The 144,179-nt window shown below is 42.1% G+C and overlaps 1 protein-coding gene across 9 annotated transcripts; it reads left to right on the top strand.

The window, feature by feature from the left end:
* Nucleotides 1–32,920: 32,920 nt before the first annotated feature.
* St6gal2 (ST6 beta-galactoside alpha-2,6-sialyltransferase 2) lies at nucleotides 32,921–102,583 on the top strand. 9 transcript variants are annotated; one of them, XR_007595110.1, is made up of 8 exons: nucleotides 33,357–33,588; nucleotides 69,480–70,465; nucleotides 77,622–77,719; nucleotides 81,477–81,578; nucleotides 82,991–83,165; nucleotides 97,049–97,352; nucleotides 101,710–101,935; nucleotides 102,028–102,583. XR_007595110.1 is itself a non-coding variant. In XM_050160516.1 (7 exons), the coding sequence occupies exons 2-6, from the start codon at nucleotides 69,541–69,543 to the stop codon at nucleotides 97,318–97,320; spliced, it is 1,572 nt and encodes a 523-aa protein (XP_050016473.1). In that variant the 5' UTR covers nucleotides 33,357–33,588; nucleotides 69,480–69,540; the 3' UTR covers nucleotides 97,321–97,352; nucleotides 101,710–102,583. The 9 variants fall into 9 exon arrangements, 8 of the variants coding, with proteins under 8 accessions (XP_050016474.1, XP_050016471.1, XP_050016473.1 ...); XM_050160516.1 differs by having other exon boundaries at nucleotides 101,710–102,583; XM_050160515.1 differs by lacking the exons at nucleotides 33,357–33,588; nucleotides 101,710–101,935; nucleotides 102,028–102,583 and adding exons at nucleotides 33,853–33,985; nucleotides 34,671–34,736 and having other exon boundaries at nucleotides 97,049–101,701.
* Nucleotides 102,584–144,179: the final 41,596 nt, after the last annotated feature.

Here is a 144,179-nt window from a genome sequence, read left to right as displayed (position 1 = left end):
TTTCATCTTGCATTTTGGACATGCTTTAGAGATGTTAATAGTACTGGGTAAGAATAAGACCACAACTGCAATTTCCGAGGCGAATTTGAAGCAAGCTTTACTAAGTATTGGCCAGGTCCATACATCCAGGCTTCCCAGAGTATGATGATGAACTATATCAGCCATGGGCTTATAAAGGTAAAACCCACAAAGTTAAGTACTTCTAGCCCTTGTCCAATCAGTGGCAAGCATACATCCTGACATGTTTCCTGCCTATGTATCTCCCACCTACCTGTGATCAAGCTTACATCCTGTGCAGTTGGTGCAACCAAGCCTTTTTACAGAAGGGAAAACACGTAGCTTGTTATTTCACATGAACAGCCTAAGCACTCCAGGAAGTTATCTGTCCTTGTGCAACTAGGGCTTACAGGTTAGAGACATTTTTGTCTTATGGATCTCTTGATTACAGTAATTTAACCTAAAATATAACGTTACCCCTCACAGAGAAAACTATACAGGTTGTTGCTTTGGTGAGTTTCATTGTTGTTTAACGGACTAGTCATGGCATACACGTACCCTAAGTCCCTCTTACCTTTTGTTAGTAAAGGTTTCTTAGTTTTAGAGACTGAAGATTTCTCTAGAAGGATTGTAGGTTGATTATGATAGCATCTTCCCCAGCCCAGCTTCTCTACGCTCTCCACATACTTAGTAACTTCAGGATCAACAGCAGATTCTGGGAACCTTCCAGAAAATATTAGAGTTTCCTTCAAGTTCCCCATGATTAAATGTATTGCTTGACTCTTTACCTTGTTTGAATCGTATTTTTGTTGAGCGTTATGCAGTCTCTCTTGAAAGTCAGACGTTTTGACAGATAGTTTCTCTCTGAGTGACAGAAATATAAATTAATTATGCCAGCCACTCCAAACTCCCGCTATAAGCCTTTTGGCAACTTCTACTAACTTTGATTATGTTGCCTAGACGGTGACAGCCCTCCCCCAGCCCCGACACTGGCATGCAAAATGGCTACATTTTTAAGATTACAGTTGTAAACTATATTTTTTATGTATTTTAGGCAACAAATCACAAACCCAAATTAGGTTTCAAATGCTCCTATTATAACAACTTCTATTATAAGTAACCCAGGCAATATCTTTAGAGTGTCAAATGCTTCCCGTTATGACCAATTCCACTAACAACGACCAGGCTGCCGGTCATTCTTCACAGACATTTCCTTTGGCTCTGACAGAGGGGCTTGGAGCAGACCACTGTTCCCTCTGAGAATACCTAAACATTCTTGATAAAATGTTATTTGAAAGCGGGGTGGATTTCAAGTAACTGTGGAGTGACCAAGGCAGGAGGATTTTAGTATCCAGGTTTTAGGGAAAAGGGGGGCTCCCTAGCTGCACCATATATGGCACAGGTTCCCCAAACATCTTTTGATTCACATTCACATGAGTCAGAGAAGCTGATTGGAGAGCAGCAGCTAGGAAGGAAAGGGAGTCGGGCAACACTAAATCTGATAGCAGAAGACATTAGGTCACTCAGGTCAGAGACCCTACCAAGGGGCATAGGTTCTGTTACAGAGAATAGGATGACTTTTGCTGGACTTAGTCGCTTCTCTGTCTGCTCTTTCATTCACTTCCGTTTTTTTCTACTGCCTCAGTTTGGGTCTGGAAAATCCCTTGATGCCCTGTATGCTCTAGGTTTGTTTCCCAAGTCCATGAAGCCTGTTACAGGAAGTAGAAGCTTTAGAAAGCAGGCTTCGGTTACTTCAGGTGCTTTCGTCACAAGCTGTTTCTTAAAAACGTTGTAGAATTTGACTCTAGTTTCCTGTCATCAAAGTGTCTCTGCATTTTAATCAGAATGTTAATATAATTTATATTGAAATCAATTAGTCATGAGTTCGGTGTTGAGCTAAATATTTTACCTTATTTTCTGCTATCCACACCTGTGTTTTGTTACTCTGCCCGTTTTCCTTACTTCCTTCTAATGTTTTTTTCCCTTTGTCATTGAAAAAGAAACTACCTTAACTTATATTCCATCAAGGAAGCTGTTCAAAAGTAATACTGAAGGGCACAGAGATGATCTGGGCCATCACAATGCATTTGCTTAAGGGCATCGTTTTTCCTAAGAGCACGGGCATTAACTGAAAGGGCATGGGGAATAACAAGCAATGCCTATGTCTTGGCATGCTACCTTGTATATAGATCGCAGCTCAGGAGCAGTGTAAGAACTGCCTTTTGTGGAGGTTACTAATGAGCCTTTAGTGCTGAAGAAATATTCAGGATTTTGTTCCAGGCACATATAGAATAAGGTGTAAACATATTGCTCACTTCAACCATAAAACAAGAATGGGGAATTGTTAAGGGTCACTTCTGAAAGAAGCCAGGGCCTGGACAAGGCTTTGAAATGTAGGACTCTGTCCACTCCATGTCAGTGGTCACACGAGCTGTTAAAGGCAGTCTGTCACCCAGGATCTTAGAGTGACGACTGAGCCTTCTGTTGGCTGTATGACAAATAAGCCTGTATAAGAAATGAACTGTGTTGTGGAAGCCCCTGACACCTGGAAATGCTTGTTACCACGGCATGGCATGATTCATTCTGCATGACAGATCAAACAAATTTATCAGCTGAAATAAACACAGAATCTCAGTATCTTCTTAACCGTGGTTGGGTTTCATTTTTGCTGACATTCACTTTATAGTTTATGCTTTTATCCTTAATTTTATTGAACTGACTTCAGAAATTATCATTTTGATGGGCAGAATCGGGCATTTTTAATTTACCCTTGTTATCTTTTTACTCCTATTTTATAATTACAATGTTTTCAGTATTAAATCTAAAATTGTCAAATCTTAGAAAAACATGAACAAATCTATCAAAAGGGAAGTTACGGAAAATGTTATTTAAACATGTAAAATATTCTTTACATATTTTTACATTTCCTGAAATGTAAGAAGCTTACTAAGATGGTTTGTTGATGAGAGCGCATAAATACTGACTTAATTAAAGGGTAGAAATTGGAATCCATCTTTTCTGTATTTTTATGTATGATCCGTAAATGATGGAAGAGAAACCCATCCTGTACCAGACATAACATCTGTCAGGTTTCTAACAAGTCCCAAAGTCAATGAAAATAACTTGAATAGAATCATAAGACTATGAACTTCCTTCACCACTTCACCATTTACATATGAAAAATTAATTTACTTGACATTTGTTCTCTGCCAGGTATCAAGGATGCTACAGCAAGCTGAAATTCTTGATCCGCGTGCTTTCTTAGACAGGCTTAGACAATAATAGTGTACAGTAGAAAGCACGGGATGGGGTAGCTTTAGCAATCTAGGACATTCAGTATCCTCAAGTATGCATTTCTACTCTGTATCATCTGCACCTCAGTTCACAGATGCTCTTACTTCTTCTCGGTCCATTCACACCCTTCCATCCAACAGCTGAGTGTCTTTCTCTTCTTCTTAAACCTCCACTCACCATCATGGCTTCTAGTTTGTCATAATTTTTCTCTCCATAAGATGACTCCTTCCTCTAGGCTCCTAGTCTACTTCTTGAGATTTCTGGAAGTATCTTACTTCAGAGCCCAGTTCCAGCTCCTTTCCATATTTCTTGTCTGAAATTAACCTTGATCTTCCTACTAGAGCTTGGCAAAACCTAATTAAAAATCAGGTAGCCACCAAACATGCATGAGTCGTAGGCTGGGGCCACTGCCTTCAAATTAATACAGGAATAGGGATATGTCTCTTGAAGAAGCAGTAGACATGGTTCCTGTTTTAGGGTTTCTATTGCTGTGACAAGATTCCATGAGCATGGCCACTCTTATAAAGAAAAACATTTAATTGAGACTTGTTTACAGTTTCAGAGGTTTAGTCCATTATTACCATGACAAGAAGCATGGTAGCCTGCAGGCAGACATGATGCTGGAGAAGAAGCTGAGAGAAGTCAAGAGAAGCCTCCTCACCCACAGGCAGCAGGAGACTGTGCACCACACTAGGCATAGCTTAAGCATATATTACTTCAAAACCAACCTTCACAGTGACACACTTCTTCCAACAAGGCCACACCTCCTAATAGTGCTACTCCCTATGGACCAAGTATTCACTGAGGGAAGGGGACATTCCTATCCAAACCAACACAGTTCCTGATCTTCTGTCCAACCAAAATTACACGAAGAAAGCACATAATCAGAGCTACTTAGAACTTCAAGTTTTCATCTACATATGAAATTCAAAATAAAAGTGAAAGATCTTTAAGGCAGACTAAACTAAAACTAATTTAGATAAAAAACTAAATTTAGAGATTAAGGCAATACGGTGTGAAGGCAGGACAACTTTCTTCCAATAGAGAAATAAGGGGGGTCTGATAAGTTACTCAGTGTCTTTTAAACATAAAACACAAGGTTAGACAATCTCCTTTATGAAAACAAACATCAGAAAGCCACAAAGTAATCTATTCTTACCGTATTTATAAAGTTCATATTGCTATAGCAGCTACTGCCTTCACGATCCAGCTTTCAAAACATTTGATCAAGATACCATTAAGCAGTAAATCTGCAGAGAAATACAGAAACCTGAGAAAATGAGGATCAATTCTAGTCTACCCGCTGCTTCCTCCACGGAGCTACTGCAGACTCTGGCAGCACATCCAGACTGTCCACACTGACCTTCAGACCATGGAACTCCATGACCTTGAACTCCATACTTGCAAGTAGATAATGGGTGCCTGTTGACCCATACTAGTGTCTACCATAGCATTCATGTCCACTCCCTCCAGCAGAGGTTGACTTCCTGATAACAGTGTGCATCTCCTGAGCGCTTTGCCTGCTCACGGTGGCAGCAACAGAGTTTCAGAACCATCACCGCTGGCTTCAGAGAGAACCACTGTTACTCATCCAGTGTGTCTGTGATTTTTATATCTTAGCGTTCCCCAGAGTGGATTATGTTCGCTCAGTTTTTCATCTGTGTCCACCATCAACAGGAAAGTTCTAGAATGATGATGGGTTTTCAGGAAGGAGAAGAGTTAGGTTTCCAGTTTTGTTTCCACTGTACCTAAGCAAAGCTGCTTGTATTAAAGTTTTATTTTGTTTTGCTTTTTATCGATTGGGGTTTAGCTTGTTTAGTTTTCCAGAGAAAAAAATTGTACATGAATCTGCAATGATCTGGCCTCCGTGGAAACAGGGACACTTTCCTATAGGGCTTGAGGGTTAAGGTCAGGCTGCAAAACAGGGATCTAGGTGACTGTTACTCCCCTGACTCTTGTCAGGTAAAAACAGCCCCAGACAATAGCAAACATGCAGATGAGGCTGGACTGTGTTGTACTCTCAGAGGGCGGACTGGCTGTGGCCTGCAGCCATCACATACTTACCTAGAAGTCAACATTTCTGAGATAGAGAAATTAGCAACGTTTAAGGAATCCAAGTCTAAGCAGCACCTCATGACAGCCAGGGTCTAGCCCCCAAATGATTCTCAACCCTTGTGCGATTCCGTGCTTCACAGAGGAAGAGAATTACAGATTGGAGTGAAAAGCTATGGAAGGCAGAGGTGCATGTGGATGAGAGTTCTCAGGTGTAGAAGGAAAGGAAACTTCCTCCAGGCTCACAAAGACAAAGAACACTGATCGCCAAGAGTGACAAGCAAGAGCTGTTCAGGAAGCCAGAAACTGAGGATTAAGCACCTGTTTCTAAAGGTAAGTTAGTGAGCTGCCTAAGGGTGCTGGTGCCCGTGAGGAGCCCAGAACAGCGCTGCTTCCGGAGTTACATATTTTGTAGATCTTGGATCCTCAGCAAGGTTCAATGTCACAGGATGTGAGTACATTTCACAACAATGACCCACATCAATCAAGTCAACTTAGGATCTGTCAAAAATGAAAGGTTTGATTTTTCTTCTAGCCCTTGGAATTGGTCACTGAAAGATCATCTGTTGTAGTTAAACTGCGCGGATCGAGTTGAGCAAGGGCTTGGAAATTTTATCCATTGTCCAAGCAAAGTGCAATATGTTTTACATTTTTTTTTAGAGATTAGATTAAAACTGCTCTACATCAAAAAGTGGGGAATACAGCTTTCCTCAAGTCATCAGCTATTTTTATTTAAACACTTTTGAATGGTGTTTAAAATTCTATTTTTCAAGTTCTCACTAACAACAGATTGTATTTTAAATGTGACATTGGTCTACAGCATTCGTGCAACTTATAAAGCTCTCCACTGGGCCAACTTTTGAGGTCAATTTCTACCCTAACCCAGAGAATCTACCAAACTAAAACATGAACATCTTTTTAAAACACACAGACACATGCGCACACACACATACACGTACATGTGTACACACACATGCATGCAAACACACATATACACCGTGTATGCACACATACGTATACACACATGCACACAAACACACATATGTGCACACACACCACAAGCATACATGCACATACAGCCCGCACCTCCATGAGGATTCTTCCCTGCCTTCTCCTCCCTCAGAAGCACATGCATCCTGTACTGGGGGCATTGTAACTACTTTCTGCTGCTTCAGACATTTCCTGACCCCGAAACCTTCCCTGGAAACTTTAGGAAACTCTTACTGTACAGGGTCTTATTCCTTTATTTTTTTTTTCCTGAGCTTTGCTTGTTGTTGTTGTTGTTGCTGCTGCTGCAGCTGTTATTAGTTTTTTTTTTCTAAGTCCAATCTCTCTTGTTTTAATAGCAATTTACCATTTGGACTATTCTGAAGCCTCTCCAGCCAGACTACACAAGTGGCATTCTTATAACACTCACCCACACAGTCCATATGTCATATTCTGGGTAGACAAGATGTTAAATAAAGCTTTAATGGATGCAGCGAGACTACATCCAGCCAGAAATCGTGATGTATGAGTTAACTGTTTAGCCATAACTTTGCCTCACTCTGTCAAGAAAAGGAAAAAGGAAAGAATTGGCCCTTTGGGTTTTCCTCCATTTTTTTCCCTTTCACCATTGTGGATACAGGTTCCAAATCTCTACTAAGTTACCCCATTTTTGTCTTTTACTTATTCAGTTTAGCCATTTACTTGTCTCTTGGTTTGGGTCTCCTTTTATAACTGTACCTCATACCTTAACGTAATAAAAGCAAGTCTGGAATGAAGCTAAGGCACATGAAACTCCACAGAGTGGAGCAGATGCCCTAGCCCTGTGACTCCAAGGAGGTAATTACGCCATCATGAATACTGTGGTTTGTTTCATAGACCAAGGATGGGACTTTATTCTGTACCACAAAGAAAAACTATAGAAAAAAAATTTTAGTTCTTTAACTCCCAGAATATTTCCTAACCACTCTCAGTTCTTACAAAAGTGACAATGGGCACTCATCTTGTCAAATAATGCCAAGCATCTGGTGAAAACCAGAAAAGTAGCCAGTCAGGTCACCTGCCTCTGAAATGCATGCAGTGAGAAGCCCAGATCTTTGCCAGCATCAGACCCAGCCCTGTGATGTTCTTCCAGGCTTCAGTTCTCAGAAAGCTATCGTGTGTGCAGAAAAATCACAGCCTCTTACGGTTTGAGTGACACAAAGATAGAGAGAAATTGCAAAGTGTAGATGTTCCGGGGCTGGCACGCCACTGGGCAGAGAAAATGGCGAGTGGAGAGCTTTTTCTGCAAGGCACCATTCCTATGAGTAGAGTTAGGTGTGCTGCCAAGCGGGGAGGGGGTACTCTGGGTCAAGGGCCCTGTCACTTCATATGCATTGCTCTCTTGGGTATTCAAAACACTACCAAAATGTCGTTTATTTTGGTACCCTTAACACTACTAATGTTCCCGTTACAGTAGCTATGACTTCTAGAACCATGGCTAAAAACCAGTACAAGCACTTTTCCTTTAGCCACTTGCTCCTGATAATTACCTGTGTATTAACCCTTGTTGTACTTTGAGTACAAAAAATACCCTTCACAGGTATCCAGACGGTGGTGCCAGTTTGAGAAATTCTGGAAACTCTAGGAGGAGATTCTTTAATACAGAAAGTGGGTCAGTGTGTGTCTCTTTGAAGGTTAACCTCCCCCCTTTCTCTCTTCTCCGTGGCTGTGCTGAAGAGAAGACTCCTCTCCCTCATGTTCTTGATGTCATATGTACCGTCATATTGCATGGGGCCAACTAATCATGGGTTGAGCCAGAAGAACCCTCTTCCTCATGCTTCTGACATTGTAAGTCCTGTCCTCATGCATGGGGCTGACCAAGCATGGATAGAGCTGGGGCTATGCCCCATACATCCATTCTGTAAGCTGTTTTGCCATAGAGACACAAAATAACTACTATTGTCCTGTTTTGGAGATAGGAAGAGTCGTGACCCCTGCGAAGGTGTTCCTGAAGAGTGTTCTCTGAATGTCCTTGGGGCTACCCTTCACGGAATGCTATCTGCATAAGGATACACTGTCAAGTGTTTTGCCTGGATCACAGTTCTGCATTGCATTTTCTATGTATTCTTCTAATGGAATTCAAAGGGGCTAATTAATTTTCACGCAGTCCAACAGTGCTCAGTGGAGAAGGCTGATGCCATGCTATAAGACTGAAGGTCTGAGTTAAATGCTGCAGCAGACATGATCTGCATGCATAGCATCATCGAGGGTAGGTGCCAGGGGTGTCCAAGTGAATCAGCAGGCTCTGGATCACAGAATCTGTGAGGGTTTCTGGGAGAAGACACATATAAATAGAAAAGGATGCCTAAGGAAGCCGTTTTAATTAAATAGGTTAGATGATTCAGAAAGTCCCACAGAGAGGATCCGGTACATCACCTACTATGTGACAGGTGAGCAGGCAGGTGATATTTCAACCTCCAAAGATGAGGCACCCTTTCCAAGACTGAGACTATGATATTCTGTTTGGAGTAACGCCTATCCAAGGATGTCACAGTGACTTTGCAAGAGAATTCATTCACAGGAAAAGAGTGCCTCATCATAGAGCAAATTATTTGTATGAGCTTACATCATTTCACGCTCCGGTGGGTACCATCTTCCTTCACCAGCTTTCCAGCTAAGCCACCCTTAATGTGGACTGAACTCTCACACTCACTAGGCACGAACTGATTGAAGTCACACCCTTCTTTTAAGCTGTGCTTCTTCTACGTCGCTTTCTTTTCTCTTTTAAATCGTATGCACGGAGTCATCTGTCTCTGTGAGAAGAAAGAAGTCAGAGGTCAGTTTGCAAGAGTCTTTCTAGCACATTAGTCTTGGGATTGAATTCAGGTTCTGAGGTTTGGTGGCAAGTGCCTTAACCTGCTGATCCTTAACCTTGTGAGCCGTCTCATCAGCTCTGTAATTCTTTTCCTTTTGTGTCCCTCTAGGTACCGTTGGATTGACAGCTCAGGGACACATATCCATGTCCCTCAACCTCTGCAGCCTCAGCACGTAGCAGCCAGGAAGCGTGTGGCTTTTTGCAGCCCTGGGAAGCTAAATCTGCTTTCAATCCTATAACTAGCTAATGGGAGTCAGGAGTGGGATTTCATTTCCCTTGCTTTCTCCACTGGCTTTCTTTTCAACACAACACAAAACTAAGTGCAGGTGGCTTACTTAGCCTGGTGGCCTATGGGCACACAGATAACACGTCAATAAACTGGGACCAGATTAATGTTTTCTGAGTCCAGATTTTATGCTTTCCTTTACAGTAAATCAACTAACAACCTTTGCAATAAACAAACAAGCAAAAATAAAGCCATCTACCAAAATGACACTTATGAAGAAAATAACATTTAGTCCTGTTGGAAGAAATAGGGTACTCAGCCAGGTGGTGGTGGCACACATCTTTAATCCCAGTACTTGGGAGGCAGAGATAGGTGGATCTCTGTGAGTTTGAGTCCAGCCTGCTAGTTCCAGGACAGGCTCCAAATCTACAGAGAAACCCTGTCTCAAAAAGCAAAAAAGATTGGGGGAGGGGGAGGGAAAGGGGAGGCGGCGGTGGGGAAGAGACAGAAATCTTTAATAAATAAATAAGTAAATAAATAAATAAAAAACAGAAGCTAGAGCTAATAGGCCGATCATTGATTTAAAAAAATAAAAAATAAAAATAAAAAACCCACTCATCTTCCCAATTACATGAGTCAAAAAAAAGCCAAAAAGAAAAGAAAAGGGAAGAAAGAAAGAAAGAAAGAAAGAAAGAAAGAAAGAAAGAAAGAAAGCAGGCACAATCAGTGGCCTCAGTTCTTGCTCTGAGAACCTCCAGATGAGGGAAATTAACGGGTTATAACGGTATTGGACAGCTGCCCCTGAAAGCAAGGAGGGGGGGTTCCAAGCCCACTCAAACATCTCCAGTTGGGAGTTAGATATAGTTAGTCTTCTCCTTGAGCCAGCCAAACTCTCCTCTTTCCCAAAACCTTTATAGGGGAAACTTCAAGTTTTATCATTAAATGAAAGTAAGTTTTCAAAAACTTAGACTGTGTGGGCAATGAAATTATCTTGTCACGACATGCCATGGTGACTCAAGACAATTTGTATTTGTCCCAAAACTATAGACTAAAATACTCTAAGAGTGAGTCTTACTGTTAACTGTGCAATTTAGTTAATAAGACTGTGTCCATATTTGCTTATCAAATATAATAAATGTGTTGTGCTAATGTACAAGGTCAATAACAGGAGACTCCCAGAAGGGAAAGGGAACATGAAGCATATTTGTACTTTTTGCTCAACGATTCTGTAGAACTGAAACTGTTGGAAAGGATAAAGTCTACGGATTGAAATTGATTAGAAAAGGAAACAAAGATAACAACAAATCTTCAGCTTGCAGTCTCCTTGCTACCAGGATGCCACGCCTCGCCATCTAGAGCTGGAGGCTTTACTGTCTCCTTGGATGTAATGTCCCCTCCTCCCATGTGTCTCTGTCCCATTATCTCTACCCAAACTTTATCACTGTCGAACAAAGAAGGCATTCTTTCAACTTAAAGGCGCTATAGTCCGCAGAGCTCACATTTTTGTCTACCCACACCATTTTATACTCACATTTTAACTGCCTGCATCTGTCATCACGGTTTAATGTATTCAGGGACAGAAATGAAGATAAACTTCACATTCCACTAAGAAAGCTAAAATATCTCTGTTCCAGTAGCTCTAGGAAGATAAAGTATCAAAGAATAGCCAGTTAGAAACAGGCCCTCTCAAGGGTGTCTCCCTGTATCTCATCAGCCAGAGCCTGTTGTCTTTTAAGTCCTAGCCATTGGTCTTCGCTGTCTTTCCATGGCTTCTACATATTCACAAACCTTTAATGTGATAGCCCTGCCTTCTTTCATCCATGTTCTCTCACGACTTTTTCTTCTCATACCATTATTAGCAATGCTTATGAAATTAAAAACGGCACGGAAAAATCAACAAAGGACAGGGATATTTCAAGCAGTTTCTCACTGTGTAGCTCCGGCTTCCTCAAATTTGAAGTGTTCCCAGCTCAACCTCCTTCGTGCTCATATTACAAGTATGTACCACCATGCTCGGTTCAACTCACATATTTTAAGTGTTATCAGGTAGCTCTCCAATATTTATCCTCTAATATATTGCTACAAAATCTTTCTTCATGCGTAAGATCTGATTTTATATGTTGAGTGAAAACTGCCATTTATATTATGTTGCCCCATCCTTTTCGGATTTGCACAAAGTGAAAATGACTTTCGAGTGTTTATAATGCCCTCAGGGGCTCACAATGCACACCAATCTGAGAGCTCCAATTCATCTGGCCTCCTTCAATGGGGGATGGGTGGTCTCTCTAGCTCACCATCATGACTGAGCAAGGAGGCTACAGCAAAAGAAAGTATGTTAATTGGAACCACCAAACCTGAAAAAAAAAAAAAAAAACATCTTCTTATCTCACCTGCAAATAAAAGTCAGGATCATGTGGGGGAGGTAAGGCCCAGAGCCGCCCCATCCAGCTACTAACTGTTCTGACACTTGACACCTGAGTCTTCAGCGTGTGATTATCCTGCCTCTTAACTCACCTGCTAAAGCCTGAGAAGCACCAGCAATTACAGACAAGCTGAATTAGAGGCTTTGCTGTGTGGCTTAAACAATAAATGGGTTGATTATGCCACATAATGAGCAATCCATGAACCAGGCAGTTGGGAAGAGTGCTAACAACTTTTCCAAGAACCCTCTTCCTGCCTGTTTTTGCTATGTGGTTAGTTTTTAACCTCAAGCTTGTCAACCCATGGCTTCAAGAAGAAAAGAGCAAGTTATCAGCACCCTATCTTCACACAGTAACATCATCCAAGACCCAGGGATATGATCCTTTTTTGTACTTATTTTTTATTGATTTATGATTATTGTGTGTATATGCACATGTGTGTGTGCATGTGGGCATGCCACTGTATGTATGTGTGTGTGTGCACGCATCTGTGTGCAGGAACATGTGTACCATGGGTGTATGTGAAGATCAAAAGGCAACTTGCAGGCACTGGGTCCCTACTTTTATCATGGGGATCCTGGGAATCCCAGATCATCATGCCGGGGCAGCAAGCAGCCATCCACCAAGCCATCTTTGCCATACTAACATGCATAAAGTTGCCTGGTAACAGAATCAGTGTCTCATAAATGACAACTGTTCACTCCATCATTGATGTGTCTGTGTGTGTGTGTATTCATATGTACCATTTTTGAGGGATAGAGGAGATCTCTAAATATTTCGCCTCTAAATATACATCACCCCTACTTCTACCCATCAACAGTTTATTCTATTCAGATGTTTGGCAAATACTTAGAATCGGGCTTTTCATTTTCTTGTTGGTGTTTTAGCGTTTCTTTGAATATTTTGGATAGCAATCTTATCTTTTCACATCTTCACAGCGTCTTTCACAGAGCTAAGTCTTTGTTTTAAAAAATAACAATTCAACCTGTTTTGCTTTATTTTTTCTTATGGATCATGCTTTTGCTGTGGTAGCTCAAGGTATCACTTAACTCAAGGCCATCTGGATTTCCTTATGTTACATTTTTATCCTATGCCTTTGAATTGTACTGTTACAGTCATCCCTCAATCGCTTACCAGAGATTATCATAGAAATAAACAAAAGCACATTTGAATTCCTATAAAAAAAATCTCTGGAGGTTAAGAACAGAGTTGCCATAATCTGTTTCAACTATTGCTTTTCGAAATTCTTCCAACATTGAAATTCTTTGTTCTTTTAGGATTTCTTAAAGAAACAGAAATTAAAAAGAAAAACATATGAGATAATTTATTGTAAGTAATTGCTGCACAAGATCAAAGAGACAGGAGAGTACAAAATATCCAGCACCTTAGAAACAGAAAGGAATGACTTGTGTCCCACCTGAAGGATGGGAAACTCACTCTGGTTCAGGGATACCTGTCTTTTTGTTCTATGTAGTCCTTCAGTGATTATATGAGGCTGACTGACATTACACAGGGCACTATGCTTTGCCTACAGCCTCAGATTTTAGCATTAGTTCCAGGAAAGCAAAGTCTACATTGACATCATTCTTTCTCCATCACTAGTCTACCCCATCAGCATGGCATCCATTTGCATGCACTTATATAAAATCTCCACATAAAGACACAACGAGACCTTACTTCAGTTTATACTGACAATAACCAAGGGTGCCCTGAATCCTTTTCCATGGACACAATGAAGAGTCCTTAGATAATGTGTCCTAGTTCAGCACCCGTGACTCAGATGGAAAGATCTAGCCTGGGAGAAGAGTAAAGGTGCAGAGCTCTATAGGAATGTGGGGGCTACCAGCAAACTCCTTCCTAAAAGTCATTATGAAAGGTATGTCTTCTGGATCCTCTCAGGGGGATGAGCTGTGGCAACCCATAACATTCCAGTTTCAGCCTTTGAAGACCTCCTCCATACAGTCAAGACAGACTGGGTTAACTCCAGGTGGTCACTTGGGGTCATCTTAATTTTTTTTTTGTTTTCAAGACATGGTTTCTCTGTGGCTTTGGAGCCTGCCCTGGAACTAGCTCTGTAGACCAGGCTGGTCTCGAACTCACAGAGATCCGCCTGCCTCTGCCTCCCGAGTGCTGGGATTAAAGGCGTGCGCCACCATCGCCCGACTTTGGGGTCATCTTATATCCATTTATCAGTCAACTGGCCTAATAAACTATTACGACCCTTAATAATTTTCTGAGCTGCAATAGTCCTATAATCAGTGAGCTCCTCTAATAAAGTTCACCTGTGCTGTGGGAACTTCTTCAGCCAATGGCCTTTGAGATGCTGGACCACCACTTTGGGCATGGTCTTGGAGGTACTATAAAAAGAGATGTAGAAACGTGTGCTATCTTTCTTGGTGTCTGAATTTGGTACATGTTCCCCACTCATGATGTTGATCTGTGAGTCTACTCCTAAATAACAGACTGTTGATCTGTGAGTCTAATCTTAAATAAAAAAGCATTTATTATTCTCCATTCTGAGCTAGTGTGGGACTACTTTATCATGGTCTTTTACACACTTGATCTGATGTTACATTGCCCCTACCATTATGCCATACTTTTGCTACTATTCCCTGTATAGTTCAGGTTTATGTCTTTATCAATCAGAAAACAAAAGTGATCCATTAGGACTGTAGCAGATATCATGATTCCATTTTTGTCTTAGCCATAGAGAATGACTTGGATTTTAAGTAATGAGATAGAATCATGAAATGTGATGGGGCTGAGTTCTGAGTAGGATCAAGCCTGTCTTGCATGGTAAAGGCCTGAGGAGAGGTTATCATAGTTTGTTAGGGGCTCAATACCACAGGGCTTGGAAGACAGGTATCCTATAGGGGGTATGCTGCAGTCTCTGGAGCAGCTACTTCTGAACATGGGAGGCTCTTTCCTTATGGGTGAGACTTCATCAGTCAAAGAATGCTCTTCTCAACTTAGGAGTTCAGTGTTCTTCCCACATCCCATCAGAGTTTGCCCACTTGTCTCCATTTTCAATTTATATAATATCATCTGCTGGTTTCTCAGTCAGTGTAACTTTACTTCCATCACACACACACACACACACACACACACACACACACACACACGATGTGGGAGTGATTTCTTATTAATAAAGAAACTGCCTAGGCCCCTTGATAAGGCCCACCCTTAGGTGGGTGGAGAAAACAGAAGAGAATGCTGGGAAAAAGAAGCTGAGTGGAGGAGTCGCCATGATTCTCCCGCTCCAGACAGACGTAGGTTAAGATCCTCCCTGGTAAGCCAGCTTGTGGGCTACACAGAATATTAGAAATGGGTTAGAACAATATGTAAGAGCTAGCCAATAAGAAGCTGGAACTAGCCGGGCCAGGCAGTGTTTGAAAGAATACAGTTTCTGTGTAATTATTTCGGGCATAAGCTAGCCATGCGGGCGGCCGGGTGCCGGGGACGCAGCCCCGCCGCTCTTATTTCAACACACATACACACGAGACACACACACACACACACACACTGAAGCTGACTGTTCATGGCCTGTTGTAATTCACAAATCTGCGTCTGCTTCTCAGGAACATCAACTCTGTGGTTTTTAGAGATGCTCGTGTCCTCAGAACTCGTGTCACCATTTAGATGGTGTTACAGCTGGGAAGCTGAATCCCCAAACTTACCCTTCTCTAGCTTCATTCTGTCCAGCAGTCACAGAAACAGTCACCCCAATTTATTATGTGTATTCGTTTTCCAAATATGTTTGAAAATATCACAAAGGTGGCCACCCATTCCTTGTTTTTCATGGAGTAATTAGAAATATTCAGTGTAGATATCTTGTGTCTCTCCCTTGGCAGATATGCTATGGACCATCAGGGCTGTCCTTGCCACTGAAAATAGCGTCACTGGCATGACGTAATCTAAACAAACTATAAAGCCAGTTCCCAAACAGATTTAGAAGATTCACAGCTAAAATACCCTTCTTCTAGAGCCATTCCTTCTGCCAAAATGTTATGAGTCAAGGATCTTCAGAGAAAGAAAGCCTGTAGGACACACACACACACACACAATTGTACACACATCAGTATGTGTGTATAATATATCTTTGTATAATATACATATTATACACACACCTTCCTGCCCTCTTTTTTAACTGTGTAATATAAAATACATTTCTATAATATGTATGGCATACATAACCACACAGACACACATATATGTGCATTTATGCACGCACACACACGCGTACACCAAAAGAGTACATCATCTCTACTCCACAGATTAGAAGAGAATTGCTTTTCTCATTGGTTTTACTGTTCATTAACATCTTCTATCCACTTTTATATGAGGCTAATTAACATTTCAATTTAGAGTAAGTAAAATAAATGCCACTAAAAATTAATCCCACGGCTATATTAGCCACATTCTATGAGCTCAGTAGACACCTATGACAAGTACCTAGTATGTCAACTGACAGAGAGAATTCCTGCTTTACAGAAAGCCCTGGTTCATGCCATATGGAGAACAACAAACTCAGTGAGTTCCCGTACCTCCATGCCAGAGAATGAAGACATGGAGATCATCAAGGCACAATTCTGACCTCCCATCGATTTCTATGCAGTTGAAGGGCATGGAGATGGATAATTATACTAGAAAGTGACACTGACAATCATAGCCCACTCATTATGCAAATATAAAAAAGAAAACAATTGTTTTGTGCTGTGTTAAGATGGCAATGGGAACCAGGACTGTGGACACGCAGAACAATGTGCCACTGAACTACCTCCCTGCCTCTCCTTTTTTGCTTTTCTCACCTTTTCCTTAAAGCATTTGTGACCCATTTACTCCAGAAATATTAAAATAATACTTCCATATTATTTCAAGGATAGAGTTTTTATAAGCATAAGGAGGACCACAGGGCACTGGGGATAAATGGTGTGCCTTTGAAAGTCATAAATTGTCCCATGGTTGCTTCCTATAAATTGTAAACCCATACTCTATGGTAGGTTTAGGAAGGCTCAAACTAATCTTCAGGAATTGAGAAGTATGAATTCTGATCACAGCTTCCTTCCTGACTGGTCCTGATTTGGAAGAACAAGGAGGCTTGGCCTTTGCTTGTAAAGTTTACTAAACACAGACATTTACAACCGAAATCTCAATTCTTAGTCCCCCAAGAAGGCTAGAAGGCTATATAAACACCAGCAGAATAGGTGGGCTACCCGTGCGTTCAGTGACCTACCTGGAAGCTGTGAAAAAACAAACACAGGCAATTTTTAGAATTTCAATCACTGAAAAGCCCTCCTGATACTTTCTATGTTTTCTGTTTTTTTTATTTTTATGTGTCTTCATATCCTTTACTTATATTTCTTCAATTCCCACATGCCTTACCATGATAAGAAGTATTTTTGTTGAGGCCAGTCCTTGACAATTATTATAGAACAGTTTAGTATGCTTGGCATTGGTTCCAATCTTGGAGCAGGACAGCCTAGGGAGGGCCTATGGAGGTGATGGATACAAAAGTTCCTTGTCTATCTGTCTAGACAAGTCATGAAACACAGATTCCGCAAGCAGATCATATTGATTTCAACAGTGAGGCATCAACTAAGGAAACACTGTTCTGCTGTGGGATAATGCTCTTGTACCTTGGAAAGATTTGTCACTTGTATTGGTTTAATGAAATGCTTATTGGCCATTAGCCAGGCAGGAAGTATAGGTGTGGTGACCAAACTAGGAGAATTATGGGAAGAGGAAAGGCTTAGTCTGCAGTTATCACCCAGATGCAGAGGAAGCAAGGTGAAAATGCTGTACTGAGAAAAGGTACCAAGCCACATGGCTAAACATTGACAAGAATTACAGTTTAATTTAAGTTGTGAGAGCTAGTTAGTAGTAAGCCTGAGTTAATAGACCAAACAGTCTATAATTAATATAAGCCACTGTGTGTTTCTTTGGGGGGGACTGAATGGCTGGGGGAACCACATGGGACAGAAACTTCCATCCACATTGTTCTTCCCTCTTGCTGGGGCTGTGGACCCAGAGCCTACATCTGGAATGTTGACAAAGAGAATATTTCCTAAATTACATAGTTTTTTTCCTTGTGCATTCCAAGCTCTCTTGCTCTATGTCAAGACTCCCTGAAAACGGAGGTTCAGATGAGATGGGTGGTTTTAGAGGGCTCCTTAGCCACAACATCTTTCTGATTGGTCTGATTAGAGCTGGGTTGGGGTTGGATATGTCGAGACCCTCTGATCTCTGCAGCAGTACTGGCTCTAGCTTGTAAAGATCTGTCTCCTGCCTTTGCAAGATGCTGTAACATTTAGATGAATAAGGAAGCTTGTCTTCTTTAAGACAAATTCTGGAAAGGAGAAACAGAAATAAAGTAAAAAAAAAAAGTCATTTCCTCTTCTGATAGAGTCTTAGTTGTACTAGTGTTCGGATTCTTGGAAATATAGCTTTAAGGATAAATGATGCTAAAGTAGATTTAATTGTGGTCCCTAAGATTTATGTCTATATCCTCATCTCTGCAACCTAAGGAATTGACCTCATTTGGGGAAAGAATGTCTGCTGATGTAAGGACCTTGGGATCAATCATCCTCAGCAGGTAAACACTTGAGAAGTGTTCTCTATATGAAGCATGTGGAAAAAAGTCACAGGCACAGAGGAGAAATGTAAAAATGAAGGCCAAGAGAAGAGAGACCCAATACAATCTAAGCAATACCTAGAACTTCCAGGTCCTAAGAGACAAGCAAGGATTCTCCCTTAGAGTCTCAGGGATGACAGTCCTACCAAAATGCCTTGGGTTGTTGTTCTTTAAAACTGAAGAAAAATAAACTTCTAGTGGTTAAAACCATCAAATCTGCTGTAATTTGCTGTAGTAGCTATAACAAACAAACACAAATACTATGTTAAACATGATCATTTCCTTTGGATTCAAAACCTGGGTCCCGGGATGTAGGTACCAAGCATCAGTTTCCTCTCTATACATAGATAGATATCAATTTTGTTTTTAACATTGAAAGAATATTGGACAAAATGTCTGGTGTTTATCCAAAAATAATTTTCTTTCAAGCTAATCCAGATTTTTGGGGCAGTCCTGGCCTAGTTTCACAGACTTTGAATTCTTGTTCTTAAGTTAAAAGCAATGCCATTTTTGACTGCCACAAGAGGTAACCGAGAGGGGATAAAAAGGAGTAAAGGGGAGTCTTTCTCTTCAAATGAGTTTTAGACTTTTATGTAGGTTGGATGTTTCTAACCCTGGGAATATTTTGACATTTGACAGCTGGACCATTTAAAAGGACTTTCACTGTCTGGTTCTATATTCTCACTTTTTAAGCCAAGACAAAACATACAGGAAGGGTGAAATTGCTACTATCTTTCAGGAAATAGGAGACACAGTCCTCTCCATGCATTTAAATTGGCTTCTCCATATTTTTACATGTTTTTAATAAGGAGCAGAAATGATAACTCTCTGTTACAATTATCATAAGGTCCCAAACAAGAAACGGGTAAAATTAAACAATTCTACTTGCGACTTATTCTTACAATGCCCTAGCATGGTAGTTAAAAACATTACTTCTGAACTCTTGATAGCTGGAGACCTGGTGTCAAACAGGTTTCCTCCAAAACAGCCAAAACCTCTGGTAGGAGAGCTCTGCTTCACAGATGCGCGTATCAGGAGCCCAGGTCCTAAGCGTTAATTCACTCATGCTCCTCACCTGCTAACCAAATTTTCAGGCTCCACTACTGCTGAATTGAACACAGAAGTGAATTGGTAGCAGAAGATCTGGAGGTGGGAACAGCTGCAGAACACCAGTGACACCCGTGACATTCCCTTCCCAGCCTGTAATATGTAGCCTCTCTTGGGGTCTTAGCCTACTGTATTCTCATTTCTCTCTTATACATAGTTCACCTCAGCCGGGGTAGTAACACCATATTTGCTAGGATACCTGCATGGATTTGCCAAAGACATTTTAAAGGGATGGAACGTACGGTTTCTGGAGAACACTAAGTGATGTTCTTGATGACGATGAGAGTATGAGAAAGGTTGATGGATGTCTTACTTAGGCTTTTTATTGCCAGGGTCATGGCACCTCATTTAAAGAAAAGCATTTCGTTAGGATGGCTCGTTTATAGGTTCAGTTGTTTAGTCCATTATCATCATGGCAGGGAGAGTGGTGGCAAGCAGGCAGACACGGTGCTGGAGAAATGGCTGAGAGTCCTGCAGGCAACAGGAAGTGGACTGAGACATTGGGCAAAATCCTGAGCATAAAAAAAACTTCAAAGTTGGTCCCCCACAATGATGCATTTCCTCCAACAAAGCCATACCCACTCCAACAAGGCCACAGCTCTTAATAGTGCCCTCCCTATAAGATTTTGGGGGCCAAATACATTCAAACTACCACAGTGGGCATGCTCATCAAGACACAAGGAAGACACGCATTTCTCTGAAAGTGTCTTACAAAATTTGGAGAAGACAGACCCATAGTGGAGGGCAGGCCAGACTCTAACCAAAAGAGGCACATTTTCACCTCTTTTATTCTGGAGCATTTAGGTGCCTTCTAGGTAGCACCTTGGCTAGGGACAATGCTGCTGCTTTGGGTATTGTTTGCGACTCCCTCAGGCTTGCCATTGGCACACACCTGGCTTAACCACAAATGTCATTATTTTATCTCTGTGCCTGGGGGCATTTTCCGGTCATTGCAGTTTTCTCAGCCAGCCCTGGGAACCCCTTGAACAGTAACCAAGAGGAACGAAAGCATAAATAGCACAAATTCTTCAAAATCGCAGCTAGCCCAGGTTAGCCACCGCTTCACAATACTCTCCTGCAGAAAGTACTCGGAGCCTTCCTATCACCCGTACCTACTTGGTGATTTTTGCGATCAACTCCAAATAAACACATACTTGTCTCACAGTCTGCTTCTGCGGAAGCCAAACTAAGCACAGTTCCTTGTGGCCAGAGACGCCAGGCTTAAATGCCTCCTTTGTGTATCCAAAAACTTCTCCTGTCAGATCGCTAGCTCATCTTTTCTAAAAAGGATCAGACGCGATACACATACGGTTCAGATCCATAGTTTCTGTCTTGGTTTATGATGTAATTGTTAATCTCAAAATAATTCTAGGTCAACCATTTTTAACGCAGAAACAGCAGTGTTCCAGGGTGCCAAAGTGGAATCAGTAGGAGCCTGGAGCTGCATATAAATGCACATACTCAAGGAGAAATAATGGGTGCTTCTGCCTTCTCCCTAAATATCAATAGAGTCAGATGGAGAATGTATGTTTTCACCAGCCCCCTCCACATCAGCAAGATAATGTCAATAAAGTCACATCAAAACACTGGATTTTCTGTAAGATCTTTAATCATCTATTCAGAATGCTAAGGTGTGTGTGTGTGTGTGTGTTGTTGTTGTTGTTGCTGTTTGTTTTAGTCTTGTCATACAAAACACAAACCCTTTTATAAACTAAAGGAGAAAGGATACCAAGATCATCTGATAGTAGGCTTGCCTGACAGTCTTTCTAAGAGTACTTTACTGGGGGATGGAGAGATGGCTTGTTTTTTTTTTTAAAGTACTTGCCACAAAAGTATGAGAACTCAAGTTGTACCCCATGTTCTTGCCATAGTGGCACCCACCACACTGGTAATACCAGCCCTGAAGATGCAGAGACAGGATCATGCTGACCATGTACTCTAGCCAATCAGCAAGACCAAGTTCAGTAACAGACCATGTCTTAAAAAAATAAGGTGAAGATATATATGTATAAAGAAAAAGAGAAATCCCAATGTTAGCTTCTGTTCTCTATGAGTACATGCATATAACAAATTATAGACCTTCTGCATGTGCGCACACACAAAAGAATATATTCTATATATACATATATACAAATATACACACATTCATATATATAGGTGTGTATGTATAGAATAGGAGGAATCCAATGTTAGCTTATGTCCTCTCCAAGCACATTATATACATACATATATGTATATATATATATATATAACAAATTGTACACCTTTGTGCATGTGCACATGCAAACACACACACACAATCCCCCACTAACCAAAACCAAAAAGATTAAATAGAAATTTGTAGGCAACATACCTAAGTGAAAACAAGAGATGATATAAAGCAATGATAAAATTGAGAAAGTTGGAACTAAATGAATATAACATCTACTCAAAACGAAAGAGTCAATGAAAAGATCAACTGTTGAAAGTAGAGAAATAAAGAAATAAGTATTTACTTATACAAGGGATACTGATCTTCATGTATTAATTTTGAATTCTACTACCTTATAGAACTACCAACTAAGAAGTTTCCTGGAGGATTTTTTTGAGAATTTTTATGCATAAAATCATATCATCACCAAGTAAAAATACCTTGCCTTCTTCTCCTTCTATTTGTATCCCTTGATCTTCTTCAGCTGTCTTATTTCTCTAGCTGAGATTTTAAGAAATTTATTAAATAAGTATGTAGAGAGTAAATGACCTTGCTTTGTTCCTAATTTTAGCTGGAACTGCTTTGAGTTTCTTCCCATCTAAATGGAAAAAGGTTTCCACCCCTAACCAAGAAGATATCTGCAATTCACACACACACACACTTTCAAAGGAAAAATCTTTTTATTCCAATGAAACTTCACTGGGTATATTAGCCACACTTCAGGGTAGGTCCCCTGTCCAACAGTAGATGGCCAAAAAAAAAAAAGTGAATTCAATGGTATTTTGTAGATTTATTTTCTTATTGTTTTGTTCAGTAATTTTTTGTCTTACTGATCTTTTCCTTTTATAGTATGTCTTTCAGTTTTGTGTTTTTATGGAGTTTATTTTCTTTTTGTGACTTTGTGAGGATGTATGATTTCCTTGTGTTGTGGGTTTTGTTTGTTGTTATGGGGTTGTTTCTGTTTTGTTTTGTCTTGTTTTGGTTTTTGCCTGTTTTCTAAAGAGAGAGAAAAAGAAGAAGAGGCATGGCATTGAGTGGGTAGGTAGGTTGAATGAACGTGAAAGGAGTTGGGAGAGGGAAAAGTATGATCAGAATATGTTGTATAAAAATACATTTTTCTAGTAGGAAAAAAACTAATTTGAAATTAAGAGTCCTTTAACATGTTTCTTAAATATCAAAATATGTTCAAATATTCACATAANNNCATAACTTAAATTATATTTTATAATTATAATTATATATTTTATGTGTATTTATAATTATATTCTATTATATATTTTATAGGCTATAATTATAATTTTCTTTTAAATGAAACTTTTTCACTACTAAAATTAAAAAATACCTATTTCCCAGATAATTCAGTTTGTGTCAAGTTGCCAAAAACTAGTCAGGACAGGGACTCATTCAAAGTATTTAAATTTTATTCCTAAAGTAAAAGAGAGTTTCTGAGAGAAGAGTAAAGATTGATAAATTGGTGTGTTTATATGTTGCAGAAACTCCTTCAGCCTATAGCCTTTAAGATATGGGCCCACTTTGGGCGAGTTCCCATAATGTTTATATAAGATGTAGGTGTGACTATGCATAGAAACACCTAACTACATCATGTTTCTGCAATATTATTTTTAGGAGACCAATCTGGTCATCATAAAGATTGAAAGAAAAATTAATGGCAAAGAGATAGACATACAGTTATTTCTATGTAAGATAAAAATCCCTTACAAAATGTAGGAGAAGGCCAGTGTTTTCTTGTTTATTTGTTTGTTTAAGTCGTGTGAATTTAGGACTTGAAAAATACAACAGGTATTAGAAAGGAAGGATTAAGCCTGTCCTTTGGATCTTCGTTTCCCAGTATACCTTGGTGAAAGCAATGCAGTCAGCCAAGCTCCCATGATTCACTTCTAGGATCCTTCTCACACGTGTACACTAAGAAAGAAAACTTAAACCCCAGTTGCTACCCTGATCCAGTTAAAGGGACCACTCTTTAGCTGTGCCTTTGTTAAACGCTGCTTATGTCCCTGCCTGCCTCCCTGTTCTGTTCAAAGGCAACCATGCAGAGTACTAATGGACTCTCGGCCCAAACTTGTGACTTCCAGGCTCTAGTCAGATCTCCTTTTCCATTCAAGCCTCTTGAAATTACATGCATTGCTTCTGCTAAACATACCCCGCACTATTTGTAAGATGAATACACAGAGTAAACAGCTACAGCACACCTCCCCTCAGGACTATGACCCTATCCAATCAAAGAATTTCTTGTGGGAGCAGCAAGCTGGGGTCAGGGCAAAGACTTTGATCCCAGTTAAAACTCAACGGAATTCTAAGGGTCGCAGCAGGCACATGCCCACGTGGCTTAGGGAGAGATCACTGGAAAGTCTAGACAAATAGAAATCATCTTAGGAAATCTTGGCTGGTGCCCTCCTTGATGGGTCTTCTAGAGGACAAGTTCTCACTGAGAGGACCTTCCCTCTGTGTGATTGGTTACATAAAACATTACTGCAGAGAAAACCAAGGAAGAAAGGCAGATTTGAACAGCCGAGTCAGTTTAAGCAAACCACTCTGTGTCTGACTGGAAAGTTGAGAACCAGTGCTCTGGTGCGGGGGGGGGGGGGNGGGGGGGATGTCTTCTGCTGCCCATTTGAGAGATGCCTGGGGAAACCAATATGTCTCAGCAGCCCAGGCCAACACCATTGCACCATGCCTTCTGTAAATATGGACCTACGTGGGGAATTTTTAAACAGCAAATCATGGATGTGTCATTCTTTCATTGTTTCTCGGTGATGCAATAGGTAGGAGCCTCCTTCACAATCCTTGTAAATGAAAAAATAAAATAGAAGCTCGAATTGCTAGCCTTGTCAGAACAAATTATCCTGTGTGTTTTATCAATGTTGCCACCCTAAGCTACGGTTGAGCCAAAAGACTCAAAGAGATTAAATCTGTCCCAGACACATGCTAATGGGTATTTAGTACCCTTCCTGAAAGTCACTCAAAAATTTAAATATCACCCCAGGCGTGCCATATAGACACCACTTGCACTGGTGCTGCCTGTAGGCTCGTTTCTGTTTTGTTTTGAGATAGGCGCTCACTCTACAGCCCCAGCTCTCCTGATATCTGTGAAAATTGCTCTATCTTAGCTAGGATTACAGGAGTAAGCCACACTGGGATTTATTTATAAAGTTTGAAATGTTTGGAAGAAAGGCATAGCTTTCTGAGCTATGCTGTTCCATATGTAATTTAGCATCCGTCTCAATCACGAAGGAGCAGTCCCGGGAAGATGCATTGATTTTTTTAAGTCATTACCCGAGACCTGGAACTGTGCAAAGAAGATGGTGAGCTAGAGGAGAAGCGTATCAGGCAACTTAGCACTTCTCTTTCCAAAATCTGTAGGGCTTTTTTTTTTTAATTGGTCCAAAGTTTCCACTTCGTGTTCATGCCTCTGAAGTCTTAAATTAGTGCCATTATTATCCATTAGTTTCTATAATGAAAGCTATTTTGTATCATTTCTCTCTGTGACTGACCAAAATTCAAATTGCTGTAGGATTTGGACTTCTGAAATGGCATGGTGTTTTCAGTTCCACGATAATCAGGTGCCAGAATGGGCCACTCCAACTCAGAATGATTAGTGTTTAGTGAGGGGTGGCGGAGAAATTGCTGGACTAATCAAGGGGAAATTAACCAGCAGTCAAGGTGGGTTTTAATTAATTACAACGCTCACTCGCTGAATAAAGGCCTTGAGAAAATAATCAAAGGAGCGGCACATATAAGGTGTTTATTCCCTTAAGATAATGTTTCAAAGGGAAATGTCTCCATTGGTCTTCAGACCATGCCCAGATGGTCCCAAGATGTATTTCTGTTATTCTTTTATTAGCATCCTCTCTGTTGTGTGGAAAAACACAAAAACAACAAAAGTCTAAATATTAGAGGGGATTGCCATGTGCAGGAAAGTAAACAACCACCCTGGGTGTGTTGCAGAGGCTTAAAACTGACAGACAGGTGGAAGAGTTTCAAAATGGAGGCAATGGGAGCTGGTGACAGCCTGGTGGCCTGGAAGCTGTAGGGTGATGTCTAGAAGTGAGTGTCCTGTGTAACTCCTAAGGAGCATGTATCTACCTGTTTCTTACAAAGATTCAATGAAAGGGAATGAAAGCAAGTCCAGGGCTGCCCTTTCTGCAATTCCAGATGTTACCCCTGAATAGGCTAAAGCACTAACCCCTGGCAAGCAATGGCTGGAATGGGTTAGTGATGGAACCTACAGCACTGATCACTGCCAAGCAATGGCTGGAATGGGTTAGTGATGGAACCTACCCTGTTCTATAGTAAATCCCAGCACACATCCTTCCACCTGCTCACTGTAATTTGGTATATGCAATCTGGGCTTTCTCCCATCCTTCTAAGAACAGTGTCTCTTTTTTGACGGTGACAATATTCTGCACTGGAGTGGGTGTTTTGACATCAACATCTTATTAAAGACTCTGAACAGCCCTAAGAAATGATGTTATTATTCTTACTTTACAAATGGGGAAATTGCTTCAGAGTTAACTGTCTTGTCTAGTTACTTGAACTAGGAGACTATGTGGACCATGGAAACTCACATTTTATCCTGAGGTCTTTCACACACATACAAAAAAATTCCCCCAAGTATGTTGTGAATAGAATAGGAAAAAAAAAAACTTTTTTCCTCCCCTAGGGAATATACAAGCTACACCATATGAAAGAAGAAACAACGTAGACAAAGAAGAAACAATGTGTCGAAAGAAGAAACATTGTATCGAGAGAAAAACATCTGTACTGAAAGAAGAAACAGTGTATCGAAAGAAGAAACAATGTATCGAGAGAGGGACCAATGTGTCGAAAGAAGAAACATTGTATCGAGAGAAGAAACATTGTGCCGAAAGAAGAAACAATGTATCAAAATACAGCCAGCTGGCAGGACACGAAACATTGTATCGAAAGAAGAAACAATGTATCGAAAGAAGAGTGGTCGTGGGCACCTTTAATCCCAGCACTCTGGAGGCTGAGACAGGTGGATCTCTGTGAGTTGGAGGCCAGCCTGGTCTGCAGAGCAAGTTCCAGGACAGCCAGAGCTGTTTCATAGAGAAACCCTGTCTCAAAAAACCAAATAAATAAAAATAATAAAAAAAATTAGAGAAAGTGGACTGAAGAAGAAGCAACCTCAAAGTTAGCCCACATAAACTATCATTTCCCTGGGAACTGCACTTCACCATGGTGAGAAGGGACAGAGCTCCTAGTCACCGAGTAAGCAAGTGAACATTACCCACTGTTGGGAGAAATATGAACAACAGCCTTCTCAATGTGCTGAGAGGAAAATGATTCTCTGGAATGTTCTGGCCCAAAAGTCCACTCTGTAGGCAAACAGGCTCAAACTGGGAATCACTTAGAAAATGGTTTGAATTTTTAAAATATTCCAAGATCGAATAAAACAGGTACACTGAGGAAAAGTCCCACATGAGAGGGAATAAAGAGACAAGAAATCTAGACATGAGAAGGTCTCCAGGGATGAATGCTTGAGAGATGGATGCTCTAAAGACCTTGTCTGAACATTGTTCATCTAGTACTGTATTATCACACTGAGCTTCATAGATATGGGCAATTATTGTATATTTCTGTCTATTTATGGTGAGTGTGGTGGGGGAAGGAACTCTATTCTTAAGAACTACTAAAGAGTCTTTGGGGCAAAGGGTCTTGATGCATACAGTTTATTTCCAACTGGACCAAAGAAAACTCTAAATAGAGAGGAGGTCTAAGTATGACAAACCACATGTATGGAGGCATCAATATTTCAGGAAATCTGGGTTACATTTTTCTATTAACATGATTTTATATGGGTTAAAAAAATAGCTTGCTAAATAACTACTGAAGTTAGCATTTTAAAAACCCTGCAGCTTTAATAAACAGGGACCATTATTACTGTCATGCAATTAACAAGTGACATGGCCATCTCTCTTTGGCCCTGGAGCCTGTACTTGTCCCTCATCTTTCACATCCTCACTTCATCTTTCAAACTGTTCAAAAGCCAGTGAGATAATTCATGGGAAGGTATATATGAAGTATGAAATGCCAAGCCTTTGTGAGTGATGGGGCGCTCATGAGTGATCTCAGCTATTTCTGCAAAATGATTAGATGACCTTCATCCAGGCCACGGAGTGGGTTGTCGAAGCTCAGAAAGTAGAACTGAGGGGTCAAGGACAGAGGCAAATCGTGTCTTCCAGTTTTCAGCTCCATCTTCTGGCCTTGGAACTGCAGAAGAGTTTAGCCTCTTTCTTTCTGACATGTTTCTCCATGCCTGGCGATGCTCCCTTAGGCTGAGTTGTGACTCCACAGCTCTGCTGGTGGCTCGCTTCTGCAAGGTGAGAGCTGACTGGATGCTGGCAAGCCTAAAGGCCACCAGTAGCATCTGTGCAACATCATTCCCACAGCTGCTGTTGCAGATGGCATCTCTCTTATGTCTGATGCCAACCTTATTTTCCTTCCCATCTGAAATACAGCAGGGAAGGTGGGGAGGGAGCCTCAGGTAGCCTAGGGACTTGGTTTCTATGTACACCTAAACAGAGTCTCTAAGACTGTTTCTTCACAATGGGGATCTCTATTTGCTTAGCAATATTTCTAATACTTTTAAACTTTATTTAATTTTTGGAAATTAAAATATGATTACAGTCTTTTCCCCTTCCCTTTCTTCCCTCCAACATTTCTTATATACCTACCCCTTTTCTCTCTGAGATTCATGACCTCATATCTTTTTTATTGTTCTTACTCACACATATGTGCATATGTATATGTATGAGTGTTTAAAAAATAACAAGAGCCGGGTGGTGATGGCGCACGCCTTTAATCCCAGCACTTGGGAGGCAGGGGCAGGCGGATCTCTGTGAGTTCGAGGCTAGCCTGGTCTACAGAGCGAGTGCCAGGACAGGCTCCAAAGCTACGGAGAAACCCTATCTCGAAAAACCAAAAAAATAAAAAAATAAAAATAAAAAAAATAACAAGAGCAAGCTCCAAAACTACAGAGAAACCCTGTCTTGAAAAAAAAATGTATGTAAAAGCACACATTTGTGGCTGTATTCCTAAATAGATAGCTACAACCTGCTCAGTTTATACAATTATACAATGCTGCATGTGTTTTGTGTGTGTGTGATTTCATGGCTGACCACTTGTTGCTGAATAATCCATCTGGACATTCTTCCTTGGGAAAGCCTGTTCCTCCTGATATCAGCATTCCTTACTTGCTTGTCATTCTTTGTCTAGATCTGAGACTACATGAGATCTTCCCCTTTCATGTTCACATGTGTACTGGTGGTTCTTTGGGTAGCCACATTGGTAAGACTTCATGGGTATAGCTTCTCTAATATTTCTGAGAGAGACAGTCTTACAGCAAACTTCCTGTGCCTCTGGATCTCACAATCTTTCTGCCCACCTCTTCTCCAATGATTCTGAGTCTGAGGTACAAGAACTGTCTTGTAGATGTATCTGTTGAGGTTGGGTACCCTATGGTCTCTCTTTCTCTACATATTTATACGATGCTGTTTTCTAAAATGGTGTTTTTCTTTGATGAAGGGTGAGTCCTATATTTATCTGTTAGTATAAGGATAAGTATTTAGAGTGTAATTAAAGGGATTGTGGTGATTTAGTAAAGTGACAATTGTAGGTTACTTCCAAGATTCATAATATCATTGCTTCTGGCAGTTGGCTAGATTTCCAGTACTAAATGTGATTTCAGTCTAAGTGGTCTTAATTTTTCTTTTCGTTTTCTCCTTCCTTCCTTCCTTCCTTCATTCATTCTTTTCTTCCTCTTCTTCTTCCTCCTCCTCCTCTTCTCCTCCTCTTCCTCCTTCTGCTCCTCCTCCTCCTCCTTCTTTCTTCTTCCACACTGAGCAAAGACATTGCAAAAGGTACTAGAAGATGAAAAGGCCTCGCATGCTCGTGGATTGGTAGAATTAATATCGTGAAAATGGCCACCTTACCAAAAGCAATCTACTGATTCAGTAGAAGCCCAATCAAAATCCCAATGCAATTCTTCACAGAAATTGAAGGCATCGTCTTAAATTTCAAGCAAAAGACAAGAGACCATGAATAGGCAAACAATCTGAAACAATAAGAAGCTGCTGGAGGTATTATCATTCCAGATTCCAAGTTATACTACAGAGCTCCAGTAATACAAACAGCATCGTAGTGGCATAGAAACAGACTCATTGGTCAATGAGGAGGAATTAAAGGCTCATATCTAAGCCCAAGCTCACACAGCCACTTGGTTTTAAACAAAGAGTTCAACAATGCATACTGGAGGAAAGGCAGCACCTTCCACAAATGGTACCAGTCAAGCAAGATGGCTATCTGTAGAAGAATGAAACAAGAACCTACCCTCACAAATCTCACCCTCACGGGGTATCAGTACCAGACACACTGCATCTGATAAGGAAGAAATAGGAAAACTACTTGAACTCACTAGCACAGGAAAGGCCTTTCTCAACAGGACTCGATAGTGTAAGGATTAACATCAGTAACTGAGAAATGGAACCAAACAGAACTGAAATGCTTCTGTTCAGCAAAGAGTAGCATTTTCCTAGAGAAGCAGCATCCTAACAAAGAGGAAAAAGTTGTTACCAACTATGTAATTTACAAACACTATCCAGAACATATAAAGAACTGTAAAACCAAAAAACCAAGAAAGCAAAGAACCTAATCAAAAATTGGACAGAGAACAAAACTGGGCTTTCTCAAAAGATGAAATACAAATGACTGAGAAATAGTTTCTTTTTTTTTAAGTGTTCAATGTATTTAACCATTAGATAATTGCAAATAAAAACTACTTTTGATTTCATCTTATTTCATTCAGAATGACTAAGGTTTAAAAAAAATGATAAGATGCTGGTGTGGATATAAACAGCCTAGATATCCATCCAAGTGATGAATGGATCATTAAATGTGGAACATTTACACAATGGACTATTACTCAGCTGTTAAGAAAAAAAGAAGTTATGAACTCAAAAGATAGTGGATGGAGCTCACCCAATCATCCTGAGTGGGGAAACATAGACATAGAAAAACAATCTCAATTGTGGATGCTAGCTTTAAATCTTTAGATATATATGCTTCATTTGAAATATCCGTAGAGGTCAGAGAATTAGTAAAGAGTCCTGGGATTTAGGGGAAGGTACTGAAGGAAAAGAAGAAAGAACATGTTGCTATAAGAAAAGGAACCAGAATAAAGGAACAGGAAGGGTTAAATGGGGTGGGGGATGGGAGGGTAGTGGAGAGGAGGGACTATGGGGAGGGATAATTAACCCTAAGAACCTCATGAAAAACCATCACTGCAAAGTCTTCCTGTAATTTAAACACACACTTACCTAAAGAAGAGCTTGAAGAGAGTGACCCTATAATGGAGCCACAATTCCCCTACTAGATTCTGCCAACTAATAAAGAAAAACTCCAATGCCAAGAATGGGTTTCCTCTTTAAGAGTTCTTGCTTAGTGAAGTCCTATAGACCCTTAATATTACAGTTTGTTTTCCCCTCTACTGCTCCTGGTTCCAGTCCAGAACTTGATGCTAAGCCCCTATTGATGAAGACACCACCTTCCTGAATCACAGAACATGTCCAAATCAAGCCTGTACTGAACTGTGCTTCAAGAGCATAGCAGAAGTACCGGGCAAGTGGTGGGTTAGGACAAAGATAATGGAGGAACCCTGAGTTTAACAGAGAACAGAGATGCAAGTTAGTATAAACATATATAGTAAGTTGATTTTAAAATAATTCCGGGCTGAAACTGGAATATTATAGAATCAGCAGAGCTCTGCAGTAGACCAATTTAAAAAAAAAAAAGTCTTCTCTTCTTTGGGGTTCCTTTGAGCTGAGCAACATGTGAAAATATCTCATTCACCATTACCCTCCGACTGAAACCAGCAACCAGCATCTACATACAGCCTTCTGCATACAGACTGCCTCTATGAATTGCTTGGGAAGCTACAGGTAGTCAGGTATGCCCCCATCATTTTCAACGAACCATCAATAATAAACTAAACCCACTTAAATTTATTTCTACAACAGAAACTTGCATATTTATTGCAAGCTGGGTGGTTTTTCTACAGGCACAAAGTTCCTTGTTTTCTGGGCAGCATATTTAACGTTTTGTGTTTTAAAAAGGTAGTCAGGGAGCCTCAACTCTGGCAGCATTTCTGTGAAAATAGCAACATAGATGTGGGTAAAACATAATGGCAATCTGAAAGGAATATGGTAAGTTTTTTTTAATTTTGCACCAAAATATTTTAATAATGCTACTATCATTTTTTTATTGCTCGAATTGACTTGCTGTTGACTTTAAGCACTAGCAAAGATACTTTTAACACATAATACACCACACCTTGATGGTGCTTCCGTGTGTCCCCATTACATAGAAGACAGCTTAGAGCCACCGTTTACATCATCCTAGTGTCCCGAAGAGTCCATTGTGGCAACTGGTGGGGGAGGATCAGAGCACAAAATGAGCTACATCATATGCTCATATGTATTTCATTTGTATAAGATGCAGTTATTTATCTGAGTGACAGACACATCGTCCCTTCAGGCAGTTCCTAGAAATTCTATACGTCAGGAAAAGTTAATAACTGCGGAAACCCAAGTAAACATCTCCCCACTACACTTGATCCCACACAGTGCGTTTTACCCTGGGGGTTTTAGTTCAATTGCTGTGATGTTTTAAATGTCTGTAAACTTTTGGATGGAGTTTTGCTCATCGGTCGTGGTGTCTACTCCCAAACACATGGTTGGCACTAAAGAAATAGACGAGAGGAACTTTAAAACAATTCATTCAGTGGGAAAAAAAAAAAAATTGTCTCCAAAATGCTCATCCCTGCAAGGACTCAGAGTTTGGGAGGATGGGATTGATCTGACTGACGGCCACAGCCACTGAGTCTTGTTCTCCCAGGACCCCTTGCACTTACTTGCCCTTTTCTAACTCTGCGAGAGAACTCACAAGGAAACGCCCACAAGCAAGGGGGCCAAAGTTCACAGAAACATGTTTACCGCAACCCGGGACAGCTGTGGCTGCCTTTGGAGAATGGGAGGGCCTCCGTGACAAATGGACATTCCGCACGTGAGCAGACAGACACACCCGGTCTGCGGCTCCCGCAGCCCAGCTCTAGATCACCCCTGCGCCCCATGGGCAGTCCCGAGAGTCTGAGAGGCAAGAACTTGGCCACCCCTCCAAGAGTTGGACCGGCTTGTGTTGGTGGACAAGTGGGGAGCTCTGAGTGAAAGGCGACCGGTTCCCAGTTCTGTCCCTGCACAGCAGGGCGCCTCTCTGTTGCAGCGAGAGTGAAGAGACAGGCGGCTTGAGCTGGCCAGAGACTGAACAAAGGGAGCCAGCGGCCCAAAGGATGCTATGCTCCCCACGCCCCACCCAGCGGGCCAGGGCACTGCCTGGCGTGCAGGTAGCCGGTCTTTCGCTCTGCAGAAAGCTGTGTGTTCGAGGCCAGCACACAAAGACTCACTTCCTTGGGGCCAGCCTCCCAGACTGCCCTGCCCACTCGTGGCCAGTAGCATTCCTGCGGTCACCACCTGGACCCTTGCGCCCCCGGGTGCCAGGTACTGGGGAGCAGAGGCCGTGCGGGGAGCCCTCAGAGCCGCTCGCCTGGTAGAGGCGGTGGCTGGGATTAGCACGCCTTTTTAGGCAGCCGCGCCGCCCCACACAGCAGAGTCTGCAATCGCTGTGCGAGAGGCAGGCTCTGCGTCGCTGGAGCGTCCCCGCCTGCTCGGGCCGGGCAAGCTGCTGGCTGGGGTTGCGCGCGGGAGGCCGAGCAACTTCCCGGCGCCCAGCCGCTAGGTGAGCCCAGACAGAAGACCGGAACCGGGAGGGCTGGGGTGCACGGGGCTCCGGGGCGGGGCAGCCTCCGATCGCGGGCCCACGGGGCCATCAGCAACCGTGCCACAGCAGCGCGGGTTGGAACAATGAAGCGCGCGGCGCGGGGCTGAGCGCAGCCACGCATTGGCTGGGAGGCCGAGCTGTGGCGGGCGGCGACGCGATCGCGCGCTGCCGGATAGGGGACCACGCCAGCACGGGGTCGCCTGAGCCCCCAGCGAGGCCGCGCTTCCCTGGGCGTCCCCGTGAGTGTGGGAGCGCGTTGTGCGCGCGCCCGCCAGTCCGCCCGCGTGGCTGCCGGGGAATAAAATGTGACACGCACGAGTCTGACTTCGGCGCAGAGCACAGGCGTGGGGACAAGGTGAGTGAGTAGCTCGCGAGTGTGCAGGATCTGCGACCCGCCAGTGTCCTGTTGGAATCTCCTTGCTGGTGCGCTGAGCTACTACTCAGAGTTAGATGAGCTCAGCTACCAGAAGCCAGCGTTGTGCGGGGAGAACAGGGCACTCCGAAGAGGGTGAGCAAAGGAAGGCTTGCGCTTTGGGGACAGGTGGACACAGTCCACTCTGGACATCTGAAATTGTGCATTGGTTTGATTTGATGTGATTTGGCTATGAAAGAAAGTGGAGACTTTTATCAAATTCCCTGACATCTTCTTACAAATTAGTGCACTTACAGCTTAGAGAGCATCCTGATTTTTTTTTCTTCTTCTTCTTCTGTGTGGCTATAATGTTTAGGTGCAGAAGGATCTTCGGGAGCCCCCTCCCCCGCCAAAGTCAGTGTTAATTCCTTGTGCTCTTAGCTGGCAAAAACTCCGTGTTTGGGTTGTTTTACTTCCCACCATGTAGAGAGGTTATGTGATGAATTCTTCCTAAGAAGAAATGTGACATCTATCTCCTTTGGACCTGATGGGCACTGGTGCTGGGGGACCAGTGAAGGTAAACGCATGGTTCGACGCAAATGAGGCTTTCCAAAGAGAGCTGAATAGTGTGTTTGGAAAAGCTGTGCTTTCCAGGAATTTAAATGAGACTTTTGTGATTGCCTTTCAGCGTCTCCCCCTGTGTTTCTTGGGGCAGAACTTCCGAAGCAGTGTGGGAATCCAAAAGCACTGTGGGGTGAGGAGCTATGTGTACATGGATTTGGGTAAACTTTAGGGGAGACGGTGGGAGGTGGGTCCTGCTAAAAATTTGATGGTCGTATCTGGTAGAAATCATTGTCATGTGGATTACTGAGCTTTCTGTGGTCCTCCGGCGGACTGCCTTTCTGGGTGAGGAGACTCCTAGGGTGACTTAAATACTGCACTTTCTGCACACAAAAAGAAAAGAGAACTAGCAGAAGTTAGCTTTTCGATCTTTATTTTTCATGAGAGTTACTTTATAGTTGACTTAAAATTTCTGATCAGTACTTTTACCATTTTGAAATACAGTGTATGTCTCGGGGAGAATTTTAGTAGCAGAGTGTTGGGGTGGTAAATTTGGGGTAACTTCCTTTCAAAGGAAAAGCAACGCGTGGCCGTTTAGCTACTTTTTCCATTACTATTTTTCTGGAACTGACAACCAATTTTCTCCCCTATTTTGTTCTAATATCTTAGAAAAACTGTCAGCAATGGTGGTTGGATATTGCAACTGAATAAAGAAAATAAAAATAATAGGTGACTGGGTTCTGAATTTTACAAGTTTGGGGTGGGGTAAGGCTCAGACATGCAGAAGTTCTAGATATGCTTCGCAGGGCCAGTAGAAATTGGAGCAGGCTGCATCCCTTTTTGCTCATTCAAATTGTTGCTTCCTTGCTTTTGAACTAAATCTTCTTAGAGATTTTGGCATGGGTCCTCTCCTGACAGAGCTACGAGTTCCATGGTTTAGGATGCTGGAGGTGTGCACAATTTAGAATTAAGGTAAGGATGAAGACACACACCTGGAGGACCTGGGCAGAGAGACTTTAATATCTGGAAATGTGTGAATGATGGATTCTGCAGAAAGGGACAGTCATCTGTGCTTGGTTCTGACTATGAAAACCAAGAGGGGATGGATATGAGTTTCTGAGTGCAGCCGAGGCAGCTGCCAGGACAGATCAGACAGAGTCCTGGTTGCTGAGGTAGCTTATACATATGTCCTTGGATCTAGGGCTCCTCCTCTTCTTCCTCCTCCTTCTTCTGAGATGATTTTCTTTCTGAGCAGATCTCTTGCTTATATATGCTAACGGGACTCTTATCCTCTAGTGCAGAATGTATCCAATCATTTCTTTATAAGCACTGGCGCACGAGGCCCGGTGCAGCCCCCTGCTTAGATAAATAGGTCTCAGAGCAACGTGCAGACATTTATCCCTTGGGAAATTCTTAATTAATCTGCAACTCTGCTGCCTGGTTTCTGATACTCTGAATAAAAATATCTCGTGCATCGTAATAGGATGCCTTGTCTTAAACATGGATTTCTCTTTAAGCATGCTATACTATGGTATTCCCTGTCTCTTCCTCCTTTGGAGTATAATGGAGTACGACCTTAAAATTTAATTGCTTAAATTAACGTTTTATTCAACTTGCTCAAATGTATAAGCAAAACAGTGTTCTTTTGTGGTACCTTGGTGTTAAGTTTTAATTGTTTTAGGCCCTAAAACTGGAAACTCATGCTTTACCAAAGATGAGAATCACGTAAGTATAAAAGAAACAGTTGCATGGACTCGGGCACTGATTTTGGAATCAGACGAGAACAGGTGCGCATTTACACAGCCATTTTCACTGTTTTTAGCACTAACTATTGCTATCAGTGCCAAGGACTAAATGGGTTATGGATGATAACCAGCTACTGTTAGCAAATTAACATACCTTCAGTTTCATAAAACTGTTGTTCCTCTTTTTTTTGGAAAGCCCATCATGTCCCCCTTTTGAGAGATTTGTTTATCACGTTAAGTGTAAAAACTACAGCGTGGGGGGAATGGATTTATTAGGTCTCTTATCAAATCTGAAGTTTATTGTGATCTGAAATTCCCAGAACCCCCTGAGTGGCTAGGGAACAGCTGCACTGTGGAATATGTGCCTGGAGCTTACCCAGTGTGCATGTGGCATGCATCAAAAGAGGCACTAGACTGTCCTTGGGGCTTGCGGGGCTCAGGATCTGGTCCAGCACCACCAAGGACCCTAACTTGGCCACTGGATACAAGCTTGGTCTCAGCACTGTCAGCCACCATGTGCATTCCACAGCTCCCCAAAACCTTCCTGGTGTGCAAGGGTTGGGAGACAGAGGGTGGCTTTGTGATAGGAAATGACATCTGAGGCGTGTCCCCCCCCCCAACTCTTGAGCATGCTGCCTCTACACATCTGTTCTAAGCCTGTCCCGCCTCCTGCTGTCTCCTCTGTTCCTCCTTAGGAAAGGTAAGAATCCCAAATTCAAGGTAAGGTTTGGTTCTAGAGAGATGGGAGAGTCTGCTGAAGACTGGGTTTACAAGTCTTGCAATGGGCTTTCCTGAATAAGAAAGTGATCAAGAAGGCCGGTGATGGTGACTTATTCTGGAGGAAGTCTCCCTGCGCCAGAGTTCAGTTCCCAGGGCTGCTAAGGAAAAACAGGGACCAAATCTACTCCAAGCTGACTCGTGGTGCTGGGTTCATAAGATCAATAATTTAATGTTCTGATGTACTTAAAATCGATTTGACCTGCCGTTCCTGGAGAAGGTAGCAATCCAAAGAATAATAATAGCAACTGATTTGCAGGTACTGTGTACCGCACCCTGCCATTTGCTTTGCATAGATTATTTGAGTCCACTTTAGCCATAAGCCAAGGAAGTATTATTACCCTATTTTAACAGTGAGAAGACTGAGTCTCAGGGAAGTGAAATGTCCTGGCAAAGCTGGGGCGTTTGCCTAGAGCTGATGTTGTTGGGCTGAACTCTGCTCTACAGAGGAGCATCACCTTGTCTGGCCAGAGACTGCTGAGACTGACCATAAGCTATCACCTCCTCCAGTGCTTAAGCAGCTGAGTGGGGCAGATACACAGGTGTGAAGGGGAAGGTAGGGGCCCTCAGAGACCCTGCAAGAAGAAAGAAATTTTTGAGCGTTTTTAAATGGACTATGGCATTTTGAGAACTCAGACAAGCAGGATTAGAATGAAACCCTGCCTTATATGAAGGTCACCACATTGAGCAGAAATTTCCAAGAAAGATTTGGCCTGAGATTGGAAAAAAAGGGTGTTGCTGCTTTGACTTATTTAGAAGTATATTGGTGAAGTATATTGGTGAAAGCTCAGAGGGTTCACCCTGCGCAGAAGCTGCCATCTTGATGATTGGCCTCTGCTTTCCTCAACTTCATTGTTCACACTTTGAGTTCTTTCCAGTGCTGCTTCTAGTCTGAGCCCGAGAGCAAAATACTTTATTAAATTTCAAACTATTGGTTTTGCCTAATTGAATTATACAGATTTTTTTGAAGTCAAGATTCTTGCTGTGGTTTCTATAAAATGACGACTTTAAATTAAACTCTGAAAAGGTGAGCCTCTTATGCAACCCGATCACTTTATTGTTTAGGGATAAAGCTGAGAAGCGACTTCCTTGAAAGCAAGGTAGTAAGGATGATTTTTATGAATGACAGTATATGGCTGGAGGTGAAAACTTAGTTAGCATGGGATTTGCTCATGTTGCTTCTCTCAAGTGAAAGATCAATCTGTAATGTGGGATTAAATGAATGAATTCATTTTTGCTGTTGAGGAGGGAGCTCACTATGTAAACTACGTTTTAAATTTTAAAAATCTTATTAGCTTCGCCATGTGAAGCTGGGCATGATGATAAACCCTTGAAATTCCAAGCCAACCTGGGCTACCCAACGTCCTACTGGGGAAAGGGTGGAAAAGAAGAGGAAAGATTTTATATAAGAAAAAGTGGACTGCCTTTAAATAGACACATATTCTCTCTCTCTCTCTCTCTCTCTCTCTCTCTCTCTCTCTCTCTCTCTCTCTCACACACACACACACACACACACACACACACACACACAGGAAAACATGAGGAATAAGTTCTGGATTCCTATCTTAAACTGACAATTAGGAGCCGGGCAGTAGTGGCACACGCCTTTAATCCCAGCACTCGGGAGGCAGAGGCAGGCGGATCTCTGTGAGTTCGAGGCCAGCCTGGTCTACAAGGGCTAGTTCCAGGACAAAAGCTACGGAGAAACCCTGTCTCGAAAATAAAAAAAAAAAAAAAAAAAAACCTGACAATTAAGAATGAGAACTGAATCAGGGTATTTGACCTGGGATTTTACCATGGTTAAACAACTAATCAGGACTAGAATGCAGCCCTTCTTACTGAGAAAATATTCTTTTTCTGGTATAAATTATCTCAGACAGACCTTACATGTGGCTTATGGGAAGGGTTTAGAGAACCTTCAATTTCTTATCAACAGACCCTATGTAGACGCATATGTATTAATTTATGTTTCTGTGTATTTGTGGGGCACATGCCTGTAGTAATCTTAACAGCCATCAGCATCTTCATGGTGCCTTTGGTGGATTTCTAACTGCTCATGGCTGAAGAGACTAACTCTGAAGAGCCCCCCCCCCCCAGCAGGGCACCCAGTGGAGTGGCCTCAGACTGAAGATGTGACCACTGTCCCTTAGAAGCAATTTCCCCAGGTGACAGACTGAGCCACTTGTTTCGGATCAATGTGAAGTTGGGAAAACAATGTAGGTGACTCAGCCTCTTTGCCAGGGAATACAATGCTGTTTGAAGTCATCCTGAATTGGTGTCTTTTATCTCACTGTAGCTGATAGCAGCTTAAAGAATTTAAAACACTAAGCCCAAGGCTTTTGTTCTTAACATACTACACTTCCCAATCCTCAAAGGAATTTTTTTTTTAGTACAATTTGTGAGTAAATGGCACGCGGGATCAGGGTTAACGTTTTTTTTTTTTTAAACTCTGTCTATCTGTAATACGAATGTGATTATTTGTAGGTATATAATTTCCATTTCTCAAAGGGAACCCCCGCTTGACTCGTGCATGATTAACAGTTGGTCTGCTTTTCGTTTAGAAAATAAGTAGAGGGGAGATTTGAACTCATTAAGTCATTTGCCCAGCCTAATAAGGCTGCCCCTCTGCATCCATGGATCCTACACAAACAGTTTGGACCAACTGCAGTCAGGGTGGAATCATTTCATAAAACTGCATCTATTCTGATCGTATCTGGGCTTCTTGGCATCATTCATAAATGACTCGATTTAACACAACGTGCATCTTCTGGAGTGAGAGGCCGTGTGTAGTGAGTGTCTGTGCGTGTGCTGCCCTTTGATATGTGGCACCTGGGTACCCAGGTGGTCTTAAATCAGTGGTTCTCAACCTCCCTAATGCTGTTACCTTTAATACAGTTCCTCATGCTATAGTGATCCCAGCCATAAAACTATTCTCATTCCTGCTTCCTAACTGTAATTTTGCTACTGCTATGAACTGTAATAATGTAAATACCTGTGTTTCTTGATGGCCTTAGGTGGCCCCTGCGAAAGGGTCATTTGACCCCAAAGAAGTCATGATCCACATGTTGAGAACCACGGTCTGAGAGCAGATCCTGCAGTTCCTACATCATAATAACAGTCGGGATGCCTTTAAAGAAACTATTTTATTAATCATTTGAGGTGAGGGAGTTGCAAAACCTCAGTCGTGTAGAGAGCAGATACCCACTTGGTGTCCTGTAAATAATGTGACCTATGTGCTTCATTCTACTCTTTGTATCCTGGAGTTAAAACATACGACACTATATCAAAATTATACCCTAGCAATACATCGTCTGATAAAAGAGAAGCTTTAGTACATATTACATAATATTCCTCTCTTCGAGCAGTTAAAAGAATCCTCCACCAAGGTGTTTGTGCTGTTTCTCGATGGTGTGCTTAACCCAGCTGTCATGTAGAACTGATTGAGTTAATCAGGTGTGCAGTGTGCCTGTTGTATTGGCAAGACATATTTTACCCCAAATCTCCATGTATAGATTCAGCCCAACTGACTGAATCTACTTGGTACTTAGCGTGATAGATGTTGAATAGGGTATGATGTTGAAACTTATAAAAGAGTGATTTGCACAGTGTTCCGGGAAATAACCCACGTGGTGCCCGAGAAGTAGCCCTTAGGTGCTGGCTCTGTGGATGCTGCAAAGGACAGCCAGGTCCTGTGCCAAGTGCCAGGTTTCTGCTTCATCCAGACAGCAAGCTCTCTTTGAGAAGCCATTGGTAAGAGGAGTCTTCCTTGCCAAGCTAGATGGCATACCTATAGTGATTAATTTGCTTCTTCAGGTCCACATTCCCCATGAATCCAGGTTGTCTTCCCTCCCAAATAGCAATTTAAGTTGTATATAGGATAAGAGGTGGGTATGCATCAATACTTTAGCAAACTCATATGCATTTTTGGTTATTTGCTTAAAATTTTTTAGTATTGCAAGTACACAAGGTTTGGCAGTTTCAGTAAGGCATTTAAACACCACCTTTTGCAGGATCCAAGACCTTGGTCGGTATGTAGTGGTCATAGCCTTTCTATAACAGGCATAATATTTGCAAAAATCTACATACATTATCCACGTGTTTTTTAAATCATCTCTAGATGACATGCACCTAATAAAGAAAGTTATAATGCATATATTAAGGAAAACAACAAGAAAATCTATCGTGTTCAATATATATGCAGCCTTTGGTGGGGGAGAGTAAGTGATCTTTTTTATGCATAGTTTGTTGCATGTGCAGATCTAGAGACCTTGGCTCAAGAGGGCCCTAGAGACCTTGGCTCAAGAGGGCCCGCCCGTGACACTGTCTGGCTTTTCTCAGAGCTATAAAATATCGATACATTAGGAAATATTGAATATTTTGCCAGTGCCACATGTGCCGGAATTATAAATACACCATTTTGTGACTGTTCACGAGCAGGATATGTTTGTAGACAGCATAGAGAAACAGATGCTGTCAGGTCATCAAGCCTTCTTGTGTCCTCTCTCCATCACTGTCCCCAACGTCTCTGCTTGGTTTCTATTCCTGATTACATTAGATTTAATCAAAACTAACTTATTTTCTTATAGAATTAAAGTAAAGTAGGAATAGAAGTATTTGGTTGAACATTTCTGAAGTCGTTCATCATGGAAACTTTTGTACAGAGAGCTAACCACTCTAGAATTGTTTGTGCCACAAGAGCTGAGTTTTGTCATTGGGTCAACACCCTAGGATTTTCATTTTTGTTGACTGCAGACGTGTCTCAGAAGTAACTTTTAGAGAATTCTAAAAGCTACCGTGTTGTGTTTCAAATCATGAAGACAAAGGGCAGAGCAAAAACACAATACGTGAAATGTTTACTTTCAACTGAATTTATCTCATATGAATTGTAAATTTGGGGTAATTTAATATTGGCAAATGGATATCGATACGTAGATAGTTATAAGGGCGATTTTGCACAACCTAGATTTCTTAGGAAATATGGTAGAAAAAGTAGCGCAGCTGGAGGAGTCAAGTGGGACCAATTCTTTGGCACTATTACCTTCTTAAAGAGGTATGCCTTACAATGTGGAAAGAAGAAGAGATTTTGAAACTCTAGTCTAGACAGTTCCATGATATTACCTACCTTGTACTAGAGTGGGAGGAGCAAGAGAGACCTTTCTACTTTTCAGAAAAGGAGAAGGTACTTTTCTCCCAAAGGTAGAAAGATGCCTGGAAATTTTGTAGGGAGGGAAAGATGGAATGTGTCACTGGGGAGCTCTCTCAATGGCAAAGAGCACTTGCTGCCCTTGCAGTTTCCCTGAGTTTGGTTACTAACACCAACACTGTAAGTAAGGTCCCCAGCCACCTGTAACTCCAGCCCCAGAAAACCCAGTGTACTCTTGTGGCCTCTTTAGGCATTTGCACACATGTAGTGCGCATGTAAACACTTAGGCACGCACATGCACATGAAGAAAAATAGAAAATTGTGAAAACACAGAAAGGAAATGTAATTTAGGCAGTAAGGATAACAGGCGGACTGTTTAATAAAGGTGAGGGTACTTAGATTATGTTGTATGAGCTCGGCATTCCCCTAAAGCCCAAGCTTGTTGCGGGAGGTCTTTCCGCCCCTCCAACCAATAGCTGCTGTGATACCAGCCCATTGGGGCTTGGTCTCTCTCCCTTTAAAAAAGCTGCTATTTCCTCTGCTCGCTCTCTTCTCTTCCTGCTCCGCTGGAGACTAGACTCCCTTCCTGGTTGTGCAGATGGCTGTTGTCTGGGATTGTGATCTGTAAGGTTTTTTCACCTTTAAATAAATAACACCCTATTAATCATAACTCCAAACTGGTGTTGCCTTGTTCGTGACTTACGCCTTCATCTGGTGCCCAACGTGGGGCTCACATCCAAAGCCAGCTGCAGGTGCTGATGTAGAGCCAGACCCAAGGCAGAAAAACCTGCACTCAGGGAGGTTCTGTGGCTACCTCCTGAGGAGGACACTGTGTCTGCTACTTGCTTCCGGCAACTTTAGCCTCACCACAGCATGCCCAGGGCAAGAACTATTTGGGGCCTACAGAATAAGTGATTTTGCCCCCTGTGCTAGTCAAGCCCCTTTCCTATTCTGGACAGTGGCTTTTAAGGTTTCGGGAGGGTGACTGTCTCAGGGTCTCATATCCTTTAAGGAAAACATCAAGCATAAATGCTCCCCTATTTACAAATTATGAATCTATGCTGTTTCTCATTCTCTCCAATCTTTTAAGAATGATTGACCATCTATTTTTATTTCTGCATTCTTATAGGGCACACTGGGGTTATATTGATACATGTATGCATTTAAACATTTATCTCTTTTGTTTGCTTAGTGTTTCCCCCTCCGTTTTACATCTGTCTATATTCTGTTCTGGCTGAATTACCTTATCATGTGACTTCCTGCCTTCCTTAGATATCCCAGCTGTTCTCCATGACATGTAAGGCCAGACCTCTGATCTTGAGCATCAGTGTAAAGTACTTCAGGATTGGGTCAGTTCATGGTCTCATTCTGGTTTCAGGCTATTTTCTCTACTTTTTAATTCTCAATAACCCTGGTTATTTCATACTTCCTCTTCCTAATCCCAACACCCAACAGTTTTTCCAACACAGAGAGAGAGAGAGAGAGAGAGAGAGAGAGAGAGAGAGAGAGAGAGAGAGAGAAGGGGGGTGCAAAGAGAATGAGAGAGAGAGAGAGAGAGAGAGAGAGAGAGAGAGAGAGTTAGAGAGAGGGTTAGTTTATCGTTTTTCTGTTGATATATTTACTACTTACAAGTGCTTTCCCCCTCCCCTCTCCCTTTCTTGGCCAGAAGTAAAAAAATCTGTGTTTCAGCTACATAGCCCATGGTGTACACAATACTCAACTCAAAAGGTGCTTCATGAACGCTGCTTGAATGAGTAGTTCTAAGAATCACACGACACTGAAATAAGGGCTCCTAAAATGCAAGGTCTAAAAATGGAAGGGACTCGGCAATATACATTGCCCCTCTTATTTCAAGTCAAATCCCCATGGATGTTGTTCCCCACTTAAAGAGAGTTAAAGCAATGGGCCCAAGGCCAGATGGATCCTTTTGAATATCGGTTATCTTGTGCTTGGAGTTTCTGTTAATCGTTTTGGAGAAGCCACGTTCATTGGCAATGTTGTGAAATCAGCCTTAAACCATTCAACCTTAAAATTTTGTGACAATTGCAAACCTCAAAGAGAAACCTGAAATGCGCATTCATTTCTGTAATTGTCACAAACAAGGTTGAATGGCTTTGTTTCTTTCTTCAGCAGCCCATTCAGAACTGAAGGACAGGAGAAACCGTCAAATAATTAGGGCATAAATTGGGTAGGGATCTGTCTGTGGAGGATTTATGAAGGCACATCGTCGAGGATTCATAAATGCTGTATTAAATCCTAACAATTAGGATGGCACACAGTACCAACACCTGGCAAAGATAATAAGGCAGCATTATTGCAAATGGGCTCAGCAGTGTTTTGTTATTAGGCTGCGTGTTTAATTCTTCCTGCCCAAGTACCATCCACGAAGAGGTATTAGAATATGGGAATATTGCTTTCAGATTCCTGTGTAGGACCTTGACCCTGAGTTCAATCTAAGCCCAACTACAGGTCAGAAATCTGACACATCTTTAGCCTACAGCCTGAGGATGTGCTGTGATGTCCACACAGAGAGAGAGCGAGACAGAGAGACAGAGAGACAGAGAGAGACAGAGAGAGAGTTCCAAATGCACAGCTCTGATCTTATTCTGCCAGTGCTTCCTGCTGGAGCCAGTTATGGTGATGAGAGCCTAAGTCAAGGGTCAGTGTACACCAGCACCAGTCACTGGACACCACCATGCCCCATCAGAGTCTGTCAGGAGCTCTCTGTGTATCTTCAGCGTATCTTCCTGGACTCCTACATCTATGAGTCCTAAGCACTCTACCTTCCCCTCCCTCGGATCTGTGTAGTTTTATTTTGGCTTTTGAAATCTTGCTGTCTCCCTAAAGGTTAAGTTGAAACTGGGAGCTTGCCTGAGACATGTGACTTAATTAAAAGGGTTATGTCATTCCCTCTCGGGCGACAGCAGATGTTTACCAGTGCTGGAAGTTGGAGACACTGAATGATTGTGAGCGGAAAATGGTGCGTTTACTAAATCACACAGGTGGAAACAGAAACAAAGAAGAGTGCCTGGAGCATTTATATAAATTGGTCCACGGTCCATTTATGATGGGCTAGATGCTGGACCATTACGAGGGACTAGGACTTGCTAGGAGTAAAGAGGAGAACCGAAGTGGACTCATCACGCCGTGGAAATCATTTTACTGGCATTCATAATCACTTTAAGTGAGTGTTGATGGCTTTGTGTGGGTTAGCTATTAACCGTTATCCTGTGGGCTGTCGCAACCAGCCTGCCACTGCCGCTGCCTGATGGCCCCATCAGCACCTAAGCTGTGCCCTGTCTTCACAGCACACCGCAGCACAGATTCAACTGGTCTTGAATTCACACGCCAAGAAAATGATGTTTTTAAATTAAGAAAATCCAGGTCTACCATGAGGCGCCTAGGTGGGTCTCAGAGCATCTGTGTGTTGCTGTTGTTCACAGTGATATGCAAAATGCGAAAGTCTGGGAAAAGCATTTCATGTTTTGTAATAATCATAGATCTCTGCCTACCCCAAGCCCTCTTCATTTTCCTTCTGAGTCATGCTATGCCTGCTTAACAGGCCTGCATCGCCAGCTGGTTTCTGTGTACTCTTAATTATGTTGTTGTCCTTAACAGGGATTTGATAATAAGATGTGGTTAGAAAAGTCTTCTGCTTTTCTTCTGGAATACTGATGCCAGCCAAGAAAGATTCATTCTGCACTGAGACCAACTCATCAGTCAGAAAACATTGCTGGAAAATTCATGAGCGTGGACACTGGCAGTGCCTCCAAAAGGATGCCGGGCATGGACAGAGGAGGATACTGGCCTCGGCATCTCTCTCTACCGACAGGCCGGTGGACGCTGTGCCCGTCCATTTGCTGGATTTTCTCTTTTTACATTTTCACACTGCCTTATAATCCCTGGGCAGTGAAAATGAATATAATGCGGGGGTTTCCTAGAAAATTGGCAAAATAGGTTGATTAGCGAGAAATCTTGCCATTGTTTGTGCTCACGATCGTCTGTGGTAATTGGAAATTTCAGCATTTTGGGTTCTGTTAGTCAATTTGCTATTAACCATTTATTTCACACACTGCAATAATGACTTTTGTTTGTTTGAGGGGGTGGCATAAAAGCCTTTTCTTTGGAAGCTTAGGGTGACATGTACTATGGAAGTTAATATCAATGTTTGTCTTTCTGTCTGTCTGTCTGTCTTTGTCTCTCTCTCTCTCTCTCTCTCTCTCTCTCTCTCTCTCTCTCTCTCTTTGGGTGTGTGTATATGTGCCCTTCTCCTTCTATTTCCTCACACTTCTACCCAGAGTAATGTCTGTACAGAAGAGCCCTGAGCAAAGTGTAGGGACTCCCAGGTGACGGCTGTGTAGAGCTGGCCTGGCCCCTCTTACCACTGTACTGGAGAGGGGCTCCCAGCAGCCACAGCAGTTAATTCTGCCTTTCAGTCACATCAGGTATAGTGGAATGGCGCTCCCATAGTGGCTGTCCTTGTTACATTCTTCACAAATGACTTGCCTGTCCCAGCTCTGAGGTTAGGAGCCTCTGGGCCAAGGTGGTCTGTTCCATCCTCCTCCCAGCCCAGAAGAGACCCTTACCTGAGCAGGTGTGATGGAGCACATCAGAAGCCCCTACATGCTTTCAACTTAGTACCAACTTTTAGAAAGTAATGCACTCCAGTAAGTAAAGTACTTAGTGTGTAGCTTTGTTTGTGTTTGGAGTTTTTCTTCTTTAAATCCTGTACTGATTCATACTCTACAGACACACGCAATGCCCTTGGGTGTCACTTGGGAGCAGGGAAGCCCATCTGAAGGTTGGAAAATTCCTCCTTTAGAACAAAGATAACAGGCTGAATGGGTGAATGGTGTTTCCTTAGACTGGGTTTCCTCCAGAAGTCTGCAGTCACTTTTCCCGGTCCCCTGGAATGTCGTGCTGGCCTACTGTCTTTCTCTAGTTCTTCCCAGCAGCTCTGCAGTATTGACGGCATGCTCCAGGAAGCATGGTCAGCAAGGTTATTGTTGCTCTGGGACCTGCACATAGATATGTAGTTTATTATGGCCAGTTCTAAAAATTTATGACCTACGAAAAGTTTATTTTTCAGAGTGTAGCCAAGGTCAGAATGAGGCTTTTCATCAGAAACCGCTGTCACTGGGTTCTACCACCTGTCAGAACGTTTGGCAAGCTGTAGAGGGCAGCCAGGGAAGGGACCCAGGCTCTACTCACCAAGCTCAGGCTCAAACCCTAGAGGAAAATTGAGAATCACTCTTCCCCACCGCCATCCATTTTGTTGTTGTTGCTCCTCTCCCCCCACCCCACCTTCGTCTTTTAAAATAAAGAAAACAAAACAACAAAAACAAACAAACAAAAAAGAATTAAGTACATCTTAAGCTTCAGGTTCTACCTCTTTACTAAAGGCTCTTTTGTGACAAGCAGTATTTTGAGGGGCTACCCAGAAGACTTGCACAGGACTCAAGGCCAGTATCCTTGCTCCCATTCAGAACCCAGCAAGCTAGTCAAAGGAGGTGGAGTTGACTGCTATCTAGCCCGTAGAACTTTAGCAGCCTGGGATAAGCCACACAGCATTTTTGTTTCACATTAACTTTTTGGATAATGCCTTGTTCTGAGAAGGGACGTTTGGTTGATGTCACTTAAAAGCCAAATGGCGGTTTGGGGGGAGAAAGAGCTGTAGAGCTTTGGGGGGAAATCCTCAGTCTTGCTTCCTCCAGCTCACGGTTTTAATCCTTTACCTCCAGAGCACATCTGGTCCTCCCTAGAAACAGTCCTTTGAAACCCAATGCCTCTCAGCAGCCAAGGGCACTTTTCGGGCCCCTCTTTCCTGTTTGTACAGTGCTCTAAACCATCAGACCTGCCAGGAGCTACAGCCTCTTGTCAGAGCAGTCAATAAATATGAGATGAGCCAGAGAGAGGCTTGTAGGCTATGCGACACTTGTTGTCTTCTTGTTTTCGTTAAGGATATGAGAGGTGACTTCGCCCTACCTTTTCCTGAAGTTGTAGTTGGGTTGATGTGTCTCCTCCACAACAGTTAAGTGTATTTAGCATGCAGCGAGTGGATGGCAGAAGCTCCATTGAAAGATGCTCAGAAAAGACGGGTAGGTGAAGGGAATGAGTCATCAGTCTCCAGGTGTCCCTCTCCATCCAGCTCTGCTGCCGACCTTGGAACAGCAGTGGAAGTTTTGGACACTGAGGAGCCTTTTACTGGAAACTGGGTAGACGTGTGCCAGTGCAGGGTAGCTTTAGAGTCAGCCTGCTTGGGACTTCAGGCTGCTAGTTACAACGCTGACTGTGGGATGCTGATCAGAATTAAAACGAAGTTTTACTTGTTCGATTGTTTGTTGTTGTTGTTGTTGTTAAAAGCAGGAAATACATGCCCTGAAGGAAAGGTAGGACTCCACGCTTGTGCTATACTCTTTAGTCTAAGGGGTTGGCTAAGAAAAAGAAACCCGAAAGGACAGGAGGGGTTCTATCATTGGGACTCCTTGGAGTGTAGCTGTTTTGTTTTGTTTTGGTTTGTTTTGTTTTGTTTTGTTTTGTTTTGTTTTGGAAGCAGCGCATGGTTCCAGCAGATAGGCTGACTTCTTTAACAGGTGAATCCTCTCTTGCTATAAGGCAGCCTGTTCACCTTGTGTTCTTGCTCAGGCTTGTTGAGCTCTGTGCATTTGTGACTGATCTAGTCCTGTGCTTGAGGGATAGCAAGTATGCTGTTATGCGAATGGGGGCAATGCATGGTGGGTACAGAGTTGTCATGTTACTAGTGTCTGCTCTGCTCATTTAATCGGCTGCTTCTACTTAACAAACTTTTCAGACAGTAGCGGAAAGGCATTAGCTAGTGTGAGCCTTCCAAGCCTGTCTACCAGCCCTGAAGACATCTCATGTATTCTCAATGTTATTTCTTCTTACTATATCTGATATCTACAGCAATAGACTTTTGCAGGTCTCTCCTGTGTTCTGCTCGGTGACATCACATTGCTAGTTTAAAATTATTTATCTGAAGGGGAATAAACACCTACGGACACAGGCTAACAGCCAGGTGTCTTTCCCCACTCTGCCTCTAGGAGAGTCAGCTGTAAAACATCAGCAAGTTGCAGAGTAGCAATCACAAATCCCTTTTGGAAGAGTCATTCCGTGCTGTGGCTACTGTGGCTGTTCTGGGTTTTTTTTGTTGTTGTTGTTGGTTTTTTTTTTTTTTTTTTTTTTTTTTTTTTTTTTTTTTTTTTTTTTTTTTTTTTTTTTTTTTTTTGGTTTTTCGAGACAGGGTTTCTCTGTGGCTTTGGAGCCTGTCCTGGAACTAGCTCTGTAGACCAGGTTGGTCTCGAACTCGCAGAGATCTGCCTGCCTCTGCCTCCCGAGTGCTGGGATTAAAGGCGTGCACCACCATCGCTCGGCTTACTGTGGCTGTTCTTACAGAAGGCGTTAGAGAATGTAAAAAGGAAAAGGAGAATGGGGTGGTCATTCCTTGAGCAACAATAGCTGGTGAGACATTAATGGCCTTTTATCTGAAATCTGATTAAAATCCTCTTCCAGATGAGACTACCCTAGTCTTGCAGAGGGAGAAGCTTCTCTGGGGCTTTTTAATCTTCCCAAGTTGATAAACTTAATAAACAAAAAAGACAAAACAGAACCCAGCTTAGAAATGTTCCTGGATCCAGGTATTTGTGACTCAGATGCTGATTATCCTTGCCTTAGTCAATGGGGGTAAGAATGTGTTGGGTTTCATTGTGTGTAGTGTGGTACGGGAGATGGAACCCAGAGTCGTACACGTACTAGGCAAGTGGTTAATCCCTAATCTATAGCCTCACCACAGGGGTGGAGTTGCTTGTGAGGTGCTGTGTGTGGAGGAAGGGATCTAAGAAGATCAGGGAAGGCCTTAGGAAAACTGAGCTTGCAAAAAGCCAGGACATATGTGCCCGGTTCCTGTGTGGTCTCCAAGGTTGAAAGAAGAGGCTGTTTGGGGTAGAGCTTCTAGGAGATAGAGATGGCAGATTATGGTCAGACAGACATCTAAGGGTAATTTTCTAATTCCAATCAGTATGTTGAACATTGTGTGAGAAACTTCCCAAGAGTGCCAAACCACCGAAGCACACCTGGAATGCATCTTCTTCTGGATTTCTCTCTGGCATATGCTCCAGTGTGAAGATTTCCTAAAACAGCTCCTGGGCCATGGTCCAGTGAGTCATGGGTCGAACCCGGGATGGTGCACTTTGAACACACCTTCTTCGAGATTTCAAAGGAGCAGCAGGCACCGAACATTGGGAACTGCTGTTTTACAGCTTCTTGGGTATCCACAGGAAAGAAAGGACACGCCCTCAATTGCCGTGATCTTCCCAGCTCCTTTTCACTTTGTACCCAGTCTACATGGATCTCCACAGTTGCCGTGAGAGATTGTGAGCAGTTAGTTATTCTTAGTCTACAGTTGAGGGAACTCATCTTCAGAGGGCACAAGCTAACGAAGCAGCCCCAGGTCTCCCCATTAGCTGTTGCCAGACCCAGACTTCTGGGTATTTTGCCAATGTGCTTTTCTTGGGTGCACACAGCCTCACGGTAGCTCCTGCCAACATGCTGTGAGGCTGTCACTTCATGGTGGCCTCCTTCAGCCCCCGTCTCAGAACCATGGTGCTTTCAGCTGTGGGGAGGATGCCCTGTGCTTGCCAAATACCTGTGAGTTCCTTTGCAATAATCCCTCAGGATTCACAGTGAGCAGTCTCACTTTTGAGATTCCTTGGTCTCAGTTCACACAGCAACCGATCCTAAGCCACAGTCACAAACTTTGCAACATTCCCACCCACAGGATCTACATTATATGAGAGGGAACCCTTTGAAGTTAGAGCACCGGGGGACAGCTATAACCCTTTGAGTTTGTGTAAAGTACACACTAAGGTTGCTGCACTGTCCTGAATATAACTAGTGACACATTCCTTAGAGCATCTCTTTGCCAATAAGTGACATATGAGTGTGCCCTGGACCAGCATCCAGGATCCCATCAATCAATACCATTGGATGATGAGCTCATTCACCCAACTTAGAGTTCTAGAAGCTGTAAGTACATCTCTCTCTCTCTTCATTGCACGGTGCCAGAATAAAACTGAGAACAAGACAATGAACATGATGCCAGGTACCTGTGCTTTCATCCTATCTTCATCCAGCTAGCTGAGTGATGCTGTGTAACTTGCTCCATTTGTCTACTTATTTTAGAAGGAAACACTGAAGTTTTTGTAAGGTATGTTCCAAAGACTATAACCCCACTGATAGCATGTTCTTTGGTCTAGGACAAAATATTTGCATGTAAGTCACAGACTCATGGTTCTGCCCTTGCGTTCATTTATTTGGAGCCTGCAATAATGGCGATGGATTTTGCCTGTCAAATTCTTTGGATTTAAATAGCTCAGTGATTTGGTTGGCTCAATACTTGGTCACATTGCTTGTTTGCATGGCTGTCTGTGTCTGGGGGAGCCTGCTCCACATCTTGCTTCAGATTTGTTCCTGGGTTAGGAAGCAGCTTCCATTCATTTCATCGTATTTCTCCATTGATTCTACTTTAGATCTGATACTTTATCTCATTGAAGAACTGGGACTCAAACTTTTGTTCTGATAAGAGAGTCAACCAAGCTGGCAAGTACTTAATATAGTAAAAACCCACAGTAGCCATACATGATGTAATTTGAGCATTACATTCTGAAAGAATCAGAACATTTTGGGGAGTATATTATTTTCCTTTGGAAGGAAAGCAGTAACCTTACTCATTGTTCAGAAATGAGTTGTAGATATAGATTTTTATCCACCTCATCTGACATCTTAAGTGAAATTTGACTGATGAATTCACTGTTTCTTTGATAGACATCATAAACATTTTTCCTTTTTCAAAAAGCAATCTAGGGAGTGTGTATTTTTAGTGTGGTTAAGGCTGTGTTAAATTGGTGTAAAATAGTTGCCGCAAACATTTGTAGAGGAAAGGCAAAAAAAAATGCTTTTATTCAAATAGTGCCAAGAGCCGAAATAAAATGAGCAAAGACAAACTGGGATGAAAGGCAACATGTAAAAAACGGGGCTGCTTTAAGGGTGCACGGCAGTGGCTTTAGTACTTCATTTAAGCTGTGTGTCACATACAGGATGATCTCTAGCAGTTTTATATCTGAATATAAGTGACTTACAAGGGATATTTGTTAAGTGAAAAAATAATTTCTGCTGCAAAAAATGTAGTTTACTTGACATGGATATTAGTTTCAGATACAATAATTGCATGTCATTTATATACTTACCCAAGAGCATGACATGTAGACGTCAGCTCTTTCACTCATTTACGGAAGGCTTTCCTGTGACTCAGATGTCATAAAGACATCATTGCTGGTTGTCTTCACTGATTCTGGAACTGTGGAAGATAAGACTATTCTCTTTCATTTGTCTGAAGTGATTGGGCCCAGGCATGCTTCAGATATCAGATGACTTTGATTTGAAATTTTTTAAAATGTGAGTAATGAGGTGTCTTGGGGAAGGGACCCATGTCTAAATATGGAATTGTTTTGTGTCTTGTGTGCACCTTCTAGACAGAAGGAAGGCAATTTCACTCCAGATTTTTAGTGTGCTTTCATTTTGCCTGCAGCCACTCACAAGAGTCAAAGATGGAGTTTTCTATTTGTGGCCCAGTGTTGGCCCTCAAAGGTTCAACTCTTGGAACATTTTGAATTTTAGATACATAATCATGTATCTATAAATGGGCTTTACCTCAAGGGGCTAGTGGGCAATTTCTGTTCAAGTTGTGGCAATCTTATTACTTTCTCTTTTTTTCTAGTTCTATATATCATAAGTTAGACTTAGAAGTCAGTGCTACATTGTTTCAAAGGAGTTTTAACAACATCATTTGTGGGGAGGGGTCTTTACTGAGCTTCAGGAGGGACCCTGCAGTCTGCTGCGTTCAGTATGCTCTCAAGTGGCATAGCAGCTTGACATTAACAAAAGCTGGCGGTATGCATCACGGAAGTCAGGATGGACAATTCACTGTGTTTATGGGCTTGGCATGAGGTGGCTGGATCCTTCTAAAGAGCATGTTAAATAAGCTAGAACTTTCCCAAATTATAGTGCACATTGGCCAGGCTCTTAGCTGCTTTAGCTTTTCATTGTTGAGGTTCTTCCACTTGAAATGCATTCGAGAATCTTCACTCCTCATGATCCATTCCTTCCCAGGTTAAATAGTTCAGTCTCCCTAAGGCCTTCCAGGATACTCACTTAGAATTATTATGTCTCCAAATCTCACCTAAAACCTCTTTCCTTTTCCACCTCCATCCTTGGGCAGACTGTTGTAGGCACTGAGGATGTGTGCTTCACAAGAGAGTCTACAGCCTGCTAGAAAGGCCAGCGACACATATAAGTTCATGGTCGATATCAAGCATCAAAACAAAGCCACCTAACCTCGGCAGAGAGGACACAGGAAAATTAGGAAAGCATTTCCACTTCAGTAAACCCAAAAGGAAGCTAGAGCAATCTGGAGAAGGATTGGTTAGGCAGAGGAAAGGGGCTATGCAAACTCCATGTGGCAATATGAGTAGAGCGTGTTCAAGAAGGATTGTATGGGTGAGGGGAGGTTAAGGAAGGGGTCGTAACAGTAAGAGGAGAGAATAAAATGGGGCAAGGCCACACCAGGCACAGTGCATACATGTTCCAGTTATTTAAAAATTAAGAAAGAAAATAACGCTAGGTCGAGAACAAGGAATAGGACCATGCTAAATTTCCCCATCCCCAAGGCCCAGGGATCCTTGTGGAAGAAGCACCAGAGAGACTGTAAAAGCCACATGCCAAGAAAGATTGCTTTGAAGTCGTATCTTCTGGATATGATAGAGTAGCTGCACTTGTGGTCCCCTGCACAGGACCTGGATAGGACAAGCTGGCCCTACCCAGTATAGAAGTAGAAGGGACTCATGAAGCTCAACCTGCAGTTGAGGGATGATTAGCAGTCGATGAATTCTGAGGGAGAAAGAGTGAGTTTTCCTCAGCAGTGTGGGACACAATAGGTTGCCCTGCCCCAGGGAGGGAAACCCTACACCCATGTGCACATGAGCAGCACCAACTGGACTCAGTGGGTAAAGAAGAAGAGGACGAGGAGGAAATTGAAATGAGATTGAAAAGGGGATGTAGCCGGGCGGTGGTGGCGCACGCCTTTAATCCCAGCACTCGGGAGGCAGAGGCAGGCGGATCTCTGTGAGTTCGAGACCAGCCTGGTCTACAAGAGCTAGTTCCAGGACAGGCTCCAAAACCACAGAGAAACCCTGTCTCGAAAAACCAAAAAAAAAAGGGGGGGGGGATGTATTCAGGAAACAAAAGGAGAATGAGATATAAATACATTGATTTCACGCAAGAAACTAATGAAGAATAAACAAACACCCCAAACCTATCACTTTGACATAGAGCATCTGCTAATGAGACAGGCAGGAAGCAAAAGCATCTTAGATTGTGCTAGGACCACGCTGGGGGGATGTGGAGTCTATGATGTGCTGGCACAGTCACCATGGTGCTACTGTGTATGGGTTGCTCCAACATGGGGTGTTCTTTAGGGACCTTTGTTGGCGTCTGACTCTTCTGTTCCAACTCCTAGCTCCTATTCTGCCTTCCAGCACCAAGGGATCAGTTTTATCCCTTGTGGAGTAAGAAGAAAATGACTCAGCAAGTCTGTTTCTGCTTCATCTCTGGAAGTGTACCTTTTAAACTTGACCATGAATTGGTAGGACTGTACTCAGGCTCCATTGTGACAGTGTCCTTTGTGGATGGAAAGCCTTCTGTGTGAATGGAGGGAAATGACAGCGTGTAAAGGAAAGTATTAGGGGGAAAAATATCAGTGAAGACTACATGATACCGCACTCGTGTGTAATTAAGATTTGTTTCTCCACACCCCTGTCTGCTCCATTAGGAAAATTTATACAATCCTTCTTAGGTCCCCACAGAGGAGGGTTATAGAACCTCAATGATTGCTAACACCTGCGGGTGCTCAAGTCCCTTACATAAAATGGTGTAGCATCTACAAAGGATATCTGTACACACTCTTATATACTTTAATTATCTCTGAATGATTTATAGTACCAAATACAATATAGGTTCCAGATAAATACTTGCTGTACTCTATTGATTAGGGGGAAATGACAAGAAGAAAAAAAGAGGGGGCTTGTATGTGCTCAGTACCAACACAATTATTTTCCTAAATTATTTTCGATCTGCAGTTGACTTTTTTGTTATAAATCCTAAAGCCCTGGCTATAAAGAGCCAGTTGTATTTATCTTTGCAGCATTGTAAAATAGGTGCTTGGATGTCTGAAAAGGAAGAAATGAAAAAAGCACAAACACCTGGTGCAAACTGGGCCAGAGTGCTGGAAAGGAAAAACCTGGCCCACCACCAAGGGCTTCTCCATCCACAGTAGTGCTGACTCTTATCCAGAAGCCTCTTAAGCCAATGTCACCAAGGTTTCTGTAAGGACAGAACAACTTCAGAGTTCAGAAGTTAAAACTTACTGTGAAACGTTTTGAAAGTCCAACTTTACATAGTAAATACTCAACTTTATTTTATATTTCATTCCAAAATATTTGGGCATATGTTCTAGAATGTAAAATCAACGTTCCCGTGTTCTCTACCTGAAAAGATGTGGCTGACTTATCCCATGACTTTTATGAATAGAGTCTTATTAGGGACAAGGTGTTAGCGTCTTCACAACTTGACAATTCTTCTAATAGGTTTTTAAAAAATAATTTATTTTATTATATGTGCATTAGTGCTTTTCCTGCATTTACATCTATGTGAGGGTGTTGGTTATCTGGGAACTGAGTTACAGACAATTGTGAGCTGCCATGTAGGTGCTGGGAGTTGAATCTGGGTCCTCTGGAAGAGCAGTCAATGCTCTTAACCACTGAGCCATCTCTCCAGTCCCATCACCAAAACCAAATTTCAGGAGTGCTAATCTCACCTCACCACACCCTTTGTAAAGCAGCACACACACACACACACACACACACACACACACACACACACACAAACACGCCATCTCTACTGACATCTTCACCTGGCCGTGATTTCCACTGGGACTTTCTTAAACACAGACAAGAATCATGTTTACCTTTAAACATACTTTGTGAGACAAAAAATTGACTAGGATCACTGTGACGTACTCACCAAATCTACGTTTCAACAGTGACTCATATAATAAAAACGGGATGAATTGGTAGAATTGTCCTAATTTAAATCTTTTTCCCCAATACATCTTTTCCTTTGACTGTTTAGCAGCACTGTGACGCAGACCTCACCCTTTCTCTGATAAGCTGTGTCACGCAGCCTTTTTTCCTATGCATCTTGACCAGCTCATATGAACAACAGTTTGGGCTACACAGCCTGTGACAGAGTATCACACCAGGATCGTGGGTTGGCAGTGGACTGAGGACACCCTGTATTCAAGAAGAACCGATGGCGAAGGACGGAAAAACAGGAGCACCAGGAAAGGCTCCACTGTCCCTGGAGGTTGGAAGTCAAGATAGTGCTGCTACATAGCAGAGCCGTCAATTTTATATTCTTGGTGTTTGTATAAGAACCAAGGATACTTCTCTTTCCGTAAAGAATAATGGGGGGGGGGGGGTTGCTGGGAAGTTCACCGAGTCTTTAGATTGCTTCTGGTAAGATAGTCATTTTCACAATATTGATTCTTCAATCCACACAGGAGGCCCTTTCATTTTCTAGTGTCTTTCTCAATTTCTTTCTTTATCTGGGTTTTCATCGTAGAGCTCTTAACTTTGTTGGTGAGGTTTATCCCAAGTCCCTTTCTGGAGTCTGTTGTGAATAGTATTGCTCCTCAATGTCGTTCTCAGTATGTTCAACTTTGGTGTGTAGGGAGGCTGCTGATTTTACATGCTCCTTTTGTAGCCTGTTACTTTGATGAAAGTATATATCAGCTGTAAGAGTCTGGATAAGTCTTCATAGTATCTTGCATAGGGAATTGTATCACCCACAATTAAGGGGCCTTGACTTCTTTTTTGCTTTATTGGTATCCCTTTCATACCCCTCTAGTCTTATTGCTTGAGCTCTAACTATATTGAAATAGGCATCGAGAGACCATTGCCTTGTTCCTGATTGTAGTAGAAATGCTTTGGGTTTTTCCTCACTTTGTGTAATTTTGGCTGTACATTTTTCAAATAAAATCTTCACTTTGTTAAGATATATCCTTTTTCTCCCTGGTCTCTTTGCTCTTTTGTCATAAAGAGATGCTGGATTTTGTCGAAAGAATAGTCTGATGTATTGAGAAGACCATATAATTTCTGCCCTTAAGCCCATTTGTATGATGTATTACATGTATTGATTTCCATATGGCTTAGTTTCTATCCTTGTTGCAATGATAAAACAACTTAACAAAACAACCTAAAAGAGAAAGGATTTCTTTTAGCTCCCAGTGTGAACTACTGTCCATCGCGTCACGGAAAAAAAAAAAAAAGTGCAGCAGGAAGTTGAAGCACCTGGGCACATTGCATCCACAAAAAGGCTGCCTGTCTCTGTCTCCCCAGTGATGAGATTACATGTCAAAATGATGAATGTCCATGATCAGCTCACTCTTTCCACCACCTTTCATGATTCTCACTCTCAGGGAATGGCCTTCTCTGCAGTTAAAATGGGCCTTCCCGCATCAATGAGCATAGTCAAGATAATCTTCTGCAAGCATGACCATAAAATTAAATAACCCCTTAGGGATGTGTGTGGAAGTCTGTCCCAGGAGCATTGACGGTTCACACCTATAATCACAATGTGTATTGAACCATCCTTGTATCTCTGCAATGAAGCCAGGTTGGCCATGATAAATGAGCTTTCTCATATGTTCTTAAATTATGTGAATTATTTTATTATTTGTGCATCTATGTTCATGAGAAAGATTTGTCTATTGTGCATGTGTGTGTGTGTATTATGTACAATGTCTATTTTTGGGTATGTAGGACAACCTTGAATGGTATTTCTCAGGAGTCATCCACTTTGCTTTTTACAATGGAACTTCTCAACTGTCCTAGGTTTTGCTGTCTTTCTCTACCTCCCCAGTGATGGGATTACAAAAGCACAGCAAAATGCCTAGTTTTTTTTTTTTTTACTTTAGGTTCAAACATCTTAATTCATGTCCTCTCGAGCATAAGCACTTTATTGATTGACCTATTTTCCCAGCCCCTAATTTTCTTCATGTGTCATGTGTTGTATATTTTATCTTTATCAGCTTTGGGCATCATGGAAATACTGGCTTCATAGAAAGAGTTTTGTAGCAGTCTTTCTTTAAAAGAAATGTTTCATTGAGTGGCTTGAGATAGAGTGAGGTTACTTCCTTCCATGATTCTGTTGGATTTCAACAGTGAATTCATCTGGGCTTGGGCTTCTTTTAGTTGAGAGATGTTTTATCATTGCTCTAATCCTGTTGCTTATTATAAATTTATTTAAATTGTTTATCTCATCTTGGCTTAATTATGGTATATCTTAAGAGTCTAGAGTATATCCATTTCTTTCAGACTTTCCAATTTAATATTTTTGTGCTACGTGGTTTTGCTTAAAAATTTTAGCCTTTATATTTATGCATATGGCTGCTTTGCCTGCATGTATGTCTGTACCACATTTGTGGCTGGTGTCCACTGAAGGCCAGAAGAAGGCATCAGATCCCCTGGAACTGGAGTTACTCAATGACTGTGAGCCATCATGGGTTCTTGGAATTGAACATAGACCCATAAAGAGCAGTCAGCACTCTTAACTGCTGAGCTATCTCTCCAGGACACCCCATAAATATTTTTAAGTATGTTGCATTGATTTAATTAGTATTAGTGGTTGTGTGCCCCTTTGAAACTCTAATTGCTTTTAGTCTTATCTCTTGTTCTTTCATTCAGTCTGGCCAAGGATTTGCTTATCTTTTTTTAAAAATAGCTATGTTTATGCTTTGTATTTTGTTGTTGCTGCAATTGTAATTGTTTGCATTTTGCTTCGATAAATTCTGCCCTAAACTATATTTATTTCTGTATAGTGCTTAAGATCTGACTTGTTTTTTATTTATTTATTAAAGATTTCTGTCTCTTCCCCACCGCCGCCTTCCCTTTCCCTCCCCCTCCCCCAATCAAGTCCCCATCCCTCGTCAGCCCAAAGAGCAATAAGGGTTCCCTGCCCTGTGGGAAGTCCAAGGACCACCCACCTCCATCCAGGTCTAGTAAGGTGAGCATCCACGAAACTGCCTAGGCTCCCACGAAACCAATAGGTACAGTAGGATCAAAAACCCATTGCCATTGTTCTTGAGGTCTCAGTAGTCCTCCTTGTCCGCTATGTTCAGCGAGACAGGTTTTAACCCAGGCTTTTTCGGACCCAGGCCAGCTGGCCTTGGTGAGTTCCCGATAGAACATCCCCCTTGTCTCAGTGTATGACTTGTTTGTATGAGACCCAATGTGTATCATTTTTGTATTTATTTGGGACCTCACTGGATTTTAGTGTAGGTACTTGAGCAGTAAGCTCTCATTTTAGGATTGCTCTCACTACAGTATATAGGTTTCTCCAGTGTTGCACTCATCTTTATATCATTCTTGAAGTTAATTTTTCTTGATTTATTCAATGGTCTGTTCTTTATTCAACAGTATGCTGCTAAATCTCCTGAGTTTGTATATGCTCTGTAGTTTATCTTGCTGTTGATAGCTAGCATTCCATTGTGGTCAGGTTAAATACAACTTTCTTGTGTTTGCTAAGGCTTGCCTTGTGTCACATTATAAGAGCAATTTCAGAAGAATTCTGAAGGCTGCTGGGAAGAATGTGTGTTCTGTACTGTTTGTGTGTATCTAACAGACTGTGGATGTCTGTTAGATCCATGTGTTGGCATTTAACTTCAATGTTTCTCATTTATTTTTTCCTCTGAATGACCTATCAATTACTCAGATTATAGTATCAAAGTCACTATACAATTTCTGCAACTTTTTATTTGTAATCTTTGCTATTTTACTATCCCTCATTTGCTTCACTATTACTCCAGCATGGCTTCATCCTTCCTGTAGCCTCATCGATGTGTTCATCTTCCTCTTCAGTCTGATAGAATCTTTGCAGCATCTTCTATAGAGATGGCTTGACTGTCATTAATTCTTTTAGCCTATTCTTATTGTGGGAAGCCTTTTTTTTTTCTTCTCCAATTATAATGGCTGATTTCACTAGGTATACTATACATATGAGTCCTTCTGGGTTTTAAAGTTTCTTTAGAGAAACCAGCTATTATTCTGATGTGGTTGCCTTTATATGCCACTTTTTGCTCTCTTGTAGATTTAAATATGTTTGCTTTTTATATTAATCTTTTAACTATACTTTTTATGGTCTTATCTGATTATCTTTCTAAATGCCTCCTGTACTTAGGTGGGTATCTTTCCATATACTTTGGCAATTTTCTGCTATGAGTTTTTTGAAAATATTTTCCCTGCCTTTGCCAAGAAGTCCCGCTCCTTTTTCTTTGTTCATGATGCATAGATATGGACTTTCCATCATATCCCTTAGATCTTCAATGTTCTTTTTATATGTTTTAATTACTTTACATTTATCACTGGTTAAATGTTCCAATCACTTTTCTGTTTTTAAGGCTTGATATTTGGAACACCCTCTGAATTATTCTATTTTTCAGGGACATTTTTATTTGGCATATTGAAGTTTTCATTTCCAGTATTTCAAGTTGTTTTTTTTTCATTCTTTGAACCTCTTTATTGAATTTCACTTTCCTGTCCTGTATTGAATTCCTTATTTCCCATGTTTGTGTTGGGATTCACTCTGGAGTTTATTTTTGTTCTGTTAGGATTTCTTTGAAAATATCTATAATAATTCCTTTGTATCCTTTGTCTGGGGTTTCATTTTATTCACTCAGATTAAATTGTTAATTTGGAGAGGTATTGTATTGAGTTAGTTTATCATATTTCTGTGGTTTGCATTGGGACTTATGCATCTGGGGGCTATTTATTTATTTTAATTGAAGACACCCCTATTCTTTTGATGCATATATTCACAATGTTCAAGATGGACCAGGAATAGGATTCGATTGTCATTTCTTATTCTAGACAGATGTTCAGGGTACAAGGTTAACACCCAAAACTCCTGTGAGAGTAAAATAATAATGTCTTAATTTTTTTCAAAGGGTAGAGCCACTGTGGAAATGTAGCAATCATCAAACAACTAACAGTATCTCTTTAAACATCAAATCCCCCTTAAATGTTTTCTGAAATTGTTTAAGGGAGGAGTTGTGTTGTGTGACTTTATTGTGTTTCTTGGGATTTTGCATTGGGACTTATGCATTAAGAAAATTCAAGAGCAATAGGACTGAGTACACTGGTGTGTTACCACGGTGGAGTAACTGTGTTCAACAATAACTTCCTATTCACTTTGTGAAGAACAAACTAGAAGAAGGGAGCTACACATTCCAAGGAAAGAAATGATAAAAGGGATAAGAATGGGAATTACCATACTCTGATGTATACACACTGTGCTGAAATATCATACTGTACCCTGTAAGTATATATAATCATTATCTAAAGATTCAAAAAGAGATGGTGAAAGTAAAAAAAAAATATAACTCTGGGGCTCAGATTCTCTTCATTTTCTATACAAACATGAAGCTTAAAGTGCAAAAACTCACCCAAGTTCATGTGGGGGTAAGAGCTGTGGAATTAAAGCCTGTTCATTTCCCTAAAAAAATACATTTTTCATGTGTTTAAATCAGGATATAAGTGTGTGTGTGTGTGTGTGTGTGTGTGTGTGTGTGTCAGACAAAAGTCTGAAGGGTTCAGTTATCTCCTTCCACCATGTTGGTCCCTGGGTTCAATTAGGTCAGCAAGCTCAGAGGCATATCCTTCACCCACCGAGCCATCTCAGTGTCCCTTCTTCACGTTTATAAACCAGTCTATTAAAGTCTTTCTCTTTTCAACTGATAACATTGTCTTATTGAAGTTTTGACTAAATCAGGAATCTAGTGTAAAATACACATTTTCTGTTTCATATTACTCTCTTAGTAGGAAGTCTTACCTAAAGGGCGTTAGAAATCGATACAAGAAAGTAATAGCAATTGGTGGTATTTCTGTCTTGTTTTTTACAATTATTATGGTTGTTGCTATTATTTAAGATTATTACATACTTTATGTGTGAGAAAGCAGACACTAATAAAGAAGTTTATGGATTCAAATTTAATTATGGTAATATTTTCTATTCCGGGTCTTTAAATGTTTTTGCATGGTGCACACACCCTACTCCCCCTCTTACTTATTAAAGTCTCTCTGCTCCCCTTAGAGGTGTTTAGTCGATGGATCTCTATGATGTGTTTTACTCTGTTACATAAATGACCACTCTGTGTGTCTGCTTTACCAGCCTCTGACATCCTCCGGGTCATATTTGATATTTACTCATGGAGACAGCACTAATATGTTTAGTTTGTCTTCTATTTTTACTCTTCATGTAGGTCTTTACCCACAAACCCTCTTTCAGAAGGAGAAGCAAATGTCATGTGGAGCCTCTGAAATCTGCTCCAAGTTCCCTGAAGCCCCCTTTCTTCTTTGGTTCTTCAAAAGGGCCTCATTTTCTGGCCTTAAGGGACATGGGTCTTTGAATCAGCAGAATTCTTCCCGTTTCTGCTTTTACTATGAAGTAGGTTGTTCAAGGACAAAGCACCATGTGACACATACCCACTCTTACCTTCAGCCTAATGAATATGTATTGAAAGATAGCAGAATGAACTATAAGAAGCTGATTAGCACAGTGAATCCATTAGCAGATACTTATCAGTCCTTGCAGGGCAGGTTTACATTCATGACTGAAGCAGCAGGGATAGGGCTTTATTTAGGAAGGATTTATTTTGGACTTATTAGTTGTAGTCAGGTAGTAGTGCTTGTGTAACTAGTGCTATTTCAACTTAGGTCACTTAAGGAGAGGGGTGATGCCTAACGGTAAACGCTCAAGTGAACAGAAGGGACCCAGTGTCCAAAACAATAGATACCAAACTTCTTAGGCCACTCTTTCTGTTTGTACAAACAAACTATGGAATCTACATTTAAGAAATAGGAACTGAGCTCTGTTAGAGGGAGGCCCCTTGTTAGTTCCTGGCTGCTCGGCCCCTAAATAATCACACAGAAACTATATTATTTAAATCACTGCTTGGCCCATTAGCTCTAGCTTCTTATTGGCTAACTCTTACATATTAATTTTACCCATCTCCATTCATCTGCATATTGCCACGAGGTCATGACCTACCAGCAAGGTTTTAGCACATCTGTCTCTGGCAGCAACTCCATGGCTTTTCCTTGACTCTGTCTCCTTTCTCCCAGCATTCAGTTTAGTTTTCCCCACCTATCTCTGTTCCCCTATAGCTCTGCTTTAGGCCCAAAGCAGTTCCTTTATTAACCAATGATATTCACAGCATACAGAGGGGAATCCCACATCAGGGCTCCCAGTGTGGACCAGACTCTGTGCTGAGCATGTCACTTTATTCATTCACTTTATAAGGCATGTACCACAGTCCAACCATTTAACAACCTAACCATAAGCAACCTACTACATACTATGGCCTAGCAATTCAATAGCTTCATGGTATGATCTTATAGACAGAGGACAGCCTAATCATTCAATGATATTACCATAGAGTAGCCTAGACATACAAAAGACCTAACCATTTAACAACATTCAACAGCCTAACCATATAGCAACCTACTACTATAGCCTAGCCATTCAATAGCTTAATGGAATGACCTTTAGACAGAGTTTAGCCTAACCATTCAATGATATAACCAAATAACAACCTAGATATGCAAAATACCTAACCATATAACATCTTAACCATATGTTTTCCTGGTAACCATAAGTTTTCCTGGAGCTGCCTAGACCCTCTTCACAGGCTGAGAAGCACACACTGACACAACCATCCTCTTAAACAGCTAGGAACCTCTGGGGGGCAATTGCAAGGCAAAGAATTCCCTCCATTTGCTATATTTTACTATTCCCTATCATTTATTTGAAAGAGAAGGTGAGGAAGGTCCCATAAGCCTCCCACTTCTTCTCTGAGTGTTAAAAACTGAGTAAGATGTTGCTGCCACCTATAGGAGGCTTGCAGTCATCTCCACTGTAGCTTGTCCCCGTATCTGATGATTAACCATTGCCTTGGCACCTTCAAACATCACTGCCTAGCCCAATCGCCATCAGAGATGTTTTCTCTGGCAGCTGATGCAGAGAACCACAGCCAAATACTAGGCACAGAGAGAGCCCAAATCGGAGCTCTCCATTGGGACCCTCCCCTTGGAGCTTAGAGAACCCTGAGGAAGAGGGGAAAGGAAGAATGGTAGGAGCCAGAGGGGTCTAGGACACCAAGAGAATGCGGTCTACAGAATCAGCTAAGCAGGGCTCAGAGACCGAAGCAGCAATTATGGAGCCTGCATGGGTCTGCCTCAAGTCCTTGACATATATGGTTGTTAGATTGGTGGATTTTGTTGTGTGGAATTCCTAAGAGTGGAAGTGGGGGCCTCTCTGACTCTTTTGCCTTCTCTTAAGACCCCTTTCCTCCTGCTGGGTTGTCTCGCCCAGCCTTTATATAACGGTTTATGCCTAGTTCAACTGATACCTTAGGAAGCCTGCTCTTTTCTGAAGGGAAAAGAGGAATGGATCTAGGTGTAGGGTGGATCTGAAGGAATGAATGGAGGGGAAAAGTGGTTGGGATGTGTTGAAAATAAAAAGGGAGGAACAAAAAATAAAGGAGGGAAAAAGGGAGAAGGAAGGAAACAAGCAAGCCAACTCACACCTTTGCCAAGGTGGTCCATTTAGCCTGTCATCCTTTCCCCCTTCCTGACATAAGAGGCCTGTATTTCCACATCCATCTGGACACAAACCATGACCCGACCCTGTCGCAGGAAAGAGACCTATCACTCTATCATGGGGGACTGCCCTTCCAAAGACAAAGATTTGATGTTCTCCTTAGAAAGGGGCTAGTGTCCCATCACCAAAAAGCTCCCCTGACTTTCCCTTCTTTTCTTCTGAACATTGGCCTAAAATTGGGCTGGGATTCTTAGCCTTCTGTACTTAGCTATGTAGAGACTTTCTTATGTTTACAAAGTGAAGAAAAGAAAGGGGGCATTTATAAAGAGGCCCATGAGGTTAGGAGGTGATAGATTTCCCACCAGAGAACTGTTCCTTCCTCTCGTGTGTGACATCTTCTCAGATGTCACAAGAGCTAATTTTAAGGAAAAACATTGCGATGATCATTAAAATGCAGGTGTCTCTCCATAGCTCACAAGTTAAATCTTTATTATTTCAATGTTAGATAAATACTTAGATTTGAAATTGGTGCCCACAACTCCTTTGTACACATAAAAAATGCAAGTGGTTCTGAGACTCACAGAAAACCTGGCCATTGGGGTCACAGCAAACATAGCAAAGCATATTAAATACCACCACCATCAACAACAAACTTGAACCCCCAAAACTGATGATAAACTTTGTCAACCTCAGGGCTGTAGAGCGACATCCTTAAAGAGGCCTAGGATTAAACTTTTTGCTCTTGTGCAAAACAGAAACTTAGCTGGTTAACATCATGCCATACTGTACCATTTGAAGAAGTGTTTACATTTCATAATTTCATCTGACAACGTGTGATAAATTGTGCCTTTGAGAAACTATAATTTCTTTCAGAACACTTTGAAGGAGAATTTCAACATTCCTCTGTATAATTATGATTATCCCTAAGACAACTGGGCTCTTTGGTTGGGTGGGGGAATCCATGTCTAAGCTGAGGAAACCCACAAACCTTTCTAGATAAGCAAGAAAATTAGAATAATTTCAGGGATGGATAGGTTCCCTATGAAAAAATACAGAATTTATCTGGAGGTTTGTCTAGACAAGAAACTGAAGTAGAAGAAAGGGTGGGACTAGGACAGAGGTAGAGCCAATAACAGAGAAGGTCCTCCAGGAACCAAATCCTTCCTGCTGCTACATAATAACTGAGAGTGTCTGTGGAAGGGAGAGGAAGCCACACTGGTCCAGGATGCTGACAATCTTGCCACAGCTCTTCTCAGGGGGAAAGTAGCAGGGACTTGACAGCCCCAGTCACTTAACCCTCATTGACAATATACACATGAAGGTCTGATTAGGGAGCACTTTTCCCTGGCATCTGGGGACAGATGATTTGCCTGATGGGGCCTCTTATCCGTCTCTGGTGGCATTTATATCACACCAGCTAATGATGACATATAGCAGTGAGGGTAACAGGTAACTCTGCTTAAGTGATGTCATTATAATATTTCAGATGTACTGTAATAGGGAAAGGCTGCTTTCTATTGCATAATAAAAGTGTCCATTTCACATGGAAGAGGGTTGTATGCTTTAACCTTGATGCCTCTTGCCTTTATGTCCTAGATCTATTAGAAACATGCACCCGACAGATACCGAGAATAAGCAGAAGGAATTCTGTGTATTTTGCTAGCCGAGAATCTGCCGCTGCTTTGGGATTTAATCATTTCGGAGAGTGGTCTCTTAATTAACAACAGCAGGCTTGCCACCACCAAAGTTGCAGTGAAGGTTTTTGGATTATTAAAAGTTGAAGCCTGCTCACGAGTGGAGGCAGCTAACCTCCTCCTCCTCTCTGTAATTACTGTGTCAGGAAGCACGTGCATCTCACCTGATGGAGAATTGCTGTTCCTTGCCTTGAGATTCTTTCATTTTGTGCAGCTCTGAGGATCTTCAGTTTCTCCTGCCTAGCACACGGGGCAGGAAAGAACAAATGGCCTTGGGTACCCGGCAGGACCTTCTCTTCCAAGTGTCTCCAGACATCTTCTCATTATTTTCCCTCCCTACCGTGCCCAGCCATCATTTCCCTTGACAGAAAAGGCTTCCCATCTCTCTTTCAAGGAAAACGGCATTTTTGTATTATGATGCAGCTAGTCTGTGATCTTGGGAATCATACTGTCTAATTCAGCAGCTTCACCTTTGTATTTGACTTCCCCGCAGCTTCCTGCAGCCACTAAACTATAAAGCAACATGAATTCATGTAGCATGGGGGCCATGGCCCCTGTGGCCAGAGGTTTCTGTCTCCTTTCCAACAGCTCAAAGCTGATTTTCTTATTTTATACCCCCGACTCTGCACACACCTCGTCTTTATCTGTAGGTTATAAAAACATTCTTCCGGGCTAACGCTGAAATGATGTTGTTATCGTTCTCATGTTACCCACCCAAATGCTGCTGCTCAGAGCGGTGAAACCATTCCCAGTCAGAGGCAGGAAGGCAGGCTTTCAAATTCGCACCTGCAGCCTTGGGGTGAGGGGAACGCTGGAGGACTCCTCTCCTCTTTGTCATAGGATCCTTTCTGAAACTCTACTTCAAATTTTCAAATATCCTGTATTAGGACTGTGCTCATTATACTAATGAAGTGAGTCATGGGTCCTACAAAGCTTAAGGGTGGGGACTTCAGAAAGGCTAACAATGTGAAATTTCTGGGTGGGAACTTGGCATTAGCCTCTAGCAAAGAAAGGAAAGCTGTGGATTGAATTTAGACTCAAGGCTGACAGTTCATCCAGGCATAATCGTATAATACAACCTCCGTAAAATGCTGGCACTGAGGACAATCCTCTGACTGGTAAAGATTTGATATACCAGGAGTGTTTCATGTATCTACCATCTCATGGGCATTGTGTATATAAAACTAAAATAATTAACTATGCCATTTTGCTTGGGTTTGTTGGCCATTCTAGAAAATTATCAAACCTAATGGGCATTGTGGGGACTTCGTGCCTGATAGCTGAACCATCAGAGGTGTGGCCAGTTGACTCCACCTGCAGATGGCATCCAAAGTGAGGGAAGTCTTCTGGATATGAACGCCAACTTATAGAGTAAGCACCAACTCTAGGTAGCAAGTGATGGAATGATAGTTCAATGCCCACATTTTTAATGGAAATAGAATAACTATTGCTAAGCGTAATGTTCTGATTTCCACTGGATCCTTAAAATACTAGAAAAAGCTCCTAGACCTTTTTGTTTGACATTATAACTTGAAGCAGGGATGGACTGTGTCCTGAAGAGACAGGTTAGTCAAGTAAGATAGAAGATAGTGCTCAAATCATGGCCCCAGACTGCACTGTAGGAGACTATACATTATCACTTCCTAGTGAGATGTGTGAACCCATAAGGAGTAAGCACTTAGAAGTTTTGACAGTAATTGTCATGGCCGTCACATTCTGCTACACAAGAAAACACCAAAGTAGAGCAGCGAGGGGCAATTTGGGCAATAATGATCCTTTCCCACAGGTAGACAACAAGCTATATTTAGAAAATATAACTTTCCTTGGTATGGTTTCAAAGTTTAGCAAGCCGTAAAATCAAGATGGGTTTGTACACAACATTGCTTTCTATAACATGTTTTTGAGCATGTTAGTTTACATCTCTGGACCTGTTTCTACTTTTCAAAAATTTAAGTATATAAGTACTTTATGTGTATGTATGTTTTCATGCCAGAAGAGGGCATCAAAACCCACTGTAGATGGTTGTGGGCCACCCTGTGGTTGCCTGAAACTCAGGACCTCTGGAAAAGCAGCCAGTGCTCTTAACCCCTGAGTCGTGTCTCCAGCCCCCCACTTCTAATTCTTGGAAATGGATATAACAGTTCTTTCTGTCTTATTCAAAACTAAAAATGTCAAAGGAGATAATCCAGGGCCTGGAGCTCAGCCTGGCAACTGCTGGTATTTCCTCTAGGTTAACCTTGTGTCCCTGCTGGTTCAGTCTTGGTTGCAGAACAGGGCAATTCTTGAGGGCACTCAAGTCAGAAGGTGCCCTGTAAGGTGTTTACCTACAGCCACAGACACCCCATTGCTTTATTTAGAAGCACCAGTGGTGGACTTCTGGCAAGTTCCAGGTCGATCATGAATAACTTAGAAATGCCTACCGTAAAGCCTATAAAATATCTGAGTTGAGGCGTTGATGATGCTAGCAGACAAGAGCAGGCAAACTACACTCTTCAACTTTGCTTCCCATAACTAGATGCAGAGGGAAGGTTCAGCCATAGGTTCCCCACAAGAGTGCACAGGCATGAACGGCAGACACGTCCAGAGCCCCTTAGGTAAGATTTTTCTCTCCCAAGGCTCTGCTGAGATGGCGTGACCTTGCAACGGTCAAGTGTGAAGGTAGGAGAGAAGCTAATTCTGTAGTGCGGGATATTCTGTCTTCTGATGCCCCTTTCCGCTCCTTTTTCATAAATGCTGCCCGAGCAGCATCTGAGCAGCCTTCCCATGCTAACCGTGGCTCCTGTCTTTTTCAGGTTCCGCCCACCTCGCCGTGCTTAGAAACCTAAGGTGAAGTGCTGGCCTCAGAGGTCTGCAATGAAACCACACTTGAAGCAATGGCGACAACGAATGCTCTTTGGAATATTTGTTTGGGGGCTCCTCTTTTTGGCGATTTTCATCTACTTTACCAACAGTAACCCTGCTGCGCCTGTACCCAGCTCCTTCTCCTTCCTGGAGAACCATGGGCTCCTACCCGTGCAGGGCAAGCAGCGGGCCATCATGGGCGCTTTGCAGGAGCCCTCCTTGCTCAGGAATTTGGAGGCAAGCAAAGAGCTGCTGGGCAGTAACCCTGCCAGCCCCTTCCACAGCGGGCCTGTGGACCCACAGAAATGGGACCAAGATGGCTTTGACGATGGGGATGAGTTTTTTTCATCCCAGGTCGGGAGAAAGTCGCAAAGTGCTTTCTACCGGGAAGAAGAGGAAGATGGCTACTTTTTTGCTGCTGGTCAGCCAGGGTGGCACCGCCACACGCAGGGCGCCCTGGGGCAGCCCTCCCCGGAGGAGCCGTCGAGGCGGGCAGGACCCGCCCAGCACAAGCGAGAGAAGCTTCACCGTGCAAGACGGAGCCGCGTGCCCGAGGAGGCCTTCTACGGCGACATGCTGTCAGCCTCCATGTCCAGAGCCTTCCTGTACCGGCTCTGGAAGGGGACCGTGTCCTCCAAGATGCTGAACCCGCGCCTGCAGAAGGCCATGCGCTACTACATGTCCTTCAACAAGCACGGCGTGCACTTCCGCAGGCGGCGAGAAGTCAGGCGCACCGGGCCGGAGCTGCTGTGCGAGCTTCGCAGGCGCGTGCGTGTGCGCACCCTGGACGGCAAGGAGCCACCCTTCTCAGCGCTGGGCTGGCGGCCGCTGGTACCTGGGGTGCCACTGAGCCAGCTCCACCCGCGAGGCCTGCGCACCTGCGCAGTTGTCATGTCCGCTGGTGCCATCCTGAACTCCTCCCTGGGGGAGGAAATCGGTGGGTCCCGCGGGGGCTTGTGGTTCTTTGCATTTCGAGTTCCAGGCAGGGGCTGTGCCCAAGATGCTGGACAAACTTCATCCCTCATAGAAACTGTAGTCTATGTGAGCAGATGGCAACAGGGGGCCAGGGCATCAGGTGGGAATATGGGAGAGGAGGAGGAGGTCAAGGATGCTGGAGGTTGCTTTTATGGGCGCCAGCCTTAAAGTGGTGTAGTTCCTGCCATAGGTAGACAGACATGGGCTCACCAACAGAAAATCGGTTCTTGGTGGATAGCATTCATTTTCCCACCATTCTTTGCCAGAGAAAGTATCTACCCATCTGCCTTGCCCCTCCCCCAGCTCTTCTTTCCCTGGCAATTTTAGATTCTGCCCTCTAGGACCCCTCTAATCCAGCTGATTGCATTGCTGTCTCCCCTTAAGGGCAAGCAGTTTGGCCCTTAAGATCACTGATTTTACAAGTGTGGGTTTATCCCCTAGTGGGTTCTTTACTGGGCTCAGACTACAAATGTGGCTCAAACATAGCCTCAGCCTCAAGTCTGGACACAAAAGTTCTCACTGCAGATGTGGCAGGTCCTAAGGCAATAGCATGGAAGTGACATTCAGGAACGCATTGCTTCTGCGTGACGGAGAAGCAATTCACTGTTGCCCTTATTCTTCTAAATAGAGCCTTTAGTTCTGTGTCCTTAAAGAGTGATGGTGTCCTGCAGCCAACTCAGAAAGACACACTCAGAAACCCCCTCAGCTCATCTGTTTTTTTGGGGAATGAGACTGAATGGGAATTTTTTTTTTTAACTTAAAAACCCAGAACAACAAATATGGCCTTGTGGTGTGAGGTCCCCGTGTCTCCATGCTGACATTACATCAGGCTCATAATAACACTATCCATGTGTCACATAAGCTTGTAGCAAAACCCAGAGCAGAGCAGCCTGCAATTTATTAAGAATGAACAGTGGTTTAAAGGTCCCCAGGGTGAAATAACACCACAGCTTTTTCTCATTTCCAAGGACCAATATTAATAATGCAGAAGAGGAATTTAAGTATGCTTTGAAGCAGGCGGTAACTTATTTCTGGTTTTGTTTAGTTTTAAACACCTCTGCATCGTAAATGTAGAGTGTTCGAATGGCTCTTGCATACCAAAAAGAAATCATACCTTTTTTTTTTCATGCATAAAGGATCATGACTGGAGCCTTTCAAACTCTACTCAAAAGGTGGAAGAGGATGTGAAAGTCACGTTGAGAGCCATATTTCTGGGGAACATGAAAGACCACTGTTACATATTTGTTCGTTTCTAGTACCCAAATTTAATTTCAACTGCATGACTTCAGGATCAGAATTGTAAAGTCAGAAATGAGGAACAGGCTTAAGGAATTTGTGCGGTTATTTGCTACTTCGGCTGGTTAGTTGGTTCTGCCTTGTTTTGTCTAGGTTCAGATTTTATACCTGGGATTTGTGAGTCTTAGAACCATAGTGTTGCTCAGTTTGTAGAAACAAAAAAGCTGCTCGCTTTTGTAAGCTGGTGTGCTGGACCAATCCTGTACATGCCAAGGGCTGAGTTCTTTCCTCCCTGCTTACCTGGCATTGCCATTGCAAACCCGTATGGTCACTAGTGAGTCTCAGAGCAAAAACAGTCTCATGTTGTAGACTTTATATCTCCAAGGTATATATCCAATACCTTGGGGTATTGGAGCATGCTGCAGATAACATCAGGTTGCCCCCTCTGGAATGGAATGCTAAGTGAAGATCTAATGAGTTTCCCAAAGATGACGTGGTAAAAAATTTAAAGCATGCCCAAGGCAGTCATATGCCATAACCCAACCTTAGCTCTGCCCAGAAGGCTCTCCAGCTAAGGTCTTACTGTTCCCTGGTTTTCCAGAGTAGAGTTAAGACAGTTTGCTACTTGGCTACCCTTTGGCTCCCCCAGGTGTTTGTTTTGTGGGCATTGAGTCCTTCTCCCAAGGCCCCATTCTGTTAGACTAAGTCCTATGGAACTGTTGTTTGGGTTTAAAGAGGTATACTGATTATAAAGACCTTTACTCTGAATGTGTGACTTGAGCTGTTTTGGAAACGTGAGATATTCCTTCCAGTTATGAGACAGTTTCTTGTCATCCAGACAACAAATGACAATAATTTGCTGGTCATTCCTGACAGTTCTGTGGAAATCGACTAGAGAAAATAAAAATCCACTGTGGGGAGACATCGCAGTCTTAATGTGGAAGACCAGGGTCTGTGATATTAAACAACAGAATGGTGTCACGTAGATGGGAAAATGGGAGGTAGAGGTGGAGTATGTTGGGTGCAGAACCCACAGTAATATCTGGACCAGGTCTTGGATTTGGCAAGTTCTTTAACCTTATGTTTTAAAAGCCAAGATCATGTAGTCACTAAGCCATTAGATGTTTGCTGATCACCGTTTCTCAAGCAGATCCTGTGCTAAACACAAAGATGAATAAGTGACAGAGAAGATTTCAAATTCTGTACAATTCCAGAGAGAACCAGACCATGAACAGACAATTCCGGCATCCTGTGAATGGGACAAAGGCAAAGAGACGTAGAAATAAGCAAGCTAGAACTGATGGCAAAACACTAACCCACTCTTATTGGTGGGCAGAGAGGAGGTCAGGAAAGACTGCTCTGCAGAAGCTGGTCCAGGCCAAGGGTCCAGTATAGGGCATGAGACTAGCAAAACTTCAGTGAGTACAGGGGCCAGGAGTAGGCAGGAAAGAAGCTAGCAAGGAAGAGAGAAGGGCAACGCATGGATAATCTGATGCTTACTGTCAGACTCCATTTACCAAATGCAGTAGTATTGCCAGCTGAGAGTGTTTGCTGTAAACAGAGACCTGTTCTAGCACATTTTGACTGCCGTAAAGTTAACAGCCCTGAGTGGTACATACATTTCCATTCTAGATAGGACACAAAGCATCCAGAATCCCCTGGACTGAGTGTCGATTGAAGTTGCAGCCTGGGTCTCTAGGAATTGAGGGCAATGAGGGCTGAAGCACGGAAACCTAAGCACGGATGTTTTATTTTAGAGACATCACACATGAGCCTGGGTTTGGGGGCATGAGAGAAGTCAAGTGGAACAGGCAGGTCAGAGAGGAGAGGGACAAGACAGTGGGAATTGATAGAGATAATGGATGGTTTTGTCCTGTCCCGCAGGCCATTGGCTGGTGTCTGGAAGGTTACATACTATGACTGCTTAGTTTTTATTTTTGGGTCAGCACAAGTTAGGAGGAAGAAGAGGAGAGGAGGCAGGGTCTGAGTCAGGGCTAGATAGTGATGCTAAGACCTCTAGCATGCCTGGGTGCTCCTTGATGGGCCCTGTGGGAAGGTCAGCACAGCTCTGCTCTGGCCCAGTCATGCCTTCCGTAGAAGTGAAGCTTGACCTCATCCAGCTTGTGCTCACTGTCTGATCTGCTTCCTTCCTCTGCATATGAGTGAACGGCTTAGCTTCTGACGATGCATTACCATGCGGGCAGGTGTGCATTTATCCAGCGAATATGGAAGGTTTGAACTTATTGTCCCAAGTCCTGCTCATTGACCCCTTCCACCAGGTTCAGCAGACTCCATCACTCTGCCTCCTGTACCCTGGTAACCTTATGATTCTTGAAACCAGCATACTTTTTCCAGAAACATTCATGGTCTTCTGCCTTGTGACATTGTAAAATACTGACTGGGCCTCCTAGGGAAACAAACATTCAAATGCCTGGAGATTTATGAGGGTGATTTGATTGACTTGGAATTACATTCAATTTACTTGAAACACATCCATTACTTAGGACCCTGGGTATGCTCATCAGATCATGACCCAGGGACTGTGTCACAGGGATGGGCAGCATGGCTTCCAAAGAACTATGGTGGTGGAGACAGTGCCTCACTGGTTCCCCAGTCTTGCCCCCAAATCCTTCTGAGTCCATAGTATATCAACCGCCTGGAGTCTTCCTTTTCACTCTTGATTTTTTGATGGGTTGGCTTGAATGACCACTTCAAATTTGTGGTTCATCTATGATTTCCAGGACTCTTTCAGGGCTCTGGAAGGTAAACTCAGTTTATACCCCCCAAGTCTTTTTCTTTTTCAACATTGAACTGTTAAAACAAAAGCAGCAGAGGACAGTACTGATGGCCTCTGAGCATATGCCTGGGGTAGGGTGTGCAATACACTGGTCACCATGGTATCTTCACCACCAAGTGGAACAGTACACCGGAACAGCGTCGTGTTCACTGTGAACGGCTGGGGGGCTGCGTTCAAAACGAATGCCTTCACGAGGGCTCGGCCCTTTGAGTGCAGGAGTTTTTCAGATCCCATGGGACAAAGTAGGAAATGGGAGAAAGAACTTGTGCTGATCAATGGGAAGGCCCTGCGGGATTGAGCTGAAGGATGAACTAGCCACTCGTGCCGTGAAATCCAGCTTTTATTTGAAAAACAGAATAACTGACAGACAGACTTTAATTATTCAGATCTGGACGCTTGGCAAATTTCTTCTCGGGAAGGAATTAAATGAGACTGTCACTCTGAGACAGACAGGGTTTTTTGCAGTGATAAAAAAAAATGAAGCTTTCAACAAGGAACTTGGAAGCTTCCCGCACTTGAAAACTTATGAGATCCATGGTATATTAACCAATATGGCCTGTGGATAATTTATAGTGGAACATAACAATATTCAGAATCACTCTCCAACTTGTTTCCAGAGAGTTTTTAGATTAACACTGAGCAAAATTTTACATAGATAGACCCCCATTTTAAGAGCAAGACAGAAAGGATTATAAAATAAAATTGCAAGCTGGTTGGACTCCTTTTATATAGCCATTCATTTTAATTTTAAAAAACAGTTTATTTTGGAAGACTTATTATTTCAGACACAAATGTATTACTTTCTACAAGGAAGATAAGCTGAACGGTGGGCACAGACAGCAGACTGCAGAGGAACCCTGCTTTGCGTTTCATAAACAGACGTTGTCAGCAATTTATTTGGAACAAAACAAAAACCAAAAAACCCTCATTGACATTCTTTTGAGATACAACAATACAACCAGCTCTTAACAAACTACCACCTACCAAGTATGGGTAAACTATTGAAGAATATCCAGTTCTCTGGAAGAAGGTTTAAAGTCTAATCTGTTTGTGTGGGTGTGTATGTGTGCATGTGTGTGTGTAAAAATTCCTGATAACAAGATTAAAATATGAACTGTCTGTTCTGTATAATACAATTTTTATAGCTCAAAATTTTCGACTTTTATTATGCAATATATAATTAAAATATAAGTAAAGCAGTCCATTGCAAAAATGCAAAGCAGTACTTAACCTGTGAAAGTCTTCAAGGGTTTTTGCATTATCTCTGCAGAGCTTAGATTCCTTGACATATACAGATTTGTAAGGTTTATTTTTTTCTTAAGAGCCATATAGTAAATATTTCAGGCTCTGTGGGCCATGGAGTCTCTGTTTTTAAGGTCAGTTGTGCAAGGCTAGACCTTGCACAAATTAAGTGTGTCTGGTGTACAGCTTCAGTCACTAAAGCAGAGGCAGACCACATTTGGCCTACGGATCATAGTTTATCAATTCCTCTAAACTTTTCTCCTAAAGAATACTGTATGGTTTTGTTTTGTTTTGTTTTGTTTTGTTTGTTTGTTTTTTGAAGTCATGGCCAAAACAAACCACTTATGTATTCATTGTGCTCAGAATTTCTCAATAAAAGTAGGTACCTCTTAAAATTATTGTTTTGGTGGGGCATGCCCAATGGCTTTTAACCGTTAATGAGTTCGGTAAAGACTCTGAGAAAGGAATAGCAGAGACCTCTCTTATAAGGCGGGTTGTCACAAGGATTTTATGTAGAACATGGTCACTGTAAATGCAGTATCTCTGTGTCCTTGTGACTTCCAGCATGTCAGAAAGCTGTGAGTTTGCCCTCACTCATGCTGCCAGCCACTATGCCTGCTGCAGATTAAACGTGAATATGCATGGAATTCTTTTTGTTTGCTTGTTGGTATTAGTTTCAATGTGCTTGTCTATATGTCTGTGTGTGTGAGTGCAGTATTCACAGAGGACAGAAGGGGCTGTGAGATCCCCTAGAGCTGCAGTTGCAGGTGGTTGTGAGCCACCATGTGGGTGCTGAGAATTGATCTCAGATCCTCTGCAAGAGCAGCTGGTGCTCCTAACTGCTGAACCATCTCTGCAGCCCCCATGCACAGGATTCTAAAAGCTAAAGGTGATCGTAGAAATTCTCTTACTATTTGCACCAAACCTTGGGCTGCTGGTGACACTGGTAGTTTCTCTAAATTCAGGGACTCCCTGACATCCACAGTGGGAGATGAGGCTTCATGGAAACCAGGACTGTTTTTCTTTTAAACCTCAACCTTCACTAAAAGCTAATAAAGCAGAATCAGAGGCTGTAGTTTTTGGTATGTGAGAGAAGGCAGCAAGATTAGATGCAGTTCTTACCATGGGTGACCTAGTGACTTCAATTCTACAGGCTAGGAAGCTCCAGGTGAGCTGCCTCCAGGCTCCCAGCGTCTTTACCTTTTCCTCTAGATCCAGCTCCCACATGTTTTGAAACTTTAAGGGGAATAATTATACAAAGCATGACATTTGCACAGTGTGTGTGTGTGTGTGTGTGTGTGTGTGTGTGTGTGTAACAAGCATCCAAATGTAACTTAGACAAAATGGGGTTACCTGTAATCAGTTGACTTTGTGTATGTTTAGGTGTATATATATATATATATATACATATATATATATATATATATAGTAATTTATCAAGAAACAAGAGAACACATCCCAAGAAATGTATCATTAGATGGTTTTGTCAGTAGTGAACATCATAGAGTATACTTAGAAAAAAAAGGTTTCTAGTTACTAGGCAGTACAATTTGGGGCAATATAGATATAGATATAGATATAGATATAGATATAGATATAGATATAGATATAGATATAGATATAAAATCTGTGAACTTGTATTGACTGGTGTGTCCTAGTGCCATGTGACTCTTCAGATTCCATGTCATCTAAATTATCTAAATTATCTAAAGCTCTGTGTGTATGTATATATTAACTTTATTAGTGGTTTCTAAGTTTCAGATATTGCAAGATTTGTTTTAATGCTTTTTTTCCTAGATTATGTGATTTCACAGAGAAAAAAATGTCACTTATGTGCCCTTAGATTCTCATGATGCAGTTTTGAGATTTAATTCTGCCCCTACACGTGGCTATGAGAAAGATGTCGGAAATAAAACCACAATGCGCATCATTAACTCCCAGGTAAGATGGATGGAGTGGCTGCCCTGGTACATTCTGTAGGCAGGTCATTCAACTGGACGAGTGGACAGAACTGTGACTAGCCATAACCACAGGATCCTGTTATTTCTGTGGATCTTTTAATCATGAAGAATTTGTGAAGAAAAATACAAAAAGAGGGAGTTTAGATGTGATTTGACTAGGAAGAGACGAGTAAGGCCCGATGAAAACTCAGATTAAGCACAGAGAAATGATTTTTATTTGTGTGTATATATCTTTGTTATATACACACAAATAAAATGGTCAATAGTTCTCAACCTCTCAATCTCCTTAAAGCTGTGACCCTTTAATACAGTTTCCTCATGCTGTGGTGACCCCCAACCATAAAATTATTTTCTTTGCTACTTCATAACTGTAACTTTCCTATTATTAGGAATGTTGAATTTGTAGTTAGGGTTGTAAAAGATGTCGTGACCCACAGGTTGAGAATCACTGCCATAGAGTATTATTCAGTTTGTGAACTGCAAAATGCTATTAATTACAGAAGAAATCATGGCAGTAAAGCTAAAGGGAACAGAAACACATGAAACATTAGAGCTTTTAGGATATCTCTGAGACTTCTATCTGTGACTTGGAAATTTGAAAAATGAAAACAAATTGCTTAATGGGACATGGAATATCACTTTTCTCCATGTTCTTAATAAGAATGTCTTCCAAATTTATGGAAAAATTATTCTCAGAAAAAACCACAATTTCTAATCTCTAAAATGTGTAGAAAAATGAGATGATCCATGATTCATGATGAACCCCTTGCGGAACAAGCTATTAACACTCTGCATCGTTCGCCGCACCAGGCAGCCAGCAGCGAAGTAAAAACAATTACCATATTTTCTTAATTCATAGATGTCACTACATTTTATTTAGTAATTTCTCAGAAAGTGATAAGCCCAACCAAATTAAAATACATGTATCCTGTAAGATACATCCTCATTTCAGAAGCATTAAAATGTGATGAAAAAATGCATTTTCATAACGGTGAAAATGTTTAATTGATAGAGAATTTTATACTCGCATGAAATGTGCTTAGATCACGCCCACCTTCTACTCCCCCCTTCAATTCTTCCCTTATCACCCCCAATTCCCTCCCCATTTCATGCATTATCTTCTTTTTTTGTTTTATAAGCCACAGATTCCACTCAGTGCAGCCGTATGTGCATGGATGCAGGGCCATCTCCTGGAATCTTAGTAGTCATTCAGAAGCTATATCCCTGACAACAGCTGGCTCTCCCTTCCCAGAAACCATCAGTTGCTAATAGCTCCTCAGCTAGGGGTGGGGCTTCATGTCAAGCAACCTTCTCTATGCTGGAATTTTGTCTGCTTTAATTTTATGCATGCTGGCACAGCTACTGTCTGTTCAAATGAGCAACTGTGCTGTTGTATCTGAAAAACACCATTTCAGGGGTAGACACCCGCCGTGTCTGGCTCTTCACTCTTTCCACCCCTTCCTCCACAATGATCCCTGAACCTTGGGGAGATGGGGTGTACTACATGTCTCATTTAGTGCTGGGCATTCCGAAGTCTTGTATCCTGTGCGTACTGAGCAGTCAGAGTTCTCTGTGTTAATCACCATCTACTGCAAAAAGAAGTTTCCCTGATCAGGATTGAAAGATGAATGCATCTCTGGGTATAACAGCAACTCATTAAGAGACAGATTGATGCTATTTGGCAGAATAGTAGTAGATTCTTCCCTAGGGCCTACCTATTATAAATTCATGACCCCATTAACAGTACCAGGCACAAGTTCCACTTTATGGAGTGGGCCTGGAATCCAGGGAGAAAGTGCTTTGTTATTCCCATAATTTTCATGTCACCATTGCATGAGTAGGCACAGCGTGCTGGGCCAGACATTATATAGCTCACAGGGTTCACATTTGGGAGAGACTTCTCACCTGCAGTAGCATGCCTAGCACCCCAGCGCACTATGAAAGATACTCAGTAGGCTTGAAACCTCCAGTGAGTGCCTTTGTATCTTAGACTAAAGTAGGTGGTGTCTGCAGTAGTGGGCTCTTAACATCAGTGTCTAGAGAGTAACAAAGTACAGTGGCTATAAATTACATTGTTTGAGGGTCTCTGGAGCCACACTGATCAAAAAAGAAAACCCCAAAGAGGCACCAATCTGGGGCACTGGCCTTCTGTTTTGATAGCTTGTGGTGTCTGGAAGAAGCGTTGCCCCCCTATTTAAACTCTTTTTACATGCGTATGTTTTTATTTTAGGAAGCTTCTGCAGTAATGGGCTTCCTTCCATAAGACTTCTCCACACACACTTATCCCTACACACACTTTGTTCTGTACCCTGCCTTCCTATCCCTCACTCCACTCAACCGCTCTTGCTCCATTGTCTCCCTTCTCCCCCTTCCTGCCATCAGTGTTCTGTCCCCCATCTCCCATGATCTCTCACTGGGCTTCTGTCTTCTTCAGTACCCCAGTTTCAAAATGCACCTCCAAAGATTCAAAGGTAGAATGCAGATGTGAAAGAGAGCCTGCAATGGTTGCTTTCCTGGGTCCCAGTGCCTCACTCAGAATGATTATTTTTAGCCACTTGCCTACAAACTTCAATTTTCTTAACAGCTGAATAATAAACCATTGTGCATGTGTACTGTATGTTCACTATTCATTCACCAGTTGATGGACACCTAGGCTGTTTCATTTTCCTGCCTTGTGAGCCCAGCAGTGATGAGCATGGCTGACCACGTATCTCTGTCGTAGATAACAGAGCCCTAGGGTATATGCCCAAGTGCATTATATGGGTTCGAGACTAGATCTATATCTAGCTTGATGTGGAACCTCCATATTGATTTTCATAGTGACTATACCTGTTTACAATCCCATCAACAGTTGATAAGATTCCCCATCTGCCCATACCTATAGTTGTGTTTGTTGTCTTTTTAAAATGCTATGTGAGTTGTTCTGACCGGGATAAGTTGAAATCTCAAAATAATTTTAACTTTCATTTCTCTTATATAGCTGAGAATGTGGGACATTTTTTTAAAATGTTCTCAGTCATATGCATTTCTTTTGTGAATGCCACTTAGTTCCATGCCCCGAGTTTTAATCAGATTGTCGTTTTCATAGTATAGTGTTTTTCAGTTCTCCGTATGTTCTAGACACCGCCCTTCTGTCAGGTGTATAGCTGGTAAAGATTTCTCCCATTCTTTGGACTGATGTTTCTCTCAAGCGATGGTGTCATTGCCTATACAGAGGCTTTTCAGTTTTATGAGGTCCCATTTGTCAGTGGTTGGTCTTAATGCCTTGTGCTTGATAGCTTCTTAAAAAGATGGATGGCAGGTGAATTTGACGGATCCATTCAGCATCCGACAGGCCCTGGGAGGAGGGACAACAGCTGACACCTCTTAGCTCAGTTCTGGTTGCTCCTTACCTACAACCACCCGTGTCACACATCAGAGGTGATGAGGAGCTGGGAGGCTGCACTCGCTGAGATTTCTTCTTGCAAGGGTTGGCATCCAGAGCACTAGATTTGGCACAGTCCTGATAAAAATTAAGGACTTCGTGGCTTCGCTTTTGTTTTATTTAAAAAAAAAGCCTTTAAATGTACATTAAGTGTTTTGTCACGTGATACCAGCCTTACTCCCTCTCCCAAAGGAAAATAGAAAACCTGAGCCTTGCTTTCATTCTGCTTTTCAGTTGTGACTTGTTTTAAAACATGATTTTGAAGAACAAACACTAATAATAAAGAGCCTTCCCCCCCCCCATGTGCTTACAGATTCTTGCCAACCCCAGCCATCACTTCATTGACAGTTCTTTATATAAAGATGTTATCCTGGTGGCCTGGGACCCAGCTCCTTATTCTGCTAATCTGAACCTGGTAAGTATTTTCTTGATGCCCTGGACCGTGTATTTTCTTGATGCCCTGGACCGTGGGTCAGACAGTGCCCGATGAGTTACCCAGAGGCGCAGGTCAGTAATGGGCGCTAACTCCCACGTCTGTCATAGTCCTCTTGGTACCACTTAGAGTAGCAGAGCTTCCCGATGCTCCGGTGCTGTATCTCGGAGAAACAGAGGGAGTACAGCATATATAAAGGCTGAGAAAGTTGTATTACACCAAAAATTAGACTGCGCACACTGGCGTGTGTTCCAAGGTGATAGGATGGCAATAACGGCTTTGGAAATAAACTCAGTGGTGTACTGCGGGAAAAAAAAAATCTAAATTGTACATTATTGTTTAAATGAAGACTGTCTCTGAATTTCCTAAGGATGATCCTCTTTGGCTCTTTCTGAATGTGTTAAATTTTATGGAATAGCCATCAAATACAAGCAAGATATATTTTTTACTTCATCGCAAACTGTTACCTTCCTAAGGAAGAAACTAGCTGTGTTGGATGGAACTTCGTATGAAAAGCCAGTGAGCTCTTTTCCACAGGGCTTGGTAAAATGGGTGATAGTCATGCTACTTTGAGAGGCTGTTGGCTGAAGGAGCACGCTCCTTCAGCCAATAGCCGCTGAGATACCAGCCCATTGGGGTGTGGTCTCTCTCCCTTTAAAAAAGCAGCCACTTCCCTCTCCTCTGCTCTGGCTTCCATCTCCGCTTCCAGTGAGGGCTGTTGTCTGGGACGGTGATCTGTAAGTTTTCCCCTTTAAATAAATAACCATTCTATTAATCATAATTCCAAACTGGTGTGGGATCGTTTGTGATTTACGCCTTCAAGTGTAGAGCCTTCTTAAGATGAGTGTGGGTGAAATTGGGAAAATCTGCTTTCAAAACACAATGCTTGAGTACCAGGAGACCAGCATACTACATACTTGCTGTGGTTCTCTGTGTAACGCTGGAGTAGAACACAACATGCCTACCGCCTCCCCTGCTGTGACTGCCTCCATGCTGACCATGGAAAACCCTGGCCCAGAGCCTCTCGGGGTCACTGTCAGACCTTCAGCAAATGCCTGCTACCTCTTATCTAACCCCAGGTCTCATTGTAGCCTGAATAAATCATCATTGGAAGAGACTGGAGGGAGGAAAGGGAAGGGAGAAATTATATCATTATAACATCAAAAATAAAAAAAAATAAAATAAAAGAAATAATGAAAAGATAAAGCATTATTCCTGCTAGGGCCAGAACTATGGTGTCTCTTTGTACTTCCCTGAGTAACTGGATCCTTCCCCTCTCTCCAGCTCCAGGCTGGCCCATGGTCCTCTAGGTTTCCCCAGACATACGCGGCACTGTTTTCTTTTCATGGCATGATCTTCTGTACCCAATTTGGGTTGCTTTTGTTTCATTTTAGTGGTATCAGAAGCCAGATTACAACCTTTTCACGCCATATATCCAGCATCGCCGGAGACACCCAGCTCAGCCATTTTACATTCTTCACCCCAAATTCATATGGCAGCTTTGGGACATTATCCAGGAGAACACAAGGGAGAAGATCCAGCCCAACCCACCGTCTTCTGGGTTCATTGGTAGGTGTGTCTAGAAGTTGTTAATTAATTGTATGTGGCGTGTACTGTGTTTTTCAGCCATGGTTTGATACTCACAGTCTTTGGTTTTGCCCCATTTTCTCATCTGTGTTGAAGCTCTTCGCCCCATTTCTTTTCTATTACCTATGTAGAGCATATGAAGGCGTGTCTCTAATGCCCTGGGAAATATGAGAGCCTGTACCTGAACCAAAGGTATTGGGTGTGTTGACAAGTTTAAGCCGTTTCTAGTATTTCTTGGGCTGCTCAGGGGGTCTCCATCAGTAGAGGGGAGAGTTGTGGAGACAACATTGGCTTCATTTAAATTAAGGACACAGTATCCTCAAGTGAGGCTTGAAGCTTTTGGAGTGGCTATATCATCATAGTGATATGAAATATTTTGCAGAAAATCCCAGGAAAACCTTAGTGTGAGTGCTTTGAAATCAATGCCTCTGACAATTTTATGTGAAATCCTCAATTCTTTTGTTTTATGTATTTTATTTTATTTAAATAACATCTTTTAAATTATTTTACATACTGACCACAGTATGTTGTCACCCTCCTCTGTCTCCATGCAGAAAGGGGCAGGTCTCCCATGGTCTTGAACGAAGCCTGGCACATCAAGTTGAGGCAGGACTGAGCTCCTTCCCTTGAGTCAATGCTGGGCAAGGTAATCCAGCATGGGGAACAGATTCCTCAAAGTGCCAGGAAGGTCCTGATCTCATTGCTAGGAGCCTTACAGAGAGACCAAGCTACACACGTCTCACACACATGCAGAGGGCCTAGGTTGGTCCCATGGAGGCTCCCTAACTGTTGGCCCAGAGTCCATGAGCTCCCATGAGCTCAGATCAGCTGTCTCTGTGAGTTTCTCATCGTAACCCCATCCCACCTCCTGGCTCGTACAATCCCAGTTTTCCAAAGTCCTGTTGATGTAGGAGAGGAAATTTTGTGCAGTTTTCAGCCAAGAGTGAATGGGCTAGAATAGTGGCTAGAGAGCATACGGGGACACGGCCAAGTTTAATAAAGTTTGTTTTCATGCCGCCACCATATCAGGCAAGAATGCTAATGCAGAATTGAGGGTAGAGTCAAACATAACTATTAGAGATTTGAAATTTGAAAGGTTCAGCCAGATGGTTATAGAGGTGGAAGGTAATTCCCAGACTGAAAAAGAGCTCAGGCCACATGGGCAGCTCTCCTCCGTCCGGGCTGTTCATTGTGGATGTGGAGTTCTTTGTTTCTGTCTGTGCAGGAAGTGAGCTACAATTCATAGCCATTGAAACCAAGGAGGCTGGGAAGGCCCATGTTTGTGTTTGTATTCTTCTCAGCAACTTGCAGTCTTTCGAAAGGGTGAGGCAGGGTAGATAGCTGGCCAGCTGCGAGTGTTACTTTGTAGGGCTGTCTTTGTTCAGTGTAGCATCTGCTAGTCACAGGACTATTTACATTTCCATTAATTCCAATTAAATAGCATATAACATCTGTTTCCGAGGCGACCGGTCCTATTTTAAGTGCTCTGTTGTGACAGCCTCCTGGTGGGTACCATATTCGATAGTACTAACAGGGAGTCCTTCCAATGTCACAGGGCCCTGTAGGAAAGTGCTGCTGAGTTTTGCCAATGAAAAGAAACTGTAAAGCAGCAAATTGATAAGAAAACACTTGGTTCCCCCCGAGGCAGTCTGTGCTGTGTGGGTGGAGATCAGGCTGTAGTGGAGGCCATCTGCTTCATTAGACTCACTTTCTGCCTCTGAGCCTCGCCGGTGGGGAAGGATGGGAATCTCACCCCTGTGGGCAGTGGAAGCAACTGGGTAAGTAACAGTTACCAGTGCCCTCTGGGCATCCCCATACCGTTGTAGCCTTTATGCATCCTCTTTGATCTGGATGAGATGGAGTCGATCTGTTTGGTTATTGGATATGCTCAGATAGATGTGGGATGATGTCAACCGCATCGCAGTCTCTCTCCCACGAGAACGTCGGTGAAGTCACTGAGATGGGCTCTTTTGTTTTGTTGCTGTGACCAGGAGTATGCTCCAAATGCCTTTTTCCTGCTCTAAGGTCCTGCCGAAGAGTTGACTTGGTTCCTCAGCATCCGTTATCTCTAAGTGCTGCAGGCTCCAGCATCAGCTCCTCAACAGAACCCATTTCAGAGGGGCAAGGAGGGTTAGACTGTTTCATTAGACGCTTGTCCCTGTGGCTGGGAGCTGGTCACCATGGGGGTCTTAACCCAGAGATAGCCCAAAGCAGGGTCTTCCTCACCTTGCACTACATTCCTGTCCAACACTCTGCTGAGTGAAGCAGAGGGAATAACTCTCTTCACTCACTGCTCTCCATTTATAAGGACTGGTTTCATGGGTGATTGCTCATGTAACAGACACAGCCTGCATTGTCTTACCCATGCTGAGGAGTTTGCACAAAAGAAATAGAGAGATCTCATCCATCTGAGGCCCACACACTTGGATTCAAAGAGCCACTCACTGAAAACACTTTTTAAGATTGCAAATTTTCTGAATGTGCAGACCTCTCGTCTTTATTCCCCAAACAATAACAACTATTTATATAACATGCATATTGTTTTAGGTATTGTAAGCCATCTAGAGATAACATAAAGCACACAGGAAGATGTGCAAAGGTATATGGAATGCTGTAACATCTTCTGAGTGTCTAGAACACCTGTGGATTTGGATATCTGCATGGGGCCCTGGGTTCAGTTCCCCAGATACTGAGGAATGACAGGATTTGGTAATTGAACAAGCTCTTAAAGTTTAGCATGCCCCACATGACCTGTAAGTTTTCTATATTAGCAACCCATTTCCTGCGAAGCAACACTCAGCAACTGAAAAGAACTGTCAGGGTTATATAACCTTACAGACCTGTGCAAGTCAGTAATCTGGGGACAGATCAGTTGGATGATTCTGGCTCACAGTCTCTCCAGAGCTTGTAATCACCCATTTTTACTAAGCTATCAAACTAGCTATATTCTTTCTGTTATGCAAGTCAGTAGCCTTGCTGTGGGAGGGAGGCAGAGGCATGACTGCAGGTAGGAACCAGTGAGACCCAGTTTGAAGGCTAGCTGCAGCAGCCTTTTAAAACAAAGAGTCTGAGTAAGTGGAGGACGTTGGAATTTACATTTCTTACAGTCTCAAAGAGCACTAATGCTGCTTCTGGGGTATTCAGAGCCCTCCACTCTCAGCCTCATAGAAATAATCCAAGTTGCAGGAAACTGTAAATTCTTCCTTCCGTTGGTTCTTTCAAAAGTTGTTGGAGTTGGATGCCATGACAGGACCCAGAATTTCAACCTGCTCTCTTGTTTATCGCTTCATTATGGCCATGATTAAACACAAGTGAAATAATTTTTAATTTCCATTTACTTTAAATAATACACGAATCAATAAAATATAATACGAATCTTTATCTTTCGAAATGGTGTAGCATTAAATCTTACATTCTGACCCTATTAGATGTAGATTGCCTTTGTATTCTTGCGTTCCTTTCTTTAGCTCAGAAGCAGAAAATTCAGTCGTAAACAGCCGTGTATTTCACTGTTTGTATTGGTGTCTATTTCTTGTACATAGTGTTTCTTTAAAGTCGATTTGTTTGGATCTCACTCTTCTCACTTGCACCCCCAGCTCATCATGTCCCCATTTCTGTCCATGGCTTTCATACACACCGTTCCATGTGTCTATAAAATAGATAGGATCCTCAAATGATAGAAGATGTGTTTATCCAGGATCCTTCAGAAGAACACAGTAGAATACATGTCCATTACAAACAGGAGTCTACTAGGCTGATTTACACAACAGGGGGCAAGCAGTCAACACAGCAAAGTGTTAGAGGGAAGAGATGTCCAGAAGATCTGCTCCAGTCTAAGCTCCCTGGTGAGCTCAGAGCTGTGTCCTCACTGGGGACTGGACCCCAGCGAGGGATTAAGTCATTTATGTCCCCATGCTTTAGAATCTGCCCATTCTCATAATCAGCTTCTCTTATAGAATTGGTTTGGAACAAAAGCGCTTCATTTACAACTGAGAACATTATATTGATGCAAATAATGGGGCCTCTTTAGTTACTTAAGGAAACACTCTACAACTTTCTACAGCCTCTCCACACTTCGGTGTTGGGAAATTATCTCTTTCAGAGGTCTGCAGTTCCTGTATGTAGAGTTTATCAAAGCTAAGCATTTATTATCCCTTTAAAAAATAATAACAATAATGGGGCTAGAGGGATGGCTCAGCAGTTAAGAGTACCTGCTACTCTTGCAGAGGACCTGGGCTCCGTTCTCAGTGCCCTCATGACAGCTCACAACCATCTGTAACTCCAGTTCCAGGAGATCTGTTGCTTTCTTCTGGTTTTCACAGGCTTCTGCGTGCCTGTAAAGCACATACACTCACACAGGCAAACACAGGTATATTGAAATAAAAATAATAAATCTTTGAATAGTAATAATAAATAACATGGAAGACATGTAAAGAATTATAATAATTAAATACATATTCATATTAAATTAATTAAACTCTATTCATTAATATTAATAAGATACTTATTAAACGTTTTATGTTTATAATGTTGTTATCCCTCTAACGTTACAGATGAGTACTTTAAAATCATGTTTTCTGCATTTTAAGAGTCAAATCCATGTTACAAATTAACAACCCTGCCTGTCAAAATATTTTGAAGAATCATTATTAAAAATATGAATATTTATTGCATTTAAACATTAAAAATTAATTAAATTACATATTAATAACTGAAAGTTGTCTTTCAAAACATTTCTACATAATCCTGGATCTATTTTGACTTGGTGTCATGGTCATTACTTTATAATAAGTGAAAAATCTGACTTCTAAAATTGTGTGTGTGTGTGTGTGTGTGTGTATGCATGCACGTGCGCACTCGCATGTCCCACACCATACATGGAGAGAACAAAGGACAATTGACATGAATTGGTTTAGTCCTTCTAGCATATGGGTCCTGGGACTCAAACTTATCAGGTTTTCTGCCAGGTGCTTTCATCCACCAAATTGTCTCACTGACCCCAAAATAATACTTTTTTCCCCAAAAATCTATTTCATGAGTATGTAAGTCAAAAGAAGTCTGGAGATATTATTTGTTCTCACAGAGATATGAAAGCCCAACACTTTCACTAAGCCTTAATGAAAATAGTGCTTACTGGTTTCTTTAGCTTTGCTTGATAGCAGTTTGGGGTGAAGGTCTTGATGTGTGATCCAGGCTGACCTCAAACATGGAAATGCTCCTGCTTCAGCCTCCTGAAAGTTGAAATTACAGGTAAAATTGGCAGCCTTTTAAAAGGAAGGAAGGAAGGAAGGAAGGAAGGAAGGAAGGAAGGAAGGAAGGAAGGAAGGAAGGAAGGAAGGAAGGAAGGGGGAGGGGGAGGGGAAGGGAATCTCCTGTAACTTGATAGATTCTATAAAAGGAAGTAAATAACATTATTAACTAAATGTTTAAGCGTTTGGAAGACACCTACTCATTCTCCTCACCCTTCCTATCAGCACCTTTCTGATTTTATTTTGCACCAGTTCACGCCTCTCCCACATCAGGGCTCAGTGCGGCAAGTGCGCTCCCAGTGGACTCCCACAACCCCAGTTCCCCTTCAACACTTGCTGAGCGTGAGCGGGTGGGACTAGGTCTCTGAACTTCTGGAGCATCCATCAGTGTAACGTAGAGCTCCTGCAGGATAGTTACCTCTTCCTGGGTCACCTTGTGGTCCAAACCTTGAATTCTGCAGAGATCAGAATAAAATCAGGGCCCTAATTTACTAGCTCTAAGCTCCAATTTTTTACACATGACACAAACTCATTGTAATGAAGTTTTCACGTGGCTATGCACGATAACTACTCAGTAATCCTTAGCTGTAACTCTGCTGTGTCTCAGCTAACGTTTTGCTCCAGGTGAAACAAACCTCACTCCCAACTGGAAATCGACTGCTCCCTCATTAAAGGCCTAATCAAGCTGAAATCGCCTTTCATTTCCTCTATGGTCAAAAGGCTGTGGAGTTAGTTGCATACTGTAGTTGTTGCCTGGGGGTTGTTATTGTTGTTGAATATTTTTATTGTTTCAGAATGCTTGATATCATGGAGCCAATTATGTCAATGAGTCATTGCTCCAATCATGTACTATTACATATTACAAATTTATTCTGTATGTGACAGAAATTTCTCCTTTCTTTTAAGCTACTTCCTTAAGTCCCAAGCCTTATGTTAGGTGACCATCCTGAGCATACATAATTCATTTCCAACAGTCACCTGGTTGTATTTCTAATCGGAGTCTGCATCTGTCACAAAGTACATTAGAAGACACCCTGGAGACATATTGTAAGTCTGAACTCCCCAGGGAAGCATACAGGACCCTTAAACCTGCTGAGCCATACAATACTATAAATTAAGCTGATGCCCTAGGATCATTTAGATGACCCCAAAGGACCCATTTCTTTGGGCAGTGTTTTAATCTATTACCATTTCTCTCTTTCATCCCTGGTTAGATACTAGTGGTTGTGTCTTGGAACCTGCTGCAGTGAGGTCATTAATTCTGCTGCAGCCTGACTGAGTAGGGAATTCTTTCCTTGAACTCCTACAGCTTCTCTTTTGTCCATATGTGATTAAGTACTTTTATAGAGGGTGGATATACTCAGTGGTAGTCATAGAACCTGGCTCACCGCTGGTAGTATACAGAAAGTGCCCATGCAATCCAGGAAAGGCCAACCTCCCAGATCTTAGTGGGCAACTTATGGCCAGGAATCTAGCACACTAGAAACTGAGCTGGTTTGTAATGTCCTACTGTCAATTTATTATTATTATTATTATTATTTATTATTATTATTATTATTATTATTATTATTATTATTAGTGGTGGTGGTGGTGGCGGCGTTGGTGGTGGTGTTGTTGTTATGTAAACCACCAACATTCCATCCATTTTTCAAAGGCAACCTCTACTGGTGATATTGAAAGTAATACTTCTAAAATTTATAGTAATAACCTACTGGTAATTTTATTCCATTGTGTAAACCACTACCACTCCGTCCATTTACCAAAGGCTGCCTCTACTGATGATATTGTAAGTACTACTTCTAAATTCACAGAGGCAAGCACTATAATTTCAGGCTATTTAATACATACACAAAAATTACGTGCTTGAAAATAAGTCATAACGTCCCTTTTTTCCATTTTCTATTGCATTTTAGGATCTAGTTTTCCAATATACCGTTCAAAATGAGAACATTAAAGCAAAATAACAAACCAATTAAGCCCTTATTATGATAGTACAAAATGTATCATAACTTTTTGCATTTTCCTATAAATAATGAATCAAGTGACATAATATAAAAGAATTAAAATTGGCTTTCAAGTATTATTATTGCACATGTTATATTCTTCAATGTGTTAGATGTGTCTTAAATTAGTCTCTTACTATGTACATTTGTATTTCCACCAACTTTGAACCACAGATATTTTCTGTAAATTCACTTTAGAAGTCACTTCTTCTCTTGAAGCAGTAAGAGGTCTACCTGTTCAGTGCTCCATCCTATGACCGAATGTACAGAAGGACTCACAGCGCAGCTCCAAGAGTTCCATTCACCTGCCATGGTTCAGTGCCCCAAGTCTTTGCCCCTCACCACTGCCCATCCAGACTGTGTCTTCCTTGTTTTGTGGGTCATTCTGGAATTTCCTAACTGACTCCACATGGCCAAGTGTTTTTTAAAAAGTGACTTCAACTGATTTTTGCTGTTGCTTATATGTTTGCAGTTTTATACCAATAGCTCATTTTTCTATTCGATGGAAAGATGTTTACCCAAGAATTTGACAATATTAAATATTCTGCCAGGTGAAAGTGGCATAACTTTTGTTGAATTAAATTCTGATTATGCTGTTACCTGAGTTCCAGAGGATACTGTACATGCCTGCATGCATGCACGCCCATAGGGCTGCCTGACTCCCATCATATAGATCACATATATATTCATGGCCATAGCACTTTTTGACTCCCGCAGTGTGTCACGTGTATGTATGCATGCCCAGGAGGCCAGGAGGCTCCTCTGACTCCCACTGTGTATCATAAATGTGTGTACACCCGTGGGGCTTTTTAGATAACACCCCATTCATTCAGAACTTGATATAATATGAACAAAGGGTCAACTTTGCCTTTGGTTCTGCTTTCAAAGCAAATAATTATTCATCTGCTTATCATGCTGAGTCATCTAACATGCCATTTTATTAAGACCAATGGAAGTGCTTTCTAATTGCTTTGATAATTTCGCTGCCATGTCCAATATTTAAAAAAATACAGTTTGGAAATGGATGCCTCTTGAGTCATAATTTCCGAGAACATACTGAGAATTGTTTGTTCAAATGAATTCCTCCTAAGATGTTTTCTGGGGGAAAAAAATATGAGTTGAACTTTGTTTAAAGATTTTAAGTAGCTGATTACATTCCCATTTGATTATCTTGGGAAATATATCAAAAACACTTAGGTACTTATCTGGCTTTCAGAAGTCCAGCTCCAAGTTGAAAACAGTAAGACTTCTGTTAGTTACAAAAGCAATTAAAACTTGGTAGTTGATAAACAAGACTATTTAACAGTACATTCTTTAAGTAATTTTTCAAAGTTAGTAGCTACAGAATTGTATGGCAGCTAAACTAGGGAACCTGGCTTTTGGTTTTGATTTTGGTTTGCTTTTTCTTTTGAATTTTGTTTTATTTGTTTGTTTGTTTGTTTGTTTTACAACACAGGGTTTCTTTGTGATTTTCATGGTACCTACCTTTATAAAGTTGGGTATTAATTGAGGTGATACCCAACTGCACTCAAGGACTCTGTCCTTCAGCTGTGCTTTTCTTCTCTACAATCCCTATTCCCACATGCCCTGTCCCTGCACACATGGAGAGCTGTCAGCATCTTCTGTCATCAGTGTCTCATTAGGTCCTTCTGCAAACTATAAAGAACTAGTAACTTTGGGGTATGGTATATAAATTTAAATATGTTCTAATGATTTCTATATTTATTTTATGGCAGAGCCTAGAATATAAATTTATGTATTAACAATAGCCTTGAAAAAAGACAAAGTATGTATGTGCAAAATAATTATTGTGGTGACATCTAAAAGATTAAATTATTAAGGAATAATCTTTTTAGACCATCAGGTCTCCCAGCCTACCTTTTATGTGTACCTGGTAAAAGATTAGTTATTTCTTTCTCTTTGAAGGTACTTCCACACCAGTTATGATATCCATACTTCAGCTGGCTGCCACATGCATACTATGGGCAAATAATTACTTGAATTTTAGGGCACTCTGGCTACTAGGTTCATGTCCCAGGAAGCCACAAGTTCACGTGAGAATGCAGAATGAAATGGGAAAGATTTGTCGCTAAGTCTCTGTCTAGAGGCAGAATTTGGAAAGCATTGTGCAGGTAACTCAGGACAGATATCTGCGCTGGCATAGCCTCCAGTTTTTCTGTTTCAGTGAGTCTTGACATTGTTTTAATATATAAAAATTTATAGACGAAAATACTAAAACTGTACAACCTATACTATATTGAAAGCATAACTTTTTGCTTAGGCTTAGGGAAAAATATATATTCCATATTTAACAGAGATAGGAATTTAGATGTAGCTTCTAACTATCAACAAAAGTAAAGTTTTTTTCCAAAATACTCTAACAAAAGTAGTCTGTTTGATCTCTTCTTTCTGATTAAAATAACAGCAGGAGCATCCACAGAAAGTGCCTATAGTCGCCCTGCTTGAGTGGGCTCTCTGTTCAGTTCTAGTCTAGCTGCCAGCACACAGGTTGTAGCCTTTTTACTGAGAGGTCAGAGAACCTTCACGGCCATTCTTCAAACAGTTGTGTCTTAGACCAGCTTGAGCCTTAAGGCATGACCAGTAGACCACTGTCCAGGGAGCATCCGTCACTCACTCCAGCCTGACTAGTGCTCAGGTCTGACATAGGCTCAGCATCATTTCTTTAATTGTCCATCTTTGTTGTATTTTACAAAAGCTCTTGTCCATGGCTAGCCAGAATGTTTTCTTTTAAATGGGCATTTACTACAGTTAGCCTAGGAATGCCTGTTAAAGACTCAGAGTTTGCCCACACACAAACCAATGAAATCCCCGTTTCTGGGCATGGGAATGAGTTCCAATAACAGCCATCTGATTAGTTGCTTGAATAGTTCTTTTTTGTTGTTGTTGTTGTCAAGTTTGAGAGCTGCTATTTTCCTAGGAAGCCCAGGGCCAGCTGTGTGATCAGTATGTTCTTCTTAGCATAGCATCACCTTTGGAAAGCTCTCTGGTTCAAGGACAAAAGCTGTGGAGATGAAGAAATGGCTCGTGGTTAAGAATGTGGACTGCTCCTCCAGAGGACCCAGCTTTGATTCCCAGCACTCACATCAGGAGACTTCTAACCACCTGTAACTCCAGCTCCAAAAAAATCCAGTACCTCTAACCTCTTCAAACACCTGCCCTCAAGTGCCCGAATCTACACACACACACACACACACACACAGAGAGAGAGAGAGAGAGAGAGAGAGAGAGAGAGAGAGAGAGAGAGAACAGGTATCTGCCCTTGTGGATTCACTTGCGTTACTGATGCTTAGAAACAGGTTTTAAAGGTAAGCATCCACGAAACTGCCTAGGCTCCCACGAAACCAATAGGTCCAGTAGAATCAAAAACCCGTTGCCATTGTTCTTGAGGTCTCAGTAGTCCTCCTTGTCCGCTATGTTCAGCGAGACCAGTTTTGACCCAGGCTTTTTCAGACCCAGGCCAGCTGGCCTTGGTGAGTTCCTGATAGAACATCCCCATTGTCTCAGTGTATGGGTGCACCCCTCGCGGTCCTGAGTTCCTTGCTTGTGCTCTCTCTCCTTCTGCTCCTGATTTGGACCTTGAGATTTCAGTCCGGTGCTCCAATGTGGTTCTCTGTCTCTGTCTCCAAAGATGACCTATAGTACACATGGGAGAGGGTTGAAGGGGAGGGGAGAGGAAGGGGGAGGAGCAGAGAAAAATGTATAGCTCAATCAAATCAGTAAAAAAAGAAACAGTCTAGACATGGAGCCATTGAAGAGACTCTTAAAACTTGTGATCGGGAAGCTGGAGTGTGGCTCTTCACAGCTGATGGCTTCTGGCTGGGCTGTGGGTGGGGAAGGACTCTGTTTTCTTTAAAGGGCTGGCCACCAACGGTTTGACCATGCTTCAGTGAGTATAAGGGCAACACAAACTAGACTTGGTATTTTTCGCCTTATCCTTTTTATTTTGGAGTGAGTCATAAGCATCTGGGAGGACTGGGAAGTGAATGTAATTGGGGTGCATTATGTGAAATTTCCAAATAATAAATAAGACATTCATTAAAAAAAATTAACTATAGTATAGTGACTAGCCTTTGTATAAATGAAACTTTTAAAGACACAAGAATGTCCCTTGGTATCTGTGGGAGAGTTTATAGGAAACTATGGGCACCAAAGCACAGGAATTCAAGTCTTGGATATAAAAGAGTATATTATTTCCATGAAATCTGTGCTTCTCCTCATGTATTTTAGTCACCTCTAGATTTCTTATAACTCCTAATGTAATGGAAACAATATGCAAATGGCCCCCATTCTGTGTTCTCTAGGCAATAATAACAAGAAAACAGCTCTGTATATGTTCAACACAGACTTGGTTCTTTCTGAATATTTCCAGTTGAATCCATATGTATGGAACCCAGGAATAGGAAGCATCAAAGACTGTCAATCACTGGTGAGAAGACACGGGAGCACAGCGTGCATAAGCGTGGGTGGTTGAAAGTAACTGATGGAAAGGTAAAAATCACAGCGAGACCAAAGAAGGCATATCGCTCCAGCTCCATAGACTGTGGAGCTAGGAAGAGTCCACCTGCTGATATCAGACAAACCACAGAGATGCCAACTTGACCAGGATCAAAGATTCAATCCTCTTTATGTGGATGGCTTTCTCGGCCACCAAACCAGCGTCTGCAGTGGTTCCTGCTGCACCACTGGGTCATAGCAGCTGACAGAAACAAGGCAGGAAGAACTTACTGTGTCTCACAATTTCAGTGGGGTTTTTACATTTCATAATGGGGAAGGCATCACGGGCAAGACAGTTCAGATTCAAAGAAGACAACCTCTTATTAGTGATTTTACCCAAAGAGAGCAAATGCTCACAGAACCATTACTGCCACACAGGCAGAGAGACGAATGTGGCATGTATTACATGCCCTGATGGATAGGTACACAGCGGTCATGTAGCAGGTGCCAACTCCTCATTCTCTGTTGGCCTTACCAACATCAGTTCGTTGAGGATGGTCCAGGGCATGGATGGCATCTGGCTAGTGCGTGTGCTATGGTGGAAAAGAGAGCTCTGATGGACAAGGAAAGGAAAGGAAAGGAAAGGAAAGGAAAGGAAAGGAAAGGAAAGGAAAGGAAAGGAAAGGAACTAACCAGTGATGCAAAGTTTTGACATCATTCTGGAGAGAAACTTCTCTTCATAGAGTCTCTGGGTCAGGTATCACAGTACCCGCCACAGTCTAGGGTTCTCAGCACAGAGAGGCAGGGTAGTCTCTCGAACAACCCTTTGTTCCCCTCTCTGCCTTGCCTTCCAGGAAACCGTTTCAGCTTCAACTTCTAGATCCTACTTGGCCAAAGGAGAGTCCTTCACTTCTCTCCCCAGCAGAGCTCATGCAGAATTTTGTTGATTTGGGATTAGTTTTGTTTTCTGGTACTGGGGACAAACTCGGGCTTTTCCCATGCTAGACAAACATTCCATATTTCTAGCCCTGGTTTGAGATTTTTGTGGTCCCAACATGGTTTAATTTCTTGGAAAATATGGCAGTCCTCTGCAGGACAAGTTAGAGGTAACAGAAACAGCATGATTTTATATTTTGTTCACAATAAGTAAGGATATCACCTTCAGATAATGGATTAAGTACACTTATTTTTTAAGTTTCAAGTTAACCAGATTTAGATTCGCACACCTTTAGTGCCAGAATTTCAGCAGTCCATGGAGGAGGATCTCCAGGTCAGGGCCCACCTGGGCCACATAGTGAGGCCTTGCCTCAATAATAGTTTCATGGTGGTGGAGCAAAGAAAAGGAAGGGAGGAAGGGAAAAGAAAAGGAGAGTTAGCCTGAGTGAAGAGCAACATCATTTAATGATGAGATTTTGTAGTTGTTTACTGGAAACACTTAGAATCGAAGACAGGTTAATAGTGATAGCCTTCATGAGAATCGTAACCTATTGTCATTGTGGCAACCCAGCCTGTATTCTAACTCACTGTACCCTGAGAGTACAAGTTTGTGTCTAAATCCTGGACTCAAGCAGTCCTCCTGTCCCAAAGTAGCCCAGGCTACAAAGGTACCCCATGATGTGTGACTGGGAAATATAATTTTGTTAACAATTTAACATTCTTAAATTTAATTTCTTAAAATCTACATCCTAACTCCATTGTATAGAGCTGTTACGCTGTAGGATTCCACTTTAGAAAGGTCGGAAGAATGGTTTCTATTTAATGTATAATAAACTTTCATAATCAGATTTTTATAGCGTTTGCTTCTTCAGAACATAACAGTCCTTTGGGGGATGCGCTTGTTGCCCGTAGCACAAGAGAGTTATAGATCACACACTGGAGCAAGGCCCCCTTATGTTCAGTTTTATCTCTGCATGTCAGTTTTAGGTCTGCAGTAATAACTGAATAAGCGAATGGATACGTGCAGGATTGTATCTATATACTCGTCCCCCCCCATGAACCGCCCTTCACAACGGAAGCTGGAACACTGCGAACGTAAAGCATGTGTCTCTGCCCGCAGTCCTCCCCGGAAGCCGCCACAACTCCATGCCCCCTCCCCAGGAAAAGTCCCCCCTTTCTTGGAGTCGCCCACTCACGGTGTTTCCCTCTCCTTCCTCGTCAGGCATCCTCATCATGATGTCCATGTGCAGAGAGGTGCACGTGTACGAGTACATCCCATCCGTCCGGCAGACGGAGCTCTGCCACTACCACGAGCTGTACTACGACGCAGCCTGCACCCTGGGGGCGTACCACCCGCTGCTCTATGAGAAGCTCCTGGTGCAACGCCTGAACGTGGGCACCCAAGCAGACTTGCACCGCAAGGGCAAGGTGGTACTGCCAGGCTTCCGGGCCCTGCGGTGCCCAGACACCAGCCCCAACAATACATACTCTTAAAATGGAACTCTTGGGAACGGATGTGCAATAAGGTACTACTGCTGTCCTCAGAGTCACAGAATACTTGAAGATAGATTTAGGCAATGTGCTGTCTTTAACTTAGTGGCCATGAGAATGCTTTCTGGTCAAAGCCATTGGGTAACTATTACTGCTAGGAATACAGAAATGGGCCTTTAAAATTATCCAAGAAAGAAGCAAACACAGGATGCACAGAAAGAAATCAGATGCGTACCCATGGGCACGATACCTCTAAACATGTTAACCTCTACAGCAGGGACACTCTATCACAGGTGGTTCCAGCCACAAGTTAGGGAGATACTTCTGATAATACCGGTTCCATCAAGAAGTAGCCAAGTGGAGGTCCTGTCGGCCACTTGTCCATGCGTTCCTCGCGAAGCAGCCGGGATTCTGTGACGGCTGTCTGAATTCGCACCCAGGCCTGTTTAAAATCCTTCCGTGCATCTTGTCAGCCACACGGTTTTCAACAACGGCCTTGAAGCTCTGCTTCCCAGTGCTCTCTGCATGTTATGGCTGAGAACCGGGCCACACTTAGAAAAGTACCAAGAAGCCAAGCCAAACCCCGGCTGCCAGAAAGAAGCAGTGTCTTTGTCCCCCTGCAGCATCCCTTCCCTGGTCAGCAACACTTGGCACACACACAGGCAGCAGTCCAGGTGGTGCCTGCAGGGTCGTGACTGGCCAGGTGTCCGTCCCCTGGCTATTCATCCACTTTATGCACCTGGCCTGCCAAGGCGCTCTGTAGCTGTCACATAGCCAGTGACACGCAGGGTCACTACAGGTCAGCCAGAGGACACCCTTGTTCCTCCAGACTGTAAAGAGTAGGTTTGGAGTGCGTATTCTGAACTGCAGAGGTACACTCCCATCGTTTCTGTGTGCAATTACCGCAGGCTTTTCTCAGCTGTTCGAAACTTGCCCCTCACGCACTCTGAATGTCCCGCCGGTTCTGCTGACAAACGGCTAGGAGTCCATGCTTGTTTTCATGGGGCTGTTTTATGTTAACAATGTGATAGAGCCCCAGAATGGCTTTTAACAAGGTGACTGTGTGTGTGGCAGAGGGACAGGAAGGAGAAAGCATTCTTCCCAGTGTGTAACTGTACTGCGATTTTTTAACCTAAGCTTCCATCACGAATACATCCTTTTGTGTGGGCTTTTTGTTTGTTTGTTTTTCAATGAAGGTAGCGAGACAGAAGCATTTTAGAATTCTGTCATTAAACAGGCTGTTGTTTCAATATCAAATCAAAGCAACTCTCAGTGGTATAGTTATAGACGTTTTGGCAATGACAATAGTTTAATTAAATGCAAACCCCTTGCAAAATGTGTGGCTATCAAAGTTTTGTAGAGAAGGGAAAAAAAATTGTTTCCCAATGAGTTTGTTGTGGAATGCTCTAAGGACTGCTTCCTAAGGAAGCATAGTTTTCTGAGCCCACTAGCTTCTGTTTGGTTATTCTCCCCAGCAGAACGGAAGCAGGCTACAGACATCCCTAGTGGCTTGCTCCGGCGGTTAATTGAGTAGAGTCAGGGTTTCAGTTATGACTGTATCTGCTGAGAGCCCATTCTGAGTTCCACAACGGAGCATCATCTTCTCATCCTGGTTCAGCCGTGCAGTCTCACAGAAGCTTGGCCCTGTCCCCATGCTGACCTGTCTAATCCTGACTGCAACTCTGTAGGAGGAAGCGCCAGTGCGGGATGCGTATTTACTCCTGGAGGCCTTGGATATTTCTGGCTCTTCCAGGCTTTGCCATTATAAATGCTCACAACCATTAAGTTTCCTTTTGTAGTCCTGAAGGGGATTCACTTACAGGCATACTTATTATCCCAGACAATCCCCTTTGGTGGCGTGAGAATTTGGTTAGAGAATAACTTATTGAGGTCAGTGTAAATATTCAAGTTCAAAAGCCCCACAAAAACACTTGGAAGGTTGTTAAACAGCATTCTGTTGTCTCACATGTACTTTTAAAAGGCGGCTCTCAGTTTTACAGGGGTTACAGGGAGACCGCAGAACATAAAGGAAATTTAATTAAAGTTTTTGAATTTATTATGGCCCTAAAGACTCTTGGGACTCGGAGTCTGTTAAACATTCAGAAAATGTGGTGCCCATATTAACATACTGTTGGCGAGGCACTCCTGTACTTAAACGTTTAAGTAGCTTAGCCTCCTGCAAAATGTCACACAGTGATGGCTAATGCGACGGCCGCTTCTTGTATTAGCTAAATGGGTCCTAAGTGGCAGCGTTTTGCCAGACATTGATGAAATCCTTCCACAGCACATTTACTAACCTGCAGTGAACCCCACAGCAGCTGTGGAATAGCCACACTCACCGGCCTACCACCTCATCTCTGGCCCTGGCTCTTCCAAAAATGTCCCACCTCTTCCGTGAAGGGACCCTGGTTAGATCCCCATGGTGCCACCAGAAGCCACCAGGTGCTGCTTTCTCCGCCCTCAAGTCTGAGAGATTTCACATTCCTTTATGTTGCAAGAAATACCAACACTTTGTTTCTTCTTGTCGTTGTTGTCCCCGTTGAAAAGACACTAGTGTTGTCCAGGAAAAAACAGTTCAGTCACTTCCAGATTCTCTCTAATTTGTGTCTCACTGCTCACACGAGGCAAGAGATAATGTATAATGAGGATGCTGAACCACAGACAACTCCACAAAATATCAGGACTGGGCCAATGTCACTGACCATGCTCACCACATCCTCACAAACCTAGTTCTTTCTATGCAGGACTCTGAAAGGAGAAGTGATGGTCAAATAAGAAGTTGCATGCAGACATCTAAGATGTGCTTCAATAGGCAAGTTAGGGGCGTGAGACCATCTGCATTGCTGTGTCTTTTCCTACCTGATCTCTGAGCTCACACTGCTTTGCTTCAGGAATGGGACTTTGCTTGTGTCTTGACTTCATGGTCTATCAGCCAGTCAACCTGGACTCTCTGGTCGTCCTCTGTCATTGGAACGATAACATCTGAGCAAAAGCAGTGCTACGGTGTCATTACTGTTTTCAGAGTTGAATGTCAAATGGCCTGCCTTACTCTGTCATATTTATGAGTTAGTTCATCTGCTAGAGCAGAGCCAGCCCATGTTGCCAGCTGACCACACTCATATTTTCTGGATTAAGGGGGCATGCCTTGGGTGTCTCAAGTGGCATCGTCTCCCATAAGTTATGCTATGATAAAAAATTGTGTGCACCAGTGACTTGAATTGTGTCCGATTTTTTTAGGACACATGGCATATACACTAGTCTCCAGACATATCCCATCTCATTGTCTGTTTCCGTTTCTGGCTTTCTGGTAGTTCGAATGCTACCCCGTGGCTCTGTGTAGACTTGACTGGCTTAGGTAAAATATGCCTGCATTTCAACATGCTTTTTCTATCTGGACTTTTTTTTTTTTGCATTGTGAGATCATTCTACATTCCTGTCACTTGGGCTTTGTTTAGACACTCGGTGAGTGAGCAGCATGTCTCTAGCAGCTCAAGAAAATAAAATGCAACTTCTGGTTCTTGTTTTGTTAGATGAATGAAGCCTTCAATAGCAAAGGAAATTCAATATGTTCTCTCCAGCATTAGGGTACTGACGTGTGCAGAGTAAAGGCTGCTGATAGAGTTCTTAACCTAAGAGTGTGCATGTAGATAGTTATATAACTGTATGTATACTTATCTACACACATGGTAGGTTTTTGTATTGTCTTTTTCATTCATCTTTATGATAAAAACTTGACAATAAATTTTATTTTAATTTTTAAGACACTAATTTTTAAGAGAAGGAAGCAAATATTTTATGTCCTTCTGCTAAAAATAAACCAGTCTTCTGCCCTCACCCCCCACACCCCCCCACACACACACTGCCGTTCTCCATGTCATGGCCACTTTAACAAACAATGAATAACCATCGAAAGGTACAGTTCATAGAATCATTACCCAAGTGTTGTCTTTAGTCAGAAACCTGATAAAACTCTGAATTTTTTAAGACTCTGTTGACTGCCCATGGCTTTTTACAAGATTAAGGGAAGAAACAGAAACATTTGTTGATTCTCTGGGAAACAGATTTCAACAAAGCAAGCAGCGCAACAGTAGTGTTTAAACCTAAGTTTACAACACCTGCCCTGTTTTGCTCTAGATAAATCCTTACGGAATCTTTCTGCTGGAAACCAGTGAACTTTTTTAAAGGCTTTGGGAATTCTTTTGTATGATAATTTTTAAAGCAAAACGTGTTCTCTTCAAACTAATTAATGGCTTGAGGTTTTCCAAGAAACGCATTTTAGAAGTGTTTGTACACATTTTAACACTTGGATATTTTCTATTTTGGTTTTGTATATTTTTATGTGTACACAGTGTACAGACTTGTAAATAAAACATGTTTCCATTTACCTTGAAGTGTCTCTGTCTTAATCTGGAAACGTTGCACACACAAATGAGTGAGTAGCCATGCAGTCCTTCTGGAGATGCGTAAGGCATTGAGGCCCCCTGGGCCTGGAAGGAGAAGAGCAGAACCAGTGAGCACAGACCTCCCGAGTGTGCACAGGGATGCAGCGTGGTCAGAAGCCAGAGGCAGATCACGTTTACTACCCGGTAAATTGTCACATGCAGAAAAAATGGCAGAGGTAAGAATCGAGTAGAAACACGGGTTTTAGGCCTTTTATACTATTAGAAACAAGTGTTTTTGATCAATTTTATTATGCTTCCCACTTAACAGGCTTTAATTTTAAACCAGCTTTGCTCTTCACAACTACTATGGAAAGGAAAAATCGCCGGATTCGGTCCTGAGAAGCCATCCGGGTCATCCATTTGTAGTTTTCCAGCCAGAATGTGAAGGAACCCTCGAGTCACAGCAATGCTAGCATTTGCTGTGAAGACAGATGTGGGAAGCTGGGGAGCGCAGGAAGCCTCAGTCTCTGGGGGCAGCTGTAATGACTTGCAGAAGACCCCTCTTTTTACACCAGTGACCAATTATTTTCCCTCATAAAATGATTGTTTTCCTCCAAAGATTATTAGAACTGGCCTTCTTTGCTGGGTGGGAGGTTGCTGCTACATGCCCAGGGGCAGCTGGTGGTTTAGTGACAAGCACATGGATAGGAGATTGGTGGTTAGAAAGAAAATGGCTCCCAAAGGGAGTGGTACTGATAGGAGGTGTAGTCTTGGAGTAAGTGTGGTCTTGTTAGAGAAGCATGTCACCATGGAGGTGGGCTTGGCGGTCTCATATATGCTCAAGTCATGCCCAGTGAGATAGTTCACTTCCTGTTGCCTGCAGATCAAGACCCTCAGCTCCAGCACCGTGTCTGCCTGCACAACACCATGTCCCACCATAATGATAATGGACTAAACCTCTGAAATTATAAGCCACCCCCTTAAATATATATTTATATTTGTAAATGTTGCCATGCTCATGATGTCTCCTCACAGCAATAGAAACCCTAACTAAGACAGAGATCCTGTGCTTTGAGATCTCAGTGCTACTGGAAGAATCTGGAAAGAAAGGAATTGGTTTAGGTAGGTCAGAGATAAAGAAGGAAACAGAGATTTCCTAAACTAACTAGTGAATGGGAATTACTCAATTTACTCAGTAGGAAAAGTACTTGGATTTAGTATTTGGATTTTTTTTTCCAGTCTAGAGCTATGGGATCCAGTCCTCTCTGGCAATCCTGGGCAGGGTTGCAGCCACAGTTTTAGTGTCTTGTGATCAACCAGGGGAATGGGCTCACACTTCAGCCCCTGCGGCATACTTTGCTGCTGAGCCGTGGCTATACAGGCTAGGAACTCTCAGCATTTATTATAAAGAAGGAGAGAGTGAAAACAACTAGGATCAGGGAACGGGAAGTAAAACGTAAGTGCTGGGCTCTCTGATGTCACTTTCAAACCCAAGTCATCAGCTCAGACACAGAACTAGCTCCTCACTGAAGGCGCATGCGCTAACCAAGCCGAATGCAATGAAGTGCTGTATCAGGAATCCCAGTGCACAGGACTTGATGGGGATGCCCACTTCCCTAGGCTGATTCTCCTGCCCCTTTATTCACTCTCATGCCACTGGCTGAGCTAAGTCCTAAGAATGGAGGTCTTGTAGCCCGTTCAATCTAAAATATCATTTTCTGGCTCGTTATAGAACATAGTTGTTGATCCCGATCGGATCGTAAATACAGTCTTCCAGGAACTCTGGACCAGAGGGTGTGGGTACAGTTCTCACAAAAACATTTTTCCAAGGCAGATTCTGTTACCTCCAGGAAAGGTGAGGTCTAAGAGGTTAAGCCATCTACCTACCATCACACAGCTGGGAAATGGCATGGAGGCTTACAAGCCTCCAGTCTTCGTCTGATTTCAGAGTGCATGCTGGCGACTATGACACAAGTCTCTTCAAACAGTCCCACCCCTTCAGCCCTCCCAGGCAAACTGCTGTCCTAATCCTCAACAGTCCCACTGCCCAACAAACCAAAGGCTCATTTTTGGCAGAGACTTTACTAACTCCACACAATGACATTTCAATTCATTGAAAGATCAGATATAGAATTCTATGAACCATATAGTCACTGTGTAGGGGGCTGTACATTCTAGATATGTTTAAATACACACTAACATTTAAACCATGAGAAAACTGCCTACTGATGCATTTCTGAGACCATATCTCCATCATTAAGCAAAATGTGACAGCTTTGCCTATTGGGAAGAAGTTGTGTTTTAAAATTTATGGATAATCAGACTTTTCCAGTCCTCTGAATCCCCAGAGCTTTGACATGGATCTGAACTACATGTACCAGACAAGAACACATCTTACTCTCTTATAAGAAGCTGAAATCTCATTTCCATAGCCTAATAAAAAGTAACTCCATGTGTAGCTGACAGAAGACCACCTTTAAGTGACACTCCATAGCTCTTTCCCTCTATCCTAACTGAACCCTAACATACTTAGGGAAATAAGTCAAGCTACCTTGAAGATTGAGGTTCCAGCTTAGACACTCATATCAGAAAGGTCAATGTGTGGCAGAAATCAACAATACTGGGAAATGCAGTACTTTCTGTCCTCATTGACTTCATTAGCATCCTGAGGGTAGAGGAGAACATGGTAACACAAGGGATTCAAACAGCAACCCATGTTGAGGCTGCATGTTTAGAAAGAGGCTGGTGAAGACATTAGAACCTGAAATGGAGAACCATGGGGCTCCAGAAGAACCAAGAGATAGACAGTCTTCTGATGGAGTTCACAGACATCCTAGCTCAATACGGTGAGAGCCAATGTCAGTTAATAACATATATGAGAACCACTACCAAGCAGATCTGCCACTGAAGAAGATCCTGCAAGGATTAGAAATGCTTTTCTTTTACCAACAAATCCATATATAGACCCAGAATTTCCATGCAGCCTTGGAGTTAAAAACAACAGCTCTATGCATCCAGTCTGGGAGAGGGGCCACCCAGATTGAGGCCAGTCTCTAGAGAATGGGCCTTAGCCTGGTACTCAGAGCTGACCTACATTTGCAGCTGCTTACCCTTGAGCCCACACATTGTTCAACAAGGACAGGACAGTCTCTAAGTCTGAATGCATGAGATAACTTGGATGGGAACTGTCAACAGGGTTTTCCTTGTATAGGGTACTCCTTTGCCTTTGGTGAGCCACTTCCTTGTCTTGTCCTTGGTCTGAGCTTTAAGTCCATGTTCACCTTTGTTTCTCTTGGTCCATACTCTTCTATACTCTTCTGGACTCAAGAATCAGGCTATGATAAGTAACTTTAAAATATCTCTAAGAAGTAGATCAACCTTATTTTTCTAAAATTTATTTCCTACGTGGGATCTCCCTTACAAGACAAGACAAAAAACTATCAAGTTTTCCAACACATGGGTAAAGTCTACCATATTCCAAGCTTCCTTTAGCATTGCTTATATGGAATTTGGAACAACACTGAGATTAACATGGTCCCTGCACAAAGGCAGCATTAAAATTACAATAAGATTTCATTTTCTGTAGCAAAGGATGTTAAGTAAAATAGGCCACTTCGAGAAACAGATGCATGAGGCTCTGAGTATGGATGCCCAGTTCTCCATGTAAAAGCCAGATATGGACCTGCGCCTGTAACCTCAGTACTGAGGAAGCAGAAAAAAAGAGGATCCCTGGGACATGTTAGCAAACCAGTCTAGCCAAGTCAGTGAGTAACCACAAGGATCAGTGAGAAATTGTGTCTCAAAAAATAAGATGGAGAGTAATAAGGCAGAATGCCTGCATACACTTATACACGTATATTTGCACACAAATTAACACACACACTCTCTCTCCTTTTCTACAAGATAAATAAAAATGCTGAAATGAATGAATGTAACTGTGAAGTCTGGATGAACATCATGCAGCTATTTTCACATAATATAATCACACATTTCCTATGAGGAGAAACCAAGACTGCAGGGAGCTCTTATATTTGACCAAGGTCACTGCATTGAGACAGGATTTGAGCCCAAATCTTTACACTCAAGACCTGTAGTGGTTTGGGGTTTTATTTTTGTTTTGCTTTGTTGTTGTTTGTTTGTTGTCTTAACTTTCTGCCTAAAGAAGAAAATTGAAGACAGGTGTAAGTCCTGGGAGGACTTGCCTATGTCAAGAGCATCCACAGTGAATTGATTGAATTTCCAAGGAAGTTTCTGAGTAGTCTAGCTCCTCTGTGCTCTAAATTTGGTGAAACATCTGGGCTAATAGAACAAAACATTATTGGAATCTCTTGCATCAATGAAAGGCATGTTTACAATGCACCAGAATTACAGTGTACACTAAGGCTAAGGAAAACCAGGATAGAAAACACTAATTTAGACTTTCTTTCACCCCACCACACATCTATGCATTATTTATTAAAAAATGTACATTTAGTCTACCATATGTATGGGTTTACTATACATGAGTCAATCACAAATCAAAAATGTCTTAAAAATGGTCTCTACAGAAAATTTTGCCAACATTTAATTATTATCTCCTAAATAATTCAGTATGAGAACAATTTACTTGACATTTTGTAAGTAACTCAGACACAACTTAAAGCACATGAGAGGGTTGTGCAAGTTACCTGCAAATACCACATCATCTTATAAAAGTCTTTAACATCACGCGATTCTGAAATCAAGAGTCCCGGACTCCCAATCTTCATGGACACTGAAGGTTGACTGAATGTACATACTGAATTATTCATGTCTATAGGACTTTAAAATCTTTTAAAAGAACAAAAGAATGATCAGAATGGTCATTGTTTATATCACACATCTCTGAAAGAGCAATATATATGAACACAGAAAGCAAATTTTAAAAATACTTTGGGAACTTCATGTCCTGATGATGGAGCACAGTGGATCTTGATCGGAGGAGAAAATTTCTACATGCTTTTGTTTGTTGATTATTTTTAGTTCATTGTGTGATGAGGCTGGTTGTATCAGAGCCCCAAGTGTCAACAGCAACCCATGCTGTCAGAAGCCCTGTGCCCAGCATCATCACTGCATCGCGGACACCTTGTAATCACACTGTGAAGTAGAAAGCCAGCATCCAGTCTCTGTCTCCCAAACTACTCCACGAGCTTTGACCATAGCCACATGTGTCGATTTTCCTCATGGATAAAGCGGAGACAACAGCCACTCCCACCAAAGTCTATTATGATGATTATGGATTTAGACAGTGCAGATGAATCATTTAACATTGTGTGGCGCCTGGTGAATAGGAATTGTCAGCGCTCTTGTCACTATTATATTTTAATCTCTTCAGTCTAATATATCTACTTAATTAATAGAAAGAAACTCGAATAGAGGTTAGATGGCCATGTCTTCAGGAGCATTCGTCTCATTAATGTTTAAAAACAACGGAAATTGTCTGGTGGCTCGTTTCCCAGACTCCCTAAACAGACCTGAGGAATCGTCTTCAGTGAAATGAAAGAAAAAAAAATGACAGATCAGTATGTGCCCTGCCTGACACTTCCTCTTTCCCCTCCTTGTCCTCCCCTTACGTTTCTACAGTTACTTCCAAGAGGTCTAGGACTGACTGCCCCCAGTGAAGGAGTTAAGAATACCTCAGCAACTGTTGTCAAGATCTGTACAAAGTCCCCATGGAAAAACATAACCAAAAACAAATGGTGTAACCATTCGCTTTTCACTCTATTTGCGCTTCCCTACTCTATCAGATACCGTTTATTGCTTTGAAGCAAACTGTTATGGGTGAAAACAGGACTCTTTCTCACACTGCTGCTGTTTGTTTGGGAAATCTACCTACTGGGCCTTCTTGAGCATCCTAACTGGTCTTGGGTTAGCAGTTTTACCTTGGTCTCATTCACACCTCCTGGCAGGAAGTGCTACCTGCCGAGTGGTTTCTCTCACTTCCCTGAAGGGCTTCTACAAGGTGGGCAGCCTCTTCCTAAGCAGTGTCTAGACAGAGTCCTGAGCGGACACAAGCCAGGCTCCAATGCTCTCACACATCTTACAGGTTCAAAGTGAGGGAGGAGAACAAGGGTACCTCATAGATGGGTGGGAACAAAGTGACATTTGTCAAGGGACATGCACCCAGAATAGGGGGAGTAATGTGGCAATTGGACAGTTGACTCTTGGCCCTCACTTATTCAGCTACAAGCCTGCATCCATACATCTAAACTACTACATTTTCCCATAAAATTTTCTTTACAGGAAACTACTCTTACTTTGTGTTTTCTGGTGCTATGATGCAGTATCACAGACTAGATAGCTTATATAGAAAGAAAGAAAAAAAAAAAAAAAACAAAGAAAGGAAGGAAGGAAAAAAATTATTTTCGTAGTAGTGGAGACTGAGAAATCTAAGCCCAACATGCTAGGGTTTGACAGGGCCTTCCAGTGGTTATGAAACACACAATGAGTGAGCAGCGCAGAGAGGCGTGGAGTCTGAGAGGACTCACTTCTATGACCCACCACAGGCACATCGCTTCCACACAAATGTGATGGAATAGGGGGGTGAGTGTGCATTGCCTAGTCATCTCTGCAAGAGCCACGTGAGTTAAACAGCTTCATGAGTTTTGGAAAGGAAGTCCAAACAATAGCACAGGGCCACAGGAAAAGCACAGAGTAGTCTGTGACAGCCTAGCAGCAGCTAGCGACAGTAAAAAGAACTTCCTGTTTGGTTCTTTGCGCCACAGAGGTGAAGCCTTCCATCTCATTTCTGCAGGATCCTTACCCCAACAGCATGGCTTCCTCAAGGCTGCTGGGAGGGGGTAGGGGAAACTCTGAACAGATGCGTGATTTTCAACCCCTCCCTAGCAAGCCTTCAAGGTCCACCTGCTCCATTGCCTCAGCAGAGAGAGCTCATGGAACCTTGTCAGGAATCCCAAGAGGCATAACGGCGATAGGGGGATGCTTGTGAATCTTGTGAATCTGCCAGCCTGGGGTCACGGGGATCGGCTTCCCCGCAATCTTCACTTGCCGTTTCTCCTGGCCGTCTGTGCAAGCCAGTGTTCCTTACCCTCCAGCTTGTGGAGTAGCTGTTTCGCATCTGAATGCTGATGGGTACAATCTGGGTAACGCAATATTTTTCCTCAGACGGAGCCAGATTCGAAGGGAAAATGAGGTGCTAACCATCCATGGAATGCTGCGTGAAGCTAGAAATTCTTAACTGCAGTTGTTTGAACCTGCATTCAATAGAAGGCCAGGTTCGGGATGACTGGCTGCTCAATGGCAGGCCCCAGCGGAATGAAGATTGTGGAGTTTAATGGCTGTTTATTACTTTTATTACTGCTGCAGAATCTGGGGGAGAAAGGAGCATAGCGTTGCTTTGAGCCCTCCGCTTACTGGATGTGTAGGGAACAAGAAGCTGTAAGAGCCGCCTTGAAGATACACTTCATTCCCCACAGCTAAACAGTGAAGAGGTAGAAGGACTGACCCAGAGTGGAATTCTGAAAGTGACTGAATTATGACACAGACAGACATCACAGCCTTACCAGGTCTTGTAGGTAGCATGAGGAGGTCAGTAAAGAAAGAAGTGCTCGCTGCACTTCGAGTGGGGTTGTTAGGAAAGAGCTCTGTGTTGCTGAGGAAGTTGAGTTGCACACCCTGGCAATCCTCTCTCATGTTAAACAGCTTCGTCAGGCTGGACAGATGAGTCTACTCTTCCTTCAAGATCATGTGATAGCCACAACAACATAGGCACTTGGCAGGGTTGTTTCATGTCAAACCGGCCATGCAACTCCCCTTGCCTCCTAAGTCTATGGTTAAAGTTCAGTAAGAGTTATGGGTCCACTGTGGCCCACAGAGGCATAGCATAAAATGTAATTTCAAAGAAGGCCCTATACACATAAAGAAAAGCAAGGTTTAACAGTGATCATTGAGGGTAAGAACATACGTGAAAATGGATTCTGGAGGCAACACATTTGATCATACTGTTCAAAAGTGTGCTGCTAAGCTAGCTACACATCAGGCTGCCAGACTTGTGTGAGTCCATAGTTCTATAGTTCTATAGTCAATCCATCTGACTGGGCAAGATGCTCTTCACAAGAAGCTTATCTTCCTATATATCCCTTGTGTTCTGAAGTATTTTCGAAGAGGAGGTCATGTGTAGGTTTTCTTTTCTTCTCTCTTTTATTTTTTAACAAATTCATCCTCTCTTTCTGGAGGAAATAAACAAAACCTGGTCATTTCTACAAGGTCCCAACTGTGCATTAAGAAATCACATGTTTATGACTAGAAACCAATTATGAGTGAGTACATCCCATGTTCCTCTTTTTGGGTCTGGGTTACCTCACTCAGGATAGTGTTTTCTATTTCCATCCATTTGCATGCAAAATTTGAGAAGTCATTGTTTTTTACCGCAGCGTAGTACTCTAATGTGTATATATTCCATACTTTCTTCATCCATTCTTCCATTGAAGGGCATTTAGGTTGTTTCCAGGTTCTGGCTATTACAAATAATACTGCTATGAACATAGTTGAACAAATGCTTTTGTCATATGATAGGGCATCTCTTGGGTATATTCCCAAGAGTGGTATTGCTGGGTCCAGGGGTAGGTTGATCCCGAATTTCCTGAGAAACCGATACACTGATTTCCAAAGTGGTTGCACAAGATTGCATTCCCACCAGCAATGGATGAGGGTACCCCTTCCTCCACAGCCTCTCCAGCAAAGGCTATCATTGGTGTTTTTGATTTTAGCCATTCTGACAGGTATAAGATGACATCTCAAAGTTGTTTTGATTTGCATTTCCCTGATCGCTAGGGAGGTTGAGCATGACCTTAAGTGTCTTTTGGCCATTTGAACTTCTTCTGTTGAGAATTCTCTGTTCAGTTCAGTGCCCCATTTTTTAATTGGGTTAATTAGCATTTAAAGTCTAATTTCTTGAGTTCTTTATATATTTTGGAGATCAGACCTTTGTCTGTAGTCACTCAGCTACAAAGTTGGGTGTGGGAAACCACTGCCCATCTTCAAGTCGAACTGTCACATGATAAAACAGGCTCCAGCAAGACTTAAGAATACAGGGTTAAAGACTAAGTACTCCAATTTCTGTTTATCTCTTTTCCCTACCTAATGTCTCTCCTTCAATACAGATTGGGGACCTAATAGAGATCCCCAAGGATCAAGTGACTGAGGTCTTAAAAATTATCATGGCTCTTGTTTGCAGATGTAAACAGTTGTATTTGAAAGTGACATTTATGAATCTGCCAGCCAAAAGGTGAGCAGCCTCTGGGGAAGAGGGAAGGGAAGGCTTCCCAGAACGGTTCACTGTGGCTGCAAGGAGAGATGCCAACAGCACAATTGGCTCAGGGAATTAAGCCTTGAGTGGATCTTCTGGAAGTCACAGAGCAGGAGAGCATTGGTTTCTTGGGGCTTTTTACAACAATTGGTAGCTGGAGTGTTTCTGAAATGGCAGCATAGCACGGTTGGACCAGCCACTCCCTTGACTGCCTTCCTGAAAGCTTGTTCAGTAAAACCTGTGAGCTACAATGGAAGTCTGATGGTCATCAACCAGCGAAACCTATCTGGCTGTTAATCAAGGAGCCCACCATAGTGCAGGGTAACACCCTTCACCTTATTCTTCACCACAGCCTATTGGACCCCAGATGATATGAGGAAGATGAAAGATGGTTTGATTCTGCTGAACCATCACTTCAAGTATGGTTTTGCAGCCCTGCCTGTGATGTAATAGTCCCTCCCTATGAAGGTATGCTCCAGTACCCTAAAGGATGCCTAGCAGCACAGGAAGTTCTCAGCCCTCTGTGTACTGTTTCTTCCTATACATTCACAAACAAAACACATTACTTGTCCATCCCCACTGATCACTAGGCATGTACCATGACTTTGGCTTTTTCATAGCCGTGACAATACGATGAATTTCTTTTCCGTCACAGTTTTACAAACAGCAAATTCATCCGTATTGTTTATGGCAGCAACCTTAGCATTTCAGCTTTTCTTCCTTTCTGTAGTTTATTCTCTTGATAGAAACATCTTATCATTTCTCCTGGATGCAAACGACTTGCCATTGACTACCTGAGTACAGGTGCTGCGGCACCATACCACACACTCTGATAACAAACATAGCTCCTAATGGTCAGGCTCCATACACAATGTGAGTACGCTGGATGCAATGGGGTGGCACTGCGAGCCCTTGCCGTCACACTCAGCGTGACATGCAAATTAAGTTATGAATTATTTATTTCTGTTAATTTCCTTTTAATATTTTTGAGTCACGGTTGACCAGAAGTCACTAAAATTGCAGATAAAAATAAACCATGCTTCTGCCAGTGCCTTAATTCAGGAAATTTTAGAAAGTTCCACCCCCTGTGACACTGTTCCAAACCAAGCCAACATCCACTGTGCTCATTCTTTGTGAAGGCAAGCCATGAAACCTACGTCCACAAGTCCTTGGGTATTGGAACACACAATGTCACTACAAGTTACAACATGAGCCAGCTGTGCACAAGGGCGTATGGTCTGATGAGCAGTTCATAGATGTTATAATGTTGCCCATAGCTAGTACCCATGGTCAGAGCCTTTTTCCATAAGCTGATAGAAAATTTCTGCCCTGCCCTTCCTGCCTCTCTGAACTTGAGTGTTGTCTTAAGTTTTCTTCTTTATGGCTGTGATTAAAAAAGAAAGAAAGAAAGAAAGAAAGAAAGAAAGAAAGAAAGAAAGAAAGAAAGAAAGAAAGAAGGAAGGAAGGAAGGAAGGAAGGAAGGAAAGAAAGAAAGAAAGAAAGAAAGAAAGAAAGAAAGATCATGAACAAAGGCAACCGGGGAGAAAAGACTTTGTTTCAGCTCACAGTTGCACAAGACAGGAATTCAAAGCTGGAACCTGGAGGTAGGAACAAAAGGAGAGCCATGGCAGAGTGCTGCTTGCTGTCTTCTTCCTCGGGGCTTGCTCATCCTGTTTTTATATAGTACCCAGGACTACAGGCCCAGAGATGGCACTGCCCACAGTGAGTTGGGCCTTCCCACATCACTCATCAATCAAGAAAATGCACCACAGGTTAAGAAAATTCTTCCATAATGACTCTAGCTTGTGGGAAGTTGATATAAAATTAGCCAGTAGAGGTAGCTTGGTCATTCACTCATTAATGTCAACTAAACACAAATAATACAAATATTTTTCAAGACATTTAATTTCCAAAATTCTGTCTTTGGTGATTAAAGCCATTTTGCTTTGAATGTTATCGAAAATTTGCTGTCTATTCTTTGGAGGCCACTTTCTGCTGGTTCATGTTCTCACATCGTCTTGGTGGGGTTGTGCTTGTCATGTTGGTATTCGTTTGTTTTTGTTTTTGTGTGTGTGTACATATATTTAATTCATATATGCATATATGAATGCTGATGCATGATTAGGCTCATTGAGTTAAGATGTCCTGCCCACCGTGGGTGGCCCCATTCTCTAGACTGGGATCCTGGACTGTAAAGGGAGAACAGAAACTGCAGTAGCAATGCACTCATTGCTTTCTGCTTTATAATTGTGAATGAAATGTGACCAACAACTTCACCTTCTTGTTGCTCCTCTGATACGATGGACTGGACCTCAAACTGTGAGCTAAAAATAAACTCACCCTTCCTTAAGGTATTTTTCTTTCAGTGTATTTTATCGCAGCAACGCAGACTCCAACTACTATAACTTCTCCCTAGGATGCAGTGCCTCACAAAGTCTGAATTAATTGTTTCAGTCTTGGAATAAAGTCATGCCTGGCAAAGAGGATGCTGGATTTTAGAAAGCATTTGACAATAAACATTCCAAGCAGGAAAGAAATGTTTGCGCTCTCATCTCCCAAATTAAGAGTGGGGTTATGGTGTTGTTAGAGTCTCAGAGTTTTGATTGTCCTATTTTTCTTTGTGGAGTAGAGATAGGGAAGAGAAGTTCAACTTCATTCAAAGACTCTCAAATATTTTCAGGTGTGATGGGTGCTACAGTTCTATGGACAGGCAAACTTGGAGAACTCAACTGTCATTCTCTCCCTAGGGAAAGTACCACAAACATAGCATTTGGGCTCCTTTGGTCCTTGGCCCCACATGCTGTCTGTGGGAGCTCCAGGGGATGCTGGTGGTGCTGACACTGTGGCAGATGCTTACTACTTCAGTTTTTTCCCTGCTCCTTACCAATACCCCAAGCTAGCAGAGATAAATCAAAATGTCAAGGCTTGATCCTGTGTGCACATCCCATTAGCACCTCCATCATTCTTGATAAGCATTTAATTGAACAAAATGAATGTTTTACTACTGAATCATGGCAGATTGTACACTTGGGGACTCCCGTAAGATATTAGCGGAGGCAAAGAACATGAAAAAAAAAAGATGGGTTGCATTCTAGTGTGAAAGATTTGTAGTCATTCCATCATGTAATATTAGAATCTAGAAGGAATATCTAACCCAAATGCATATTTTAGCAAATTGTCTGAGCTTTATGTTCTAAACACCACAAAATAATTACTCAATAGCCTTTCTATACTGCAGAGTGGCTTCAAGGCCAGCCTAGGCAACTTAGGGAGACTCTATTTCATATAAAATAGTAACAAAAAGTCTGGAGATGTGGTTCAGTAGTAGAGTGATTGCCTAACTTGTGTGAGACCCTAGACCCAATTCCATATGCCTTCACTTCCCCCGCCCCCCAAAAAAGAATAGCAATGATACATTAAAGAAGGGGAGAGATTTTGATGGAAGGCAAAGGAAAAAAAAAACACATAAACTATGGAGATGTGCTTTGTTTACTACAGAGTTGTAGAGATGAGGTTGTTAGGCAAGACTTTCTGTCAAGCATCCTGTCTGAATTATGGCATTATTGGTGGGTGTAAAACTGTGTTCCACAGGTCTATGTGTGCAAGTGATGTGTGCACACTGTGGTGTTCATGTAAAATGAGAACAAATTTCCTCTAGGTTTTGTAAAAAAAAAAAATTCTTGAGAAAAATACTGTCTCAATTGGGCAGGCCCTTCCTATTTTTACTTCCCAGCGCCAGTGCTGTCTGGGTCAGGAAGGGTTTCATCTCACTATCATTAGCTTTCACGTGCAGAGCAGAGTCACATCAAGAAATGTTCCAGGCATCTGCTGTTGTGAGATACTCTTCTTGTACACTGTGAGGATGTGTCTTTGCCAAGGCACATTCTAATTGATTTAATAAAGATATGAATGGCCAATAGCTAAGCAGGAGAAAATAGGCAGGACTTCCAGGAAGAGAGAGGAACTGAGGAAGAATCCAGGTACATACAAGACACCAGCGAGATGCAGAACAAGCCAGATGTAAGAATGGGAGAGTGGTAAAAGCCACAGGACAGAATATAGGTTAAGAGACACAGGCTAATTTGAGTTATAAGAGCTAGTTTGGAATCAGACTAAGCTGAAGACCAAGTTTCATAATTAATATTAAGTCTCCATATCATTATTTGTGAGCAGTGGTCCCACAAAGGGAAGTACAACTACAATCTGCTGCTTGCCTGAAAGCATTCCATTAGTACAATGGACATTGAAAGCAATATCCTCGCCACCACTGTGTGTGTGTTTGTGTGTGTGTGTGTGTGTGTGTGTGTGTGAGAGAGAGAGAGAGAGAGAGAGAGAGAGAGAGAGAGAGAGAGAGAGAGAGGTGTTTCATCACTGGGTCATGATGGCAAGCCAGGAAGAAGTGCACGTGCTCCTTAGGTTGTCAACCCTTAGAGAGCATCACTCACACCTCATGGAGGAGATACAAATTACTCCCAGAACATAGTTTCAAGCCAGGTCCAGAAGTTGTATGCTTTGTAAACTGAACCTACATGGACAAAGTCAGTACACTCGACATAGAGTAAGGAAATTAATCTGTATTTAGGGAGTAAAAATATGAGCTGGCACAGAGACTGGAAGCTTCACAGGAAGCCTCCTGCTCTGCATTCCTTGCTATGGGAGTGAAGTCATCGCGAAATTACTCGTTAGAAGTTAACAGAAGGTGTTGTATTATATTTTGCCTAATTAAAGCCTATTTATGTTTCAAACTGTCCTGAACCTGAACTTGAGCTTCTTGTAGTTGAACTTGAACCTTCAACTGGCTAGCAGCTTGTTCTGCGTTCTTCTTCTGAACTCCCCCTTGCTGCAGCTTCTGTAAGATCCCTTCTGCTTCTGCAAGGATGGACTTGTACTTTTCACACGCTAGCTGCAGCAGTGTGTGCATTTCATCAGCTTCTTTCAACCTGTGCTCTAAAACCTTGACCATCTCCGCATCCAAAGTTCCAGCCACACATGCTATTGTCTTCTTTTCAAAGACACATAGCCATTCACTGTACTCAAATTCGAAGGAGCAAACACCATTGGAAATAATCTTTGGCACCTAACTCAGCAGCTTCCACATGTTGTCTTTCATTGTTTTTCTTCCTCTGATGTTCAGCAGCATTCTTCACAGAATCTAACCCATTACAAAGATCAGCTAATTCTTTTTCTTTTTCTGAAATTACCTAAATCAGAAGGGATAAAAGGATATGACTAGTAATGATGGGCACTGACTTCTGGCCTGGATCGTATACATCTCTCTTGTGTGATGTTCTGGGTCCACTCCTCTTTTCTGGTTTTATAAGAATGACCCAAGAAACTCTGAACTGAAGATGATAGATACCCACTGTCCTCTGTGCTCCATGAATGGGTGCATGAGGCCAACTTCCTCTCCCTTATGAATGAACTGCTTAGAAATGTACCATGAGAAAGAAATAAAACGAAGCTTGTGTTAAACCATTTTGTCTTTGAAGGCTGGTTTTTGTCAACTTGGCACAAGCTCAGATCATCTGAACAAAAGGAAGCTCAATGGAGAAATGAGATTGGCTGTGATATAAATCTGTGGGGCATTTTCTTGACTAATGATTGATATGGGAGAGCTCACCTCACTGTGAGTTCCATTCTTAGTTAGATGGTCCTTGATGGGGTAAGAACTATCAAGCTAAGTAACCCATGATGAGCAAACTAGAAAGCATCACTATCACTCCTCCATGGTCTTTGTACCAGTTCTTGTTTCCAGGTTCCTGCCTGAACTTCCTTCAAGGCTGAACTGTGTCGTGGAAATATAAGGCAAATAAACCCTTGCCTCCCTAAGTTGCTTTTTGTTAGAGCATTTTATCACAGCAATAGGAAGCAAAGTAAAACAGAGGGTGATTTGTCAACCCAACTAAGATTACACTTAAAAAATATAGTTTCCTCATCTATTTTTCTCATGCCCTAAGCTCCTAAACAGCACTAAAATTACGAATACGCAACCAATTTCAGCAACATTTACGATGGCCTCCCCCAGCTCCCACCAAATAACCCCATGTGTTCCACTGCCTCCATTGTTCTTTTGGAGACACACCCTTGGGGTCACTGTCTCTGGGAATTTAGGCAAAATTCTTACATCCCAAATCTTTTCAAGCTTTATGTGGTAATGTGGGGGTAATGAGAAAATACCACACAGGGCCTCCTGAGGAATGAATAAGAATACCTATATTGATCATAATATCTGATACAGACATATATAAGAATAGCAACTCCCCCGGTGTGATTCAGCAGCTGAGACCTAAGAGTTCACTTGACAGAAGCCAGATTCACATTGAAAGGAGATAAGGAGATATGATATCTATTGATGCTGACAACTCTATGGTCATAGAAGAAGTAATATGCCTCTTTAACAACAAGCTGTAGGTTGTAGAGAAATGACCAAAAGGAAAATTGGTTTGAACTTTTAGGAACATCTACTCTAAAGGAACTGAGAGGAACCTAGGGGAACTAATGATGGCAAGATTGCTTGGGAATAGTTCATCTATGCAAACTCCTCTCCTGCTGGGTCTCTCCCCCTGCCAGAAGCAGGCTGTTCTCCTCATCCAGCTGCTGACCAGAATATGATTTATTCCATCTTCCCAGGAGAAAATCCATTCTCTGCCTTTAATCAGAAAAGGAGAAAGTGGAGCCCTTCCCTTGCCTGTGTTGATTTAGGTGCTCGGTAAATGCTCACATTAATATTGCTGGTGTTATCTAAGAGAGACAGGCCTACATTCACTTGAAAAGCCCCTGAGACTGAATTCTAATGGAATAAGTATTCCCAAAAAGGAAAATAAGGGGTGGAGGTATTTGAGTTGTTGAAATTCTGGATGGGAGAGAGTTTGAGGCTGAGATCAAAGTATTAGATTGGACATGTAGTTCCCAAGCACCTAAGCCAGAATACTGTAGGAGACCCAAGATTCCTAAACTGACATTCTAATCTTTCCAGTGACTGTCACAAAGAGGAGAGACCTTGGGAGTCATTAAGTCATGAGGGAGTAGACTGCATGGATGGAACTGACCCAAGAGAGATGACTTATAGAAGAGAATCAAGAGAGTCAGCTCATGGCTTCCATCATGTGAGAACCCAATGTAAAGGTGCTACCTATGCATGAGGAAATGGACCAGCACCAGTGCATTAGCTTTTGTCATTGGGTAAGAATATCTAACAAAGGCAAAGCTAACTGTTTGCTTGAGGCTCTGATTCTTTATTACAATGTTAAAATCCTTGTTTGCCCTTCCCATGAGTTGCATCTCAGTCTTCTCGATGTTTACTTTCACACCAAGGTTTTCACTGACTTCCACCACCCTATCTACCGTGGCCTGCAGCTCATTTTGGCTTTCAGCAAATAGTGCTGTATCGTCAGAGAAGTGCATGTTATTGATCCGCACACCACCTCTCTGCACGCCTCTCCTCATCCTCCCGGGCTGTTGCTATTATTAATTTCAGGAATATATTAAAGAGAAGTGGTAAGAGGACGCATCCCTGCAACACTCCTACAATTGCCTTAAACTGATCACTTAGTTCTCCACAGATTTTGACCAATGCAAAGGTATCTTTAAAGGCATTTTCTAGTATTCTTATGATTTTCTCTGGGTACCTGTAGAATCTCATTGTTTCCAAAGTCTTTTCCTCCAATTGCTATCAAATGCCTTCCTGAAGTCTTTTCCAAATTCCTATTTTTCTGCCAGTCGACTTTGTCTACCTGGGAGGAAACCTCAATTCAAAAGAGGGAACTATTTCAGATGTCAAGAGGTAGATCGGTATAGCAAGGAATACATTCTAGGCACTAGGAAAGGTTTGGTCAGCAAGAGACATAACGGCAACAACAAAATTACAAGTATATGAGACACTTGTCTTGAGCGGCCTTCTTTAAAACCCCAAAACCTAGACAATGAAACGCTCCTCAGAACAGTGGCTGGATGTGTTTGAGATGGCGTGTCTCAGGAGGATAGGAGGATTCTAGGCGTCACATGAAGAGATAGCCTGCACAACAATGACATTAAGAAACATCTCTATCTACAGAAGGAAGTAAACTACAGGTCACAGCAATGGCGCTTGAGATTCTTCTTCGTCCATGTTATGAGATACCAGGAGATAGCACTGCTTGGAAAAGTACATGGAATAAGGCAAAGAGGAAGGCCCAAAGAGTGCTGGATAGACAACATAAAGGAAGACTGAAGAACCTTGGGTATGACAATAACATAAGTATCTAGGACTTCCCAGGACAGGAACAACTGGAGAACCGCCATAAACAGGCTTCCCATGCATGCTTAAGCATTGCCAGGGCAGAAATGATGAAGAATACCTGAGATATAATTTAAAAGGACTAATATGTTATCCCATGGTTTCAGAGGTCTCAGTTCCTAGTCAGTGGGCTCTACTGCTTTAAAGACTATGTTGGGGCATTGTAATCATAGGAGTATGTGGCCAAGAAGCATTCTCACCTCCTGCATTTGTGAAAGTGCAGGGTAGAAGTGTACAAGGTTGGCTGAGAATATAGGCAGTCAATGGCAACACATGCCATTTAAAACAGCAATTTTAAGTGTCAAATTGGCACACTCTAGAAGCACTTTGGACTTTTAATTGTGAAATTGTTTAGATCAAGCTAGCCTAATGGATATGTCTGTGGAGATTATTTCGATTGTTATTTGATGTGAGTAGACCCAGCACAGTGTGTGTGGCACTATGACCTAGGCAGGGATTCCTGGACTGTACAGGACAGAAGAAAGATAGATGGGAGCAAACAAGCTAGCAAGAAGCAGGCAGCATTTGTGCCTTTGTTTCTGTATGCTCTTGACTGTAGATGTGATACACCTAGCTATACCTGCCTTTGCATATTTGCTGCAATGACAGGTTGCAACCTGGGACTGGCTGCAAATAAATCTTTACCTTCCCTGTGTAGCTTTTGGTAGGGGTGTTTTATCACAGCAATAAAAAAAAAAAAACAGGACACCCATCCAAGACACAAGCCAGTGACCTACTTCCTCCTAGATTCCACCTCCAATAGCCCTGTCAGCTTGGACATTAATGACATTGATGCATTTATGATCCAATCGCATCTCAAAAGCATCACATCTGAACCTTTAGAAACATTTCATATTTAAACTATTGTACCAGACACTGAATCATCAGTCCCTGATCCTTGGTTTCCCAGTCCCCAGAAGTGTGAAGCTTGCATGTCTAATGTTTGCAAGCGACTGGGTTGATGCCATTTTCTTATAGCAGAATGAGGCAACTAGGACGATATTTCAGTTCATTCCGGTTTTCTCTCTTCTTCTGTGCAACCCTGTCTGCAAACAATCTTAACAAACCTGAGTGCTGAGGGTTTTATTGCTGTGAGCATTTCATGAATTTTGTATCTTCATGCCCGGGTACACACACAGCAAACACTGAGTGCCTAGTGGCATCTCTTGGGTTGCAAGTGGGTCTTAAATGAGAATCTCATGTCCTTGTATAATTGCCCAAAACCTTCCTGCAGGAGAAACTGAGCATCCTTTATCTTGGTAGTTTTGCTGTGTGTCATTCATTAATCACTATGGCTTGGGAATGGATAATTACAGACAGGTTTTGCATTCAGATGAGTACTGGCTGCATATATGTAGAACCCCCTAGAAATGATACAGTTGAAAACGATTACTGATGTCTTGTTTGCAGTTATGAAGTAGGTACCAACTAAGACCACTGGCCACTTTTTTTTCCCTTAGAAATGGTTCTATGTTTTTCAGCTGACTTCAAACTCCTAATTTTATACTTGTTCCGAGTTTTGTTTTTAGTTGGGCTAGCTAGGGTTTACAATATACATTCTTGGACAGTCTGAATTGACCTTCAAATATTGCATTGTTGCTTTCCATGCTGGGGATGACTGGCAATAGCCTCTTTTCTGAGATTAGTTGGCAGAACAATAGTAACTGACAAAGTGCACACTTAGTTTTGTGTTATAGAAGAGTCCCAATTCTTCCCCATGTAATATAATAATAATTCATTAGCAGACTAGCTGCGTGCAAGGCATCTTGGGGCTTGATGTAAAAGGAAAATAAGGTTTGCCTTAGTAATTAACAAAATGAAGAGACGGGATATCCTAAAGAAGCTGTTCACATCATCCCGATCCTTAAGTTAATAGGAATGCTCTTTTGTTTTACTCTAGAGAAGATCTGGGGGGCTGGCAATGCAGTAGATCCCCTCAGTCCCTCAGCATTCCTCACCAGGATGTTCTACTGAGGAAAAGAAGATGGCAGCAAGCCGTTACATTGCTGCCCTCGCTCTGGGCTCTCCCAAGGCAAAGGTTGACTTATCTTTTCCCACCTCAGCTTAGTGATTCCTGAGCACTCACCCACAATCCCTTTCATAAGAGAAAAACTAGAAAGTGGGGCTCATTTTCACGCCAGAAGAAAGTCCGAGTCGTATCAGAAAAAAATGACCATAAGCAGCCTGAACTGGTCAGTGTTGAAAGAGCCGCTGCCACACCCACTCACAGCAAGTATGGTACCCTAGGCCATCGCTAAACTATCCTAGCAAACCTGACTGACCTTCCACCAAGCTCTCATCTGTTTACTGGCCCAATACTCTTTATTCTGGTGCTATGCTTGAGTCCCTGTGCACACATTGGGCCACAGGCATAATCTCAGAGCTCATTAGGCATGTTCTGCCCAGATACAACCTTCTCCACCATCTGTCCACCTCTGCCATGGGTCTGGTTATAAGTTCTACCTTTATTACCCCTCAGGGAATGATTTTTTTAAGTAACTTGTCCTTTTTATTATCCTCTGAGTCTACTTAACAGGTGTTTTTTAAATATTCCCATTGTAAGAATAGTTGTGTATATTAACATCTGGTCTTATAGCTTCAAATTCTAGCAAAAAGCCATTATTATTTTTGTTATAAAAATCATCATCATCGTCATCATTATCATCATTACTGATATTATTTTACTTTGAAGTAAAGTCATGAATGAAGGTTTTTCAGCTTTTTATTTTCTTAAAATATGATTACAAGTTTTCCCTTTTTTCTTTCTCCCCTCCCACCCCTCCCATACCTTGCCTTTCTGTCGAAACAGATTCTAGACTTTTAGACCTAATGTTTTCTTCATTGCTTGTGAATTCAATGGAAATCACAAGTTCAATACTGCCAAAAAAGAAACTTGCCATCTTTCTCCAAAACCTCCCACAGACCTCACCTAAATAGCTACAATTGTTCTTCTTCCATTTGCTCAGTAAGAGAGAGAGCAAGTCTCCTTTGACTCGCCTTTCTTTCCATCCCCTTATTCAATCTACTCACACGTGGTCTTGGTCTTCACATGTATTAAATCCTGAATGCCACCACTAGCCTAAGCCACCATGGGTCTCTTCTGAGGAGTACTGAATGAGCTTTCTAGGTAGTGAGCATCATCTCCTCTTTGCATTCTTTGTGTTTAACAACTTAGAAATAGTTGTCCAATGTTGGCAGATAATTGAAACTATAAAATTCAAAATTATAAATAAGGAGGAACATTGTAATAGATGTCTTCCCACCATCATCTCTCCCTCTTCCCCCTCTCTCACTCCTTTCTCACTCTGTCCCTCCTCCCTCCCCCTTCCTCCTTCTCTCTTCTCCTTTCTCCCTCTCCTACCCTCTTCCTTTCTTCTCCTTCTCTCTCCTCCCTCTCACTCTATCCCTTTTCTCTCCCCTTCCTCTCCATCTCCCTTCTTCTCTCTCTCTTTTTTCCTCTCTCTTCCATTTCTCTTTCCCTCTCACTTTTTCTTTTGGGATACAGGGTCTCTGTGTTTGCTCCCTGCTACCTCAGTCTCCTGAATAGCTGTAAGTCGAACCCATGCAATTCAATACCATGACAATTGATATGATGTCTGGGAAAGCTAAGTTCTTCAACGGGTGTGTAATCTCTCCAGTGTAGATACACTAGGTGCCACCAACACATGGAGGAATGAATGGCTACATCATTTTATACTTTTATAAAAAAAACCATACATTCCCTGAAAGTCAGTGTCGTGGTGGTTAAAGAAAAGTTAAAGAAAAACCTTTCGTCTTCCCTCTTAGATTCACTAGCTGAGAGCCTGTAAAGTGACAAAGGGTGAGTAAACAGGAGAAAGGGACACTGTTGTTATTAATATTTCATACAGAATAGGACCTTAGTTAATATTTATATGGCAGGAATCGCGGAAAATTAGAGGAACTCAAAGAAGGATTCGTACTCCGGCTCATATCTCGTTTGGACAAAGGAAAGGAGGTTGAACTTGTTAGTAGGTAATGCTAAGCCATGAGGACGTGGCTAGGAGTCCCACGGGGAGGCCATGCAAGGGTTGTTGTGGGACAGTCTCTGCAGACTGAACACTGGCTCAGCTTTCATCTGTGATCAGAACGGCTTCTTCTCTTTTCGCTAAGGGTGGCACAGTTACTGTGCTCAAAATCAGAAGCTGATCCTCTGCATCTGTGATGCTCCATTGCCATGTTGTCAGAGACATCCTTGGCCATGTTGGCATATCCTGCGGAGGTCTGTCTTGACTCCTCTCAATGTGAATACCAAAGAATTCAGAGGGAAGGGCACTGATGTGTGCAAATTACTCTGAAACGGATTTTAAAACTAAGGTGGTTTAATAAACAGATGGAGAGCTGATGAATAATACATGACTTTAAAATAACTGTTATGAAATGTTAATGGCAGTATCTAGGTAATGGCTATATGGATATTTAATGTAAAAGTATTTCATGTTTGCCGAGTATTTGCAAATTATTGTGATAAAGGGCTTGGAAACATGCTATGTTTTCGGCAAAACTGGGTGGGGTGTTGGGTTAACCCCTACCTAGGACATACCACACTGTTCCTATGGCTTCTCCATCAATTCACATACCCCCTACTCCCAAAATTTCTGCCTTTTTCTAGAGGCAGAAAGATCTTCCCAGGCTTCCACCCAGGCTCCTGCCTCAGAATTCCTGTCCACACCATAACTGGGCCTTAAGAATCCACTCCAGTGAGGCTGGCACCAGGCTTCTCTGGTCCCTAGAAGCCTCTGAGAAGTTTTCTGGGGCTTAAAGGGGATGCAGCTCAGTGGGAAATGTTTACCTAGCATGTACAAGATCCTGGGCTCAGACTTCAGCACTGAAAACAAAAACAGGGAAGGTCACATCTCTGACTAGGAAACATGGCTGAATGTCATCCTTCATTCCTGACGTTATACACTTTCTCCACTATTTCCGCGAAGTCAGGCTCTGCATCAGACCTTCACTTCTTGCTATCCTTTCTCCCTCAGCAGAGCTTACTACACAAAACAACTGTGCTCTGCCTATGCTTGTCCTCACCTGCTGCCCTCCCACCCTTATTGTCCATCAATTGTACTCTTTTTGCTTTCATGTCACACATATGTGTATATACATGTCTGTGCATACATATACATGTGTATTTAAACCTAGACTCTGTATCCAGTTGAAAATACATAATTTTGTCTTTCTTCTCTTCACTTTACATTCACTTGCCTCCATGACACTTTTGACCCCAATCCTAACCACATAGTCCCCTTTTAATTTCAACACACACACACACACACACACACACACACACACACACACACACGAGGAAACATGGATATTTGTCTTTTTGAATCTGACTTTCTTTTCTTACCATGACAATCTCCAGTTCTATCTATTGCCCTTAACATGACAAATGTCGTTCTCCCTCATGGCTGACTAGACTCCATTGTGGAGATGTATCATATTTTCCTCGCCCATCCTTATTCTGATGGGCACCTAGGCTGGCTGCATATCTTGCTAGCTATGAGCAGAGCAGTGGCTAAAATAAATCTATAAGTGTCTGTGTGGTTTTCTGATTATTTTTGACACATACCCAGGAGCTGTATAGTTAGGAACAGGGTACTTCAAGATTTTAGTTTGTTTGCTTGCTTGTTTATTTGGTTGATTGGTTTGATGGTTGTGCTTTTTGTTTGTTTGGTTGATTGGTTGGTTGTGTTTCTTGTTTGTTTGTTTGATTGGTTGGTTTGTTGGTTGGTGTTTTAAACAGCGCTTTCCATACTTCCTGCACAAGCTTACATTCCCATCAGCAATGTATGATCATTCCCACAGAGCTACTGGTATTTGCTGTCATTCAGTTTCTTTTCCTATATTTATTTTATTTTATGTGTATGCATATGCAGAAGCCTGTAGAGGCCAAAAGAGGCATTGGATCCAATGGAACTGGAGTCAGCATTGGGACCTGAAACTGGTTTCTTGATTACAGCAAATCTGACAAGGGTAAAATGGAACCTGAATGTGACACACAAAGCTTTGTCTTCTTTCCCAAATGGCAAAGGGTGTTAAACATCTTTTTAATATATTTACTTGGCCATCTTATTTTTTCTTCTTCCAACTTTCTGTTCTATTCATTTGTACATTAATTAATGGGATGAATTGAGTTTATAGTGTTCAGTTTGGGGAGTTCTTTATAGATTCTGGGAAGATGCAGCTGGCAACTGCTCATTCTGTTGGCAGTCTCTTTGCTCTGCAGATAGTTGTGTGCAGAAAATTCTTGGCTTCCTGTAGTTCTACCTGTCCATTCTCATCATCATTGCATGTGCTGGAAGATTCTATCCAGACATTGCTGTCTATATTTATACCTTGGACTGCTATCTTTAGTAGTACCCTGATGTGGGATTGCCCTCTGTAGGCTGTAAATATCATTGCTTAATAAAGGAACTGCTTTGGACCTATAGCAGAGCTATAGGGAACAGTGCTGGGTGGGGAAAACTAAACTGAATGCTGGGAGGAAGAAGGACAGAGTAAGGGAGAAACCATATAGCTCCTGCTGGAGACAGACACACTGAAACTTTGCTGGTAGGTCATGACCTCATGGTGATGCACAGATTAATAAAGATGCGTTAAATTAAGATGTAAAAGCCAATAAGAAGCTAGAGCTAATGGGCCAAGCAGTGATTTAAATAATATAGTTTCTGTGTGATTATTTCGGGACTGGGCAGCCGGGAAACAAACAAGCAGCCTCCTTCAACAGTCTCCAACAGCAGTTTCAAGGACAGGTCCTACTGAGTCCCAACATTGAGTAATGGGAAATTGATAAGAACCAACAGCATGATGGCAACATGGATATCCTCAACAAGAGAGCTGTACCTTTACTATTAGAATCTAAGAAGACCCCCACACACACACCCATTCAAGAAAGCAAAATTTATTTGTATATTCATTCATTTCCTCAGACATACATTTAACAGGTAGCAGAAATGCAAGATTTCCATTGTCATCAATAATAAACACATGCTAAATTTAAGGGCAGACTGATGAAAAAAATAAAAGGCAAACCAGAAAGCATCTCTGCCCACAACACCCTTTTCCCTAGGAGGCCAGAGGTTCTGTCACTAACAGTGATTTATCTGAAAGTCCTGAATAGTTTTAGGTCAATTTGACACAAGCTAGTCTTCTGAGAGGAGGAAAGCTCAATTAAGAAAACGCCTCCACAAATGGATGGAAATAGAAAACACTATCCTGAGTGAGGTAAGCCAGACCCAAAAAGAGGAACATGGGATGTACTCACTCATATTTGGTTTCTAGCCATAAATAAAGGACATTGAGCCTATAATTCAGGTTCTTAGAGAAGCTAAATAAGAAGGAGAACCCAAAGAAAAACATATAGGCATCCTCCTGAATATTAACCTTCATCAGGCGATGAAAGGAGACAGAGACAGAGACCCACATTGGAGCACCGGACTGAAATCTCAAGGTCCAAATCAGGAGCAGAAGGAGAGAGAGCACGAGCAAGGAACTCAGGACCGCGAGGGGGGCACCCACACACTGAGACAATGGGGATGTTCTATCGGGAACTCACCAAGGCCAGCTGGCCTGGGTCTGAAAAAGCCTGGGTTAAAACCGGTCTCGCTGAACATAGCAGACAATGAGGACTACTGAGACCCCAAGAACAATGGCAATGGGTTTTTGATCCTACTGCACCTATTGGTTTTGTGGGAGCCTAGGCAGTTTGGATGCTCACCTTACTAGACCTGGATGGAGGTGGGTGGTCCTTGGACTTCCCACAGGGCAGGGAACCCTGATTGCTCTTTGGGCTGACGAGGGAGGGGGACTTGATTGGTGGAGGGGGAGGGAAAGGGGAGGCGGCGGTGGGGAAGAGACAGAAATCTTTAATTAATTAATAAAGAAATAAATTAATTAAAAAAAGAAAAAGAAAACGCCTCCCTGAGATCGTGCTGTAGGCAAGCCTGCGGAGCATTTTCTTAATTAGTGACTGATGGTGGAGGGCCCAGCTCTTTGTGGATGGTGCAGTTCCTGGGCTGATGGTCCTGGGTCTTATAAGAAAGCAAACTGAACAAGATGAGGAGCAGTCCATTAAGTAGAAGTTCTCCATGTCCTCTGTGTCACCTCTGGCCTCCAGGTTCCTGGCCTGCTGGAGTTCCTGTCCTGACTTCCATTGATGGTGAACAGCAATATGGAAGTATAAGTCAAATAAACGCTTTTCTCTTCAAGCTACTTTCTGCTATGGTGTTATACCACAACAATAGTAACCCTAACTAAGACACCTTGGTAATAGTGAACAGGAGGTCCAGAGCAGACCATCTACCCTGTGTGTGAACTGCTTTGTATACTTAGACCTAAGCTACATTCTGCTCCTTCAAAGGAGGGCCACCCTACTTGATAACCAAAGGAGGGTCTACCTCACATGGTTACCAAAGGAGAATCTACCGCACTCACCTGGTGACTAAAGGAGTGTCTACCTCACTTGCTGAATAAAGGAGGGTCTACCTTACCTAGTGACCAAAGGAGAGTCACCTCACCTGGTGACCTCACCTTGTTGACCAAGTCTCTGATTAGACTATGGAATGCCATGTCTTGGACTGTGTTTCTCCACTTGTACCATGGAAATGTCTTACTATGCTCATCCCTCTGCTTGCCCTTGACCAGAGTTATGCAAGGCACAGTACAAATGCTTCTGCTTTTTTCTCTTAGGGAAGCCTTAACAGCTCATGATTCAGCTAGATGCTACCAGGTATCCTGCTGTGAAACAATCTTTGTACGTGATAAATGTGCATTGCCCTCACTGTTAATTTAAAAAGCTGGTTGGCTGATAGCTGGGCAGGAAGAGATTGGGTGAAACAGCCTGACCCAGAGAATTCTGAAAGGAAAAGAGCAGTCATGAGATGTCAGCCAGATGCAGAGGGAGCAGGAAATGAACGTGCCATGTTAATAAAGGTACCGCCACATGGCAGAGTGTAGATAAGGACTATTGATTAACTTAAAATGTAAGAGCTAGTTAGTAAAAAGCCTGAGCTATTGACTGAGCATCTATAATTCATATTTATTCAGCCTTTGAGTTGTTTATTTGAAACTGGGTGGTCAGGACAGGAAACTTCCACTGTCCATTATGCTGTGGTTTCTATAGGGATTATTTTACACAAACAAAACACCAGCATCACAGAGTTGTTTGTTTTCATTAATATAACTATGAAGACTGGTGGATAATTTCTGTCATACTAATATAGATATGCCTCACTCATACAGAACTTATGGCTGCCCAGTTGAGACTCACTGTGTTGCTCTGTGTTTGGGGGGGGGTGTGGGAGGCATGGCAGTGACAAATAGCACAAAATGTGCAAATGGTATACAAATGAATCAAACAGTGAATCAGGAATAGCAGCATGTTCATGCCAGGACCTGGGCAACAGGCACAGGGCTTACACTTGCTTTACAAGGCTGCACAGCAACATATAATATACTAAGCCTTAGAAACATAATCTCAATTCTGAAGACTGATCATCTAAGATTAGAGTTTCTGCAGGTACACTGTCTTCTCCTTGCATCCTTAAGTGATGCTTGTCCTCAGCAGGTATACGGTCTTCTCCTTGCATGTTCTGCCATGTTTGCCCCTGTTTTAGTTGCTGCTTCCTGTAAGGACGTTGGTAACATTGAATTAGAGCACACAGTGGTGACTTCATTTAATATTATCTCTTTAACTGGTTACACCAGCAGCTAAGTGATCATCCCGCTTGCTGAAGCATCTCTCTGGGTGAGGATGATGATACAGACGTCACCTACCATTGTAGTTGTAGGTCATAGTGCCTTAATTTATACTGAAAACTCAACGGTAAGATTCAGTTCACTCTCCAACCTCCAACACCAGCAGAATGAAAAGAAGGGAGGGGTGGACAAACAAGCAATTGGAAGCTGTCCACGGTACCCACTAAGGCATCTCCAGGTGGTTGAATCTGGCAGGGATTAGAGTAGACTGGGCCTTCTTGAGCTCTCTCCCATCTCAACAACATGTAAACGAGCCCTGAGCAATCCCAAGGAATCAGGTGCAACAGCTTTTAGCAAAAATCATTTGGGCACAGTTAGGATCCAATTAGTATCTAGAGCAATTTACAAGAAGAAAATTGGCACTTATGAATTAGTACATTGCAGCATCCCATGCTGCTATTTTAAGACCATGGAAAATTTAAATTATGGTGAAGAGAGAAGAAACGGGGTGGGGGGGAGTGGGAAGAGTCATCTAAACAGTCTCAGCAGACTGCCCATGTGACCAGTGATTTCCAACATCTGCACACTGTAGACAGAAAAAGAACTGCCTCAATCTGTTCTCCATCCTGCAATGAAGAGCAGGGGAAAAGAAATTTTAGTTGTTATTTTCATTTGCCATGTAGCTCATCCCATGGACTAATTACACCAGGCAGATCCCAGATCTGTTACATGGCTTCTGTAGTCAGAGAATTCTATGGAAGATACAGGGAGTCAGAACTTGAGTGTTACCCTGATCATTAGCTTGAAGTGACCTTGAGAAAGCCATACTTTCTGCTGGGTCTGGCTTTGCTATTAATTGAAGATGACAGTTTAATCTATCTTGCAGGAGAGGCAAGAAGAAAGAAGCACACGAAATATCCTGGTGCCATTGCCTATGACATTGGAGGCAATGAGAGTCATGTGTTATTAGGGCATGCACGACTTTTTTTTTTAATAAGGGAGATTGCTCACAATTGAAATATAGTATATTATTGTCAAGGACTTTAGAGCATTGTGGCATTGACTTGATACCACATACTGTCATCTGATTTGGTTTAGATGAACTATATAGAAAGTACATTCATGATAATGGGGTCTAGAGGTGTCAGACTGTAGATGTCACACTGATATTGTACCATTCACCAGAATTTAATACGGTATCACACGTAACGAGTGTAGAGAGCTGAGCATAAAGAATTCAGCAAGCATGCATGCATGCATGTCTCTCTGTTCCAAACTATGCTTGTAATGTAACCAGCTGTTCTAAGTGCCTGCTGCCTTGATGTCCCTGCAATGGGGTTTCAGAAATCAGTGAATATTAAAGAGATGAAAAGAAAGAGATTCAAGGATAGGTTTGTCTGATTTCCTCCTTCTATGGTCAGCTCAGGTTGGACCATGACCCTGGCCTGGGTCACAGCATCTCTCAGGCGGCCCCTGTGATCATTAGTATTAAATGTCAACTTGAAACACCTAGATTCACATGGAACGAGCACCCCCAAAGAGGGACTGCTTACATTTGGTTGGCCCATTTGGGGGACACTGAGGAACAACTCAGGACTTAGGGGAATGTCACAGTTTGGAGAGACAAGAGATGGGCAGGTAGTTTAAAAAAAAAAAAAACAGACAGGACAAGTACCAAAGAAGCTTTTCTTGTTTCATTTCTCTAGCTGTGATGAAACATCAGGACCCAATGAAGCTCAGAGAAGCAAACGCTTACCTTAGCTCCCAATTCCAGCTTTCAGTCCATCATAGCAAGGACATCAAGGCAGCAGGAACTTAAAACAGCTGGTCATATTATGCCCAAAGTTTGGAAAAGACAGAAATAAACGTGTGCATGCTAGCTCACTCCATGGCTTATGCTCTCCCGCCCCCTTATACAATTCAGGAATCAATGCATAGGCACTGGTGCCACCTACACTGGGTTAGGTCTTCCCATATCAATTAGCTTAACTAAGAAAATCCTCCACATACATACCCATAGGTCAACCCAAGGTAAGCAGTCCCTCTTTGGGGTACTCATTCCGTGTGATTAGAGGTGTGTCACATTGACAATATCACAGGGGCCACCTGAGAGATACTCTGACCCAGGCCAGAGTCATGGTCTAACCTGAGGTCACCATAGAAGGAGGAAGTCAGACAAGCCTATCCTTGAGTCTCTTGCTTTAGTACCCACCGACTTCCACTAAACCAAGACAGGGAGATGCTAGAGGTCAGGGGACCCAGGACCTTGTGGTACCAAGGGCAAGTCAGCCTTCTAGATCAAGAGAGATATGGGCAAGGAGGAGGTCTTCAGTTCACACAAGCTTCTAACAGGTCACTATGGGGTCCCAAGGTAAACTCTGGAGTTGACTGCCAAGCACTAACCGTATAGTCACTTAAGAGAACTGTGAGCTATGCAGGCTCTCCTAGTTTGCTTTCTGTTGTTGTCATAAAACACTGACCAAAACAACTTGGGGAAGGAAAGCGTTTATTTTGGCTTATACTTCTCCTTCATGGTCCTTCACTGAGAGAACGCAGGGCAGGAGCTCACACAGGAAACTCGAGGCAGGAAGTCAATCCCAGAGCACGGAGGAACACAACTTACTAGCTTGCCTCTCATGGCTGCTTTTTTATGCAACGCATGACTACCTACACAGGGGTGCCACCACCCCCAGTAGTCTGGACTTTCCAATAGCAATCATTAATCAAGAAAACATACCACAGACATGCCCACAGGCCAGTCTCATGGCGACAGTCTCTCAGCTGAAGTTTCCATTTCCCTGATGACCCAAATTTATGTCAAGTTGATAAAAAAAAATAATAAAATAAACACAGAAACATAACCACCACATAAGTTTTCTGCAAGTTTCCTATAGTACTGGTAGTGTTAGTTGCTCGTCTCAGCACAGTGGGTCAAATACCTGAAAAAAAGAAGACTGATGGAGGAATCATAGTTCATACAACGCTGTAGTCAACACCTTGGGCTAATGCATTTTGTTCTTGGTAAGCATCAGGTGGTCTTCACTTTGGTGGACACTTATTAGGTGGCTGAGTGTCCTATGGCTCAGTTGATACAGTTTTCTAGCTCTCTACCATTGAAAGAAGGATATGTGTAGCAGGAGGCTGCTTGCTTGTTTCCCAGGGCCCAGACTCCTTAAATAATCACATGGAAACTATTAAGTAAATCACTGCTTATCCCATTAGCTCTAGCTTCTTATTGGCTAACTTTTACATCTTAATTTAACCCATCTCCATTAATCTGTGCATCACCATGAGATCATGGCCTACCAGCAAAGTTTCAGCCTGTCTGTCTCCGGCAGCAGCTCCATGGCTTCTCCTGACTCCACCTTTTTTTTTTCCAAGTATTCAGTTTAGTTTTCCCCACCTAGTTCTACTCTGCCCTATCAACAGGCCAAGGCAGTTTCTTTATGAACTAATGGTATTCACAGCACATACACTGCATCAGATATGATCCACTTGTGAATCCTCAGACCCACCTCGTACCTGCTGAATCATCGTCTGTCTGCATTTGAAAAAGACCAGCGGGTGAACAAGTGGATATTAATATTGTGACATTCTGTGCCACATCATAGCTGATGATCAAAATGACAGCTCTGATTCTGGTTTTCCTTGTCACAATTGGGCCAAGGCAAGCACATGACTGTTCTTAATGATTTTCTATATGGGGTTGTTTCTCAGGAACCCATACTTTTGGTGGTTTGACTATGTAGCATAAAAGTAATATACTAGAAACTAAATTCCCAATGCAAGGGCATGACTAGGTCATGAAGGCAGAAGGAAGAGATTGATCCAAACATGATGGGGTGCATTCACTTATAGAAAGGGAGTTTGACCCTGTTTTACTCTCCCTGCCCTTCTGCTTTCCACCAAAGATAAGGCAGCAAGAAGCCCACTGCAGCATCCATAGCCAATGTCCCTGGGAATTTTCAGCTTCCAGAGGCTCAGGTCAATGAATTTCTGATCCTTATAAATTAAATAGTCTCATGTATTTCACCACAGTGGCACAAGTCAAACCAGACACAATTGTTTTTAAGTACCCCATGACTGACTCCCCAGAATGTGAATATAGTAACAAGATGAACAAATAAAGGGCACCAAATATACTGTGTTCGGAAAACAGAGGAAGTGTGAACTCTTATTAAGTCCAGGTGGATTTTATATAGGAAGGAAAACGGCAGCTGTCTGTGCCACGGCTCTGAGGTAACAAATGGAGAAAATGTAACCCCCTCACTGTTCTTATGGCTGTACCCCAAAAGCAAAATTCCCCCCTTCTCCCAAATTGGCATGGAGATTAGTAAACGGAGAGAGTCGTGAGACAGATGACCTACCCAGGACAGCTGAGGACAGTGTGCCACAAATGGGTCCTTGAAGATGCCTGATCCACACTGGGTCTCTGCTGAAAGCCATGATGTAGTCCCCTTTATAAACAAAGATTTGTAAAGAGAGTACTTTTATAGTACTCTTGGGATTTCTAACCTGCTTCTGGGCAGTGGATGAGGGAATTTTGGGGGGTTGTCTAGAGACTAGCCTTCAGTGACTCATGGAGGGTTAGGATGTATCAAGTGGGACACGAGCCAAGCAAAATGGTCTAAAAGGCCCATTTTAGAGTTCAAAGTTAGCATGTGGACTCTGTTGTGAATCTATTGCATATCCTTCTCTTTTTAATGATCTTACATTATCAGATTATACATCTCACCTTGGCAACCAGCTCATCTATCTCTCTTATTTAATGACCTGGTTCCCGAGATCTATGATCTGATAAGGCAAAATCAGAAGCCATGAGAGTTTTGGGAGCAACTATAGTCTGTGTCTTATCCCTGAAAACTGGACTTCTGGTAAAATTTCTATACATTGCAGGTTGATGGCCTGGAAGAGCAGAAAACCTCAAGTAACCATTAATTGTGCTAGAGTTCTTTGTTTCTAATATTTACTTCTATATGTGCATGTATTTAAGAGGCACACATGTGCAAGTCAGAGGAAAACTTGGGAGTCACTTTTCTTCTTCTACCAGGTGGATTCCTGGGATAAAACTAAAGTTATCAAGTCTGGCTGGAATTCTTGCTCCATTTCTAGCAAAGGCTTCAGTGGGCTTCCTGGGTAAAGAGGTTTTTCCCTCACTGGGTCACCATGATTTTCCCTGCATGCTCCAATCCCATCTTCCTGTACAAACAATAAATAGCAAACGGGCCTGAAGAAACAAGATTGCATGACCCACTCAGTCGCTTAAAATATGTCCTTTGAAAGGTCAAGATGATACTGCAATATATTTCCTGTAAACATCTTATCTGATTTTCATTTATGAGGCTAGAATGGGGCAATAACTCATTCCAAAAACAGAATGAATGTTGTGATGAGCTGAGCAAAGGAAGCTGACTTCAAAGGCAAAAAATGCAAAAAACTAAAAACAGAAAGGTTGATTGTTTCAAAACACTTTATAGGGTTAATTGTGCTAAATCAGTTTGGCCTCCCTCTCTCTCTCTCTCTCTCTCTCTCTCTCTCTCTCTCTCTCAGAAAGCTGGTTATTTTCAGAGTTCAGCTTGATTTTGTGGTTTGTCTGCTCTGTGGGGCCCTAGGGTAGGGGACGCTCCCAGAATGAGGGCCACCCATAGCCAGTTCCCAGGAAAGGCATCTGAGAGCAGAATGGACAGCCAAATGCTTCACTATCACTGCAAGAGCCCCACAGAAGCTAAGCAGGGAGGCTGGAAGCCCTTTCTAAGAGCCCTTTTCCATTGGTGAATGGTATTTGCCTACGATCTAAAACTTTACTTCCAAAGAAGCAAGAGACAAGACATCTTCTAGTGGGCTGCAAGCTGCGTGTGCCCTCCTCTGAAGGTGAGCTCGCTAGCAGACTGCTCTTGAGCCTGAGCTTCTGGGTAGAAGAGCTCTGGCCTTCCAGGATTTCATAGGGTGAATTTTCATTTTCTTCAGATAAAATGGCAGCCCTCCAAGCTTCTTCCTGTGGGTTGGCAGCTAACGTAAACTCAGCCCTTCGTCTCCTACTGAACTAACTGAAAACTAAGGCTGACACACCTACAGAGGGTGGAATGGGAAATTATTCATTTAAATCTCACCAACAGAAATGGAGACCATGTCAAGAATGTGGCTGTTATTCCCAGAAGAGTATATACGCTGTTTTAAATTTACTTGGTACTGAATCATTCCAAAATGTAGCAACATGTTCTTTTTTTGTTTTAAAATTCATAGTGTTATTCTAAGTTTCCCGTTACTTGTTTCATTTGTCTTTTCCTTTCTCTCTCTTTTTGTTGGAAACATGTTTTTTTTCTGAATTGGCAGACTTGGCCTTTAAGTTATGCTAGATATATTCAAAAACAGATCTTACCTTCATATCAATTTTATTATTTTCTTTCTCTCTGCCAGGGTCAATTCCTTGATAATCACTGTATTTCATAAACATGCATGAAAAACATCAGGAAATGAATTCATATCAATGAGTGTTCTGCCCTTAATGCCCTGGCTCACCACATCTGTCACATGATGAGAAAACCCTGCTACGTGTTAATATTATTTTCCCTAGTTTTCATGCCTGCATTTCACTGGAGCCCTGTATGTTCTGACATATCCCTTCCCGGCCTGCCCACCGTACTCTACAAACAGCTGTCTATGTATTTGACCCATGTCATGCTAAGAAAGAACGGAGAGAGCCCTTGATAGGAGCTGGGATAAAACGCCATGACCAAGCCAGCTTATAAAACATTTACGTGGATTTACATAGAGTCCATGATCACCATGGCAGGGAGTATGGCAGCAAGCAGGCAGACACAGTGCTGGAGCAGTCGCTAGGAGCTCACATCTTGAGATACAACCATGATGCAGAGAGTGAGAAAACTGGGAATGATGTGAGCTCTGAAACCTAAAACTCTGCCCCTAGTGTCACACCTCCTCCAATAAGGCCACATCTCCTAATCCTTCCCGAATAGTTCCACCAACTAGAGATCAAGTATTCAAACAAATGAGCCTACGAGGGCTTCTAATTCAAACCACCCTAATATGTCTCTCTTTCCAAAACTGTTCTGTCCTCCTGACATTAATCTACATTTTTGTTTTCCTTTGACATGAGATATTTATCTCTTACCTTATGTCCAACTTTTCTTATCTGTGACACTGGGTTTACTCACCTGGTGGAGAAAGTGAAATCATCTATCTCTGGGTGTCTTTGTACAAGGCATCAGCTCCATCCTTGGAAACTTGATTCTAATGATTTCTTAAGGGAACCACCACTAAATACCACTATTAAGGCTATAAATTCTGAATGGACAGGGAAGCATACAAACTAACATATTAACACACATAATCAACCACTTCTCTGGGCACCCTTAGCAGTTAATTACAGAATGGTGGAAAAGGCAAAATGTAGTGCAAGTGCTCAATTGATGTAATAAACAGAGCCTTGGTATCACCAAGAACAAAAACTGGACATATTGAATGTTTCTTGCTGATATAGTTGGGACAGTATGTGTGTGTGTGTGTGTGTGTGTGTGTGTGTGTGGTCATCTATGTATACACACAAACAGTTGTTTATTAGCCTAGTTAGTGTAATATATTTTAAGGATAATTTTATGTTCATGGCAAAATTGGGTTTAAATTTCCACACACCCTTCCTGCCCTACCCATACATAAATTTTACCGCTGTCAATATTCCCCAGCAGTGCAGCAAATGTGTCATAATAAATGAATCTACATTAATAACTCATTATATATTGAAGTTCACTGTTTGCATTAGAGTTCACTTTCTGTATTGTGCATTCCATGGGTTTTGGCAAATGTAGCTTCCAGCAGTTGTGCCTCATAGAAAGTGGTTTCACTGTTCTTAAAGCCTGTCACTCCACCTATTCATCTCTCCCTCTCCTCTCCTAGCAACCACTTATCTCTGCCTTGCATCCGTTTGCCTTTTGCACAATGCTTTGTAGTTGGACTCATGCTGTATGCAGCCCACTTTGGGCATCTTTCTGTTATCAATGTGCTTTTAAGCTTTCCTCTGTCTTCTCGTAGTTTGAAAGCCCATTTCTTTTTAGCACTAAAAGTCATCTCACCCTCTGCATTTAACCAGAGTGTGTCCATTCAGTTGCTAAAGACCATTCTGGATGCTTATAAGCTTGAGTGTCATTGCCTTTGTGTAGGTATGAATACAACTTCTATAAATACCCCCACCAGTGGTCATAAGTTTTTAGTTTATTCGGGTAAATAGCAAAGACACAATTGTAGATAGATTTTCTTTTTACCACTAGTCCCCAAATAATGACATTGAGCCTTCTTAAAGCTTGGCTTTAGCTTAGGCTTGTTACCAACTAGCCTTTATAACTTAAATTGGATTGTTTATAATAATCTACATTCTGCCACGTGGCTCATTACCTGTCCTCCATACTGTATGTCCAACTTCTTTCAGGTCTCACTGGTGAATCTCCACCTCTACGATTCTTCCCCCAAGTTCTTTCTACCCAGAAGTCCTGCCTATCCTCTCCTGCCTAGATGTTACCCATTCGGCTCCTTATTAAACCAATCAGAAGGTGTCTTAGGCAGGTGAGGTATATGCTTCAATCGAGTTATAAAATGATTGTCAATTCCTGAAGACCTCAAATGTCACTGTCAGTCATTGGCCAGGTAGGGGCGTGTAGAGACTAGTGAACATGCTGTGTAGACCTAGTTTCTCTGTGGTTGTTGAAACACTGCTGACAGCTACTCCTATGACTCTTCTTAGTCTTCCTGAAGAAGTGCATTAAGAAGAGTCATCTTCAGTACCTGGATAATTCCTTTAATGGCACCAAAACCCACTAAGTCAGGTGAAAGTTGAGATGCCTATGAACCTATTCTGGTCTTGAAAGTGTGCTGACCTGATAAATAGGAAACAGCAGATGCCCTGGGTGGTTAAGAAAGCACACATGACAGAGGGTAGGGGAGGAATGTCATGAATGCACAAGTTGTTGCCCCAAGAAAGTTTTAGGATCTGGTGCTCCAAAGCATATCCAAGTGACCCTTACAATATGAAGAGAAAGCTAGAAAACCACAAGAAAACCCATGGGAAGAAACAGCTGAATCCACTAGGCAGGAGTACTTACTTTCACAGTGGAAGAGATATATGGGGCTAAAACAGTTAAAAGGTGGTCTAGAGAAACAGTGCACACTTTTAGAAGGTGATTCAAATACTCTTGGTTTAAATAATGGCCTTATCGAAGCTTTTCATGGGAGGCATGCATCTTCTTTATGGCTCTTTCTCCCAGGATAGAAGTTGGAAGAGTTGGTACTTCCTCTTACTTCTTCCTTCTTGACACCTGGGATATTGACTCCAGCTTAGGTCTGAGCAACTGGGCATTCTCATACCGAATCCTGTACTGATGTTAGCCAGACGGCTGAAAAAGGGATGCTGGTGGAATCCTAGGCTGCCTGCCTTGGCTATAAGCTTCACTCTCTCCTTCTATCCTATCTCCTTCCTTTCTCCAGCCAGTCCCACCTTCTCAGTTGCTGTAAACACCTCACCATTATTCCCTAATTGACTGACTTGGGTCCATTTTTAGCTCTTGAACCCGCCCTGAGTATAACAAGTGGTCTTTGTTCTGAGCAATCCTCAAAATAAAATATTTTCTAATAATTTTGGGTTTTTATTTTAACTATGATTATTTGAGATAATCTAATGATGTGGGGCTAATAATGGAGGGAATAATTCCCATACATTTTTTTCTGATGTTCAACCAAATCAGGGAGCAGCAAAGAATGGGAGAAAATAAAGAAAACCCTAAAAATATTTCACAATTATGTATAGAGTGTGTGATACATGCATGTAAAGTATCTTTCAGATTTTTTAAAAATAGTTTATCCACATTTTCATTTTTTGTGATTATAATTATATTTCTCCTTTCCTTTTACTCCCTTTGAGTCCTTCATATGCCTCTCCTTGGCTCTCCATTAAATTTAGGGTCTTTTTTATTAATTCTTATTGCAATTAATATTTATATTACTAAATATAATCTTCTCAGTCCATATAAGGTTATTTGTATATATGTTTCTAGGGCTGACCATTTGGCACCAGACAACCAGTTGGTGTGGTCATCCCTGACACAAATGTTTTTTATTTGAATTTTTAAAAACTTAAGAAAATCATTTGTAAAGGTGTCACAGATACTAATGAAATATCACAATTTTAAATGAGACAGAACGATAAACTTCATTTGGAACTTCAGACAGGAAAATATAGAAAAAGCTCCATGATTAACAAAAGGCACATAATACTCATATTATTATATATATGCATGCATATATGTATTATGTATGCAGTATATATGTATACACATAAAATATATGTTATATATACAATATATATGCATGTTATACATACAGATACATTGTCTGCACATGCAGGCACATATATTATATACACATATGCAAACAGTGTAGAAATTCTGCTGAGTCATAAGACAGTTAAGACACCAGCTTTCCTTGCTTAGCTATTAATATAAAAATGATTGAATTATATTCAGTATATTATGCTTTGTCAGAATAGCATCCTCCTGAGCCCTGTTCAATAGAGTCAAATGTGCAGAGTAAGCCAACCCTTCTGATCCCGTCACAATGAGAGCAGAGGATGATAGAAGAGACTGTGGAGGGACAATACAGTCCCTTCTCTGAGTAACATCATTCTTATTTCCTAGCTTGCATGCAAAGCGATATTTATTAAATCCTATTAATGGAGTTCTAAATTTCTTCTTAGTGACTCGAAGGAAAAACATAGAACACATGAACGTATACATTCAGCAGATACTGAAGTTGCATGGGGACCACTCCATTAGTTTACAGAATCAGCTACAGGGCCTAGTTAATTTTAAAAACTTTATATAACTACTTTGAATAAAGATGATAATCTTTAATCTTCAGTCTGAAAAGTTATATGCATTTTGTGTTTCTACACAAACGGTTCAGTGATTCATTAGCGTATCAGTGTAAATAGCAGATGTGGATCGATGAAATCATTGACTCTTCCAAGCTCTTTAACTTTGACTCTCATAGCCTGTTTTTCTACTGCTGCGACAAAACACTGTAACCAAGGCAACTTATAAAATAAGGCATTTAATTTGGGGCTCACAGTTCTAGAGGGTTAGAGTCCATAGCCATCAGGACAGGGAACATGGCAGCAGACAGGCACACACGGCATTGAAACAGTATCTGAGAGCTCACATCTCATCCACAAGCACAAGGAAAAGGGTGAGGTGAACGAGAGAGATGGGGAGAGACAAGTGGACAAGGTGAGAGAGAGGTGAGGAGACGCAAGTAGGAATGACTTGGGTTTTGAAACCCCTAAGCTTGCCAAAGTGGCACACCTCCTCTGACAAGGTCATGCCTCCTAATCCTTTCCAAGTAGTTTCACCAACTGAAGGCCAAGCATTTAAATATAGAAGCCTATGGCAGACATTCTCATTCAAACCATCACAGCCTCCCTATACAAAGTTCTGCATCTCTGTTTGTCTTACCAAACCTCTCTTAATCTAAAGAATGGAATCCTAATGGCCTTGTTTTATACTGAGCTGGCAAGATGCGTAGTTGCATAACAAAATAGCCAAGGCTCCCCCAAAGAGCAAAGTAATAGTGTCTTCCCAGGGATTTGAACCTAGGATTTCTCACTCAGCCTCCTTTTGACCTCAGCACCACTCTGCTATAATTCTACCCTTTCCTCATTATAATCCATCTGAGATCTTGAAAGTCCCATCAAAGAATCCTGAAGTTGTAATATAAACTAAGTAGCAAGTGATTTCTATACTTTTTGAGTAAGAACTCATTCTACACTCAAACTTAATGTGATCAGTTTGCAGTCAGTCCATAAAATTTTTTATGATTTTTTTTATTCCAGCAAAGTAATATAATGTCTTTTAAGAATAAGCTTCAGTGACTGCCCAGATATATAATGCAGAACATGGAACTCATCACTCCTGTGGAATGCACTGCTACAGTTTTGGTCTGCCTGCATTAACTGCATTAACTATGCATTAACTATGTTAGCACTATGTCATTTGTTATGGCAGGAAATAGGTGTATTTCTCAGTTATTAACTCTGCATTTTATTAGAGAATTGTGGAAGTTAGAGCATAATAGTAAAGGGTGAAGAAATGAAAAAAATTCTACTCCAGTGTGAACTAATCTGCAGACAGTTTCATAATAATGCCAAAGGTGAACATTTGAATTTCATTTACCTTTTAAAAAATAAATTACTTCCATTTGCAATTAGTATTTCAAATGCTAAAAACAAACTAGAATCAAATTTAGTTAGGGAAATGAAAGACTTGTACACTGAACACTATAAAACGTTGCCAAAGAAATAAAAGAAAACCCCAATAAAGCGAAGACACTCATGCTATTGGGTTATAAGATTAAAATTAAGACATTAAAATTGCTCAGTTATCTGCATATTCCATCTAATATCTATTATAAAGTTCTTACTGAAATAGAAAAGCCAATCCTCAAATTCATTCAGAATCATCAGGGATCCAGAATTGTAAGAAGTCTAGAGTCAAAACAATCTTAATAAAGAGAGACCAGGTTAGAAGACATGGTTTTCAATTTCAAAACACAATATAAGCTCAGAGATCATGAAAAATTACTCAGCATCATTGTTAGGGAAAGAAAATCATCAAAGTTGTAATGAGTTACTACGTTACACTACGATGGTGCTGATAACAATCAATAGAAAACAACCATTGGTGGGGAAATTCTAACCCTCACACTTAGCTTGCAGGAATTTAAGATAGGGCAGCTGTTGTGTGAAACAGTTGCAAGCTTTCCAAAAATGATAATCATAGAATTACCATCCCGCCTGGAAATTCTACCAGCTACCACAAAGAAACGAAAACAAATATCCAAGCACTACTCACAATAGCCAAAAGCTGGAAATAACTCAGTAGTCATCCACAGTAGAGACACTAGAGAGTGTCCAGGCTCATGGATCTGAAGAATTAATCTTACGGGAATGACTACCCTACGAAAAGCAATTTGCAATTCCATATAACCCCAACCAAAATTCCAATGTCATTTTTCACAGACAAAGAAAAATAAACAATAAAAAAGTGATATGGGGGCATGCAAGACCAAGGATAGTCAAAGCAATTCTAAACAAAAAGAATACTGCAAGAGGTATCACCACACCTAATTTCACATTATATTACAGAACCATAGTAATAAATACAGCATGGTCCTGGCACAGAAACATAGGCCAGCGAAATAGAATAAGGAACCCAGATAACAAATCCACAGACCTACAGCAGCCTGAGTTTTTATAAAGACGCAAAATTATGCATTGGAAAAAAGACATCTTCAGCAAATAGTATTAGGAGAACTGAATTTCAACATTGAGAAAATGAAAAGAGATCATTTCTGTCACCTTACACAAAACTCAACTCCAAATGGATCAATGGCTTCAAGATAAAACCTGATACCCTGAAACTTATACAGAAAACCTAGGGTGTATACCTCAACTTATGGGCACAGGTCTGGGCTGCTCTGAACCTTCATCTGAGAAGCCTGTTTTCAGATGCCCATCAATGGATGAATGGATAATAAAAATGTGATACAAACACACAAGGGGTTTTTAAGATTTATTTTAGTCTTTAAGTGTGTGTGTGTGTGTGTGTGTGTGTGTGTGTGTGTAGATATGTACACATGAGTGAAGATGTCCATGGAATCCAGAATGGGGCATCCGAAACATTGGAGCTAGAGTTGTAAGTGGTTGTGAGCTATCTGGCATGGGTACAGAGAACTAAATTCATGTCCTCTGCAAAAAATAGTATGAGCCCTTAACTACTGAATAACCTTACCAGCTCCCTGCTATGGAATTCTATTCAGCTGTAAAGAAAAAATGAAAATCACAGGTAAATGGGTGAAGCTGAAAATAATCATTTTGAGGGAGGAAATCCAACCCAGAAAGGCAAATACCATATTTTCTCTCTTACGGATGAATGCTAGCTTTGAATCTATATGTGTGTTTGCATTGGGATATCTGTAGATGTCAGGAGATGAGAAAAGGCCCATGAGGGGAGAGATTCCGAGGGAATGCAGCCAGTAGAACACAGTGGCGTGAAGGGAAAAAGAAGAACGAGAGGCAGGAAGAGTCAGATGGGGTGGCTGATGAAAAGGCAGAAGAATAAGAGTGAAGAAGGGTAGCTAACAGGAAAGACTTTAGAAAACACTTAGAAACCTACTAGTAAAGAAGCTTCCTAAAATCCAAATGTACATATATAAGAGGATTTGAAGGGAGATACCCTACAGTATATGAAATCTCAACCGAATTTGCTTTGGTAATTGGAAACTGCCTCCATGCAGAAGTAAATGGTAAACTCCTGCCCTATTAAACCCCCTGCCTCCATTGCGCACAGGAAAACATTAGTGAGTCATTATATAATCGGGGAAAAAAAATCTCCTGCCCTCTGGTTTTAGTGCTTTGCTCCTTAACTATTATATTTCTTGTCAAGCACATTTAATATTCCTGCACGCGAAGTGCAAAGACCAAAATTCAGCCATTTTCTAACACTAACTCAGCCTTCAGATCTCAATGAAGATTCTGCCCCTCATTGTTTGGCTTCATCTTAAATTCCCTGTCTGCTGGTCCAGGGAAATGAAGGGGTAATAAAATCAGAGTGTGCACTGAAGCATTTGATCCTGTTGGACGTTGGAGGGGAGGGATGCCCAAGCCCACCCCATAATGTTGCCGCATTATTCTGGATAAACACTCCAGCATCTGAAGAGTAATCTATTCAGGATGATGGCACATTACAGTGAAACTGTAATGTGTGTGAAGAATTCATAGGCATTTGTCACGCACTATTTAACTAAACAATTTTCCAGTCCCGTCTTTTAGAGTGGCATTTTTTAACACCTTCATAAAGCAACAACATAAAGGAAAGAACAATCTGACATCTCTTCAAGAAGACAGCCATCGTCCTTCACCAAAGCACAGCGGGAAGACTCAGATTTCCTGAGTTAAGATGATGCAGAGCTATGGGGAACCCCTGGAGTCCTTAAGACAATTAAGAGACTAAATGACATAGAAAATCAGTTAGATTCCTTAGTCAAGAGAGAAATAAAAATTACTCGCTTGATATAGGTTTGCTTATTTATAGTACCATAGGACGTCATTTGTTTTCGTTTGCCGTTTCATCTGCCTCTACTTTTT

Source organism: Alexandromys fortis, unplaced genomic scaffold (genome assembly GCF_014885135.2).
Source record: "Alexandromys fortis isolate MF-2015 unplaced genomic scaffold, M_Fortis_MF-2015_v1.1 scaffold_116, whole genome shotgun sequence".
NCBI classification, from domain to species: domain Eukaryota; kingdom Metazoa; phylum Chordata; class Mammalia; order Rodentia; family Cricetidae; genus Alexandromys; species Alexandromys fortis.
This window is presented reverse-complemented; position numbering and strand designations above follow the sequence as displayed.

Bases quoted from the DNA above. Each gene is read 5' to 3' on its own strand.
- St6gal2 (XM_050160516.1), top strand. From the start codon at position 69,541: ATGAAACCACACTTGAAGCAATGGCGACAACGAATGCTCTTTGGAATA. The intron at 70,466-77,621 runs GTGGGTCCCGCG...ATGTGCCCTTAG, and splicing joins CTCCCTGGGGGAGGAAATCG to ATTCTCATGATGCAGTTTTG. The intron at 81,579-82,990 runs GTAAGTATTTTC...GTTTCATTTTAG, and splicing joins ATTCTGCTAATCTGAACCTG to TGGTATCAGAAGCCAGATTA.